The sequence below is a fragment of the Ictalurus furcatus genome, chromosome 9 (assembly GCF_023375685.1).
Source record: "Ictalurus furcatus strain D&B chromosome 9, Billie_1.0, whole genome shotgun sequence".
In the NCBI taxonomy this organism is placed as follows: domain Eukaryota; kingdom Metazoa; phylum Chordata; class Actinopteri; order Siluriformes; family Ictaluridae; genus Ictalurus; species Ictalurus furcatus.
Window position 1 is genome coordinate 1,058,889 of NC_071263.1, and position 141,112 is coordinate 1,200,000.

The 141,112-nt window shown below is 41.4% G+C and overlaps 4 protein-coding genes across 11 annotated transcripts in view; all 4 read right to left on the reverse strand.

Moving 5' to 3' along the window:
- Nucleotides 1-12,564: 12,564 nt before the first annotated feature.
- gsc (goosecoid) lies at nucleotides 12,565-19,891 on the reverse strand. Its single transcript, XM_053633842.1, has 3 exons — nucleotides 18,716-19,891; nucleotides 14,766-15,055; nucleotides 12,565-13,108 (listed from the first exon to the last, which is right to left on the reverse strand). The coding sequence occupies exons 1-3, from the start codon at nucleotides 18,996-18,998 to the stop codon at nucleotides 12,956-12,958; spliced, it is 726 nt and encodes a 241-aa protein (XP_053489817.1). The 5' UTR covers nucleotides 18,999-19,891; the 3' UTR covers nucleotides 12,565-12,955.
- Nucleotides 19,892-66,153: 46,262 nt separating this feature from the next.
- Nucleotides 66,154-89,936, reverse strand: dicer1 (dicer 1, ribonuclease type III). 5 transcript variants are annotated; one of them, XM_053632232.1, is made up of 30 exons: nucleotides 89,854-89,930; nucleotides 89,239-89,362; nucleotides 86,003-86,054; nucleotides 85,234-85,336; nucleotides 84,887-85,057; nucleotides 84,570-84,723; nucleotides 84,255-84,379; nucleotides 83,665-83,799; nucleotides 83,245-83,405; nucleotides 82,927-83,095; nucleotides 82,156-82,628; nucleotides 81,908-82,040; nucleotides 81,559-81,801; nucleotides 81,317-81,477; nucleotides 81,062-81,194; nucleotides 80,898-80,973; nucleotides 80,672-80,811; nucleotides 80,297-80,476; nucleotides 79,849-80,062; nucleotides 79,595-79,748; nucleotides 79,003-79,185; nucleotides 78,783-78,888; nucleotides 78,481-78,656; nucleotides 77,449-78,217; nucleotides 76,702-76,878; nucleotides 74,754-75,573; nucleotides 74,279-74,547; nucleotides 72,995-73,157; nucleotides 72,756-72,831; nucleotides 66,154-71,390 (listed from the first exon to the last, which is right to left on the reverse strand). In XM_053632232.1, exons 5-30 carry the CDS (start codon nucleotides 84,998-85,000, stop codon nucleotides 71,225-71,227), a joined length of 5,670 nt encoding a protein of 1,889 aa, XP_053488207.1. In that variant the 5' UTR covers nucleotides 85,001-85,057; nucleotides 85,234-85,336; nucleotides 86,003-86,054; nucleotides 89,239-89,362; nucleotides 89,854-89,930; the 3' UTR covers nucleotides 66,154-71,224. The 5 variants fall into 5 exon arrangements, with proteins under 5 accessions (XP_053488207.1, XP_053488208.1, XP_053488209.1 ...); XM_053632233.1 differs by having other exon boundaries at nucleotides 85,998-86,054; XM_053632234.1 differs by lacking the exon at nucleotides 89,239-89,362 and having other exon boundaries at nucleotides 76,726-76,878; nucleotides 89,854-89,936.
- Nucleotides 89,937-91,802: 1,866 nt separating this feature from the next.
- clmna (calmin a) lies at nucleotides 91,803-119,869 on the reverse strand. 3 transcript variants are annotated; one of them, XM_053632237.1, is made up of 13 exons: nucleotides 119,486-119,869; nucleotides 103,615-103,676; nucleotides 100,796-100,891; nucleotides 100,549-100,632; nucleotides 100,350-100,442; nucleotides 99,865-100,058; nucleotides 99,570-99,763; nucleotides 99,309-99,391; nucleotides 97,225-99,213; nucleotides 96,068-96,255; nucleotides 95,616-95,709; nucleotides 95,048-95,106; nucleotides 91,803-94,255 (listed from the first exon to the last, which is right to left on the reverse strand). In XM_053632237.1, the coding sequence occupies exons 1-13, from the start codon at nucleotides 119,568-119,570 to the stop codon at nucleotides 94,075-94,077; spliced, it is 3,402 nt and encodes a 1,133-aa protein (XP_053488212.1). In that variant the 5' UTR covers nucleotides 119,571-119,869; the 3' UTR covers nucleotides 91,803-94,074. The 3 variants fall into 3 exon arrangements, with proteins under 3 accessions (XP_053488212.1, XP_053488211.1, XP_053488210.1); XM_053632236.1 differs by having other exon boundaries at nucleotides 95,048-95,103; nucleotides 95,616-95,712; XM_053632235.1 differs by having other exon boundaries at nucleotides 95,616-95,712.
- An 18,486-nt stretch (nucleotides 119,870-138,355) lies between these two features.
- The window catches only part of syne3 (spectrin repeat containing, nuclear envelope family member 3), a 23,429-nt gene continuing 20,672 nt past the window's right edge, over nucleotides 138,356-141,112 (reverse strand). The window contains exon 18 of one of the 2 annotated variants that reach the window (XM_053632567.1): nucleotides 138,356-138,544. In XM_053632567.1, the coding sequence (XP_053488542.1) occupies nucleotides 138,356-138,544 (189 nt within the window). Of the gene's footprint in view, nucleotides 138,548-141,112 lie in introns of both variants that reach the window. The other variant, XM_053632566.1, reaches the window with a different exon arrangement.

The window sequence follows — 141,112 nt, forward strand, 5'->3', positions numbered from 1 at the left end:
CTAGCGATGGTCATTTGGATTAGCCCACAGTGTTAGCTATGGCTATGTCTAGCGAAGGTCATTTGGATTAGCCCACAGTGTTAGCTATGGCTATGTCTAGCGATGGTCATTTGGATTAGCCCACAGTGTTAGCTATGGCTATGTCTAGCGATGGTCATTTGGATTAGCCCACAGTGTTAGCTATGGCTATGTCTAGCGATGGTCATTTGGATTAGCCCACAGTGTTAGCTATGGCTATGACTAGCGAAGGTCATTTGGATTAGCCCACAGTGTTAGCTATGGCTATGTCTAGCGAAGGTCATTTGGATTAGCCCACAGTGTTAGCTATGGCTATGTCTAGCGATGGTCATTTGGATTAGCCCACAGTGTTAGCTATGGCTATGACTAGTGAAGGTCATTTGGATTAGCGCACAGTGTTAGCTATGGCTATAACTAGCGATGGTCATTTGGATTAGCCCACAGTGTTAGCTATGGCTATGACTAGCGAAGGTCATTTGGATTAGCCCACACTGTTAGCTATGGCTATGACTAGCGATGGTCATTTGGATTAGCCCACAGTGTTAGCTATGGCTATGACTAGCGAAGGTCATTTGGATTAGCACACAGTGTTAGCTATGGCTATGACTAGCGATGGTCATTTGGATTAGCCCACAGTGTTAGCTATGGCTATGACTAGTGAAGGTCATTTGGATTAGCGCACAGTGTTAGCTATGGCTATAACTAGCGATGGTCATTTGGATTAGCCCACAGTGTTAGCTATGGCTATGACTAGCGATGGTCATTTGGATTAGCCCACAGTGTTAGCTATGGCTATGACTAGTGATGGTCATTTGGATTAGCCCACAGTGTTAGCTATGGCTATGACTAGCGAAGGTCATTTGGATTAGCACACAGTGTTAGCTATGGCTATGACTAGCGAAGGTCATTTGGATTAGCCCACAGTGTTAGCTATGGCTATGACTAGCGATGGTCATTTGGATTAGCCCACAGTGTAAGCTATAGCTATGACTAGCGATGGTCATTTGGATTAGCCCACAGTGTTAGCTATGGCTATGACTAGCGATGGTCATTTGGATTAGCCCACAGTGTTAGCTATGGCTATGACTAGCGATGGTCATTTGGATTAGCCCACAGTGTTAGCTATGGCTATGACTAGCGATGGTCATTTGGATTAGCCCACAGTGTTAGCTATGGCTATGACTAGCGATGGTCATTTGGATTAGCCCACAGTGTTAGCTATGGCTATGACTAGCGATGGTCATTTGGATTAGCCCACAGTGTTAGCTATGGCTATGACTAGCGATGGTCATTTGGATTAGCCCACAGTGTTAGCTATGGCTATGACTAGCGAAGGTCATTTGGATTAGCCCACAGTGTTAGCTATGGCTATGTCTAGCGAAGGTCATTTGGATTAGCCCACAGTGTTAGCTATGGCTATGTCTAGCGATGGTCATTTGGATTAGCCCACAGTGTTAGCTATGGCTATGACTAGTGAAGGTCATTTGGATTAGCGCACAGTGTTAGCTATGGCTATAACTAGCGATGGTCATTTGGATTAGCCCACAGTGTTAGCTATGGCTATGACTAGCGAAGGTCATTTGGATTAGCCCACACTGTTAGCTATGGCTATGACTAGCGATGGTCATTTGGATTAGCCCACAGTGTTAGCTATGGCTATGACTAGCGAAGGTCATTTGGATTAGCACACAGTGTTAGCTATGGCTATGACTAGCGATGGTCATTTGGATTAGCCCACAGTGTTAGCTATGGCTATGACTAGTGAAGGTCATTTGGATTAGCGCACAGTGTTAGCTATGGCTATAACTAGCGATGGTCATTTGGATTAGCCCACAGTGTTAGCTATGGCTATGACTAGCGATGGTCATTTGGATTAGCCCACAGTGTTAGCTATGGCTATGACTAGCGATGGTCATTTGGATTAGCCCACAGTGTTAGCTATGGCTATGACTAGCGAAGGTCATTTGGATTAGCACACAGTGTTAGCTATGGCTATGACTAGCGAAGGTCATTTGGATTAGCCCACAGTGTTAGCTATGGCTATGACTAGCGATGGTCATTTGGATTAGCCCACAGTGTAAGCTATAGCTATGACTAGCGATGGTCATTTGGATTAGCCCACAGTGTTAGCTATGGCTATGACTAGCGATGGTCATTTGGATTAGCCCACAGTGTTAGCTATGGCTATGACTAGCGATGGTCATTTGGATTAGCCCACAGTGTTAGCTATGGCTATGACTAGCGATGGTCATTTGGATTAGCCCACAGTGTTAGCTATGGCTATGACTAGCGAAGGTCATTTGGATTAGCACACAGTGTTAGCTATGGCTATGACTAGCGAAGGTCATTTGGATTAGCCCACAGTGTTAGCTATGGCTATGACTAGCGATGGTCATTTGGATTAGCCCACAGTGTAAGCTATAGCTATGACTAGCGATGGTCATTTGGATTAGCCCACAGTGTTAGCTATGGCTATGACTAGCGATGGTCATTTGGATTAGCCCACAGTGTTAGCTATAGCTATGACTAGCGATGGTCATTTGGATTAGCCCACATGTGGCACTGACTCTATTAAAATACAACACTGAAAGTCTCTTAAGTACACAAGCGCACTACAGTTCATGGTTTCTTACAATTTTCCAGTGGTACTTTCCTATCGTAAGAATGATCTGTTTTTTTACCAAACAGACACCACAGTCATGCCCACTCAGATTCTATTGGCTGACCAGACCAAGGCTACACAGATTCCACAAAATTTACCTAGATATAGTCAGCGGAAGCAAAGTAACCGCTTCGACTCACCTGTGTCCTTTCCTCTTCAATCAATAAAAATTTTCACCAGGTTCTGGACATGAAACCATAAGTTTTGGCACCCCTGCATGTTTTATTTTTATCCCATACACGTATGCATGGTAAAGTTTTCTCTGGTATCTTAGTAACAGTTTTAATAACTTTAAATGCCATGCCATTACTATGTTACTAAAACAAGTAACTTTTAGGAAAGACGAACGCCATTTTTTTCTCCAACTTCCCCAGGCCATTCATCCATTTTCCATACTGCTTATCCTACAGAGGGTCGCAGGGGAGCCTGGAGCTCGGGACTCGGGACACAAGGTGGGGGACACCCTGGACGGGGTGCAATCCCATCACAGAAACCTGTAAATATCTATCGTCACGGTCTATTAAAACGCACTATCCAAATTAAATTCAAGCATTTCGGTAGCGCAACACTTATTTCTTTTTCTTTTTTTAATGCTTAGTATTAATTACATTTACGTCTAACGTGACACCACAGTGACCATAGTAGTCGTAAAATTCTAACAAGAGTCACCGTATGAAGAAAAACAAAAAAACAAAACAGCATTTACTTTTGAAAAAAGGGAAAGGGTTGTTCATTTTTGAAAAGCACAGTAAGTAAGTGTACTACATATACTAGGTAAAGCACTACTAAGAACACAGCTTTATAAATGAGCATATGCTACATACTATACAGACACGCATAGCTCCATTATCCATAGTTATTCCACATGCTCAGGTTTATTTGCTTTGGCAAGAACTGGCCGAGCTCAAAGATTATACACTCTCTCTTTCTAAAGGAAAGCAACCTTAGAAATTGAGAGAAGATGTGATTTGAGCCATATAACATTAGGTGAAAAGCTGGCTTAGGTTATTATTACCTTTTACAGCGTAGAGATAAGAGGCCACTAGCTGTGTATGTGTGTGTGTGTGTGTGTGTGTGAGAGAGAGCACAAGAGGCTGTGTGGTTTCAGAGGCGGTGTTCGCTAATTGGAGACAGTTGATGGCTGGTGTGTTTGAGCGAGTGTGGTGACAAGCGAGGTAATTACACGCACGGCTGGAGAACAGAGGCTTTCAAATCCTAAAGGCCACTCAGGTGTCAGGAGGGCGAGAGAGGAACCCGTACGTTCAGCTGTTTATTTTCAAGCACTGTCGAATTCTCAAATCCGATTGGTCGGAAAGGGCTGATTAATACTCTAGAACAGAAGCTCGTACAGAAGTGCCGGCTGTAATTCAAATCACAGGTTCATATTAATGCGTTTGCTATAATATTTCATCGTTTCTATAGTAACTGCTAATTCACACGGCCTTTTCACATTATCTAAGGCTAATAAGACGCTGATTAAAAATACTCTGTTGTTTAACAAAGAGCAAAAATGTTGTTCTGGTGAAGTTTTCTATACGGACAGTTCTCCAGTTTCAGTGCTTTGGAACAGTCGGTCCAGACTGTTTTAAAAACTGTTTTAAAATTTTTTAAATGTTTTAAAAATTGTAAGCATTGACATCTTGTTGTGTTATGAAATGAATCCTGTTGTAGGAAAAGAATCAACTTTGGAGTGATAACTGTAACTCCGCTTCACTTGGAGACACCCTGTCGCTGATTATTTTCCTATCACAGCACACTCTGAAGTGGTTTATTCCTTCCAGAGTAATAAAGACATAAGAGACGGTCTAGGAAAAATTAGGAAAATGAAGACCATCCAGCTGCAACATGCTACCCTTCTAGGGGAAAAAAAAAAAAACAACAATAGAACCCCTCAAAGAATTTGTAATGGAAACTGTAATGGTCCCTGTGGGTCTCTACTGCTCATTTAATTCCTTGTATTGGTGACATGTTATGTTTTGTGAATACCATTAAGGACCTACGTTCCTTAATACGTCCTACTATGTAATGGAAACCATTTAGTAATGGTTTTAACGGTTAACAGCTGATGGTTTGTAATGGTATTTGTAGTGGAAACCATTTGAATTTCTGGGATGGTTTCTATTGTTTTGTTTGTTTGTTTTTTTCAGCAGGGTAATGACAGAAGGAAGTTTTAAAATATATATGTATATATATATATATATATATATATATATATATATATATATATATATATATATATATATATATATATATATTCGTTATTCGCCTCTCTTTCATTCCGAATTCCTTCCGTTTCCTCCGTTTTCCCGAAGCACACCGCAGAGCACGCCGCCACCCTTTTCTATCTTTAGAGGAGGGAATCCACCCAAGCGCTGTCACTCCGGCTTCCAAACCTGCCTATGCTAAAGAAGTTAGCCAGACTGCACATGCTAACACAATCAAATCTGATACTCCACACTCCTGACTCGATAGCATCTGTTAAATCGAGATAGAAAAAGATGTATAAAGTGCACGAACGTTCCACTTACGTAAGACGCAAGAGTGACACGGGAAAGTTTCACGGTTCTCCGTCGAACACAGAGGAACGCTTGTGAAAAATGAAAAAGAACGCAGGCATTTCTCGAAAAGACAGAAGATTTATCTACTCTCGGAGTGCCTAATTTTTCTTGGACTCCACCTCTGTTTTTCCAAGTGCCGGGAACTATGCATAAAAAGGTCAAAGAAATAATGGTTTTTTTTTTGTTTTTTTTTTAGTATAAGTTTGCATAAAAAAATTTCTGCAATAGAAAATTACAGTCTTGGAAGAAAAGAAAAAAAGGAGGAGATTAATGGTCCTGGCCCTGCGCTTTGTATATCGCACTGGCGCTCAAGGGGACAAGCACTTTATAAATCATGGCTGGACATATAAGGGATTATTATTACGATGTGTTTTGTTTCATGGTTTGTGTTTTTGCCAAATCTTTAAGTACCTGTTCGGACTCCTCTCTAATCCGTTTTCATATATATATATATATATATATATAATTTTTTTAAAAAATGTAAGTTACCGTAGAAGCACTGCGAGTTTAGTATTACAAATTTCTAATAACATATATCTTTTCCAAAAAGAAAAATGAGCGACTGTGCTGAAGAGATGAGATTTCTATAAACCCTGGAAACCGTAAGGAAGTTATACTATATACTAACTGTTTAGTCAAATAGCTCCATTAGTCGACTTGCTCTACTTAAGAAATCGTAATAGAAAATAATTACAGGCAATTATCATAATTCATACCACTGGCGTGTTGAATTCCGTGCTTTTGATTTGGTCAGCAGACGTCGATTCATTTTCCGAACGTAAACTCGGCTCTGAAAGTAGTTCCGGTTTCTACTGTTTCCCATATACTTGTTCTACTCCGTTATTGTTTCAGCTCGTTCACAGGGACTCGTATAGCGCACGCGACACGTAAACCTCAAAAGAATTGCTTATTAACATTAACATTTTGGAAGGAGTCTCCAGTGTCAATGCTAACATCTTAACGTGTCAGTTTTCCACCGTAGGAAAGTCCTCAGACTGGAGGACTGTGTGGCTTCTCAGGAACATGACGTCATTTTTTGCGCCATCTTTTGTGCTTTTGTACGATGGAGCGAGTGTGTGTTGTTGTTGTTGTTGTTGTTGTTGTTGTACCTGTAAGCGATAACAGCGATAACTAGCTGTTTTCGTGGATGTTCCCCAAAATGAAACGTAACTGTAAACAGATACAAACGGATGACGTGTCATTCTTTAACGAATAAAATATCGTCATCATTGACAAATTGCTGTAGTGTAAGAGGAATAAAACACTTCAGGGTGTGCTATTATTGGAAAACAATCAATAACACTAGGTCAATAATGCTAGTATCACTAGGTTCACCACACTATTGATTATTATCGTATAACCGCGTGTCTGGGACTGCTTTATTCCATACATGAGATACATTATAAAGTATATTCTGCAAAGAATTTGGATAAATTCAAAGTCAAAATTGTTTGTTTATTTTTTGTTATTATTGTTGTTGTTGTCGTTGTTGTTGTTGTTTGCTGTGATTCTTGCATTAAAATTCTAGTATTTGAGAATCATGAAAAGGAAGCGAAGGGAACTGATGTGGGTTTAAGCAGGCCAGGTATGTGTCTCACAGTCCTGTCCGCAGTTATGTAAAAACTCCGCACGAACGCCAAACGAAACTCTACGTCTGCGATATTCGCCGACTGCACACTTTTTTTAGGGGGGTGATAAATAGCCAGAACACATGCAGGTATACAAACAAAGATAAATACACATAAAGTTCAAGTCTGTGAGTCTGCCAAACATTCACGCTCTGGGTTTCGTCAAGCCTCAGAGTGTGTGCTGAGGTGGTGCGCGTCACAAGGCCATATTTAAGAAATGTATATACGTTTACACATACTTTGTTGGGTCCAATTAAACCAGATGAAATATAAGACTATACAGTACATACGTATGTTTATATGTCTCTCCCCACAAGTTTCTCTCTTTCACTCTCTCTCTCTCTCACACACACACACACACACACACACACACTCATATCCTGACTCATACACACACTCTCAGACATCCTGTCTCTCTCTTTCTTTCTCTCGGACACCCATTCAACGCTCACGCACGTACAACATACACGCGCTCACGTTCTACAACACACAAACACGTCCGTCTTACTTATGAGGACCTGCACCTAGAGCTAGCCATAACCTTAAACTCAGTAACCAAAAGGAAACCTTTAAGAAAGCTGACGGCGTTAAAAATGAGTCCACAAGGTCATCGCTGTCAGATATGTCTTGTGGGGACCTTCCCTGTTTATGCAGCGATTTAATTCTACGCTAGACCTAAAGCTAACCCTAACCTGAACCACACACACACACACACACACACACACACACACACACACACATGCACACACACGTTCATCTTGCTATCTTTGTGGGGACCGTCCCTGTTAATGTGGCTATTCCATCTCAAACCTTTTGGTGTTTTTTTAGCTAGGCTGTTGTTTTGTTTTTCTTCATAAAAACTGACATTTTTGTATAAATTGTCTCCACAATGTCCGCACTATGAAGCATTCCTATCCTTGTGGGGACATTTGGTTCCCACCAAGATATAAAAAAAAAATGTCTTTATGCAAATACACAAACAAGCATAACCATTCTGACTCATTACCACACTCTCACAGACATACTCCCTCTCTTTCTCTCTCTCCCTCTCTCTCTCTCTCTCTCTCACCAATTCACACTCAAATACTCACTCACTCACACTCCTTCTTTTGCTACTCTCTCCTTCTCAATCCTTCATGCATATACACACACTTACATTCTACTCTCTGTCTCTCTGTCTCTCTCTTTCTCTCTCTCTCTCTCTCTCTCACATACACAAACACCCACACAGCCCTTCACCACTTCCCAGTTTACAGTACCGAGCTTATTCTCATAAATCTCATGTTCTGACACTGAATCTCTCTCGGTCTGTAATATCCATCGAATATAACGAGTTTCTTGTTCTGTTCCTCGGCTCTGTGTACCTCACGGAAAGCAATACGCATTAACATTCAGTAGAAGAAGGGAAACAGTGAGCGTTGGGAACACTCAAGCGGTTAAAGGGGGAAAAAAATCCCTTTACACCACAAAGAAATCGATCACAACTAAGACATGTTCTTTAGGAGAAGTCTATCTCAGCTTTTCTCTCTCTGTATTTTAAAAAAAAAAATAAATACAGGCCTAAATATTTGTATAATTGTATGTAATGGCAGTATCAGCCTACATGATCTTCTTCATCATCATTGACTGCATTATCCTGGTCAGGAGCGTGTTCCCAGGAATACTGGACGTAAGCAGGGAGAACAAAACAATGGCCTCGAAATACGGCGCTCGGCTCCATGGTGACGTTTTTGTTCGTGTTTATAGGCTACGTAGATGACAGTAAATCACACTGTGTCCTAAACCACATCAGCACATCACATCTGTGGGACATCACTGAGGAACTGGATTCAATCTGAACCTCTCAGAAGAAAAAAAAAAAAGGTTTGGGATGAGAGAGAGAGAGTTTCATGTTACGTGTTCGTTACATATGCGACGCAGAAAAAAACAAAAACGTGTCTTCACTGTAAGGTTCGTCGAACGTGTCCGGAAGGTTATGGGTTGAAATCTGACGTATAACTGCTTAAATGCTCAGATAGGATTGTACCTTCTTCTCAAGTCTCAAGTCTGTGGGAAAGGTTTCCAGTAAATATTTATATTTACTATTGGCGTGTTAGCTAGAATTATTCTAGATGTTTGATTAGTCACTTGAACTGAACAGCTTTAATTTAACCCGGCTGAAGAAAAAAAAAAATATATATATATATATATATATATATATATATATATATATATATATATATATATATACATCATCAGGAAACCATCACCAAAATCCGAATGGTTTCTACTATAAATACCATTACAAACCATCAGCTGTTAACCATTAAAACCATTACCAAATGATTTCTATTATATAGTAGGATGTATTAAGGAACGTAGGTCCTTAATGGTATCCACAACACATAACATGTCACCAATACAAGGCATTAAATGACCAGGAGAGACCCACACGGACCATTACAGTATCCATTACAACCAATACAATTCCCATTATAACCAATTAAAACCATTACAAATTCTATGAGAATTTCTATAGTTGTTGTTTTTCCCCCAGCAGGGTAGCATTTTGTAGCTGGATGCTCTTCATTTTCCTAATTTTTTACCATTACCACAATTGGTCCTTAACGGTATCCACTAGACATAACATGCCACCAAATGAAGGCAACAAATTACCAGTAGAGACCCACAGAGACCATTAAGGTTTCCATTAAAACTAATACAATTCCCATTAACACCATTACAATTGGGGGGGGGGTTCAGCAGAGAAACATCATATAAATGATGTCCAGAATCAACATGGACCTGTTGGTCATGAGGTCAGGAGAAAAAAATAATAATAATAATGGTTGCAATAAATAGACAAAATATGATTGTACGCATTTTAAACAACTCGTCTAATATACGAGAAGTTAGATTATGTCTATAAAATAAATCTGTATTGATGGCTGAGGAAAATATTTTACAGTTAAAGGGATGAACAATGTTTGAGAACCACTGCATGTAGCTTCTTTTTTTATGTTAGCAGTGTGTATATAAATGTAGGCGTGTGTGTGTGTGTGTGTGAGTGTGTGTCATACAAATGCTATTATGTCAGTGTTGAATGTGAAATTCCACTACATACCTAAAGCTACTAATGTCTAAAAGTGTTTTTTTTTTATTTACTTTTCTGTTATACTGTAATTCATAACAAGCTTATTATTATTATTATTATTATTATTATTATTATTATTATTATTATGTTCCCCATTTCATTCTGTTTCTGTCTCCGTGACTTTTTCCTTCACTTGCTTGATGTTCATGGATGAAGACCTGGATTTCTGCAAATCTACAGAATTGACTTTGAATTGAATTTACCTGTGAGACAGAACAAAGCGACTAAAAGTACGAATCAGAATAAGAACGCTGTAGAGCGTTATGATAACAGTGAGGTTAGTATGCGCATACTGACGTTAATAACATGGTTATAATACTGCAATTATACCTTATAAGGACTTCCGTCTGTGTGACGGAAGTGACGACAACATTTTAGGACGGATGATATTTTTGTCGTAATGAACTTTGGTATAAAACGCGTCACGTCACCATTCTATTACATTTTTTTTTTCTTTCTCGGAAATACACAGAAATCTGTTCGGTTGCAATCTGAACATTTTTTTAATCATCCAACAACAATTGAATATATATTTTTTCATTATGAGTTTCAGTAAACACACACTTATTGTCATCACTGCCACAGATAGCTTTGAAAACACGACCAGGCGATTATGCTTTGGGAATGAATTTCACATGAAATTCTGGGGATTGTTTTTTTGTTTTTTGTTTTTTTGTTTTCTGAGTGAATGAAATATCTATTTCATTTCTACATGTAGCCTATAAATAATACCAGTTTATTAATACATTGCATTTACAGAGAATCATCAGACATTCCCACTTCATTCAGGTCATTACGGTCATTAAACACGACGATTAGAGATAAATACGTTAGTTAAAATTGTCCTCTGTCTGCTCCTTCTTCTTCTTATTATTATTATTCCTATGGCAATCCCATAAATCTCTTCACGTCTCTTCATATCAGACAGAACTATCGCGCCTATGAAATAATATTATGATCATACCATGAACCTTGTAAAAATGTTTAAATGTGCAATTTTTTAAATGTGGTTAAATATATACTATTTAATGTTTTAATATGATCATTATTCCCTGTTTCACTTCCCTATATTTTGTGGATTTGATATCATCGCAAAATTACCGGGGAGCATTTTTAAATGAAATTAGCTTGTATGTATTTGAGAGAGAGAGAGAAAAAAAAGATTTCACTAATACAGCGACTAAAATTCCAGAGTTCTGCAGATTTGAACGCATTGTTTCTTCACGTGTTTCCTTTAATATCAACATTTTAATATCTAATCTCTCAGATCCTGGGAAAAGTCTTTTTTATTATTATTTTATTTATTTATTAATATATTAAACTATTCAGCTGAGGTGGCTCATGGAACATGGAGTATAGGTATTACGTTTTCATTCATTTATTCATTCACTTTTATGCAATGTTATTTATAAATCAAAGGATTAGTAACGGAAGGTTAAGTTCCTGCCCCTTCCTGGGATTTGAGACTCACAGCCTTCTAAATTTATTTAGAAGGCTAGAAATTAATTTCACATATCCTAATTTATTCCTCACGGTTATCCAATCAAAAATATTCAGAGAATAATAATCCAGTCACTGTCAGAGTCATTATCAAGTGAGCAACCTGAGCTACTCTATGCACTTAGAAAGGTCCCAAACTGACTATTAAAGGGACATCTTTTGTATCTTCCATTTTTTGGGATGGTCCATAAACCAGGTGTGCCTTCATTTAAAGGTACATGTGCAGCCCTTAAGGTCCAACTATGTACCATCAAGATACATACTAAATGTATAAAGTATGTAGCACTGATAGTACCACCCCAGCGACAAGCACTAGTACAGTGTGGTACCTTTATTTCTGTTTAGAGCACAGCCTTCACACATCCTATCCTCAGCTCAGAGTTAACACAGGTACAGAACAGACAATGAAAAGCCGTCTGAGAAATAAATACACAATGTGTAAGCAGGGTTCTCAAAATGGGGACCATCAGGCTCCTGAAGCATAGCTAGGGGGTCGATACTTATGTTTCATAAAGTGGTGGAAATCACAATCAAACATTATGTCGCCTATACTGTATATAATATCGACTGGCTCCAAAATATTTACTGCACATATTGAAATGAAAGAAACTTTTAAAGATTTATTTATTTGCGAATTAAATCCGTGATTTTCTTTTTTATTTTATATTTATTATGTATCCTCCCCCCCCTCCAACGCCCCCCCCCCCCCACACAATTTTTTTAAGAACCCCTGGTCTATAATGTTATAGATCTGATTAGCCTTTTTTTTGTCTCTTCTAATGTGTCACGTTTTTTAATTAAATATTTTAATTTAAAAAGAAAATTCTTATAAGATGTTAAAATATATATGATACACCGTTTATTATGTCTGCTGAAGATTTCTATTTCTTTTTTTTTTTTAGTTACCTAGTTATTTTTAGGAAACCGATGGAAACTGGCCTAAATATTATATTTATACTGTTTGATTAATTAATTAGCAATAAGCTACATGTCGGATTTTAACCGTCCATCTGACGCAAAAACTTTTCCATACAGAAACATGACCAAGGCTACATTTTCGTAATGTATTTTTTTTTTACAAATAATAATAATAATAGTGGTAGTAATAATAATAATAATAATAATAATAATAATAATAATAATAATAATTTTAAAATAAAAAAGAAGAGCTTTCACGTGATAGTAATATTTAATATTCATATGACCAGACCACGGTAGGCTATATTTTGTCTGCTGTTTAACAAAACATTAAATTAATATAAATAACAATAATCAATGCTAAAGTCACATTTACTATACATCTGTGCAACAGCATGAAAACATAACATTACGTTTTCAGTTTCACACGACATTATTTTACATTATGTACAAGTCCGATCGGTGATTATATTAAGACATTATAAATGTGTGTGTGTGTGTGTGTGTGTGTGTGTGTGTGTGTATGTGTGTGTGTTTATCAGCTGTCCGAGTCCGCGTCGCTCTTGCTCTCCTCTGTTTTCTCTGCAGTCGCGCCTTTAGCGGATTTGTTCCATTTCTGTGTGCTTTCTGATTCCTCCGAGGATGATCGTTTCTGCCTTCTCCATTTCGCTCGTCTGTTTTTGAACCAAACCTGAGCGGAAAATAACAGAGGAGATGAATGGAAAGGTTTCCTGAAAGGAGGAGAAGCGCGACTCCTCAAATACGCAAAAAAAAAATAAAAAAAATAAATAAATAAATATATATATATATATATATATATATATATATATATATATATATATATATATATATATCATATTTAATTTCCTTTTAAAATAATAATAATAATAATAATAATAATAATAATAATAATAGCCTAATTTAAAAAAAAACACCGTTCCGATTTAAAAAAATTCAAGGTCGAAGTCAACTCTGTTATTGTTGTTATTATTATTATGCATAATGCGCAATGAAACGAAGTCGTGAGCCCTTTCAGTGCCCCAGTACACACTTTAAAATTTAAATTAAACACACACACACACACACAAACACACACACACACACATTTCCATTCATCCATCCATCCATTTTCTACACCGCTTATCCTACAGGGTCGCGGGGAACCTGGAGCCTATCCCAGGGAGCATGGGGCACAAGGCGAGCTACTCTCTGGACGGGGTGCCAATCCACCGCAGGGCACACTCACATACACATTCACCCGCTTTGGACACTGTGGACATGCCAATCAGCCTACTATGCATGTCTCGGCTGACCGGAGTACCCGGAGGAAACCCCCGCAGTACGGGGAGAACCCCCAGCCCTGGAGGTGAGAGGCGAACGTGCTCACAGCTAAGCCACCGCGCGCGCACCACACACATTCTACAACACAAAAACTAAAGAAACGCAAGCTAGAAAACATCCAGGAACAAGCTTTAAAAAGAAGCTGAAACAATGCAAGGTGTGAGGTGCAAGAAGTTGACTGTGCGCACCTTTAGTATTGGTACCAACACAAGGGTACTTTGCTCTTTACTCTAAACGGTCAGTTTCGGAACAAATTATGTTGTTGTTTTGTTTTGTTTTTTTGTTTTTTTACATTTTCACGTGAAATATGTAGGCTTTGTTAAAGGTCCAGCAGATAAAGGTACCACAGCTTTGGCACTTTTTTTGAGAGAGAGAGAGAGAGAGAGTACTACAAAGACACTTTTTTCCCGGTAATTGCATTTCTTTTCATCATCATTATTATTAATAATAATAATATTACGGTGTTTTTGGAGCTTTTATAGTCATATTTACTACGAGTAGCCTACATTTTATTTCACCACCTAAATTCTTAAAACTTAAAATTAGACATGGCACCGATCTGATAACCAGGATCAAGGTCGGATTGATACCAGACAAAAATGGCGGATCAAAGATATTAGAGGGAAAAAAAAAAAGAATCTTTCATTCATTCATGTAACAAATTTGCTTTTGTTTTTATTGGACTTTTTTTTATGAAAATATGCTCATATAAGACTTGTATTTGTAGATTGGTGGGGTTTTTTTTTTGCTAGAATTGATTTTTATTCTATGTATACTGTTTATTTTATGACATGCATTAAATTTGCAATGTGAAAGCTATGTATTTTTCAAAGTGTTTCAGTTTTTGTTTTTGTAAATTAAAGCTTACTAGTTTTTTAAAGAAAGAAGAATATCGCATAGGTATCCCTATCAGCCGATACTCAAGGTTTCCGCATCAGGATCCTAAAATAAAAAGTGCTATCGTGCTATAAAAGCACCTTCTAGAAACATCTGTTCATTGTCCTCACCTCCACTTTCTCCTCGCGCAGGTGCACCTTTCGGGCCAGCTGCTCCCTAGTGCCCACATCCGGGTATTTAGTCTCCTGAAAAAGGCCCTCGAGCGCTTCGAGCTGCTCGTCGGTGAAGATCGTGCGGTGCCGCCGCTTCCTCCTGCAGTGCAGCTGATTGAGGAGCTGCAGCTCCGCACGCGACACCGAGCTCAGGGGGGTCAGAGGGGCCAGAGGGGACATGGACATGTAGGACATCATGTGAGGAGGAGGAACCGGAGACATCAGGACCGAGCCAGGACTGTCGTACACTGGGCGGGAAAACAATATATATTATTATTATTATTATTATTATTATTATTATTATTATTGTTTACGTTCCATTATTCTAGCAGATATAAAGCTATCATACACATATACTGTACACACTGTGTGCATAAACAGGCTAATCGTGATAGAATGTCAAGGTCTCTCAGAAATACTTTGGATTAGCTATAGTGGACATGAAACAAAACAAAAATATGACTAAAAAAAATTAGAAATAAAGTGACAGCAGCACAGAAAGAAATAAACGGGGGAAATATGTGTCAAATTATTATTATTATTTTTTTTTTTGTCATTACTATAGTGTTAAAGTACAGTGATAGCCCTTAAAAAGTCATATCTATTCCGAAAAAAACTACATTTCTAATAAACAAATAAATAAATACATACATAAATAAATAAATAAAACACATTTTTATGACCCTAACCATACATGTTATGGTTATGCTGTTGTACATTTGAATTATTTTTGTATTTTGTCAGTGATAGTCTATAAACTATTATCAGGTGAAACGATCGCAAAAATTCAACTGTTGCGTTAATAAACTTACTAGAAATAAAGAATTGCATTTTATTCTTGTACCATCTGAAATTAATTGATTACTCTCAAATTAAAAAAAAAAAGTGTTGTTTTTTTTATGCGTAACATCTGGAACTCGTAAGGAAATCGTAATAATTTAAAGAAATAAATATATTAAAGCATATATAATATCTAAAATAATATTATATAAGCATCTAGTCAACTATGATCCCATCGTTAAAAGGAAGGTAGATGTTTTATTAATATTAATATATAAGAAACATAAATAAATAAACCTTTTCTTTTTTTTTTTCCTCAAGTGAACTGTTACTAAACCTTATCACACTGCCATTATATACACTGCAGAGTGATTTAGAGCAAGTATCATAGCATTTAACACACCTATGTTCTAAAAAAAAATAATAATAATAATAATAATAATAATAATAAACAGCCAAAGATTTATTTCTAAAGCTATTAGTGTTGAAACATCTTGTTTTTAGTATTTTATGTTATGGTTTTATACAAAGGGTGTTAACCTGGCACAAAATCCTGAGTCCACCCAAATTGATTTCATTCGCTAAACCAAAGAATGCAGACCAAAAGGTTATGAGAAATGTGTCTTGAAAAAGAAGAAGAAGAAGAAGAAGAAGAAGAAAAGAAGAAAAAAAGCTATTGCATTATGTAAGTTGCCACTAAAGTGTAAGTCCATAATGCTTGGAAGTATATACACAGATACAAATAATAAATAATGAAGTAAGTGAAAATACACACACACACACACACACACACACACACACACACACACACACACCAGGAAATAAACCAAAAAATTGTTCTAAAGCTATTAGTCCTGGTAATACCATGTGTCTACTAATTAAGGCATTACTATATTATCATCATTTGTTTAACATTTAATTGCCATTAATGTTCAGGATTTAAACTAATACTTTATCCCAAAATGTTGGGGTTTAACAATAACGCATAGTCTATTTATCCAGGAAGGAAACAGTATACTTTCAAATGTAAATGCAGTCTTGAAGCAATGTGACAAATTAGCTAATACACATGAAGGTGCGAACGTGGCACATCCAGATCTAAACAATAAAAAATAAAATAAAAAAAAGCAACAAATGCGCAAGAAATTTGCCATTACTGAAGCTGATAGTCTTTGAAAGCATTAGAATAATCAATTTGCTTCATGTCTCTCCTGGTTTTCAGCTACAACAAGCTATAAGCAGTAAACAATGCAACCACAACCTGGAAACACAGGTCATACTGAGGCAGTCAAGGCAAGTGGACTTCATGTGTTTTAACGTTTAAGGTTCAATATTCATCCTCTCTGACTCACTAGCACAAGCTGAAACTCCTCTTCAACTTCATAAAGTGGTTGAGTGCTAGAGTTAATAAAACGTGTCGAAGTGATGAAGGCTCTGACGTCACTAGCAATAGAAAATAAGGCATCGCTATAGGCCTGTTATCATCGCGTTTGAGTTTCACTTGAGTCGAAATTTCAAAGTTAAAACATAAAACGACTTGAATAGATGAAGTCTCTGAGGGATTTGTGTAGGCTACAAGTCTGAGTTTGTAAGGCCTACTTAACTGTTCACCACACTGGTTAGCTAATGAAGCTGTTCATCTGCACTAATTGGTGCATTAGTAGGTATTGAATCGGGAGGACTGAGAAATTGATACCTGGTCAATAAAAAAAGATTTTTGTTTTGTTGAATTTTTTTAACCCCATTTAAAGAATTGAACTGTGGAATTTATGGAGTGTGTATGCGTGTTGCCGGGAAAAAAAACAAAAAAACAACGCGCTGAGAGCGAAATACGCAACACACACATATCTAAACATCTGAATGAACAAATAAATAAATAAATAAATAAATAAATAAAAAGACACTTCTACAGCAGAGACACCAGTTTTACGCATTTGCAATTCTCATATGTGGCCTGGACGTACAAGATCCATGCAAATAAAGTCTTCTCTCTCTCTCTTTTTTTTTTTAACGTAAAAGAAAAGTAAGAATTCATTGCGGGATGGATGTGCGTCACTGCGGTATTTCAGAATATCTACAAACTAAAAGCACAAAAGTCTTGGATTGATCCGTATAGATATGCCGCACATACCATTCACACGTTCTGGCACTTTAAATCTTTATTTTTTATATAGAATTAAAGCGCTAGAATTATGTCTGCTTTGCTTATAAATATATAAACCGGCCAGACTTGTGTAGAATTATTCGCTAGCCTGTAGAAACGCGTTATTGGAATGATTGTAAAAACTTTCCTCCCTTGAAGCAAATGTCTCTAATAAAAATGTTGTCTTTAAATACAGTAATATATATAAAATAAATAAATAAATAAATAAAAATAAAGAATGCTATACACACATATTAGAAATAATACTACATTTGCTTGTTGTTGGGGTGGCACCTTCATGGGTATATATATTTAATATATATTCTTCCCCAGGACATAGTGTTCATAATGTACCGGTAAAATTATTTACCTTTTTAGATTTTTTTTTTAGAATAAAGCGTTAAAGTACACTACATACCGGTTTTAAAAAATAATAATAATAAATACATGAGGTACAAAAGATGTACAATTCATAGTATCACCCCACAGACACGGACAGGTACAGTACCCTTTAGTACCCCTTTTTGTATAGAAAAACGAACCTATTCCTATTAATAATTATTGAACCACACGTGAAATGTGCGGATGAACGAAATGAATATTTAGTCGATTAAGCTATCTTTACAGAAGTAAAAACGGAGCATATATCGCTATCACTCAGCAAAACTTATAAACTGTGTATATTTGTCATTTTTTCAAATAAATAAATAAAAGAATTGCACCATCAAGGGGGAGTATATATATTTTTGTTCATAAATATAACTTAAAGATAATTAAAGCTAGATAATTCTGGATATTAAGGACCACTACTGTAAAGGGTAAAGATACACGACATGCGCATTCCTATGTCAAAGATACATGCTAAAAACACAACAACAACAAAAGATGCACTAATGGTACCACCTTTTTTTTAAAAATGTATTTAAAAATGTTATAAAGGATGCATGTATTATATTTAATGCGTAAAGGTGAGATGGTGCTTTACCTGTTGGCATGCACGGACACTGACTCGGTAAGGATCCTGGGCAGCAGCTCGGTGCCGCGCTCGCGCCGTAGCAGTAGGAGCTGTAAGCCGGTATCCGGGCTGAATACACTCCGCTGTAATCAGGAGCCGCGGCTGCCAGTGATTCCGACAACCCGGGGAAGAGGATCGGCCCATCATCCCCACTGAGCAGGAGAGAGTCCTTACAGCCTGCTCGGGCACTTCGGCCAGCTCTGCCAGCTCTACCGGCCAGGATACTGTCGATGCTGAACATGCCAGCGGGCATCACGCAGAGCACCGGGAGGAAAAATAAAGACCGGGAGCACGAAGAGCGCCTGAAAACACGCAGCACAGAATAAAAGTGAGAAATAAAGAACTGAATGGCAAAAAAAAAAAAAAAAACCAAGTCGCAGGCGCGAGCAGAGAACAGCCTATGCAGTGTGTGAAAAAAGCAACAGAAAATATGCAATACCTAAAGTCGGGAAAGTTTACGGATCCGAAATCAGTCTCCGATAGATCTCCTCATAGTTGCTGAATTAAAAAAAAAAAATCCAAAGCAGCACTGTGTGTATGAGTGTGTGAGGCTGTTTACAGGCTCGTGTTTTGCGCTCCAGTTGAATTGTCCCTTTTTGGCCTTTTTTATACCCCTCTGACGTCAGAGAAGGAGTTTTCCTTTTTTGCATATCCGCCGGAGGGATAAAAAAAAAAAAAAAAAAAAAAACACCGCCGACTTTCTGCACAGGCTGGACATTCTGGATTTGGGTTTTTGGGGTTTAGCACAAGCATGCGCAAACATCGCAAGGTGTGAAAACAAGCCTGTGTATTGAGGGCGGATAATTCGATTATGCAGGTGATTGGTAATGATTTGGTATTTGCGCACCAAACATTTGAGGAAATTAATAATTTAGAGCGATTAGGGATGTTGTAAACTTTAAGTGTTTTAAATGTACGTGTTAGTTCTTGTCGTTTTAATCGTTTTTACGTCGTTTAATCGACTCGTTTAGGATTTCGGTGTAGAATTAATTTGGCGAAAAGTTTCACAAGTGCAGATTACCCGAGCACGCGCACGAACAGTTCATAAAAATAGAACGAATTTGAATATTTTAAGAATTATTTTTAATTTGGTTATTGCGCGTTATTTTATTTGCGCGTTTACCATCTATTTAGATAATTAAAAAATAAAAAATAAAGATGACACAATTCCTGGTAGTAAAGTGTACCTTTCCTTGTTAAGCTCTTTTTGACTTGGAAATGTGCATATTTTGCACCTTTTAAAAAAAGGTAGAGAAAGTACTCTGGTTGTAGTTATATATATATCTATATATATATATATATCAATTTTGCTTTGAAAAATATAATAAATAATAAATTATTTCCGGTATTTTAAAGTGGAAATTACTCAAAAGAAGAAGTTACTAAACTCCGGAGCGTTCCTTGTCGCTGGTACCTTTAATGGTACACCTTTAGTACCTTTGGTACAGTATCTTTAACCTAAAAAGGTGCGTGTAGTGTCACTTTAAAGCTTTATTCTGAAACAAAAAAATCCCCCTTACTGAAGTTAAAAACAGCTCCAGATCTAAATTAACTAAACTACAGGAAGTATATTGCAGTAGTCTCTATTTACGCACTCGTGCGCCTGCTGGTGTTTACCTCTACAGGTTATGAAGGTGTGTGTTGCTGAAATGAATCTTAATGGGGTGTGTTATTTGTAAAGCGCTCGGTGTGACACGACTCTAATGGGGGGAGATAGATTAACGCAGAGAGGAGATTAGGCTGGGTTTTTTACCCCCATCAGCTGCAGCAAATCGCCCGTGTTCACTATAACACACCTCTAACACACACACACACACACACACACACACACACACACACACACGCAGCGCCCATTAGCAAAGTCTGAAAACAGACTTATTAGGCTACTTATTAAAGTCGGCTTGCTTGATAAACAGTCTCATTAGCATGAAGGAGCTGTGTGTCGCCATGCACAGGAAGTTCATTTTGCACTTATTGATACTGAGGAAACCAGACTACAAAAGAGATTAAGGTTATATTTAATGGATGAATTACAAAATAATGTTTGATAGAAACGTATTAAATAGTTATTGAAGCTATAAAAAAACATAAATAGATCCATAAATTGATGCATAGGTGATGATATGCTTATATATATATATATATATATATATATATATATATATATATATATATATATATATATATAAGCATCTCATCACCTATGCAAGATTTACTTTAATAAATTTTTATTGTAGTCTAGAATACAAAGTGGGAAAACAAATTGTAGAATTGTTTATGATTGTTTTTGGGGGGTTGAGTTTTTTTTTTGTTTTGTTTTGTTTTTAATTGTTACATGTATTTTAAAATACATATTTGGTGACTATAAAGCAAATCGAGGTGTTGCACTTATTTAGGGCTGATTTTATATAATTTCTATAAATTCATTTTTGCACCCATGCTTATGTGTTTGTGCGTTTAAATGTATAATATACTTTTTCAATCATTCACCATACATACACACAGTACACAGATACAGACATGTAGATGTATTTTGTGTAATCGTATTAAAAGTTAACATCGAGTCAAGCTGATCTAAAACATGTCATATCAAACATCTAAATATAATACTCCTTATTCAAACACATTTGAAGCTTTCTGATGCTACAGCTGTAACTTCAGACCTGATGATTATTTTTGATGCAGATTGGCCTGTATTCCTTTGATATGTAAACATTTCATCCCTTTTATGCACTTTGCCTTCCCTGTAATTCCAAGAGGAAAAAAAAAACACATAAATGCCAGCTTTTATTTTTATTATTTCCTATTTTTTTATGTATGTATTTCAAAGTGGCTGTTGAAAGGAGACAGGGAAAAAAGGATTGGCAAAATTGAGATGGCCATCTGAAATGAAAAGCCTCCAAAGAGGTGTGAAGGCAGCACTTACATCCTGAATAGCTGCAGTCAATCACTGAGGCTAAATGGCGGCTCTGCTCTCACACACTGACAGGCCTCCACAATGGAGCCTCGAAGCGCCGCCATCTTTATGGCACACCACACTTTATACACCATGGGCCTGATCTCTCAAATCTAGCTTAATGCAGCGAATCAAAGCCGACTTTGTAATGTAATCATTTTCTAAATGGCATAAACAAACCGTAGAGGGGGAAAAAGAAGAAAGTCTGAGAAATGTCAGAGAGAAGGATGGAGAAAAAGACTCTCAATCATCTGAGCTCTAAAGATAGATGGATAGATGGATAGATAGGATAAGATAAAACTACAGCGTTAATCTCACTCTCATTTTAATCTCAAAATAGAACAATGTTTGTTTGTTTTTTTTTGTTTTTTTTTGCTTGTTTACAAAATTTCAAGAATTGATAGATACTCCGATCAACCATGACATTAAAACCAGTGACAGGTGACGTGAATAACACTGATCATCTCGATACAATGGTACTTGTCAGGGGATGGGATAGATTAAGCAGCAAGTGAACATTCAATTCTCAAAGTTTACGTGTTGGAAGAAATAAAAATGAGCAAGCGTGAGGATCTGAGTGACTCTGACAAGGGCCAAATTGTGATGGCTAGACGTCTGGGTCAGAGTGTCTCCAAAAGAGCAGGTCTTGTGGGGTGTTCCCAGTATGCAGTGGTTAGTACCTACCTAAAGTGTTCCAAGGAAGGAGAACCGGTGAACCAGCAGCAGGGTCATGGGAACCCGAGGCTCACTGATGCGCATGGGGAGAGAAATCTAGCCCGTCTGGTCCGATCCTACAGAAGAGCTACTGTGGCACAAATTGCTGAAAAAGTTAATACTGGTTCTGACAGAAAGCAGTTAGAACACATGCCACACTGCAGAACTTGTTCAGGAATGGTTTAGTATATATAATAAAAACCTAGCATAGGATAAAATAAAACTCTACAGCAATCCCATATGTTTAATCTTAAACTACAACTATGTTATTCATTTATGCTTATTTCCATACAAGGTGCCAATATTTATGCTGTGTGTGTGTGTGTGTGTGTGTGTGTGTGTGTGTGTTTGGAGCGCTAGACGGAGCGTTCAGCAGTGCCCGGTGCCAGACTGCAGTGTGTGTTTATTTCCTGTGTATTTGAGCAGGGACGGCGAGGTGAAGGGGAGCCAGGCGCTGGATTAAAAGAACCAAATCTAATCCATCACTGAGGAGTGGTGCCGCTGCAGATTGTGTATTTATTGTTCATGTCTGAGCTGTCATACAGTGTGTGTGTGTGTGTGTGTGTGTGTGTGTGTGTGTGTGTGTGTGTGTGTGTGTGTGTGTGAGCCTGCTCTACAGTGTATGTTTTGTAAGACCCCACAGGCTGAGCTTAAAAAGCTTTGTAATAAGGCCCTCTTACTAAAAAGATGTCATAACCACTGTATTATTTATTATTCAATCATTTTGTGTGAAAGTAATGCGCCTGTACATAAGCACTGACCCCCCCCCCCCCCACCCCACCCCACCCGCCAATTTCTTTCATAGAAATATCATTATAGTAGTACCATACATACAGTATGTGTGTCATGCCACTTGAAGTATAATGTGTTTGAAGCAATCAGCCTACATTTGAAAGAAAAATATATATTTAAAAAATGAAAACAACTAGACATAATTAGAATATATTTCCACAATTTGTTGATAACCTACCACAAAAAGAATAAAGAAAAGAATCTACTAAAAATTTTTTTTTTACCCGTTCAGCAAAAGCAAATAACTGATTAAATGCCATTTATTGTCGTCCATTTTGGAAACATAAATTTCAAATCTAGAGAAAAGTATGTTGTTTGGGCGTAAAATGATGGTACTATCATTGCATAACCCTATTCATATTTGCATAACTAATAATTAAAGCTAAATTAAACAGTTTGCAATTGTATCACGTTCCCCCCAAAATGCACCTGAGCACACATTCAATATAAATTAGAATAAATATTTAAATTATAGCACAGATGCAAAATGTATTTGTTTTAATAGAAAAAGATCACATGTTTTGGCCATGTACATGTTTTTTTTTTTGGGGGGGGGGGGGGGTAAGAGGGAGACCGAATGCAAGAAAAATCCTAAATACTGTATAGCGGAGGCCCATAGATAGTGGAATTCATTTTAGCACAAAATCTGGTTGCCTCTAACAGGAGGTTAAGGCTTGAACTACTCACCAAATATAAGATTGACCATATATAAAACGAAAACCAACGAGTGTCTCAAACTCAGGGTTTAAACACTGCTGAAAACCTGTGTTCTGAATTAAAGATGGTTAATATATATATATATATATATATATATATATATATATATATATATATATATATATATATATATCAAACACAGCTATTATTTCTGAAACCGGTGTCTCACAGAACAAAACTGGAACATTTACGCTTGAAAAACGAAACACACTCATATAAAACTATACAGCATCCTCATATGTTTAACCGCAAAATATCACTCATTCTACGTGTCTTGGCCCTTTTTATTATTGAGGGTTCCAATCATTTTGGAGGAATTGAAAATGTATGTGTATGTGTATGAAGGAGGTCCAAGATCCTCCATCAACCTCTCCAACGTTGGTTACACGTTACAGAAAGAGGCTCAGTACTGTTATTCTTTCCGATCATTTTGAATTTTAGTGTTTTCGCTCCGTTTAGGAACATTTTTGTTTGGAAGAGAAAAAAAAAAGAAAAGAAAAAGTGCTCATATAAAGTTATGCACCGTCTTCGTAGGTTTAAGCTCAAAATGTTGCATTTTGGATGCGTCGTTCCAGTTTTGCTTATTTTCATGAAGGGTGCCAATCATTCTGGTGTTTACAGACACGTGTGTGTGTGTGTGTGTGTGTGTGAGTGTGTGTGTGTGTAGGGAACTAAGAAACCACCACTATTTGTTGTATTATGACATTTGTAGATTACAAGTGGCTAAAAGGCATCAAAAGAAGTGCAAAAGATATTTTCTTGATGCTGCCAAGTGAAATTTCTTTTTCTTTTACGTGTGTAACGCGTACAGGAAGCACAAACACGGCAGCTTTCGGACGATCGACGTAAACCTGGCAATTTAGCCGTCCGCAGCCATTTTCTACTTAAATGGTTTTCTTTACTTTTATCACGAAACTTCCTGAAGAGTTCACCGGGAGCACATGTCAGCGGGTGTGAAAGAGGCTGAGTATCAATCATTAGTTACAGCGCCGAGCCATCACCGCTGTCCCAGCAATTACTGATTAAAAGCATCGGAGGCATCAGTGAGGCTGAAGTGCACTCCGAGGCCTGTTATCTGGACCGCGTGTCAAGATGAGAGTCAGAGACACATTCATGCATTTGAGAGGAAAATGTAAACCTCCTCCTCTCTTCGTCCCCTCCCCCACCCCCACCCCCACCATCTCCATCTCATGTCAGCGTGCTTTTGAAAAGCGCATAGAAGGATCGCAGAAATGTTAAAATGGCTGCGAGACTTGGCAGAATCATAATAGAACCTAGAATCATTCCATCAAGCGAGTCGAGGCCGGGCCTGACACAAATGAATCGAATGTAGCATCTTACAGCCTTAGCTCAGGTCTCTTAACGTCCGGCGACATGTTAATTTCTTTCATTTTTCATTTAATTTCTTGAGATTGTGCAGCTGATGCATTATTATGCTTGCTTAATATGATGTTCTAAATACCGAAGGACTGTCATTTCGGGGTTTTTTTTTTTTTAAAGTAAGGAATAAAACACGACTGGAAGTGCTGTTATAGGAAAAGGATCGACGAGAGGTCAGTGCGGTGGGATGAGGAAAAATGACCAAGAAACCAGAAAGAGCAAAATCCTGAAGACTTTCCTGTGGCGGAGAACGTACTGATTTTACTTTCTGATCATTTTTCTTCGTTACGCAACACGTATTTTGTCTGTTGATTATTAGCCTTAGCTTATGAGTGTCCACCATACACCTTCCTGTAACCTGTTGTTACTATAGAAACAATAACGTATTAACGCGATCCGTTAATATGGACGTTACAGAAGACACTATCGTTCGAGCTGGTGTTATAGAACACCTTAGGACCAATCAGCTTTGAGAATTGACCTTCGCACTGTTTTGGTGCGACACCACCATGGACAGCTACGATCTCCAGAAGTATTTGTCACGAGACCGCAGAAGTGAGTCCAGGCTCCTATCCTAAAAAAAACTATGTAGTCTAAGAGCTGTGAAAGAAAGCGAATTCGCAGTTTATCTCCAGAGATTATGGGGAATTCGTGAACGTACGGTGATTCGTAAGCGGAAAAACACATAAAGGAAGCAAAAACACAACATCATCAAATCGGAAAACGCAACAACTTCAAAAACAAAACAGGAAATTTGGTGGTTCTGAATTTGCTGTTGCATTTTCACATTTGTTGTTGGTTCGTTTGTGTGTTTTTTTACTTAGAGGCCACTTATTTGTTGCTGTGTTTGTGATTTCCTGTTGTGTCTTTAGTTTAGCTGTCATGTTTGTGATTTGCTGTAGTTTGCTGTCATTTGTTTGTTTTTTCCTGTTGTATTTTTGTTGTGTTTCGGACTTTCTGTTTTGTTTTTGTTGTTGTTGTTATGATGTATTGATAATTGGCTGTTGTGTTTTTAGTTTCATTGTTGTGTTTATGATGTTCTGTTTTTGGTTATGCTGTTCTGTTTCTAATGGCTGTTTTTTCGTTTGTTGTTGTTTTGTTGTTCTGTTTTGAGTTTTGCTATTGCGTCTTTGATATATTGTTCTGTTTGTGCTTATGCTGTCATGTTTTTCATTCTGTTGTTGTGTTATTGGTTTGTTAATGCGTTTTGCACTTCGAGGCCACCATATGAATGCAATTCAGGCATAACATGCATGTAAAGTGTACCATATGCATGCACAACCAGACTGGATGAATACCACTGGGGCGAAAAAAAAAGAAAAGAAGCATGGCTAAATTAGCTTCAGATACATCCGATAATTCAACAGTGATTGCTAACACAGAACCATATTGTTGGACTCGAGGAAGAACGACGGAGAACACCTGGACTAACATGGCTAACACAGTGCAGTAACTCAATCTGAAAGATTAACTCAAGCCTGAGCTGCTGGTGGTCCAGAGCAGGTTAATCCAGCGCAGGTGCTAAAGACCCCGAGTGCTCATACCACCACATGACTCGCCTCTGTCATTTTGTCTTCAATATTCATTATGTTCTGCATTTCCTCCATTACTTCCATAGTCCAAAATGCTCTCCTTGGGGTTTTTTATTTATTTAATTTTTTCACAGTAACCCAATTCACTAATTATAATTTTTCATTATGAGAGCAGTGTATATATATATATATATATATATATATATATATATATATATATATACATATAACACTGAACAAACATTTTTATATGCCAATAACATCATCACAAACCCATCATGCACATGTTCAGTGCAAACATCCTTAAAACTTAAAGCTAACAGAAACTTCATAATACCATAATGAGGTTAGAGGGCTTTACTATAATATGATACCGTTCACAGGGCTTCTGTTGCCTCTGGAAATTAAGGATGAATTAAACACTGCCGCCATTGTCGTTTACGAATAACCCAATGTGCCGGGTAATAATCTTTAATATCCACTGCTGACAGGTTGGAATTAGCCACATATTTTGTCCACAAAATATTCCCGCTTGTTGTGTACACTAGGCCCTAATCCTGTCTTGATACGGTCGGGTATTAACCCTATTGAAGCTGCAGAATCAATGCAGCATTACAGTTAAGCTATTCAATAATTACCCTCATTAGCTGTAACTGGAGCATGGAGGAGAAGAGGGCAGATTTGGTTCTTTAAAAAAAAAAAAAGAAAGAAAAAAAAACAGGGGTATTCTCAGGAAATGTATCATAAACGTAATTCAATAATCCTGGAAGCACATATTAATGTTGCCTCTGACCCGAGAACCATCAACGGTTTGCCCCGAAGCAATGGTTTTACATCGTTAAAGAACAGTTTTTTTTTTCCTCCCTCAAAGTTGAAGGGTTCATTCTCAATTCTCCCCAGATGGCCATTTGACTTTTACTCAAGTTATCACTCATGATTGATGAGGTTGTACACAGTTTGTATTTACATATTTATTTATATATTTATTTATCTTTACTCTGGTTGTAGCAGTGGATACGTTTTCCCAATCACGCGAATCCAGGCTGAAAATGTGAATCACTCAATTACAGTAAAAAAAAAAAAAAAAAAATTATAAAAAAAAACAAAAGTTGCACGTAAAAACAACTGCAGGAAACCCCGAAACAGCCCCAAACTACAAGCTATTGAATTAGACTGCTTTTAGTGTGTTGCTGTTGGCTCTCAACTCCGCTAGATTTTTATCGGAGGCTAATTCAATCAGAACAAACTGCATTTAAGTTTCAAGTTGAAAAAAATAATGAGGAAATGTTTCGTGTTTGTCGTTACATACTACGTTCACTGTTTCTAGTGTTTATATATATATATATATATATATATATATATACACACATATTTATATAAATCGAGGTTAACATCATATATTTTATCATCCAAAGTAAAGAAAAGCAGGGAGCAAATTATATTATAGGCGATTACATTACTTAACTTTTCTTTTAAAAACATTGAGTGTATTAATTCATCACAAAAAAAACATCATGTTGTAGTTACAAAACGGCTCCACGATTACGCATACAAGGGTTTCAACAATCGTAGTGCCATTTTTCTTTTGTAGCGCATAAAAACACCACTTTAAACTGTTTTTAAATACATTTTCAACATTAAGTTGCATTTAAAATTCCAAGATTAAATACACAAGGTTTCATCGCTAACGGGTTGCGTAATACGATTAGGGTTTGTTTTTGTTTTTTTTTAGCATAAAATCAGCAAATACACAAAATGTGGTTAAGTAGCACTGGTTATATTATCATGAGGACATATTGACATTCTAATTCAAAATGTTGTTTATTCATGAATTATTTACTTTCAATATATAATTTAGGTAATATGGTTGTACTTTCAAAGTACTTTCATTTTGAATCAAAATATATCACTGAAAATAAAGAAAAAATTGAAATAACGAGAGAACTTACTTTTCTTGTTCCCATGTTCTTCAAGAAATTTGGATGATGCAACTTCCTGTTGAACTTACAGGTAACAGGTTGGGCGAATGAAAGTTGTGGAACTAAAAAGGACACATGGAAAAGGATGTTTCAAGTATGAGATGTTAAATGGATTCATACTTTAACGCTAAAATAATCATTTTTGAAGTACTTTAATGATTTTTAAAGATACTCGAAGGTTAAGCGTAGGTGTAGTGGAGTGGGACGGGTTTACATCTTCTAAAATAAATGGGGTGATTTTGTTTGCACCTGCTGTAATTGGGCAATGGGGCAGTAGAGTGAATGAGAGATTTCGCAGGAATGTGTGTGACTAATGGAGCTCTACATTGCCAGAGAAAGAAAGAAGAGAGAGAGAGAGAGAGAGAGGGAGGGAGAGAGAGAGAGATCATTGGCAGCCTACAGCACAATAGTGGAGCAAAGTTTTGAGTTCTGTTTGGTTCAATTTCCTCCCCAGTGAAAGGAAAGGAAGATTAATGAAATATCCCCAAATCCATCCTGTTCCATTTCTATTAAATCAACAGTGAAATGTGACCGTACGCTCCGTGCGAGGAGAGAGAACTCGGATAGTGTTGCCGTGTTTAGCTAAAGAGGCCTCATCAGCTTTATGGTGACGAGCGATGCCGGGTCCAAAAATTCAATTGCTGCTGAAAAAATCCGACCTCTCAGGTTGCACTTCTATCTTTCGGAAAAGAACTTATTTAACTGAGTGCGAGTTACTGACATACAGAGATAAAGAATTATTTTAACCTCTGGGTTTTGACTGCCAGTGAAAGGATCTATCGATCTCAACAAATTTGGAACAAATCACGTGATGCAATTTGGAAGAAAATTTAAGGTTAAGGTTACACTCTTGGGGGGGAAAAAAGGTCTTCTTTTGGAAGGCTAGTAGTTCTAGCTTTCTGAAGAGGTTCTACTCAGAACCTTTTCGAAAAAGGCCACTGAGCGAGCACTTTTGTATCAACGTGGGCGATGTGGTTGGATTTTTCTTCTGTATTAAAGTTATGGACAATGGAATACAACCTGGATGGCACGCCAGTTGATTGCACCACACACACACGCACACATTCACACTTATGGCCAATTCATGTAGCCAATCCACCTACTGGCATGTTTTTTCAGAGCTTGGAGGAAACCAGAGAACCCGGAGGAAACCCTCACAGACCCAGGGAGAACATGCATAACTCCATCAGACAGTAAACCAAGCTCAGGATCGAATCCAGACCCCTAGAGGTGTGAGGTGTCAATGTTAGCTGCTGTACCACCCTGAATAATTTAACCAAGCAGCACCACCTCCTTCTGGGCCTAAACAGCTTTGGCAGCTAGCAGGTAATCAGGCCAAGCTTGGCGTTTCAGGTCAGTCAACAAACCCAACAAATAAACACTGTAAAATTAATACTGTTTGCAAATGTACTACCAGTTAGATTCATCAAATGAATCATCCTCAACATCCAGCTTGTTTTCACACATCTGCATGTCTTGTGTGCTTAGTCTTTCAAGCCGGACCTCTAGCATTTGCTATGGAGTCTGGTACTTTTCAAGAGTAAATGCTGCCAAGAACTGCCTACGTCCACAGAAAGAGGCTATTTAACCGAAGTGGCAGATGCCCAACTACAGATCTTTTCCTGTAGCCTGTCAGCAAGCATGCCCGATTACTTACCACTAACTTTAAGCTTGACAAGCCAATCAGATTGCAGCCTCCAACATTCTGAAGCTTGTTGCCAGAAAAGTGTACAAAGGATATGAGGCACTCTGTATCCTGTGAGTGGAGTGTCTGAGGCTGAGACTAGCATGCGAGGTAAGTGCATAGGTAAGATGCAAGTAAATAGTAAGTAAATAAGTAACAAATAAGTGAGAAGTAAATATGGAAATACAAAATAAGTACATAAGAAGTAAGAAAATAAGAATTATGCGAGTAAATAATTAAGAAGTAAAAGAGTAAGAAATAAGAAATAAGTAAGTCAGTAACTCAGTAAATATCTATGTCAGTAAGTAAGAAAAAAGTAAGTAAATAAGTAAAAGTAAGTACAGTAAGTATATAAGTACAATTAAGTAAGAAGTAAGTAATTAATTCTGTAATTCAGTACATCAGTAAGTAAATCTGTAATTCATTAAGTCTGTGAGTAAGTCTGTAATTCAGTACGTCAGTAAGTCTGGAATTCAGTACGTCAGTAAGTAAGTAAATCTGTAATTCATTACGTCAGTAAGTAAATCTGTAATTCAGTAAGTAAGTAATTCAGTAAATCTGTAATTCAGTAAGTCAGTAAGCAAGTCTGTAATTCAGTGTCAGTCTGTAATTCAGTAATTCAGTAAGTCTGTAATTCAGTAAGTCAGTAAGTAAGTCTGTAATTCAGTAAGTCTGTAATTCAGTAAGTCTGTAATTCAGTAAGTAAGTAAGTCTGTAATTCAGTAATTCAGTAATTAAGTCTGTAATTCAGTAATTCAGTAAGTCAGTAAGTAAGTCTGTAATTCAGTAAGTCTGTAATTCAGTAAGTAAGTCAGTCTGTAATTCAGTAATTCAGTAAGTAAGTAATTCAGTAAATCTGCAATTCAGTAAGTCAGTAAGCAAGTCTGTAATTCAGTAAGTCTGTAATTCAGTAAGTCAGTCTGTAATTCAGTAATTCAGTAAGTCTGTAATTCAGTAATTCAGTAAGTCTGTAATTCAGTAAGTCAGTAAGTAAGTCTGTAATTCAGTAAGTCTGTAATTCAGTAATTCAGTAATTAAGTCTGTAATTCAGTAATTCAGTAAGTCTGTAATTCAGTAAGTCTGTAATTCAGTAAGTCAGTAAGTAAGTCTGTAATTCAGTAATTCAGTAATTAAGTCTGTAATTCAGTAATTCAGTAAGTCAGTAAGTAAGTCTGTAATTCAGTAAGTCTGTAATTCAGTAAGTAAGTCTGTAATTCAGTAAGTCAGTAAGTCTGTAATTCAGTAAGTCAGTAAGTAAGTCTGTAATTCAGTAATTCAGTATTAAGTCTGTAATTCAGTAAGTCAGTCTGTAAGTCAGTAAGTCTGTAATTCAGTAATTCTGTAATTCAGTAAGTCAGTAAGTAAGTCTGTAATTCAGTAAGTCAGTAAGTGTAATTCAGTAAGTTAGTAAGTAAGTCTGTAATTCAGTAATTCAGTAATTAAGTCTGTAATTCAGTAATTCAGTAAGTCTGTAATTCAGTAAGTCTGTAATTCAGTAAGTAAGTCTGTAATTCAGTAAGTCAGTAAGTCTGTAATTCAGTAAGTCAGTAAGTAAGTCTGTAATTCAGTAATTCAGTATTAAGTCTGTAATTCAGTAAGTCAGTCTGTAAGTCTGTAAGTCAGTAAGTCTGTAATTCAGTAATTCTGTAATTCAGTAAGTCAGTAAGTAAGTCTGTAATTCAGTAAGTCAGTAAGTGTAATTCAGTAAGTCAGTAAGTAAGTCTGTAAATCAGTAAGTCAGTAAGTAAGTCTGTAATTCAGTAAGTCAGTAAGTAAGTCTGTAATTCAGTAAGTAAGTAAGTGTAATTCAGTAAGTCAGTAAGTCTGTAATTCAATAAGTCAGTAAGTAAGTAAGTCTGTAATTCAGTAAGATGTAAGTCAGTAATTCAATAAGCACGTAAGTACAGTAAGTATATAAGTACAAGTAAGTACGAAGTAAGACATAAGTCGGTAACTTCAGCGTAAGTCAGTAATTCAATAAGCACGTAAGTACAGTAAGTATATAAGTAAGAAGTAAGTCAGTAAGGCAGCAACTACGTAAGTAATAAGAAGCAAGTACATCAGTCTAAGACACTCTGTCAGCCCTTCTATCTGTCTAGCCCAGATGTCCTCTCATGTTTTATGCTGTTCTTTAAACCACAGTATAAAGAACAAAAAACACCAAAGTATGTAACACTCTGTACCAGTTAAATAAGAAACAGCAGCACAGACTCTTCCTTTATTAAAGAGGTGGAAAATAATACAGGGCAGTGAATAAAATCCTTATGGTGGCCACTAAATAAATAATAGAATAAAAGAATAAAAGCGTATAAACCTCTTACAGTGATCTCTTGCAGTAAATTGACTTTGCTCAATGGGCTGCGGTTGCAAACTAAATCCATGTGACGCTGCTAATCTCTCAGTACAGCGAAGTCAAACTCGGGTAGTGCTCCTTACAGCAGAGCCATCAGGCGGCCAGCGGCTTTAACCGTTAAGCTAATTCGGGTTTTTGTTTTTTTTTTGTCCCTCTGGCATCTCAGGTGTTGGGTTTGGTGAAAACACACACACAGGCCAACTTACACTGGCACAGAGTGTGTGTGTGTGTGTGTGTGTGTGTGTGTAAGGGACTATGACCAGAGACTCTCTGCTCTCTCACCTGCAACTATTGCATAAATAAATGCGCTCCTTAAAAAAAATGTATTCAATCCAAAACTGAGGCCTGTTTTTTTTTTTTTTTTTTTTTTTTTTTTTTTAAACCGTCTTTTAAGACGCCATAAATCGTTTGGCTCTCTCTCTCAGCACTCTGAAGGCCTTTCCTGCGAGTGACAGTCGGCGTGCTTGAGTTTGACGATGATTGTTTTCAATGCCCTCCCTCGCTCCGACCCTGCAGTCTGTCATTTGGAACAATAATAAACAACCACAGACGAGAGAAAAAAGAAAAAAAAAGAAAAGAAAAGAAAAAAAGGCCCTCCTGAAATCTATTACTGAGAACAGTGCGGTTATGGGGAGAAAGAACGAGGACGACGGGAACGTTTCTCGTCCTGCACACATCGCTGTAATTTCCAGTGCCAGGCTGATTCGGCCCAGGCTTTCCACACTCTTATCTGATCCGTCCGGGTGGTCCGTGCCGCCTGGCCACACTCGGATCTGGAAATCTTCTTCGCGCCACACTGGCCTTGTGGATCACGCTGCTGAAGAATGACTGGAGTCATTTCAAGGAAAAACCAAGCGAGTGCTTAAACAGGGGATTAGGAGCACTTAAAATACAAACTGGCCTGTCAATCGTTCCAGCCGCGCAGACAAAAGAAATCCGGAAAGACAGAAACGAGGATTTGATCAGCCACGGCTGAGGAGCAGTAGTGCCCCGTACTCATGTTGGCCATAATTACCACTGTAAAACAGCAGGCGACGAGGTGAATCTGGCCTGCGGAAGTCAGGAAGTCGGAGTTCACCTTGCAGTGAACCCAGGAATCGCATGTGATCCCGTGCCACATGCAAACGTCCTCGTATACAACACCTCAATTCATCTTACCTGACAGAGAAACACAACTGATGAAAAGTGTCCAGCCTCCTCCTCCATCTCCTCCTCCTCCTCCTCCTCGTCCTCCTCCTGCATGCGAAAGTAATTACAAGATGTCAGGCTTTGATTACAAACTGACATGAAGTGGATCGGCAAATCATAATCAGTACATGTAATCAACTTGTGCGTCTTTATATCAAACCCCACTGTCATGTTTCTGGCAATTAGAACCTTATTTTATCACCACCACAAAAATAATTCCTGCTCTCCAGTCACATGTCCACTGACACCGAGAGCTCTCTCTGTGGAACCCATAAAGATAGCAATGACAAAGAAAACTCTCATCGATGATTGTCAAACTGGCTTGTGTTTGGTGGAGACTTTTTCCCCCTCTGCATGAAAATAACCAGTGTAGATCAGACGCACCTCGTTTCTGAGACCGTACACACTTCGAGATCCAAAGAGTCCAATCCTGCTCTTCGCTGATGAATAAAAGCTTTCCAAATGTCTGTCTTTTTTCCCTCCTGTTTTTTTTTTCTTCTTCTCCTTCTTCCCCCCGGTAGACTACGAACACAGCTGCCTGTCTATCCAAATATGCAATTTTGTCTTGTTGCGAATATTACTCTTGGCCGAGCGTCCAACAGATTAGATTATATTGATAGAGAAGATGTATTTGGAGATTGGAAATTAAATGGGCTTCCTCGTGGCATGACCCTTCATTTGTTTTGCGTTCCCATCACATGTGTTTTCTCTTACTGCATTTGCTGATTTGTTATGTCGGTTATTTTACATTACCACCTATCCGTGCGAGTCTAACGCTAAACGCGGACCGGTCTGGACTCACAATGAAGCTTTTACTCGCACAGCCATTTTGATAAACCCTCTAATATATTATTTGTTAAAGGTTTGATTGTTGCATTTCTCGTCAGGAGAAAGCAGCTGCGATCGCAGCGTCGATGCAAAAACGGACTTGGACTAAACAGAACAGAATGCATTTAGTGTCACTCTGTGTATGTTCAAGGAAATCAGGTAGAATTTATATAGAAATTATAGAACGTACACTGTTCTGTAATAAAGCATTGAAAAGCTGCGACACTCACTATGACTGGGGGGGGGGCACTGACACTGGAGACTCCTTCCACAGTAAACGTTTACATACAAAAAAATACGATCGTATGTTTTTCTTTGTTAACTAATAAGACGTTTAAAAAAAAATGTTTATTGTTAGACTTAGATTATGTCGAGCGACAGCCGTACAATTCCCTGTGAATGAATCGTTACTATAGAAACAATCACGTATTGAAAAGAGCGCATTAATATAACCTTTGCGTTTGAATTATGGTCTGAATTACTGTAGTGCTACTGGGAGGGAGGGAAAAGAATACAGAGGAATGGTTTTAATATATGCAATATTACTACCACTACTAGTATAAATAATAATAATAATAATAATAATAATAATAATAATAATGATAATTGTTTGCTTCAATGCAAGACATTTCATTTGAGAATTTAAGATTTCCCCTCATGTCTAAACAACATTCTGGATCTTGGCATAACCAGATGAAACTATATAATGAACCCTTTTTGTAATGCTTTCCTATAGATCATGATCTCCACGTGATGAGACACCGAGGGAACCAGGCCTGAAATTTGGGTCTGATTAGATGGCGATTTGATGGTACAGTGAATTGTCCCGTCTCACACACTAAACACACGAGACCTCGTCGATGCCCCTCGTGAGCTGGAAGAGTCACTGAAAAAGGAACCCCCCCCCCCCCCAAAAAAAAAAACTCTTCAATTTCCTGCGACGCTCCCGCTGAAGAGGTCTGATGGAATCTGTTTCAGGTTGAGCAGCTTGGAAATGAAGTTTCCATCCTGCCATGTGGTGCCCTGTGTGAACATGAGCCCTGCTCCACGTCTGTATTTATCCTGTTCCACAAATCCACCAGGATCCAATTCATCTCGGCAAACAGCTGGAAAATACGGGACTCCTCAGAGCCCATCGTGCCTCGGAATCTAATTCTCCATGATCCGAGTTGCCAAACATCCCCGAGCGTCTCAATATTTAGTATCAAATCCGTCTTAAAGCGTATAATTTCCAGTGATTGCTCACACTTGAGGCCTACAGATGAAAACACGGGCCAGAGAGAAGCTCTGTCTGATCTGCCTCGCTGTGTTTCCCAACACCGCTGTCATATTTACTTTACACGTTCTTTGTGGAGAGAGGGAAAAACTCGGTACAAAGAGTCATTCTGGAAGAACGTGTAAAGTTAATATGGAGCCGTGTTTTTTTCCCGCCATCCTGCTGAGTTGGGGAATATCGTGCTTTTTCCCCCGGTCCTCTCTGGTTCTATTTCGACTGTGCTGAGGAAATGCAGAGTGCTTTATGTAAAACACGGATAAATACAGCTCACGTGAAGTTACAGTCTGGGGCTGGATCGAAAAATGACAGGAAAGATTTTGACTTTTTTTTCAATCTCATATAATCACTTGAAGGCGCAGTGGACTCGTACAAAAACGTGGATTTACACGTGAGTAATCACATGTACAAATTCGCACATGGTTTTTAGATATTTCACGTTATATTTCACACGTTTTGGGTTTTTTTTACGTTTGATATTTTTCATTTCATTTCCCTTCACAATTTACTATTCAATCTTGAATCTTCAATTTGAATATTCAAATCTTGCTTTTTTTTCCTCACGTTTTTTTTTCTTTGATTATCACCCGATTTTTTTCTTTTATTTTTATTTGTGATCTTTTTTCTTTTTACACACGATTCAGTTGTTTTCTTTTAAAATGCATTTTTCCAGATTTTTCCCCATTCTTGTGTGTTTATTTACACAATTAATTTATTTTCATTTGATTTTTAACCTGTTTTTAAAACCTCTTTACACAACTCTTGTAAATTCATGCGATGATTCATGTTCATAAGTTTTTTTTTCTTTGCATATTTAAATACATTTTTTGTACACAGTTTATTGATCTCTGATCTGATCCGATTTCTAAACAGGATTTCTTTATTTATTTTCTTGCGTGATTTTTATACAATAAATTTTTTACATGTGATTTTTTTTTTCACACGTGACTTTACAAAATTCGACTAATTTTTAACACGTGATTTCTACATTTTCACATACGATATTTTTTACACAATTTTATTTTCACATGTTCATTTTTCACAATTGTTGGCTGTATTTTTATTTTTTTCACGTGATCATTCTTCACGTCACGTGACATCGTGTTTACTTGAATTCTCAGACTATCACGTGTTGAAATGCAGTTTCACACATCCCATGTGATTACATACTGTATTACTCGCATAACTAATAACATATCCATAACGAGATCGCCATCGCACACTAAACTAAACTAAACTAAACCCTTGCTTCCTAACCCCTGTCATGACAAATAACTGTAATATTTACATTGTAATCAGACATGTCCTGTATTTCTGTTACATGGATTAGAAAATACATATTTTAAGATAATATATACAATTTTGTCATTTGTGTACTTATATTTTTAATCACGTAAACACATACCCATGCAGTTTTGGTGGATTTTATAGCAGGAGCTCATCATCTATCAAATAAAAATTATGCATGTTTCAAAGTTGTCACACTGTTGGTGACAAAGGCTGCTATGATCTTGCATATACATATATACAATACTGTGCAAAAGTCTTAATAGCAAAGATAAATTCAAAAATAATGAAATTAAATCTTCCTGCTTAAAAGAAAAACACTACAACGTGCAGTGAAAAGGAATAAATTAAACAAACTCAATATTTGGTGTGACGACCCTTTGCTTTATTTTCTTAAACAGTAGTCTCAGGTAGAATTAGTGCAGTTTTATACGGAAATGAGCCGTAAGTTTTATTGAGCGTCTTGCAGAACCAGACACGGTTCTTCTGGAGGCTCTGACAGTCGCGCTCGCTTTTTATTTTTGCAGAAAATCCCAGCAGCCTTCATTATGATTTTCTTTTCTTTTTTTTTTTGTCTGAAAAGTGGTCTCTTGTGTAATTTGCTGGTTTCTTTTCTGACAGAGAAACATTTTACTGTAACAGTTTAATTCTGTGCAGGAAAACTAATGTTTGGGAATCTAAAATGTTTTTTTGTACTGACTCGATAATGTAGACGTCATAAAATTAAAAAAAAAAATCTAGAACAAAATTTGTACTAAAAATAAATAGGGTGCCTAGGAATTTTGCACAGAACTGAATATTGTATATATTTATAAATTGTTGTATTTAACATTTCCCAGTTTGTGCTATATTGAATAACTGTCATAATCTCTGAATATTCTTCCATTGATGTTTTAAATCTCATGGAAGAATGCTTTATTCCATGTCACAACTGCGCAGTTCATTAATTAGACCCATGTGATCAATTACATATTTAAAACCACACATTGTCTATTATTATTATTATTATTATTATTATTATTGTTGTACCACAGTACTTATGAATTCTTGATTCTGTTTGGTTAGCAGCTCTGACAGTAGTTATAGCTGAAAGGCAAATAACAGGTTTATATTAATGCTTGCAATTGCTGATATGGTTTCTGGGAGTTTTCTGTAAGATATTTATTTTTTTATCATTATCATTATCCATTTTTGGAAGGAGTCTCCAGTGTCAGCACTTCATTACAATCAGATCTAAAGTTCTTCAGAACAGAGGGCTTAGGGAAAACTGCATGTTTTTGTCTTAAATAAATGAAAGGCCTGTGAGTGTGACTGTTTATAGCTGCTATAAAGTAAGTGCAAACAGGAAGTAACTTGCTGGTGGCCGTTACACAACATTGAACATGAATATAAACGGATACACAAGTATGATGTGTTGTATAAAAGGAATAAAACACTTTGGGAAGTGCTGTTAATGGAAAATAGTCATTTTATGTCTGGCTTCACGACCATGAAGAAATATATAAAAAGGCATACACAATCATTTGGGGTGTACGGGTGGAGAATGTACCAGACAGTGATTGAAACCGTTATGATACAAAACAGGCAGCGATATAAATGCGACAATAAATAATCTAATCTCAAGCAACTTAGTTATGGCCAGATTTCGCTTAAAACCCTTTTTTGACAATTTGACCCGTAACTGCAGTGGGCACCCGCAGCCATTAGTGGTTGAATATCATAGTACAAGAAGGCATTTCACATTCCAGCCTCATCCAAAAAGGCCAAACAGTCAGCCATGTACCGCTAAAAAAAATGAAATCTGTTTATCTCTTCACTCAGGCAAGAGCCACAAAAAGGGGAATTGGCGGTCATCTGGTATATTTATATTTAGAAATATAAGCCCAGAATTATAGTTTTAAGCACATCAGAGGTGTATCGCTCTCTCCAAGGCCTTCTACATCTCCAGAAAATAGTTTCTGCAAGTAACCACAGTGACCAGCTGGAAAAAGGCTTGTCCGACCAGACAAGGTCTCCACACGTCTGTCACATAATAAATCAAAGCTTGAGTGGAGACAGGTCACCAGCGCTCATAACCACACACTCAGCCTGCCTCTCCACGCAGCTACCACACACACACACACACACACACACACATCGATGAGCGGCCTAGATTCGCTTTTCTTCGGGGACATAAGGCTGATCACTGTGATCTTACAGTCCAGCTTAGGTACATGCCTATAGCATGATTCACTAGTGCATTTGGATTACTGGAAAACTTCTTCACATAAATAAAGCTTGCTTCTGTAATGCTATGCTGAAGAAAGATAGCTGTTCCTCTCAATCCTTGACCATAGAGATGTAATTTAAAGAAATCCTGTCAGGTTAGATAATGTTAGCTAGCCAGCTAGCACTGAAAGTGAAAATTATGAACATATTTGAATGATTAAAAAATAAATAAAAAATCCTCACAGAAATCTAACATTAAGTTAGCCAGATAGCTCGCATTAGAAACTTACATTGTGAATGTTTGTGTGTGTGTGTGTGTGTGTGTGTGTCTGAAAATCCCCAGAAATTGAGCCAGGTTAGTTCGTGTTTGCCAGATAGCTAGCATTAGCAGTGAGACATTATGAATATTTGTTCACTGACATAAAATTCCCTCAGTAATCAGAGGTCAGGTTAGTATACATAAACCAGCTAGATGGTATTAGCTGTGAACATCAGGAATATTTGTGAATATGATCAAAAATGCCCTCAGAAATGCTGCCAGCTATTAGCCAGCTAGCTAGCACTGGCAGGGAACATTATGAATACTTGTGAATATGATTAAAATCCCCTCAAACGTCCGTTCAGATCAGTTTGTACTAGCCAGCTAGCTAGAATTCCAGTAAACATAATAGCCATTTGTAATATGACTTAAAATACCCTTCTAACTAGCTAACATTAGCAATGAACATCATAAATACTTGTGAGTATGACTTAAAATCTCAGATATCCTGTCGGGTTTGTTCATGCTAGCCAGCTAGCTAGCTTTAGCAGGGAATATAATGAACATTTGTGAATATGACTTAAGATCTCCTCAGAAATCCTGTCAGATTTGTTCATGCTAGATAGCTAGCTTGCTTTATACATTATATTTGTGAATGTGGCTTAAAATCCTCTCAAAAACCCTGTTGGGCTGGTTTGTATTAGCCAGCTAGCTAGCATTAGCAGGGAATATCAACTCAAGTAAATCCTGTCATGTTAGATGACTAGCTAGTTAGCAAAAGTAAAGAAAATGATCAACGTTTGTAATTAAGACAAAAATCCTGCAGAAACCGTGTCAGGTTAGCTTATTTTAGCTAGCTGGCTAAAATATGTGAAAATTCAGGTGCAAGTATAAATGCTAATGGCTTTCCCCTACCTGCTGTAAATATTTATATACAACCCCGATTCCAAAAAAGTTGGGACGCTGTGTAAAATGTAAATAAGAACAGAATGCAGTGATCTGAAAATCTCATAAATCCATATGTTATTCACAATAGAACTTAGAAAACATGTCAAATGTTTATAATGAGGAAATGTACCTGGAAAAGTAAGTGTTGCTAAAAAGAAACAGGTGGAGGAACATTTCACAAATAATTAGGTTAATTGGGAACAGGTCAGTAACATGATTGGTTATAAAAAGAGGATCTTAGAGAGGCGGAGTCTCTCAGAAGTTAAGATGGGATGGAATCTTTGTGTAAGCAGATGTTGCTCAAAAACCTGTATACACCTTTCAGCATTGATGGGGCCTTTCCAGATGTGCAAGCTGACCATTCCATAGGCTCTAACACACCCCCATACCATCAGATACGCAGGCTTCTGAACAGAGCTCTGATAAAAAGCCGGATGGTCCCTCTCCTCTTTAGTCCTCGTTAGTTTAGAGGACGCAGCGCCCATGGTTTCCAAAAAGAATTTCAAAATTCGATTCGTCTGACCACAGAACAGTTTTCCGCTTTGCCTCGGTCCATTTTAAATGAGCTTTGGCTCAGAGAAGATCATGTTCATGACGTGGAACATGTTCACATATGGCTTCTTCTTTGCATGATAGAGCTTTAACCAGCGTTTGTGGATGGCACGGAGAACTGTGTTCACAGACAGTGAGTTCTGGAGGTGTTTCTGATCCCATGCAGTGATTTCCATTACAGAATCCTGCCTGTTTTTAATGCAGGGGCTCCTGAGGGCCCGAAGATCATGGCCATGCGATATTGATTTCTCCAGATTCTCTGAATCTTTTGATGTTATTATGTACTGTAGACGATGAGAGATTCATAGCCTTCGCAATTTTACGTCGAGGAACATTATTCTGAAATTGTTCCACAAATTGTAGACGCAGTTTTTCTTAGATTGGTGAACCTCTGCCTATCTTTACTTCTGAAAGACTCCGCCTCTTTAAGATCCTCTTTTTATCCCCGATCATCTTACTGACCTGTTCCCAATTAACCTCCAGCTGTTGCCCCGTGTTGTCGCCATCAAATTCAAAATGACCTTAATCCCCCCCCCCCCCCCCCAAAATGTTACATTTCCTCAGTTTAAACATTTGATGTATTTTCTATGTTCCACTGTGAATAACATACGGGTTTATGTTTATGTGTTTTCAGAGACTATTAATAAAATTGGTCAAAAATGTATTTTTCCAATATATATATAGCGCTGTATAGCAAAAATGCCCAAACAATTGGATTTTCACCTCTTCAGTGCTAATAGAGATGTCAGTAATGTGGGTTTGGAGAAAATGTACTCTTTCACTTTCTCTACACTCGAATACAATTTAACATTAGCGACTTTATTACATGGGTGTTATTTTATCCCCGTTTGCTTCTCGGGTCTTTGCTAACAATGCAGTGTTATTTATAATCCAGCTTGTAAAATTTAAGCACCTCGCAGTCCTGCATGTATAAGCTCTCCAGAGGAGCTCGGGGGTAAACTCGACACGTCACTCCAGCCAGCACAAAGCCGTTCAAGCAAGAGTCTGTTTCTTTTTTATTACTCCGACACTGGAGACGTGCTGTAAGAGCAATATCAAAGATGGAAAACTTTGGTTTGGATATTTTCTGAGAAAATACAGGAGGTTGGATATACTAGCCCGCCTCGGGAGTTCTTCATTAACAGATGAATTGGGTTTACAGAGTGTAGCTGTCTGCGCGTTTGGATGTGCGTCTGACACGATACGGTGTCTGCCGGTATTTATGTCATGCACAATAACGCAGCCGAGCCTCGACGAGCTCCTGATCCCTTCTCATAATAGCGCTTCTTAACTGCCCCTTTATCACAGGCAATTTTCAGACATTCTTTTAGGGATTCATTTTTATCCTGTCATGGAATCATCATATTGCAATAAATTCCACCTAAAATATAAATATATATATATACACAAAACAAGTGTGGTTCTGTGTTTTATGAAGTCCAAGTTCAATCAGAGTGCAAGTTAAACTTGGGCCCCAGGTCTCTGGGTTTCATCTGATTTGCAGTGGCAATAAAAAAAGAAAACACAAAAAAACCAGCACATGCTGCCCGTTTCAGATGTGTTTTGGATCGAAAATAGGATTAATGTGCTAAAGTGTGATTAGAATGGTTAAACACGATTAATTGGAACGGACTCGTGTTCGCCAGGGGAGCCGGGGCCCCCTGAATTCGGGACGTGCTCCAATTCACCAAGTGAACAAAGCGCACCAACTGTCCAGGATTTTTCCATGTCTCTGCTGGTGCGCCTTTTTTCTTTCTCGCATTTTCTCATAGCCAGCTTGTCTCAGAGCAGATTAAATACAGCTGAGAATGTTGGTGTAGGCCCGCAGCGCGCGACCCTCTGGGAATAGGCAGGAACCGCGAGCTTGGACACGGCCGGAGCTGTGCTGCCTCAAAACAGCCATGCACCGAGGGCAGGGGTCCAGGTGGATCGACAGGGGAGAGCTGAGTAATTTGGGGTTATTTAAAATGATCTATTAAACCCCTGAACTTTAATCAGGGTTGCTACTATACTGACAGGCATGATTTACTTACAAATCAGTAGGACAGCGATGGGAGGGGACGGCGACGCACAGAATGGAGCGCTTGATTCGCTTTTTTTTTCGGAGGAGGTAAAGGTGGTGATGGAGCCACTGCGTACACAGCCTCATTAGGACGTGAAGGAAACCCGCTATTCTCAGTTCAGCCTTTCTTCAGTGTATAAACACTGAAGAAGCTTGGACACACACCTGACCTGATCTTCTGACCCACAAACTCCCCTAGCTAGGACTCTGACACGCGATTAACATTTCCTGCTCGGGGTGTGAGAAAGAAGAACACCACCCATAAGCACCGAAGAGGGGGCTGGAGAAGAGAGACGATAAGCGGAAATCTCAAGGCTTGTGTAACTCAGTATGGGGGTGCCAGTGTACATAAATAGCTTCGATGCTCGAAGCTCAATCAAAACGGTTAAACACTATTAATTGGAATGGACTCTTATTCACTTGGGAAGTCCAGGGGCCTGATTCAGGACGTGCTCCCATTCAAGAAGTGCTCAAGTGCATGCGAAGTTCACCAGAAAAGCCTGTTCATGCCACGAAGATGATTGTTAAATAGTAGTTTAAGCGATGTGTGTACACCAGTTAACGTGACCTTAATACGGCTTTCCGTATGGCTTTTGTCTGAAAATAAAACACAAAATCAGTCGCAGCCAGGATGTCTGTGGTTCCTCATCCAAAATCCTTGGACTGATGAGATGCGAAAATCTTTGTGTTGTTTGGATTGCAGCGTTGTGAGGTCTGACGTGGGTGACACGACCGTTGGCAGCGTCGATAAAACAAAACAGCAAAAGCAATAATGTCTTGATTTGTTCACACCGCCGGAGCGAGAAGCAGCAGTGCCACGCTGCAGATTGATAACAGGTGTCACCGCGCTCGGGCCTCCCTGCCGCTGCCGGACGCCGATAACTCTTCCTCTACCGCGAGGAACATGGCTGGAAGATTCTGACATGTCATAAAAATTTATGTAGTCTGGCAGGCGCAGCCCGTAAACAGCTGCTGAACCCCATAAAACCATTACAAGTTCCTGTACGGGGCTGAGCTGGGAGAAAGACGTTAGAGCGCGAGGACGGATGCTGGAAGATCGACACACAGCATGGCACACCTCGGTTTGGCCGAACCTTTCGTGTCGACGGGGGCACTGTGTGTTTTGATTTCATTTTATTCACGTTCGAGGATGGAGAGATCTTGGCCACCTCGTTTTAGTCCATAAATCTATCACAGTGACTGAAATATGGGTCGGTTCTCACCGAAATCCTGCCGATCGAATCTCACTGTGGAACGTTCAGCGTTGCCAGAGCTGCCATGAAAAACACACACTCGGAATCTTGGTATTTTTACAAAATTACCAAACACACATACACATATATTTATTTATTTATTTATTTATTTATTATAATTATTTATTTTATTTTATTTTTTAGAGAGAGACTGTCAAAGCCTGCCAAGTCCAAATTCAGCACCTCTGGCTTGAGCCAAGGGAGCTGCACTGATTGGCGGGTTTCAGAGTGTGACAGGGTAAACTACCACATTTCAAAGCTGCGAGTGTTTGCGCTCGATTAGATTTATAAGGCACCGTAGTTTCCAAAAAGTCGAGAATTAGCAAGTTATAGGCTTTGGCCTAAGCCCCGTGAGTGCCGCGCCGCCCTGAGTGGAATAAAACGCACCGTCAGAGGATTTGAGACAGACTTGGACGACGACAGACTTTCTGATGCCTGTCTGTAATTGCCTGGGTCACGGCCGTGGCTTCAGCGCACATGACTGAAGCAGGTATTATATATTATTACACAACGAGGGACTGCAAACCCTCGTAAAATGAAGTATCAAGGGCATTTCCCTTAAACTTTCAGCTCTGAGGCCTGGGTTTTGTAAAAATCAAGATCTGGTTCCTGGAGTACTTTCTTTTCTTTCTTTTTTTTTTTCTTTTTTTTCCACCCTTCACATTCATTTTCAGCAGTGGTATTTTTTTTTTATTTTTAAAATTGAGAGAGGAGCAGAGCAAGACAGAAAGGAAGTAGAAAGCTGGAACAACCACGGAGACTAAAAAGAACGATATCTATTTCCTTTCTGAATTTAATTATGAGCTGTACTGAGAGAAGCCGTGACCTCATCTGCTTAACGAATGCGTATTTTCTAGATTTTTATTGCAAACCGTAACCATTTCAATCCATAAATCGGAAATCGACAATAGACCGTGAGGTTTAGCCTTTAGGTGTAGGTTCGGGTTAATTGGATTAGTCTTAAAACGAAGGACAGTCAGTCCGTTTACATGGACAACGATAATCCACTATTAACCCGATTAAGACGATACTCTGATTAAGAAACTACCATGTAAACAGCTATTTTTAATTACCTTAATCTGATTAAGGTCATACTCGAAGTAAAGACTAATGGAATTAAGACGTGTGGAGTACTCCTGTTTTAGTCGCATTATTGATGTATATTACAGACATGTACACGCCTTAATCACATTATTAACGTCGTGAGAGAGTTTTCACCGCATTGTGTGACAGGACACGATCACACACAGCAGTGCTCAAGTGTTTTACGGCAAAAAAGGGAGCACGGCTGCGTCCCAAACCGCGTACTTGCCTACTATAGGCCTGTAGTGGGGAAAAATACATGTATCTCGGCTACGATATAGATGGGAAGTACGCAGTTTGAGACGCAGCCCACGGCTTCAAGCAGTCGTCTATTAGCACATATAGCATGATAAATAATTAACCGCACTGGAAGCGTTCGTAAAATTAAAAATAAAAACACCCAAAACTGTATACACGGTACCATAACGAAGACGACTTGTATGTTAATACGTGAAATTCTGGAGGGACGTCGGACGGCGTGGCGCGGTGACGTAATGATGTGTGCCGCTAATCTAATTATGTTCTAGAACATGTAAAACGGAAACATGACAGGAGTATTCTAAAAGCGACTCATGTAAACACCTTAATCACATTATTATCTTACTCAGAGTAAATTCAATAATTAGATTACCGCTGTCCATGTAAACGTAGGCAATGATGCTTGAAGATAAAGAACACAAACATATTAATAAACAGTATTTCTTTCATCATGTTCGGCTCAGAGCGCACCACACGGCCTCCTGTAACACGCATCTGATTTAGAGTTGTACTGTATGCGAAGCCGAGAGTAATATGAGAGTGAGAAACAGTCTGTTACGAGGGAAAATGCAGCATGCAGAACGGCCGTGTGTGTCAGGATTATTACAGTCTGTACGGCTGAGAAAACGCCAGCACTCCGCCTCTGTTCCCACTAACTACTGACAGTTGGCAGCGTGTGGCTGGAGAGATTTATGAAGGTATTTTCTCCAGGTTTTTTTTTAACCTGAAGAAAGATTTTTGTGTGTCAGAGCATCCCTGATTTGTACGGTGGTGCGTGAGAGCATCTGTCACGTGGTACCAGATAAACATAAGGATAAAACATGACATCCTGGTGTTTTATTGCACTTATATCACAGCATTTATTTTTTTTATTTATTAAAAGAACAACACACGATACTTATTATCCATTTATCATCCGTTCTGAAGCCATGTCAGAAAACTTAAAGTTCATTCTTTGACTGTTACAAAGCTCTGACACTGGAGACTCCTTCCAAAAATCTTAAATAAAACATCTTCTTACAGTAAACTTATCAACCATATCAACAATTTCTTTTTTCTTTCTTTTTATCAAACAAGTCCCTGGGAATTAGCTGTTACTATAGAAACGATCGGTACAGGCGCATTAATACAGTACAAACCTATGATAGAAAACAGAAAATGAAATCACCACCTTCTGACCAATCAGAATTGAGAATTCAACAGTTAATTCATTTAGTAGAGAATATCGAGAAGTTAACACTTTACTGCATGGTGTTTCCATATGGCGAGAAGTACTTCATATGCAATTTTACATTGTGTGTTATTTTTGACTGTATGATACGTTCCACCGTTGCACTTTGTTGCCAAATGACAACAATTTACCAAATATCCCCCTTAAAATATATCCATCCATCCATCTTCTATACCGCTTTATCCTTTTCAGGGTCACGGGGAAACCTGGAGTCTATCCCAGGGAGCATCGGGTACAAGGCGGGGTACACCCTGGACAGGGTGCCAATGCATCGCAGGGCACAATCACATACACACTCACACACCCTTCATACACTACGGACACTTTGGACACGCCGATCAGCCTACCATGCATGTCTTTGTACTGGGGGAGGGAACCGGAGTACCCGGAGGAAACCCCCACAGCACGGGGAGAACATGCAAACTCCACACACACAGGGCCACGGTGGGAATCGAACCCCGACCCTGGAGGTGTGAGGCGAACGTGCTAACCACTAAGCACGGTGGCTAACCACTAAGCCACCGTGCACCCTTAAAATATATATATATATATATTCTAATTCTTTTTATAAAATATTTTTATTACTTGAACTAATTCAAGACATAAAATTCCATTAAAAAACATTTTTTTTAAATGTATTCCTTTTGATTCTTGGGTTATACTTGGGTTATATGTATATCATAAGTAATACCAAATGTTCCTTCTGGACATAGTACTCAGTGTGTGTGTGTGTGTGTGTGTGTGTGTGTGTGTGTGTGTGTGTGTGTGTGTGTACCAGTGCGGATGTCAACTAATCCTCAGCTAATGTTCTCACTTTCTCATCCTTTAGGTCATTTAACTGTTGAAATAAAACACTATAAGTCTCGAGCATGCGCTTCTATCCTCCCCTAATTCATCCGTGTGTACACACAGCATTGTGTAAAAGTATTTGTCTAATATGCGGTGATGAATGGAGTTCCTCTCTCCCCCTCCCCAGAGGCACTTTAGAGCAAATTTGTGCTGTTTGCTCAGAATACTTCTCTGAAAACAAATCGGCCAACTGTTTACCGAAAAGTAATGTACTTCATCTATAGCCATTTTTCACTGAATTATCCAGCAACAGAAAATGTTTTCTTGGTCTCTAGCAGACTATAAATGTACTAAATTCATAATCGGCGCTGACAGACATAATGCACAGGTTTGTGTTGCAATCCTGCAAAAATGTTGAGTGGAAAATATATATATATATATATATATATATATATATATATATATATATATATATATATATATATATATATATATATATATATATATATATATTCAGAGCACCGTGAATACATTTTTCAGATGCATTAAAAAAAAAAAAAAAGATCTGTATGTATAGTAAGGCCATTATGTGAACATATTTTTTTCTTCACTTCTCAAACGTCAAATGCATTTTTCTTGAAAGTTTCCAAGCCGATACAGCGATAACGCCCGTTCCTCAGCGTCTACCTGCTTTTGCTTGGACTCGACCGGCCTTGACTTGAATCTCAATCCCACAATTAGGCAGCCTACCGGCTCTGATGGATCGGGCCGGGGCCTCCCGCTCTCCTGCTGTTCCGCTAAAGGCATCCCATAACCTGAGATGGAGAGATTAATTAAGATTATCAGGTGCACGGGCCCAGTACTTATCTGTTTACCCTGCATTCGGGGCCTAATAGGGAAAGCAAACACAGATATGGCTGTGTCCTATTTGAGCACAATTGCAGCTGATGAGTGGGGGAGATAAGGAGGGCAGCGCAGGGAGGAAACGCCGCTCCCGGCTCTTTCTCCAGGCCCGGCAGGAGGCTCCTGACTAAAGCCTGAATAACAAATGAGTTTTGCTGTGGATTTGGCTAATCATCCCGGGCCTCGGAGCCCCCCGGACAATTCTCAACTTATCGCAAGAGTCAGAGCACTTGAACCGCAGACCCCTTACCCCCTAATTAACGACCCGGCCCAAATGAAAAACAGCTGGAAATGATTACATAATTAAAGTGCCTATGGGGGGAAAAAAGCATAATTTCTGCAGCCATCGCCATAAATCTTGTGCTGTCCGAGTCCATACTTTCAACGTGAACTTTTTCCCGAGCAGGTTAATGCATTACTCATACAAAAAACAGTATCCCTTTGTGTTTTCATTGGACCTGCTTAATAACAAAGAGCAGTGTGAGCAGACCGCTGCTCTCTCTCCTTCCACCAAAGCTGCTTTTGACACTTCGGCATACCTCCGTGTGTGAAGCCCCCCTCCGGCACACGCACCCTAATCTCACCACCTCCGTTGCCTGTGCCGGGATCCTCCTTTGAACACGTTTAGCAGCTGAAGACATCATTAGAGACACGACCGTGCTGCTGCTGCTCTTCAGTTCTGTGCCGCGAGACAGAAAACCACAGGACGGCAGTCAGTACTCCATCCAGGTTCTCTTAAAGAATTATTAGAAATAAAATTATATTATATATATATATATATATATATACCTTAATCTGTGAAAAGACACACAGTATGTAGAGTAAAACAAAAAATCTTTAACATCCATAGTGTTTACTAAAAAAGGTTTGTTGGTGTGCCAATACTTTTGATACATGGTTTGGTGAACATCAGGTCTACATTTTTTTGAAAAAATAGAATTTGAATAAATTCAAAGGAAACCCAGAAGCAACATTTGGTTATACTTTTGATAATTCTACGCCATGACTAACTTCCGCACTCCCATGCCCAAGTGACAGCAAAGCGCCAATTAAGCAATTACGACAATTTCACCGAATAAGCCATAAACGCCACTAAGTGTATCGTGGACGAGGGCCGCACGTTCAGGCGCCCGTAATACGTGATACTTCTGCCAGCTTCCCTCCTGGATGATTAATAGTTTAATTTCTCGGAATTGTTTGGAGACACAAATAATTTGATAGAACGTCGGCTATTATCAAATCTCGTAATTGACGTGTTACCATGATGAAAGGTTTAATTTGTTTTTAGAGCACTTACTGGGTTCGAGAAGCCACTTGGCTCACCGTCATCAATCATCCATCACTTAAGCCGAGTGTTATAGCCTGCGAGTTAGGAAAATACGCCGTGGTAAATGGCTGCACTCATACCGCGCTTTCTTTCTGCTTCAACCGTGCTCTTACTGTTTGCACTGTAAAGCTCATTACGCCCAATCCTCTAGTAGCTTATTTGTCCCATTAAAAATGTGAGATGTTCCTGGAAGGAAATATAACCGTTAATACCTGCCGCTCATTCAGAGGTCAGTGACGACGACAGCTTTAGAAAGAGGAGAGTGAAACGATTCATTTGGAGGGTTGGGAAAATATATTAAAGCAAAAAAAAAAAAAAGAAAGGGTCTTTGTGGTCAGTTAGCTTAATCTTGAACAATGTCTTCTCTTATAATACTTGATCAGCTCACACCACAGGCTTTCAATGGAGCTCCAGCCAGAGGACTGGAATGACCAAGTCAAAAGTTTGACTCTGTGGTCATTGAATCATTTGTGGGTGAATATGGATGTTTGGATCACTGTACTGCTGAAAGATCCAACTCGGGCTGCAGTCAAGACTGCTGTCAAATCCAATACCAGGACTAGCCAAGATCGAGTCAAGACAGTGTCTTACAGGGGTCAAGGTCAAGCTAGAGTCCAAATGAAAGCAAGATCGAGACTGAAAACCATCAAATCCTTCGAGGCCAAGCCTTTATTTCACCTAGTTGGCTTCATTTGTGCAACGAGCCAATGATGAGCTGTTTTCTAGAAGAAGGGAGCGCTTCTTGTCAAAGTTTGTGCATGCAAAAAGAAAATTATTTTTAAACTCTTATTCAAGACACGGCACCGATGCCCAAGACTGAGACAAGTCCAAGTACAAAAGCCAGTAAGTCTTGAGACCAGACTCGGGTCCTACAGTCCAGGATCCAACCATGACCTTCTCGGCAGAGGTATTTCCGATTTTTGTATAAAACCTAATTCATGTATCCTACCAAGCTTTCCAGGCACTTTGGCCCTTGCTTTTATGCACAACCAGTTTTTGTTGCCAAAAACCTCTGTTTTTATCTCATCTGACCATAAAATCCTGTTCTAGTCTAATAGCATTTAGCAAACTCCACACTCTTACGATTGTAGTTAGATGAAAGAAACGTCTTTCTGCTTCCAAATAGTTTGTTGGCATGGATGTAGTGCCTAATTGTAAAATTTTGGAGACTCGAACGTTCTACCATCTCGTGTGATCCTTGGACAGGATAAACATCCTCCTTACTGTGCATAAAGGCAAAATACACTTCTTTCCTTTTTCCTTTTCATAGCCATTACCTGATTTATGAAGATCAACACATTTGTCTAATTTCATTTGTGTATTCTGGAATCTTCCACATGTTTTTAAACCATATTTATCAAGGGTGCTGATCATTCCGGACCTGACCGTACAACACTATGAAGTGGCAAAAAATGGTCAAAAAATCTATTTTTGACTACTTTTAATGCATTTACAAAAGACTGGAATTATGTTCACACGTGACAAACATAAAGGAAAAAATGTATGGGAATATATATTTTGTTGTTGTTGTTGTTGTTAAGTGATCTTTGTACCCAAGAAAACTTTCCTTAAATAGAAAAATGTTTTAATATCTGGTGAGAAAATTTTAAAAAATAAAATATAATAAAATAAAGTCATCTATGTTCCTAGAAAATAATTTTATAAGCAGTTTACTTCCTTCACTTAATTTTTTTTATTATATAGAAAATGTATTGTAATATGTAGTGCGGAAAAACAATTCTAAATAAAATAATAAAAATGTCTTTGTGCGTACAAATCCCCCAGCCCAAGTAGTCTATTTTTTCCTCACTTAACTTTTAACCTATAAAAATGTTTTAATATGTGATTAAATGGGTAATAAATATACTGCGAGTCCTACATTTTATTCCTAGTTTTATATATATATATATATATATTTTTTTTTATTTCGTCACCATTAAAAATGACAATTTCACCCTTGTGCCGTTTCTTTTCCTCGTTTCGTGTCTATAGAGCGTTTTCCACTAAATCCAGGCTTCCAGATCCAGATGATACCGAATGCTGCCACACAGAGATCCAGCATTACAGCCGATCACACTGGCAGCGACGAAATCTGGAGCAGATTGCCTCTATTTACCTTACTCATCTGTGACTTTAAACAGCACCAGCCAATTACAAGCCCAGCGCCTCTAACCCCGGCCATGACTTGCTCGCCGACGCTTTCTTCTCTCGGGCTGCGTTACTGTAAACGAGTTTTCTATGGTCGAGCAGAGCTGTTTTTCTAACCGCGCATGTTGACACATCAGCGTGCTGCCACACAAAGCCGTGATTGGGACCATAGCCGTTTCCAGCACATTTCAACCCTTTGACAGACTGAAGGTTAAGATGTTCTGAATTAGATTTGAATTACAACCACTAAATGCTCCTGTCAGAGCTAATTACGCCTGACACTGGCCATGTGCGTTCAACCGACGGCCCTCTTATAGCACAGCTTAAACAAAGGCATGCACCTAAAAGCATATCTCTCTGAAAACTGTCAGACTGTAATGCGTTAATAAAGCGACATTTATCATCTAACAATCTTCATCCACATTTCCACACATGACTCATCGAGCCAGCAGCACATTCTTGTGGATTTAGTGCCGGGAATTCACGGTGTATCGTTATTGCTTTTATTTTTTTCCTCCCTGTTATCAAACGATAAGATCAGACTAAATACTACACACGCAATCTGATCAGCTCATTTGATATGCATGAACACACATACTATCAAAACTACCCCCCATACCTCAACCCCCCCCCCCCCCAACCCCCCACCCCAGGTATCACAAAGATGGTTTTCCACAGCTGCAGGGCAAGGAAAGAGGAGGAGGGATTCTTAAACCAAAAAGTCAAACCTTTTTAGACAAATTTTAAAAAATGAAGAAATAAATTAAAATTCCTTTGTGAGGGTGAAAATAAACAGGGTGCCTCGGCGGGCATGAACAGCCTCCGGGAAAGGGTCTCTGCTCTTTCTCAGCGCCGCAGCCTCCCGGATCGGCCGCGCTCCAGGTGCGAAAGGTTCACCTTGGGCACGGGTCAGGCGATCGGCTTTAAGTGATTTTTAACAGTCCATACATGTACGAGGAGCTAAAAACAAAACCTCGACACTAAGGAATAGGGAACAAATAAAAAACATTGAGTTTTACTTACAGGTTTTAACCATTAAGGGAGGTCACTAGTATCATTTGTACATGATACAGAACTAAATGTAGGTTATTCCTCCTTCCTTAAGGAAAATAATCCATGATGGGGTGATGCGATTTTACCCCAAAGCCGATTATGTTCCTATAACGGCATGTGCGGAAGTGTTTTATTCCTCTTATTCCTTTTACAAACAGTTCCATCTTTTATTTATGAAAAAACGACACATTGTACTTTTTTTGTATCCATTTATGGATCGTTTCTTTACTGGCGCGGAACGGCCAGGGAACACGTTACTCCGCCATTTTATCGGTAGCCTGATTAATAACGCGGTTTGCTTACTTTTCTCAGACGTGTTTGAGCAGAACGGTGGAAACATCAGCCATGTGGAAACGTTTCAGCTTCTCGGAGGGAAATGTGGACAAGCCATGTCCGTGTTATTTCGTTCTACTTGTTTACTCCATGGGACTAAGCATTATTTAGCTTTACCTCCGAGAACGCCGGTACCGGAGACTCCTTCCGTAAATGTAGCACATACAGTAGTAAATTAAATAAACATCTCCCTCAGAGGAAACCTTCACCAAATCAGTGATTCTGTTTGTCTTCCTTAACCAAAAACACGTTGTTGTTGTTTTTTTTTTATTCGAACAAGCGTACTCATGTAAACCTGCGATTTGGCTCGCAGCCGAACAGTCAGAGCCGTTGTTGGAGAAAACGACCATAACCAACACCTTCTGACCAATCAGAATCAAGAACAAGAGCTGCCGCGTCCCGATTCGTCTACTCGTCCTAAATAGATTAGAATAAGTGCGTCCCAAATCGCAGCACGTCGAAACGAGCATCCGAAAGTCGCTCTATTATTTCCGTTAGGTTTTCAAAGTGTGGGGATCCGTCGACATTTTTTCGAGCTGATATCGCCCACAATTCCTCGCGTGACAGAGGGGGGAGGAGTTTTATAACGGTTTGCCTGGCAGTGCTTCGAATTCATCCTGCAAACATGGCGGACGAGTGTAACTTTGATGGTGTGTACGGTATTTTAGAGAAGTGGAGAAACAAAACCAAGGGAACGGTCAATTCAGTTCCATTGTGTTAATGATATACGGAATAAGATATGAGATCAATACCGGGTCGTAGTCATTAACACGCTGGACAACTTGAATTAAATAAACAAATGAGGCAAAAGCTGTATAAACAAGATATTACGATTCATACGACAAGTTCTGCTAAAACAACTACAAAATAGATTCATCTTGGATTTAAGGCATTGATTAACAGGGATCAACCGAGTAATATATTGCATAATTATTGTTTTATAAGCAGTGGAATAAACAGTTCCTGGAAGTGCTCTCTGAGTTTTGGACCGTAATGAAATACCGTGTCATCCGAGTGCTTTAACTAGTCCAGCGACGCCTCATTAAAGTTCACGCTCGGCCTCGGGGTCTTGCTTTCCTTCACGGCTCTGTAGGTGGAACACACACACACACACAAACACACACATATATATATATATATACATATATCCCAGAGCACTTCAGAGCCTGGAGAATTAACTCACTGCTCTATTTATAGTTCTGCATTACACACCAAGTGCAAATTAGGTTCCTCAGTTGTATACACAAACCAATAGCCCAGGGGTCTTGGCTCCTTCCAAACACCCTGAACAAAACTCTTACTGAACTTAATGCATGCTGCTTATTATCAAGGGTGGGATTAGACTAGGATTTGGCCAGCTCCGAATATGTATATATCATAGTTTTATTACTAGTTGCATGCCTGAGAAAATACACGACTTAGCCCAAGTGCATACCGGGAGAAAGGGGGTGGGGGGGGAGAACCCAAAAAAACAGCGCTGTCATACTGGGTTGTGAGGCCACAGCGGTACACAGCACTCCCGTCTGAAAAGCCCCAACATCTGAAACCATTTAATTAGCTCTCCCCAAATCATGCCCTCCGCTCCAAAGAGGCATTAAATAGCTCAAACGAGGAGTTTGTTGTGGTGCGTCTGGAACGGGTTTGGGTTGCCTCTCCTCGTCAGCTGTTTGCGGCCTTAACCCAAAACGCTGCCCGAAAACACAGGAACTCTCCAAATAGGATTTGAAGCCTTTTAGAAATAATTATATAAACAACCAGTCACCAGGTTAGAGGGATTACGGCATCTGAGACATACTATAGGGTTTCTTCGGAAAAGGTAAAGTGAACCCGAAGGCCAAGGAACACTGACTGACTGCCTGAAAACCGCGCCGTGCGAGAAACCGAATTTTCAAAAATAAGCACATTCGCGCATTAGGAATTGCTTCCAATTTGCCAAGAGGACTAAACTGTGCAGATGTGTTTTTTTTAATAGGCCTGTACCTCAGACATGTCACATTTCTCCTAATTCCGTCACTCAGCGTGGCACCACACATCGATTATGACGGATCTGGATAGACGTCGACGTGTATGTTTCCGTAACCTACATACCGACCGAACATGCTCTCGTGCAATTGTGGCTACGGCAAATCAACGCAGACATGCTAGCCCGGCGCTCTTTATGAACGCTAAGCAAAAACTGCGCTTTAATAGTACTGTAATGTTATACACTGGCTTGTTTTTCCTTCACCCCCCGTCCCAACCGAAGTAAATGCACGTGTTGCGTTGAGTTCGTTTCGCACACGGCCGGCGGTGGCGGAGCGAGTGTGTATCCACGTCTAGACTGAAAATAGACTTTCCAAATCGAACCCAGGTTCGCAATCTGCGAAAGTGTTTTTATAAAGGAATGAAAAAACACACAAAGCCGACTTAAATAGCAGATTATCATCGGGTAGTGAAAGATCCCCGGTATTTTGTCGCTGATTTTGGTATTAAACCTCGGCTTCAAAGTGCCTCATTACGCTAAGTCCCGATTTCATGGTCACAGCTGTGTTGTATTACCAATCACAGCGTCGCTGCACACGGAGGCAGCTGTGGATTCTCAGGAAGGACCGCGAGGGATGTTGAGGTTTATCTTCCACATATCCATGTCAATGCAGCGTCGCACAAATGTGCCATGCTTTGCAGAGGCGCCAAGGCTCGAGGCCTGCTGTTTGGGGGGTGGGGGGAGATAACCGATTTTCTTTTTTTTTTTCTTTAATTCTTTTTTGTCCTTTTGCTGTAAAGGAAAACACTACAAAGTGCAGAATGGAAATAAGTTGTATCTGCCCCCACTTTTTTTTATTTTTTTCAGTTGTTTCCAATAGACGTTGAGGCCAGGCTCAGTCTCGTGGCGAGAATATGATACGCCAGAGGCCGAAACGTAAAATTATCAATTCCTAATTCAAACAGACACGGAAATTGCCGGGACTTAAAACTTGAAATGCGAAATTATTTGATTCCATCTCTCTTTTAATAATGCCTGTCTGATGGCCCAATCAAGCTCCCCCATTTCGTCTTGAGTTACTCACGAGTCGGTATATAATAAGATGACTAAATAATTGCCTTTTTGAAGACAAAACCGTCTAATCACCCATTGTGGTCAGAGTGGAAAGCTGGACAGGCGGGTTTGGGTTACGATATATTTTTATCTAATCAGAGCGACTGTTTTTTCTATCCGTACATCTCCGAGTGGAGGACGAGGACACGGCTAAACAGAAACGCAGAGGAATGAAACCGATCCCTCAGGGCACTCCATCACTGATGGTGCAAATTTCTGTAAGGGGGGTAAAAAAAAAAAAAAAAACCACACACACAAAAATAATAAAAACGGTATTTATTTCCTTTATGTACTGAGGAAGTTCTGAGTTCTGATGTAAAGGTCAAATTCATAAGCATTCAGAAGACCTCCACTATCTTTTTTTTTTTTTTTTTTGTAATCCCCCTCTTTGGAGGACAATAAAGACTTTATATTGTTATATACATAAAGTTAGTCTTTTTGCACTATTAAAGCCATTCCTGTGAGAGGAAGAGCAAAAATAAATAAATCAATCGATCAAATACCACAAAAACAAAGTCATTTTTTTTTAGGCCTCTTTAAAAATATTCCTTTTGTTGTCATGTTATGTCTTGTTTTAAACTGCGATGTCTGCTATCAGTAAGCTTCAAAAAAACAATAAAAGCACCTGGCTTTCTGGAAGTCAGTTTTTACATATGCAGGTTAGCTAACTAGCAAGCTTGCTAACTGGCTCATTTAGGGTTTCTTTTTTGTTGTTGTTGTTGTTCTTTTCTTTCTATGTAGTGAATTTTTGATGATTTTGTTCAGCTTTATTCTACTTGCAAATGGGATGGGGTTTGTTTTTTTATTATTATTATTTATTTTATTTTTTTTTAAAAAGCACTTTTCCAGAGAAATGTAATGTTTTAATGATATGTGGGGGAAATCCTGCTAACTAGGCTAACTAGCCTTTTTTTTCCTGAGGCGAAAAATAATCAGCTAAATTCTGAATCGTGTGAAAATCATCGTACCCGTTATGTAGTTTTACAGTTTGACCACTGACACTACATTCTAAACACTAAGCCCGTTTTAACAGCGTTTTTCTGTGCTTAGCTTAATTGCTAGTTAAGCAGAAGGCTAACGAGCATGCTAACGTAACAGCCTAAGGACAGTCAGCAAGTTTTCTTGGAATTGGTGCCATTTCTAAAGATTTTAAATAACAGATTGAAGTGATGCCGCGGAAGAGGATGGTTTTACTTGACGGACGATTTCTTTACTGCTCAAACAGATCAGTTTCCAAAGCCTTAACTTTCATGCTAACATCATTAACACCATCGCACTCGTCATCTCACAGATTGCTAACTAGCCATGTCTGTCGTAACTCGGCTCCATCGTGTCCTATATCTGGAACACTGAGTCCACTCCGCTGCTTCTATGATGGATTTCTAATTAATTTCCCATTGAAAATCGCTTGAAAAAACGGTAAGGAAGTTCTTGTTCTTTCATGTTTTTTTTTTTACGAGCTGACAGCATAACCTGACTGTTATCCTTTACATCTGAGCTGATTTTTTCAGAAATATTTCAACAAAGATATTTCATGTGTTTCAGGTTGCAGGTTTCCATTAAAGTTCGAGATATAGTAACACACAGAGTCTGATGATAAAGAAAAACAAATCGTGAGCACACTTAATTTTTCTTCTTTCTTTTTTTTCTATCGATGGCGGGAAAAAAAAAATGTCCCACTTTCTATTATTAAAACCATTAATGTCATTCGATCCACATTCCTTTTTGAACTAGAGAAATCTGCAAGCACTTATTTCTCAAGGACACGCTGCGAGTTGTGTGTACGTGGGAATGCGAGATAGAGTCGTGGGACATGAAGGTGTGAGAACGGCTACAAGACACTTACGAGCTGTCTGGGTGGACCTGTCCATCCGTGGAGGTTCAGAGGGACATGAACACTGGACAGAAGCGCCGAGGTTACGACCGCGGGATCGGGCCGTGGCTGCGCAGCATCACCTCTCGACAAACACAGTGTTTCTGCTTATGCTCTGGGGCTTAAACATACAAGAGTAATTACCTTCAGACGATAAGGAACGTACTCTGTATTACTACTGACCACAGAGCTAGCGCTCGGCATTCGGCTCCACCGATTCACCGAACGTCACACAGACGGCCACGAGGAATTAATCACACATGGTGACTACCATTTGAAAAAAAAAAAATCTTTCTAGGAAAACAGAATAAGTTTCCAGGTCTCACACGTCATTCAGAGAATAACCCGTAGGATACTCGTTCCTCCAGGTCGACATTGTTCAATCTGAAACGTACGTACTAGGAGTTCGGATTCACGATCACGATTTCTCTAATCAATATATGTGTAGAAAACAATCAAATAAAAAGCTGTTTCCGTGTTTCCTTACTTTCATTCGCCGTACCATCTCTGCCGCAGGTTTGACTTGAAACTTAAATTACTTGAAATGATTCAAGATGGCCGCCACGACTGTTTTCAGCTCTGTGATGTCATTCTGTCCACCGTTTTTAAAATAAATAAATGTGCACCAGAAACCAAATTAAACAACTCAAATCAACTAGTGTTTTATTTATATATTTATCTATTTAAGCATAATCTGCGATTTTGACATGCACTTTGTACAAGGCTTACCCAGCGACCTCAAGCTTCCCTCATCTGTTAGCTAGATCAGCGCTGGGAGCCGCGGACCCCTTGGGGGCCAACAGGGGGCGCCCGGGGGGCCTCAACAATTTGGTGTGAAAAATAAATTCTCACTCTCAGACAACCACACACACACACACACACAATCAATTCCTAATGTAATGTAAAGATGTAAGATGTAATTATTAGTCACTTAAAAAAGTTGGATATATTCAGAAGGCTGTATTTTTTATGTGTTTTAAAGACATCTTGCAAAAGGGCGGCCTCGGTCAACTGTTAATGCCATTCGGGGGGCCTTGCCCTGGAAAAGTTTGGGAACCCCTGAGCTAGATCATCCTCATAGTCACACACGAAACTTCAGACAGCAAACACGGCCTTGACTACATTTAACGTGAATTGCATTTTGTTCAATCTGTTCTTGCCTCTCGAGCATGTCCAGCGCAGGCTCGGTGTTATTTCCAACATACGCAGTTCAAACCAAAACAAGCAAGAAAGCACTTCAAGAATCAAAGAAAATGGTTTTGCACACCATAAAACCCATTCGAGGCAAATGAGGCAGACATGACCGTTCGACTAGGCCGCTCTCATTATCTCCGCCTGAAAACAGTGGGAGCTATTTAGCCACAGCACTCAAGACTAAACCAGCGTTATTGCAAATGGAAATAAGCACAGGGACCCAAAACGGTTCTTTTAATTATTTCTGCATCTCCTCGCCTCGAGTCGACCCGCTGTTTGGCGAAGCCCCCTGCCCGAACCTCATTTCAATATTCCTCCGTTTGCCGGAGCGCTTCATAAGCGTGGGGATATGGGAGACAAGAGAGCTCAAGACTATCAGTGATGACAAATCAGACGCACTCGAGAGCTCATTGCAAAACCTGAATGCTGGTAATTACCACCAGATAAGACCTCCCGCCTCATTCTCATTACTAATAACCGCACACACCGACGGGTGGACTCTTTAGGGATTTGTTGTGTGAAGACATTCATATTCCATTTCTGCATCCTTTAATAATCACAAAATAAAGGATTACATCTACATCCACGTTCATTACCGGGGTAATGCTTTTGTATAAAACGCACGCACATTTCATTTAATAGAGAAATCCTTGAACGGGCCCCGGCGACGCGTGATGAAAATTTAGCAAACACAATGCTACGCAAAACACAAACGCAAACACAAAAAACGCTGTGCATCAGCCGCAGAAATAAAATAAAACCAGGCTGGAACAATACACAATCAGAGCTCGGGGGATGTTTGTGCTCTCAGCCTCTCAAATCCCTCCACGCATAATGAGATGAATCTATTAACATAAGCCAATTGCTACTAAATGGAGTGCTAAAGCAGGCAATGGCACATTAGGCAGTTAACAACCGACTTCCTAATTGTACAAGTGAAAAGATAGTAGGATTAAGAGTGTGTTTATTCTCAGCGCTCCATTAACACTTTCTCCCGAGAGACTTGAGCCCCAGTGAGGCTGACCTTTCACATTCACGTCCAGGCAAAGCAAGCCCCAGGCTTAAAGCAGCTCCGACTACACACATTAAAATGAGCGGACGTGTATTTGCTGGATGCTAATAAACCACCTCGCTATGACGTTTCGCTAATGCACGCATAATCTGCATTCTCCTACTGAGCAGCTCAGCTGTTAAACTTCTGCAGTAGAGAATGTTGAGGATGGATGCGATGTCTAATCTCTTCTTAAACCTGAGCTGCTCTGGGATTGGATTATTAATGGATCGTAAGTGGATAAAAGCGTCTGGCGAATGAATGAATGAATGAAAAGGTGGCATCTGTACTCAACCTGTCAATCCAGAAAGCTCACAGTCTTCCACAGCCCAAAGCAGAGCCCAGGTTTATGATCTCGGGATGTTTTTGCAGGAAAGGCTGAAAGAAGGGTTTCCTCCGGGTACTCCGGTTTCCTCCCCCAGTACAAAGACATGCATGGTAGGCTGATTGGCGTGTCTAAAGTGTCCGTAGTGTATGAATGGGTGTGTGAGTGTGTATGTGATTGTGCCCTGTGATGGATTGGCACCCTGTCCAGGGTGTACCCCGCCTTGTGCCCCATGCTCCCTGGGATAGACTCCAGGTTCCCCGTGACCCTGAAAAGGATAAGCGGTATAGAAGATGGATGGATGGATGGATGGCTGAAAGAAGGAGCTGTACGTGTGTTTAGATTTTGACTTTCTCGAAAGAGAATGAACAAACAATAAAAATCAAAAAAGAAACCTTATGCATTAGTTATATATCAGTTAAGTAAGTTGAAAAATAACTTTTAGTAAGTTAATATAATCAAATTTATGTAAATAAGTAAGCTTAAGTAAGTGATAAGTAATTTTAAGGAAGTATGTACATTTATTCACGTTTAAGGAAATAAGTAAGTTTAAATTAATTTCAAGTACCTTTAGGTAAGTTTTAATGAATAAATAACATTTAGAAAGTGAAGTATATTTAAGTAAGTAAATTAATTTAAATAAATAAGTAAAATAAGTAAGCAGGTGTAAGTTTATGTAACTGATTTGAAGGAAATTAGTCACTGGTGTAATAATTAGTGAGTAATGTTACAGAAGTAAACGTCTACGGATGCACATCTCAGTAGGTTTAAATGAATTCTAAGCACGTACATTTGAGTAGGTTTAAATGAGCAAGCTTAAGTGGGTTTTAAGAAAGAAAGAAAGAAAGAAAGAAGGAAAGAAAGGAAATACATTTGTTCCTTGAGAAATGTTTTCAGGCATGATCAATTACATTTATTTTCCACCCGTTTCCAGAATTTTCCCATCCAGGTGGTGTCCCACCTCACGCCCAGTGTTCCCAGGATACACTCCGGGTCTGATCTACCCTGAGCAGGATCGGATAAATGGCTTGCTGAAGATGAATGAAAAGAATATTTTTAAAATTGTTAGTAGGAACTTTTAAAGGGGGGGGGGGGCTGTTTAACATTTAAACATTTATGCAATACTAATAAATGAGGCCACTGTTTCTATAAATCTGGAAGTTGGAAGCGTCTCAGCATCGCAGCCCCTCCCCCCCCCCCCCCCCACCCCCCCATTCCCTTCTCTAGCGGCCAATCACTGAGGAGGTGAGTGGGCAGTTTGCAGTTTTTATTTCAAAAAGTGATATTTCTCCTGAGATGCTGTGCCTCTCCCCATCTGAAGTGTCTAGTTTGCGCAGACGTCCCAGTGTACGACTGGTTTTGTTTTGTCTTTTGTATTTTTATTGCCAGATTGAATTATTTCATGGTTCGAGCACCTCAGCATGAAACAACTACTTTCAGAAATAATGAAATTAATGCGTTTAATTATTTAACATTTTTACATTCATTGATCTTTAGAAATAATCAGTTCACATTTACATATTCAATTATACTTACAGTAACGGAAGTTCATTAATATTGGCACCCACAGCCATACATACACATATATATATCATATAATATCATATATATCATATAATATAAATATAAACAGGTTTATATTTAGTGACATTTTTTAATTGTGCTAATGCCGTGTTTTATCAAATAGGCCACAGAAACTCCACCGTGAATAACAATTATATAGTGCACTGCTAATCAGTGTTGGTATTTTGAGACTACAAGCATAAGGGTTTTTATTTATTTATTTATTTAATTTTAAAGTAAAGTATACGACACTGGATAACGGCATCCAAATAAATGGCAATGGAGTTTAAACGGGGTGTACAAGAAGTGACACATTTGACAGGCAGATAAATGAGACTTGTCAATGTTCTGGGCACTAAACTAAATCGAGCAAAGCTTCAACAATGACCGCAGAAGCCACACCGCATCTGGAGAACGCGTTTTTGCTGCTGGAGCACCTACCCATGCATTGTTAAAGCAAGAACCACACACCAAAAAAAAGACTGACGATAGACTGACAGTGGGTCTGATTGCTGATTCAGATGAGTACATGCAGTAGAAGTGTGTGTGTGTGTGTGTGAGATCGCTATCTTCCCCTACGCACAGGGGTTATTCCCCGGCCTGCCCTTAAACACAGGGTGCACAGAGCTGGATCCAATTACGCATGAGGAAGCCCAGACGCACTCCGCACAGCTTGAAGGCCCATCAGTAAGGCTGAGCATTAATAACCCATTCCTGTTCTGGCCATTGTAACGGGCTGCCTGCAACACACTCTAATCCTCCTTCGAATGGGGAAAACGGGGGAAGAAACAAATGAGGATGAGAACGACAGCAGAGAGGCAAAATGCCCGTTAGGCATAATTCCGTTTGTCGCCTCACCCGTGTATAAAACAAGACGCCGAAGAGGCCGAAGAGGCCGGATTTGTACAAGTGCTGATTGAGATGTGGTTTATTCAGCGCTAGAGGTCAGGGGGAAAAGAGAGAAGAAGAAGAAGAAGAAGGGAAAAAAGAAAACGTTTTTGGCAAGGCGGTGCGAGTGGAAAACAACGAGCCCCCGCTGCATATTTATTTGTCATCTCTTTGTTTTTACAGCGCAAAGGATAAATGGCTCAAATGACGCGGCGCAAGTCTGCACATTGTCAACACAGGTAATAAGTCACCGTTGCCCTCCCATTCCCACACTCGAGCCCAGAGCAACGCGCCGACCTCCATTTGCATTCCATATATTATATATTTTCCCCCTCATATACAGTTTTCCCCAACAGCTAGATATTTCTTCATGCGCCCTCCTCACCCTACCCAAAGATTATCTAAAGATCTAAGTGGACTTGTCCCAGATGAGCTTACTTCTTCCCGACACACTCCATCAACAGAGTCGTATTATTATTATTATTATTATTATTTATATATATATATAAAAAAGCACGATTTATAAAGAACTTCACTTTATTAATTTCTTTCGCTCTCGAACCCTTATTCTGTCGAGCATTCGCACAGCGCGCGCGCTCGCTCTCTCTCTCTCCTGTAAAACACATCTTCAACATGTCTGTCAGCACTCCACCCTTCTCTCGCAAATCACCGCAGTGCCACATATTAACCTGCGCACACACCCAGTCACCGAGCTCCTGATCCATCATGGCGCAGTGACAGACCTCGAAGTTCGCTGCGTAAATTCGGAAAGTAAATCACAAGCAAAATCCAGCGGGTTTTCAAATGGTAAATTTTACATAATGACCACTTTTAGGGTTGCATCAATCAGTATGGGTTTTTTTTCCCCCCCTTTCCTTCCTCCTTCTCCCTGCTCTTGCATTAGCGCCAGAGCGCTTACGCAGCTGACATGAGGTCATTTCTCACCTCGCGCGCCCGTGCACACCGCGCTCATTTTCCAGCTCTTGGCACAAAGCCGGCAGAGCCACACAGAGCGCGCGAGGACCAAATTGGATACACGCAAAACCATAAAACCGCCTTCCGAGAGCGCTCGAGTACACACACACACACACACACACACACACACACTCGCAAACAGAGCTCGCGTATGCACTGCGAAAACGGGATCAAAACAGCGCTCGTGCGCGTAAACCGCGGGCTCGGAGAGCTCGTAAAGCGCACGGCTAGCGCTGTGCCTCGGTTAGAAAAACACTGAGGTCATCAGCGTACGCTCACTCGCCCACACAACCGCTGCTCCCTTAAAACCTGACCTCTGACCCTGGGCTGCCATGACGCTGGTTATTACGGTGTTTTGTATAATAAATCTGACATCAAACTGCAACACATCAGTTCTCTACTCATGATTTAATCTGAAAAATACGATGACACATCTGCACCACACCAAGCACGGTGAGGAGGAAGGTTGGCGTACAGAAGCAACAAGTTCCCAAGGATCACAGCTGGAGGCTTTGGGGCCATCCTCTCCATGACAACAAACTATTTAGAAGGCGTGTCTGAAGAAAGCAACGTAACACAAACGTAAGTGCACGGAGGTCGCGAGATGCTACTGGAAATCTGATCGATAATCAGATGAGCTTTTTGGTAACAAGTCCTTAGGGTGGCTTTGAGCGAAAATGAAGGGTGGTTACAAATAAACCCCTGCCGTTAGGGTCTGTGACGTTCTGGGAAGCTTGACTTCCTGAAGTACGAGGAAAATAACCGACTCGTTCATTCGTCATCAGGATGATCAGGGATGACGCGGCGGGCCCGGCGCATATCTCAGGAATACACCTCGGATGGGACGCCGGTCCATCGCAGGGCACGATGCACAAACATTCACACTCACTCACACTTAGAAGCAATCAGGTACAGCATGTTTGTTGGAGGAAACCAGAGAACCCAGAGGACACCCACACAAACATGCGGAGAACGTAGCAACCTGCGTTCAGGCTTGAAGCAGGGTCCCTGGAGCAGTGAGAGCTACCAGTAGATTATACTGACAAGAGGCTACAAGCACGGTCACGATCGGATCATCCAGCAGGATCTAAACGTCCCCAGAAGGCGGCTTTCGACTGAAAACCTGAAGAGGAACGTTCACGAGAGACGAGGTACGACACCGGAGTAGTCACAGACTCCTTGCTCTCATCGAGCGTTAGAGAAGATACGAAGCGGAAACGTGAAGGGTTATTAGCTTTCTCTATTCGATTCGAGAGCTGTTTTAAAGACACACAAAACAATAAAAAGGCACAAGAGATCATCTCCAGGGTTCAACGCAAGTGACGTCACCTTTCACACCGAGCACGTATAAACAGAAACACAGAGGCAAGAACTGGACGACCATACCATAACTTTATTGTAGATACATTTAACTACAATTATTTATTTATTCTTTTTTAAAAATTTTTTACAAAGGGAAAATAAAGAGTATTAAAGGTGTTTGTGATCCATAAGGTGCAGATCGTAAACCACTGCAGCACTTTTACAGTATGAATAAGAATTCGTTCAACGCTGCAACTCGTGATGGCCCGGAGCGTCTCTGGACGAAAAACGCTGGCTGGTTCGAGAGCCACGTTCCCACAACCCACCCCTCCCCCCCAAAATAAATTTAACATCTCAATCCTCATAATATGCAGCCAGCTCGATGCTGATCCGAGTGCATATGATTATTCGTTTTTGTTTTTCGATTAGGTCAAAAAAATAAAAAATAAAAATAAAAATATGAGGGGGACAAAATAGCGAAAATGTTAAAATACTGAAATGTAGACAACTGCATGTTCGAGCCCTTTTTTTTCACGGATTTAGGGGCTGCAGAATGATTACATACGAGGTATATAACAAAAAAAAAAAAGAAAGAAAGAAAAAAGGGGGAGCTCTCTTTACTGACATGCACTACTTGATCTGGAGCTACGATATGTTAAATATAACCTAACTAACAGGACGGGCCGAAACTTAATGCAAGACATGCCTGTCGGAGGAACCGATCGATTTACAATTGAATATTGACGATATTACATTAAGGCAGGACATGAAGGTGTACACAGGACATACATTTAGCCCCAGATTAAAGAGATGAACTTCTTGGTTTTTTTTTGTCTACAGTATAATTCTCCAATGATATCCTGCAGGCACACTGTACATCATATCTTTCTGATCACTTATTATTATTATTATTATTATTACTATTACAATTGCAAAATACCAGCAGTGGAACAGCAGCAAAGGCCAAAACCACAATTCTTTTTAACGTAATGGTATCATATATACATATTTTCTTTTCTTACTGACATGAGGTAAAGTATGGCGCCCAAGTGCAATGTTCATTTGTGCTACATGTACAAAAAAAAAAAAAGGAAAAAAAAAAAGAAAGAAAACAAAAAAGAACAAACCTTTGAGCCGGGAAAAGAAACGAAACGCAGTCTGCGGTACGATGGAGCACTACCTGACATCGAAACCCCCCTTCTGACGACGAGAAAAAAAGAAAAAGAAAAAAAAAAGTGTTTATTTTACACAACACTTGCATCATTCTCTAAACAAAGGCAGTAGATCTAGCTCGAGTGCTCAATCGCTAGCTGTGATGATGTCATTGAGAAAGTGGGTGTGGCACCATAGGAACCATTTCACATTGTGTACAGAAGAGCTTCACAGAAATCTGACATTGAAATAAAGAAGCGTGTCGAACTTGTATAGCAAGGCTGAAAACGAATAGTTTGGCAAAAAAAAAAAAAAAAAAAAAAAAAAAAGATTTTATATCACTTCCTGTCGACTCCAAACGTAGATAAGTCACGTAGCCAAGATCAGCTTGGTGCATGATGTTTTTGCGCTGGAGTTTATGAGTGTATGCTATGACGTATGTAGCTAATACGTAGCAAACATCTGCCTCAAACCACGCCCACTTCGTTGGATTGGCTGATGTGTTTCCGTCGTCTGGAAACGTGACCAAAACGTCACTGTGTATCTGAACGTTGAAATGTTTTCACAGCAGATGTTTTTTGCAAACCTGCCAAGCATGACGCACACGTCCCGACGCCAACGAGTCGATTGTTTCCTCGAAGCATTTTATTTCTTTATTATTGTTTTATTTTTTTAAAACCAGTTTCATCCCGTGGAATGTCTGAGAAAGAAGTTCGCTCCAGTCAGTCATCGCTCACGTTATAGCTGCTATAAACATGTTCCTCAACTGCCTCGCTTTTTGTCCTCTTTCATGAAGCTGTGGAGACGAAATTACGGAACACAAACGACACCGGAGACTCCTTCCAGAAACGTTGCATATAATTACCGTTTCCTTACAGAATAACTTCCTAACGATAAACAAATTTAAACTGCTGCACTTTCTGACTGTCTACAGCGCTGCCGTACGCACACTTCGATTTCTAACACACCGAAAAACACCGTGGCTGCTCGACTACACACGCCGCGGAAACTGCGTCTATGTAAATTCATTGGGGTTTTTTTTTTTAAAACCAAACTATTCCTTTAAGCCCCTCCTTCCTCCCGAGCCAACCTTTCGAATCCTGTGTGGCAACGCGGAAACCCGCTCGGATCGAACGTGGGGGATGAAACCGAGGCAAAGCGTGCAGGGTCGCTCAACTCTTGCTCAAAGAAAAGATTGCACTCGGAGGAGCGTTAGTTAGGTGAGGCCAGGCAGTGACACACGCATGTCTGCTGGGACTAAAAACAAACAAACAAACAAACAACCAACACGCTGATAATACATGGCACCTGCTCGCTACAATTAGCCAAAGATATGGTTATAATGGTAGAGATGGTACGTTGGTATGCTCTAAAGACAAAAGGCACCATTGATGGGCATCTTATTTGGAAAAAAACTATTATTTAAAAAAAAAAAATGATTTGAATGGGAATGGAGTCTAGTGCAAATTGTAGTGTGTGTACAAGCATCCCCGTCTAAGGTGCACAGAAGAGTACAGGAGCAGATATAAACACCTTCTTTACGTCTGATAGATTACAGCTCCATCAACAAACAACACTGCTATCGTTTTAAACTCGTCACACAGGGTGTTTTGTGAGGTAGAGTCGCCTGCGAGATTTCACTTCAGGAATAATTCCAGCCGTGCTGCAAAACCAAAACCAAAACAAAAACAAAAACAGCAGAGCGCAGAACGGGAGGTACCAAACAGGAATCACAGCCATCCTCTTCACTGAGTCAGGTAGTTCATGTGACATGTCAAAATCAACCAAAAAAAAACCAAAACACAAACACAACATTGCAATGATTAATTATAGCCGACAGCTCGATTGACGGGGTTTGCATTTTGTTTTGTTTTGCCTCCACAGTTGAGCAAAAAGTAAACAAGTGAAAAAAAAAAAGAAAAAGCACAAATGAAAGGTGGCATGTTAGTAAGACTTAAAGACTGAAAGGAAAGGAGGGAAACATGGCTTGTATACGTGTTAAGGAAGCAGATTAGAGTGCAATCTGTTGATTTCCACAAGTGTTAAGCAACCCTTTCCACTGGTTTGATTAAAAAGGAGGAGTTCCACACAGACGCACTGAGCCGAAGCTTACGTGCGGTTTGTCTGTCAAACTACGGGAGGAAAAAAAAAAAAAAGAGCTGAAGGTTATTTATGTGCAGAGAACTTCTCTCAGCTTTTCTGCCCACAATTTCAAGCATTTAATAAAAAAAAAAAATAAACGGGAAATGATGAAGCTGACCTCTACAACTTGACTGCTGCCAGAACAGGATGAGCAAACCCATGATTTAGGTCAAATAAAGAGGTATTATAGTTACAGTGCAAAAAAAGATGAGAAATTCAAGCTTAATAATAATAATAATAATAATAATAATAATAATAATAATAAACAAACATAGCACCGAAAAAAAAAAAAAAAGAAAAGAAAAAGAACATGCATGCAATTAACTGAGGTATTTGAGGAAAAAAAAAAAAAAAAAAAGCCTATTAATATGAAGACAAATACGTGAGACGACACGCATAAAACGAAAGGCTGGTTTCCACGTCTCGAGGCGAGTGAAATCACGGAGGAACGCGTTCACTGGCGCAGCATCGCGTCGCATCACTTTGGTGAGGTGAATGAACATGATTACAACATCGGTACGTAAAGGTGCTTTGTGTCTTACAGAAGCGTCCGAGCTTTTATTCTTTTTTTTTTTCCTGTATAAAATCTGCAGCATATTTCCCGAGCGATATGTCGTTTTTGTGTAATAAGATTAAAACTAAAAAACGGTCGACGCGGTGACGTCTAATCCTCGCGACGATCGTCCGACTGAACCCCCCCAAAAAAAAAAAAAAAAAAAAAAAAAATTTCGTTCCTGGTATCAAAAAAAGGTTCCTGAAACCCAGAAACCCCACACAGTAATAAACGCTTAATATTGTCCTCTGTATATAATGGTTTATATATGGGTAGCTCTATTAAGATTTAGTCATATTTAATAGAATCCATCCAGTTGGTCTACACAGCTATAAAAACATGCATCGTGCTTCTAAATTAAAAGATCAGACACGCTAATGCTGTTAGCAGTGGTGGAAAGTGAACGGCTACCAATCAGCCCTGTGCACATGCGGTTCCCTGTTCTGTGCATTAGCATGTTCGTTCCTTTAAAAAAAAAAAATAATAATAATAATTTTTTTTAAAACGCTGAATTACAGTAAGTGGGAATGTTAAAGGAGGGTCTTTCTATCTAAAAACACTACACTCGATGAATTTGGTGCCGATCCGATGAAATGTACGTGACTGAGCGGAACAGAACGAAATAAGTGCAATGAAGTTTAAGGACAGCGTCTCAAGACCGAGGAAAACGCCACTCTCGCTCAGTGTTCTCTCTCTCTCTCGCTCCGTGTTCTCTCTCTCTCCCCCCGTTTTTCTCTCTCCCGCTGTGTTCTCTCTCTCTCGTGCTCTCTTCATCGAAGCAGTTTAAAAAAAAAAAAAAAAGAAGGTTCAGAAACTGGCACTAGTGCACAGACTGTGAGGAGTTTAGCGTTTTTGTCCATTTTTTCTTTTCCCTCTCATTTAAATGTATAGTTTTCGTTTGAACTATATATAGTCTAACACTACTCTAAAGCATACGCTGATTACGCAATACCAACAAAGCAGGAGATTTTCTTTAAAGGAAGTAATACAAAAAAAAAAACAAGGACAAAGAGCAGACACCTGACCTGTAACACTTACAGAATAAAGCAGTCTTGTGATCAAACAGCGTGGAGGAAATAAAAAGGTAAAGATTGTGTTTGCGCAAAGAAACAAACAAAAAAAAACCCAATGGAACCCATGAATTCAGTCTGAAGCCTCGGAGGATGTCGAAGGTAATTTCTCTCGGAGGATGTCGATGGTAATTTCTCTCGGAGGAGGACACAGAATGAAGGCGGCCCATGAAGAGGCTTCAGAGTGTCGCAGAGGGCCGGTGTATGTATGTCTGTGTGTGTAGCTCAGCTGTTCTGGACCTGAGGTTGATTGGCTTTGAGGCTGCGCAGGGCGCGCCGTGCCGCTGCTGATTTAGCGATGCGATAGCTCCGTCCAACTCCTTTAAACTTTCCTTTTCCCACCACCTCCACAGTCACGCGAACCTTCCCATCATACGTCCTCTCAGCCGGACTGCCAGAGAAACACACACGCAGGCTTAAATCAACTATTGCCTCTAGCCTTAACACCCTATACACAACCTACCCCCTACCCACCCCAACAACCTACACTCTACCCCCTAACCATCCAACAACCTACACCCTACCCCCTAACCATCCAACAACCTACACCCTAACCATCCAACACTCTACCCCCTAACCACCCTAACAACCTACCCCTACCCACCCCAACAACCTACACTCCACCCCCTAACCATCCAACAACCTACACTCTATCCCCTAACCATCCAACACTCTACCCCCTAACCATCCAACACTCTACCCCCTAACCATCCAACACTCTACCCCCTAACCATCCAACAACCTACACCCTACCCCCTAACCACCCCAACAACCTACACCCTACCCCCAACAACAACCTACACTCTATCCCCTATCCATCCAACACTCTACCCCCTAACCATCCAACAACCTACACTCCACCCCCTAACCATCCAACAACCTACACTCTACCCCCTAACCATCCAACACTCTACCCCCTAACCATCCAACAACCTACACCCTACCCCCCAACCACCCCAACAACCTACACCCTACCCCCCTAACACTCTACCCCCTAACCATCCAACACTCTACCCCCTAACCATCCAACAACCTACACCCTACCCCCTAACCACCCCAACAACCTACACCCTACCCCCAACAACAACCTACACTCTATCCCCTATCCATCCAACACTCTACCCCCTAACCATCCAACAACCTACACTCTATCCCCTAACCATCCAACACTCTACCCCCTAACCATCCAACACTCTACCCCCTAACCATCCAACAACCTACACCCTACCCCCCAACCACCCCAACAACCTACACCCTACCCCCCTCAACAACCTACACTCTATCCCCTATCCATCCAACACTCTACCCCCTAACCATCCAACAACCTACACCCTACCACTAACCTTAACACCCTTTACACACATTACCCCCTACCCATCCCAACAACCTACACTCTACACCTAACCTCATTCTATAACTAAAACAAACACCCTATATAAAACCACAAAGCTTAATAACCTACAACCTAACTTCAACATCCTGCACATAACCACGACCCTCAACACCTTATTCATAACTCCTTATAGACAACACTGGTCAATACACAAGCCTCTAACCTTCACACCCCAGACTCACCCCGTCCCCACCTGATGCGTTTAGCATCAGAAAGTAAAGACAAAAGGGTCGAGCACACCGTCACAAACACATTCCACACATTTCAATACTTTTATTACTTCAGTAGGCAACGATTTTTAGAACCGAACTTGTTCATAACCAAGACGTGCGTACGTACGTACAGAGCACTAAAGAGCCACACCTGAATTTGGCGGTCTCGGGTTCCATCTCCAGCAGCTCTCGCACGGGCGACCGAGGGACGTTGGCGGAGAATTTCTCTGCAAAACAAACCCGACCTTTCAATAGGACATCTCATCATACGTACAAATCAGTGCATTCGAAAGATAACCATGTTTAAGGCCCTCGCCACACGAGCTGACGGACAATCAAGCTATACAACATGCAGACGTGATTCGACGACTGTACGCGTCTCGTCCTTACCTATCAGTGGCCTCATCATTGGATAATACACTTGCCAAACGGTCTCGAGTGACATCTTGCTATCCATGTAAATTGCCCCGGCTAGTGATTCGAAGATGTCCCCCATTGCTTTGGGGACCTCAATATCCTCCTCTTTCTCTTCGTCTTCTTCGGATCGACGCAGCTGAAAGGGAGAAAAGTGATTGCGGGGTGGGTTTTTTTTCCCCTCTTTCGTGGCAGCGTTTTCTCACAGGAGCAGAACTGCATTCCCGTACGGCAGACTCGTTTTAAATTAACCGAATGCTGCAAATAGATGAAAACGTTATATGCAGTGAAAACAGCTCGGATAGTGTAGAATATGGAGCGGTGTTTTTTTTCTTCCTTCTGTTCTTTCCCATATCTTCCACCCAATAAATAAGCACTCGGGTTCAGAATTGGTCATACATCACGGGCCAAAACATGATCTGTCCTCAATTACGTTTAACGTCGGACTTAACAAAAGCCCCGTCTGTCGTGCTCCGGAGTCTACTGGAGACGATGCTACTCGGCTGTGTAATTAAGGGTAACGTTACAACCGTTTAATGAATTTGCTTCTCCTCATACAGCATCCAAAGTTGTCCCTGAGGCATAAAAATGCCTTCCAGCAAAACAAGGTTATGGTCAGGGCCAAAATAACCATTTCAAAATGAAATTCAATCCAAGTGCACCCCCCAAACCCCCCCCCAATCCTAGTGAAAGAAATGAAAGAAAAACAAATAAATATAGAGAACAGATTCACACTGCCGATGTTGGCATGACATTTCCGAGGGCTCTCGAAGGAACGTATTTATCAACAGCTGCTGCACTCAAAACAATGTACACACTGTGTGCTGCGAGGGAAACACACTCTGGAGTACTACATAACTACAGAAAGGTCTCTCAGATCCTTACGCGCGCTCGTTTTTTCTGCTTCCAACACGTCGACTTCGAGAACCGACTGTCCGCTCGCTGCCTAACGCGTCCCCGCACCTGGACAGGCGCCATCGTAACGAGATAATCGGATGTCATTCGCGTCACCCGTCAGCGGTTTTAACATTATGGCTGATCGGTGTACAGCCCCAATTCCAAAAAAGTTGGGACGCTGTGCGCAAGATGTAAATAAAAACAGAACGCGATATGCAAGACATATTCTTCCATCCAGATTCCATACAAGCTTTAATTCTGAGAGACTCCGCCTCTCTAAGATACTCTCTTTAAACCCAATCATCTTACTGACCTGCTGCCAATTAACCTAATTTTTTGTGGAATGTTCTTGAAGCCACTGACCTCAGAGTCCATGCCTTGCATCTCGTTCTTCTCCAGCTGAAATTGCACAAAATCGTCGATGACGTGGAACAGCTCGGGCGAGACGGCTTTGAAGTACTTGTGGTAGTCGTATTTGACGGCGAGCGACGCGAAGATGGTGTTGTTGACGAGCGCGGAGCGCAGGTCGGTCAGGACGCCGGGAGAGTGCTGCCGCGGGTCTTCGTAAAGGTGCTTCGTTATGAGGTAGTCTAAAATCGCGTCGCCCAGGAACTCCAGCCGCTGGTAACAATCTGCACTCGCATAGAGGAGACACAGGAGTAAATCGCAACGCAACAACGAATTCGTACGACCTGACGAATGAGGTCACATTCAATTTTTTATTTATTTATTTATTTATTTTTTACATAGAGAGCTATTTATTTCCCTGGACGTATCACAATATGAAATAAATATGTACGCTATGCGTGTTTTATCCTGCGTTTTTCAGACACTCGACCTGTGATGGTGTTGTAATGGTACGAGGCGTGTGTGAAGGCCTGCAGGAGGTAGGCCTTGTTTTTGAACACGTAGTTGATTTTCTTCTCGAAGTTTTCAAAACCTGAGATCAAGTGGTCGAGAGTGCGCTGGGCGTCTGGGTGCTCGAACATGCAACGTGCTGGGATCTGTAGCCAGCCGTACTCGTCTTCTGAGTGGCTTTCTCCGCCGCCGCCGCCGCCGCCGCCTTCATTCTTCGTCTCGATCCTCTTCTTCACGGGCAGCACCTTGAGGCCGAGCGAGCAGAGGAACATCTGGGCGGCTCTCTCCCCGCAGCTGGTCAGGTAGCAGCCGAGCAGGGCCTCCACGCAGTCGGCGATGCTCTTGTCGGCGATGCACTGCTCCGTATGGAGGTCGTACGAGATGCACTGCTTGGCTGTTTGAGCTCCGCAGCTCTCCTCGGCCGGGTTCCAGAAACCCACGACGAACTCGTCCTCTTCGGCCGCCTTGCTCGGGTCCAGGTAGCACATGGCGTCCCAGGAACTGTAGTCGAAGTCGTCGTGGCCGCCGTCCGACGCGCACGTCGCCTTCTTGGGCGCTTTCCAATCGCCGCTGGGCTCAAAAGGGAAGTCGCCGAGGGGGAACTTCTTCCCGAAGGCGCCGGAGCCGATCAGCATGGTGTCGATGAACTTGATGTGCTCGTGGTAGTACTCCAAGTCGTCCTCGACGTTCACCTCGTCCTTGGGCTCCTTCCACATCAGGTCCTCGTCGTAGTCCGCGTCGTCCTCGTCCTCGTCAAAGTCGTCCTTGGTGGCCTTTCCGTTGGCCAGGTCTTCCTTCGCCTAAAAAAGAAGGATTTGTGGAAAAACAAACAAAGCGTTAAAAAGGGAGTAATTTCTGGAAGAAAAGCGGTTGAGTGGAATATCCCTTTTCAACAGGCCAACGACTCTGAAAAACCCGGCACTCGTTCACAGCAACAACATTCGCAGAGAGGGATTTGCGACGATTACGGTTAGTGTTTCGGTTAAAGACGCTGTATTAAATAAACCCAGGAGGATTTTATATGTACAGGCAGAGCCTGGCTGTACCACGCCATGAGTCATCGGCTCGAACGCCATCCAATAGCTGACACGCATCCTGAATATCATCTTTACAGCGTTAGTACACCATAAAGTTGACCATGTGGGAAAGATTCTGATGAATATTCATTAAAAACGTTAACAGCCCTGACATCTAATATTGTAATAATATGGAGAGAGCTGACGCTGAGAATGAGTCAGCTTCAGACGAAACCGGCGTAATCTCAGCCGACACACGAGCAGCCTAAACCGCACCGAGCGACCCAACACACACACGCCGGCTCCAAAACGCCCACTCGAAAAGCGTGGGCGAACGTTTGACGTTTTCCTACCGATTTCTGATTGATGCGTTTTTTTTCCTTCCTTTTCACTTTTTTTTTTGGGAAGGCACTCTGATTAATAACACATGTTTCACACACACAAAACTCAACTAGAACATGTAATACGTGCTTGAAACCAACTGATTCGATCATGTTCTTCTAAAACATCAATAAATCGTTTCATTCCGAATCTTCCCCTTTTTTTTTTTTTTTATAAATCTAACCATGTTATAGTAGTACTTACGCGGAAATTTATCGACCCGCTCATGCGGCAGACCTTTAACTGGCTCTAATAAAGACACGTGTTAAACTGCGTGTTAAATGTCTCACTCACTCCGGTCAGCCTGATCTACAACACAGGGAGGAAATAAAAATTTTTTTAAAAAAATTCTGTCCTCGAAGCATGCCAGAAAGGATGAATGCGCCCCCTGGCGGCAGACAGAGAAAGTCCCGCTCCCAAATAAAGGCCTAAATGTTCTTAATAGCCCGCGGCGGACAAAGCGGCTGGGTAATCGTGCGTGAAGATGCATGTTGATACTGAGTTAAGTGAAGCGTGCAGAGCAAAACAAACCGGCGCGAGCTGTGGGAGACCGACCTCATCCGAGTCCCACTTGTCGGTGGTGCTCTTGTCCTGGTTCACCACGTAGCCTGGGGGAAGCCAGTTGACCGGCGGATCGAAGATGGAGACCACCATCCGACTGGGCAGACCTTTCTTCTTCCCCAGGCGGTACAGGTTACAGTTACTGACCTAGAGAAAAAAATTACAATGTACACACACACACACAAAGTCAAAAGTTTACATACACAAAAGTTGTTTTTTTTTCTCCACATTTTAGAATAATAATAATAATAATAATAAAGTCATCAAAACTCTGGAATAACACAAATGGAACTATTGGAATTATGTCGTGATAAAAAAATCCAAAATAAATCAAAATAATTGAGTATTTTAGCATCTTCAAAGTAGACACCCTTTTCGCCTAGAATTTCAGAAATGTATTCTTGGCATGTATATTATATATATATGTATGTATGAGAATGACACAGTGGAAATATTGTTTGGATTGTTTTTCCATTCTGTGTTTATAAGTCGGCACTTTCCAGTTTCCTAAATACATGCTCAGATGTCTAATGCAATTTAGACTCACTTTAGCACTCCGTGTAATTAAATTAAAAAACGCGCTGTTACTTAAGAAAAAGAAAGAAAGAAAAAGAGAGAGAGAGAGAGAGAGAGAGAGAGAGAGAGAGAGAGAGAGAGAGCTGAACTGATGAAACTCCTCCGAGTTTGATTAATCATGACCGGTGTGCGACTTCTTACCTTCTTGCTCCTCATGTAGGAGAGCCGTCCCTCGTGGGCGTCAGGATAAGTGCAGAACAGGTAGGTGGTGATGGCGTGTTTGAGGAAAGAGTCACCCAGCATCTCCAAACGCTCCAGATTAAACCCGTCGCTGGCGTTCGAGAGGGTCAGGGCCTGCAGGATGAGACCCGGGTTCGGGCCCAGAGCTTTTACACAGTCCCCGGGTAGCGCGACGGTCTCGAGTGCTGACGTCGACGACGCAGTTGACGAAGGTGCTTCGGTGCTGGTTGGCGTTCCACAAGCGAGCCGACGCTCTGAGGTAGGTTTCTTCACACGTCCGTCGTGGAAATCGGATTTCTCGTCCGGGTTACATTCATGGCCGTCCTGGCGCTCGCCACTCGGAACTGAGGTAGTGGTTTGTGTCGATACGTCGCTTGCTAGCTGGCAGTTTAGAAAAACATCATGGCCGTCGCTGAGGTTCATGGAGCGTTCGCACACGCTCCTGTGTTCTTCTGTTAGCTGGACTCTGTGTGCACACATCTCTAGCTTTACATCTGGCGTGTCGCAGTTCTCCTGCGAGACAGAGCCCTCCTCTCTGGGCTCCGACGAGCCGATGCTGAGGTCCTCCTGGGCAGTGCGATCTGGGGCTGCTGAGCTAGCAGCGTGCTTACAGTGATCGTCGTCGTCTACATCATCATCATCGTCGTCGTCCTCTGTGCAGGTGCTGGGACAGGAAATAAATGACTTGCTGTCGATGGATTTCTTCCATCCAAAGTCTAGATTGGAATACCTGCGGAAATCCATGAGATTTACTTAAACGTGAATAACAGCATGAGCGAAATCGCTAAAAGGTTTTGTAAATGTACATTTTTAGCCCTGAAAACGTTTACACACGATCAAATCTCCGACACAAAGGAAGTCGAACTGACTGGATTACTTCCTGTAATGTTTACGTACCACATCGGCTCAGTTTCCCTACACAAATACGGTGTATCAGAGACCACGACACTGTGGATCATCGTTATCTCTGAGCTCTACAGGCGACGGACTGACCTGAAGCCGGGCGGCAGGCTCCGAGCCCCTACTCCGGCGTCGACGGCCGTCTGAGCCCGAAGTTCCTCGGCTGTCAGGAGGCAGTGCAGCCTGTAGAGGATGCTGGGAAGGCACACGGCTTTTCTCCACAGAGAAGCAGGGATGGGGTGAATGGCGCACAGTTCGGGAACTAAAATCTGAAAAGATGACGGGTCAAAGTCTTTCTATATTCTTTATGAACAGAACACCAGGGTGTATATAAATTAAGCAGGAAACCATCAGCGCCAGCTCGATAAGACTGAAAACCTGTTCGGAATGAATACCTGTTTGTTTTGCAGGCTCTCCCACTTGGCCTTCCTCTTCTCTGCGCTGCTGAGAGGGAGCGCTTTGCCTTTTTGATTCAGGTGCCGAGGGGTTAAAAGGTTCAGTCTGAGAAACAAACAAACAAACAAAAAAAAGTGTGCACTTCTTTAAATGGGAGTTCCCTAATGCAAAGAGAGGAATTCCGGAGGTTTCCCCCCACCCCTGGGTTCGAAGTCCCACCTGGAGGATGTGTGGTCCACATCTAAAAGGGGCTGGTTGACGTTGGACAGGTCCAGGTTGTACTTGGTTTTGTAGTACTCGGCGAATGTCTCGTACTCCGGCGAGGGGAATTTACTGAGAGGCGTGAGGTCGGTGTAGACGTCGGCGACGTAGAAGCGATGCGGCTGGTCGAAATTACGATACCTGAGAGAGAATAATAATAATAATAAAAAAAAAATAATTCTATAGAAAACATTTTAAAACAGCAGTTTAAGGTGAACAGTATGAACATTTTTAAGTGAAGTAGGTGTGGCCTTTGTGCCTGTCAGTCTCAGTGAAGGAGGCGTGACTTGTCCTCCATGCATATAGGTTTCAGTGGAGTGGGTGTGGCCTGTGTGTCTGCTAGTCTCAGACAAAGACGTGTGCCCCCGCACTTCTCAGCACTAATATCGGGAGTATTTAGAGTGAGTTTTTTTCCCCCCTTCACAATACTGTCTTACATTTTTACTGCCATAATAAATTGCTAGATGCATTAAAGGTATCTTTCATACGTCAAATCACTGATTACATATCGAAAGGCTTCGTCACAAAGGATTAACTTTTTCCATCCCACCTTGGAATGATGACAGCGTCCTGGTAGTCCTCCAGTCGGAAAGTAAACGGGTTCTGCTTCGTGTACTGAGTATTCGGAATGCCGATCCGCGCTTCGGATTTCTCAATATCCTCCATGAACTTGAAGTCCATATCCAAAGTACTGGAATCCCCGACTGGAAAACAAAAGGTTTAGATTCAGACCAAAATAAATCAATAAATCCATGATTCATAACCACTGTCTTATGGAATGGTGTGGACAGGAAGCGCACTCACCCACGTCGAGAGGTAGGACGCAGTAGGCCGAGTCGGCCTCGGTGGGCCTGAACTCCAGCGCGGGTTTCTCCAGGCGGAGGATGTGAGAGAAGATGTACTGGTGCAGGCGAGTGATGAGCTCCAGCTGGGACGAGCTCAGAGTGAAGCCCGACTTCAGCAGCTCTATGGAGATGGTCACTTCACCGGAGCGGGTATACACGGGGAAATGAGGAATCTGGAATGCACCATAAATAAATAGATAGATTTTTTGAAGTGTTAAAATACAGAAAAGGTCCTAGCTAGAGAACCATTTTACTAAGTTCACTTAGGTTCAACATCTGCATCAGTGTATCGCTGTCGTTTTCTTAAGACATTTTATTCTCGTTTAAATCCCCAAAACTCCAATGAAGGCGGATCTTACTTTTTTAAAATAAAATAATAATGATAATAAAAGGAGAAGTGCACGTACATGAGGAATGGGTTTAGCCGTGAGAATGCCAAAGCATCTGGCGGTGTCCTCGGGAGGGTACAGCTTTCTCCGGCGGAAATTGAGTTCGTCTGGAAGGGGTGTGGTCAGAACCATCCCGATCACGTAGAGATAGTAAGACTGCTCCGGTACGGGGTAACTGCCTCGCAGGCATTCTGGGATCTGAGTGCACAAAAGACACACACGCAAATGTAAATATTCAGATATAATAAATATAATTTTTTTTTTTTTAAACATGTTTCCGAGGCTAAGTTTTTCGTTCCAGAGTAGCCCTAACTCAAACTGCTCTCGTCCTGGAGGGCTGATTCTGATTTACTTTTACACTGATTTACTGATACGTTTTTTTGGTGCGCTCACGGCTTTGGGGTAGCACTGTCTCCTCTTCGTGGAGCCTGGCCTGCCTGGAACGTTGGTTTCCTCTTCGTCATGCAAGTCCAGCTCCTCTTCATATTTCACAGTCTCTTTTCCCACCGGCATTAAGTGATCGTCCAGCTCACCTGAAGACAGACAGAGGATTAGCAAGCAAAGGTTCTCGCTCACCTGCTCCAGGAAGACAGTGGGGGGAAAAAAAAAATGCGCGTACCTATTTTGTGAAGTTTCTCACAACACATAAGTGCGACAGCTTTCTCAGCAAGCCTCGCGCAGGGCATCGGGGGTCCCTGCAACGCCACGTAAATCATGAGCACGAAGCTTTTCGTTAAACCATTACATAAAATAAAAGGTGCTAAATAACTAAATGCTACTTACAGTAATGGGCTCTCTGAGGGGTGAGTTGATTGGCAGAAAGAGTGTGGATTGGTACACGCCCGTTTTCAGCTCTGCCGTCTTACACTTGGGCGCCAAGTGCGTGAAAGGGTCGCTAGGAAGTCTTGCGCAATATCTGCATGATTAAAAAAAAAAAAAAAAAAAAAAAAAAAAAAAAATTCCGCATTATTACCGTTTACCCGAGTGTGCTCTATCGACGCGTGATCGCCGGTGCGAACGTTCGGCCATAATACTGACCGGTTAACGTGGCCGATAGCCGTGTTGACGGTGACTCTCGGGCCTCCGTCGTCAGACCGTAAGGAGTACGGAGGGAGGACATCGTCGTCATCGTCGTCCAGTACGGACTCCGCCTCGCACTCGTTACGCTCCGCTGACTTGGAGCACTTGTTCCTGAGAATCTAACGAAAAACCCGGCGTTAACTGAAAGCCTTTAAAAATATATTTTTTTAAAAACCTTGCCTAAAGTCTAAACCGCTGACCTTCTCGATGGCCTTGTAAGTCTTGAGGTCCTCCTCGAATGCTTTTGTGCGTTCGCTGTCGGCCAGCATGATGTAATTGGAGACGGGAGCACGCGCCCGGCCTTTGGATTGCACGTAGGACCGATACTCTGTGGGCAAGTCGAACCGCACCACCAAGTTGCACTTTGGGATGTCCACGCCTTCCTCGACGATGCTGGTGGCGATCAGCAGGTTGGTTTCGTGCGCCCGGAATTTCCTCAGTACCTAAAGGAAAGCAGGAGGAGGAGGACGAGGAAGACGAGGAGGAGGAGGTGTTTGAGCTTGGATGACCAAGAGGAAAGCAATACAAAAAGGGTTAACGTTTACTCACTTCCTCTTGTTTTCTGAACTCCACCTCCATCTGCTTGTTCCGTGGCTGGTTCTTGCCGATGCTGTGGCCAGTGATGAAGTTGCTACTAATGTAGGCCAGCTCTGGATCCTGCTTCCCTGCCTCCTTTATAAGCCTGAAGAAAAAAGATAGAAACGTTAGATAGAATTTTAATAGTATTTGCACCGACAATTAAATTAAAAGCGCACTCGTATTCTAGACACCTGATGTTATAACCGTGCGGCACAAACCTGTTTAAAACGACCGCCGTGTAACGCCTTTCCACAAAGACGATACCGCAGAGAATGTTGGTGAAGGGCGAGGGGAAGTTGGCCTCCGCCTTTTCCTTCGCCTCGACCTCCTCGTCGTCGTCTTCATCCTCGGAGTCGCTCCACGAAACGTAGTTGTCTTGGTTGCGGTTGTTGTACCATTCGACGCTCTCGAACTGCTGCCTCTCATAGGGTTTGTACTCGTGCAGGATCTCCAGCAGCTTGATCACTTTGGGAGTGACGAACTTGAGGTCGAGCGACGCCGGCGAGAAGCGCTCCTCGCAGAGGGCGTGCAGTTTCCTCAGGACAGTGTCGGCGAACAGCAGGAACTTGCGGTTTGGCTCTGCCTGCTCGTGCTTGATGTACTTCTGCAGCTCACGCACCATGATGCCGGCGGCTTTATCCGCGCACCAGGGGCCGAGCACGGTCAGAACCGCTCTGCAGTCGCTCAGAACCTATGGACGCAGAGGGAAAAAAACGAGTCCCAGGGATGAAGATTCATTACAAGGCCATTCCATTTACGCCTAAAGAAATGGAATTTTTTTTAAAGATTTGGAAAGATAAAAACCGAGTACTACTGACAATTGTTGTGGTTTGTGCCCAGTTTAAAAAAAAAAAAAAAGTCTTTCTAGGTAGATATATCATCTTAGATGATTTCTTTTAACCAATCAATGGCCTGCACTATTTCTGTCTCCACCCACATTTCCCTGTTCTTGATTCCTGGCACAGGTGTTTAAAAATGAGAAATGGAACCTGTTTGGGGATGTAAGTGGGGTCTCGGTCCTCCCGGTGTGCAGAGAAGTTGTAATCGTTGAGGAAACGAAGAGCGTCGTCCAGCTCGTTTCGAAGCCTCTCGGACAGGCCGCTGTTATCCTGGTAAGGGCCGCAGTCCAGCACCACCTCTCGAGGCTGGGTCGCGTACCTGTGTCATACGTGATCAGGGGGGGGAAAAAAAGTGCAATAATAACGCAACGTTTATCGAGAGTGTGCGTCTCAGTGAGTGAAGGGAGCATAGCCTCCGGGTTTATCAAACTTCAGCAGAAATTGGCCGATCGTGTGAATAAGCGGCACCTGTCCAGTACGACGAGATCGGTGGCGGTTTCGGCGTTGCTCTTGAGGATCTTCTCCAGGTTCTGGATCTTCTCCTCCAGGTCAGATGGGTCACATTTGCCATTCAGAATGGAAGCGGTCAGACCTAGGATACGTGGGGAGCCTGTACTCTCCTCACATTTCTAAAAGTGTATAAAGAAATGCTTTAAAATCAGCGCGGGAGGGGGCGGGGGGGCAATGGGGTAGATATTACTATTGCACCCAAGTGAAAACATTATCATATGACAATACATCAACTCAATATCAGGTTTAATATTCATACACATTTGCATTCTTATTAAACCGGACATCTCTCCAGTACAAGATGATGCCTATATTATTCGTTTCTTTGTTCGTGAAGGCGGGGACGAGATTCTCGAAACGAACACTCTGTCATTTTACCTTCATTATGTCCCGATACGGATGGTCCGTGATTGCGAGGTGGCACTCGTCGAAAATGACCAGGTTGATCTGGGATAGTGGCAAGACCCCGAACCTCAGCATGTGCAGGAAGATGTTGCACGTCATAACGAGCACCTGCCAGAGAACGAGGAGATAAAAAATGATTACAACGTGACAGGGTGGTGGTGGTGGTGGTGGTAAGATCGGGTCTGCTTACGACACTGAGAAACTCGTCAGTGTTTTAAAGCGGCCGAAAAACTTTTCTCTGAAGCGAGCCGAACTATTCGCTGGACCGCTAACCTCGTTACACAGACCTAGCGCTCGGAGTGATTAACATATCACACGTTATCAGTTGGATCGTTAACACAGTAATTTAGTAAAAAGTAACTGTTTTGCTTTATAAGCTTATAGCCTAGCAACCACCCAGAACACCCTAGCAACCGCCGAGCAACCCCCTAACAGACTTCCTTTCTCAAGCCCACATCAAAATTTGTCGTGACGTGTGTTACCTATAGGATTTCTTTTATGAAATCGCCCAGTCCTACATTACACTGTGTATAGAAATATCAATTTATTTATTCAAATCCCACCTGATTTTCCTTTATCTCTTCATTCCAAGTGTCCTCTGTCCATGACTTCGAGCTCTCTATGTATTCCCCGACCCGAAGATCCGAATGGGTTCTCACGGTGGAGGCCTGCTGAACCACAGATGACGCTACGACCAAAGAAAACCCGTTAATGAATTAGCTAAAAAACAAAGCGGGTAGAGTCAGCATGAGTCTTGACTCTATAGGTACACCGTGTATGAACATATACATACATATACATATACACACACACACACACACACACATATATATATATATATATATATATGTAAGAAACAGATCACGTGATATTCGTACATGTATTGACCAGGAAAACGGTCCTCCTCCCATCCTCCTGGCGGATTTGGTGGGAGAGCTCTTTAATAAGAAGCACTGCGATAAATGTCTTCCCTGAGCCGGTATTTAAGCAGACTATAGTGTTGTGTTCAAGAGCTGCTTCGAGAAGTTCAACCTGAAGGAGGAGGAGAAAAACAAACAAAGCACACGAAACGCAGACGTATGAGAATATAGATCGTACAGTACATACTAAAATCCCTCCGTTTTCACGTTGTCGACATGCACACGTATAAAGATGGAGAGGAAATTAATTAACGTCTTAAAAATACGCGACTTGCCTGATATTTTCTTGGTGTGTATATGTTGTCGTGGATAGCTTCCTGCTGCCACGGCAGGCCGAAGAAAGGCCCCATGGGCGAGGAGGCAGGGGTCACCAGCTGCAGTCCTGCCATGCTGAGACTCCGATCATCCAGTGTTTATCTCATTTCGTCCTGCTCTTCCAAAGCTCACTGCACAAGCACAAAACAGCGCAGACTGACTCGTTTACGTTCTCTTAATTAATAAAAAGGTTCACTTTAGTTTGTTTGTTTCTTTCTTTTGGTTCGAGAGGTGTATATCTCAGAAATGTATTTACGTATAAACACTAACCCACCGGGCAATGGAAGCGTGCTTTGAACGGACTTACAGGGTGTGTGTTTGGCACGGCGCTGTGAATCCCGGCAGCACTTATTCTGGGCTTCATCATCACCATCGGCGCTCTTCACTCGTCTCGGGAACACACGCCAAATCTACAGTGCAAAACACACGACGCGCGTCATATGACATAACAGAACAAAAAATAAATACATTTTATACCGCAATGGTGCTGAATTCTCAAATCTGATTGGTTAGATAGTGTTGATAACATTTTTAAAACGGCACAGCTCGAACGAGTCATATAAACAGGGCTGTTTATTTATTTATTTAAATGTGCGCAGTTGCTAATATGGTGAAATTCTCTATGAGATGTTTATCATTTATGGAAGGAGTCTCCAGTTGCAGCGCTTTGTAACAGTGCCACGGGGAAAGACTTCAGTCTTTGGTTTTAAGGTTTCATGATTGACAGCATCGCTCGGTCTGTAGACGTTTCCACCATTTTAAATGAATAATTTTTTTTTTTTTTTTTAAAGTATAACGTATTCTTTAACGGATGAAATACATAATTATGAATTACGAATTATGCGGTATGAAGAGAATGTAAAATAAAAATAAAAACACGTTTGGGTCGTGCTGTTAATAAAGGAAGAGAATCCACTTCAGGGTGGTAGGAGTAACTCGGCTTCATCACGCCGCGCTGCCGCTGATTATTTTCCTATCACGGCACTGATCGGGATGTTTCCAATTTCACGGTCGTTTAAATCCGATAGTAAGTATTTTTAGGCAGAGCTTTACGAAACCACAGAGACGCACATTACCCTCACGCAGCTCGCAGATGGTCACAGCTCCAGATGAGATTTTCCCAATGTTCTGAAAAAAAAGGAGAAAACACACAATAAAAATCAAACAGAATATTATTATGAATACATCCATGGCAGGGAAAGCAGGGAATCTGGATCTGGCCTGTCAACAAGCAAGTAAGCGGCGTTCCCTGAACACAGCTGTAAAACATCACGGCTCACGCCGCGGGCCTTCGACTCGGCTCACGGCGCATTCGCTCCTGGTTAAATCCTGCGCTCTGCCCTGCGAGTCGGGCTGCCGTGAACTCGCATATTTTCCGGGTGAGGACACGACACGGGCTGTTCGTAATATCCGTGTAAAAACAAATAAATAAAATAAGATAAGATACAAAACAATAAACATGTAGTCCTGTTAGTGCTTCATGTTGATCCAGGTGAAGTGAAGCGTACAGGGAAACAGTGCTGATGTTGATAGAGTTAAAGCTGAGGATTTCATAAACGAGACAAACTCAGAACCGGGGATACAACACTGTACACGGGGGGGGGGGGGGGGGGACTTAGACACACAGAGAGAGAGAGACAGAGAGAGAGAGAGAGAGAGAGAGAGAGAGAGAAAGAGAGAGAGAGGCAGAAAGGGAGGGAGATGGGTTGAGACAGACAGAAAGATGGAGAGAGAAAAAGAGAGAGAGAAGTGATGGAGAGAGAAAGAGATAGAGAGACACAGAGAGTGGGGGAGAGATCGAGAGAGAGGCACATAGAGAGAGATGGGGTGAGAGAAAGACAGGGAGACAGAGACACAGGGAGAGAGGTAGACAGAGATGGAGGAAGAGATACAGAGAGACACAAACAAATATACAGACATCGAGAGAGAGAGAGAGAGAGATGCACGGAGAGACAGAGACAAAAAGACAGGCCCAGTGAGAGTGAGAGAGAGAGAGATGCACGGAGAGAAATAGAGAAAAAAAAAAAGACAGACCTACTGAGTGAGTGGGTGAGTGAGAGAGAGAGAGAGAGAGAGATGCACGGAGAGCGACAGAGAAAAAAGGACAGACCTAGTGAGTGAGTGAGTGAGTGAGTGAGTGAGATGCACGGAGAGCGACAGAGAAAAAAAAAGACAGGCCCAGTGAGGGAGAGAGAGTGAGAGAGATGCAGAGACACAATCTGTGTGATAAAAGTGGTTTCACCTTATTATATCACACACAATCTCACCACCATTTATGAATCATTTCTTTTATGGGTTTTTAAAAAAACAAACCCAGACCCGTTTCAGATCAGACCCAGGATCCAGACCCGTTTCAGATCAGACCCAGGGTCCACCAGCAGTGCCTGAGGAAAGCACTTTAAATATATATTCGGTTTCCTCGCCTCAAACACACCAGACCAGAGACGTTGACAGATTATTGGAGAAATAAAGACCGGTGGCTTTAGTGGGGTTTAAAACAACACGCCCAGCTTCTAAAGGTCGTGATGGTTCTGTCCACGTTCTGGTGGGCGAGTGCTAACGGCTGTGTACGGTTCAGACACCCTGCAATCACAGGCACCACGCTTCGACGCCGAAAATCCAGGCCAAGAATTTACTTGCCACTTGGAAAAAGAAAAGAAAAATAAAATCCCCGAAGGCACTCTCTCATTCAGGAAGCGAAGGCAGAACACACGTGTCACACGCCTTCATCAATAATTCATTCCTGCTTACATTACTGTCGCCTTCATTTGAAGGCAGCGACACATCCATTTTGGAAGAAATAACATTTGTCGAGCACATGTGGTGCACAGGCGCGGGCCGCCATAATACGCTGCTTTCATCTGGACTGGAGGAAGGAGAAGCATGGATGATTAGACGTTTACACGTGACGGAGCTCGTCGCCCAAATCGTCACCTCTCCACCTCTCCACATGCTCTGGGGGAGTTTCGGTTATTAGGTTGGGTTTTGTGTAGAATATACAACAGCAGGTCACGGCACTGATCACTCTTTATATAAGCGCACACACACACACACACACACACACACACACACACACACACACACACACGCGCGCGCGCGCACGCGGGAGGGGGGGATCAGTTTTACTGGAACTTTCAGACAGGGGGAGAGAGAGAGAGAGACAGACATAGAGAGAGAAAATGAGAGAGGTGGAGAGAGAGTGGAGAGAGCGAGAGAGAGAGAAAGAGATGGAGAGAGAGAGAGTGGGGGGAGAGAGCAAGAGAGAGAGATTGAGAGAGAGAGAGAGAGAGAGAAAAAGAGACGGAGAGACAGAGAGAGAAAAAGAGACGGAGAGACAGAGAGAGTGGGGGAGTGAGTGAGAGATTGAGAGAGAGAGACAGAAAGAGAGAGAGAAAGAGTGGGGGAGAGAGCAAAAGAGAAAGAGAGAGACAGAGAAAGAGAGAGTGGGGGAGAGAGAAAGTGAGAGACAGAGAAAAACAGAGACAGAGAGAAAGAGAGAGAGTGGGGGAGAGGGAAAGAGTGGAGGAGAGCGAGACAAAGATAAAAAGAGAGATGGAGAGACAGAAAGAGAGAGGGGCGACAGAAACAGAGAGAGTGGGGGGGGGACAGAAACAGAGAGAGTGGGGGGGGGACAGAAACAGAGAGGGGTGACAGAAAGAGGGGGGGGGGAGTGACGAACAGAGGGGGAGAGAGAGAGAGAGACAAAAAGAGAGAGAGAGCGGGGGGAGCGATGGAGGACGAGAAAATCATTTCTACATTATTTTACGTCACAATAAAAGAAAGCTGTAGAACAGGAGTTTATACCTGTCCGGTGTTCTACCGTTATCCCGTTATCGTTTCTATAGTAACGACCTACACGGTGACTTGTGGCACGGTGGACGTGTGTAACTCTGTAAGAACGTGTGAGGAGGCATTTATTTATCATTCATGTAAGGAGTCTCCAGTGTCAGTGCTGTGTAAGAGACTTCAGCACCGCGAGTTTCCTGAAAACAACCTGTGCTTTTATTTACTTTTATGAGCCTCAAGTGACCTTATGAGCAATTTTATATGCGTTATACGGTCAAAAGTTTGTGGACACCTGACCGTTACACCCGTACAACTTCTTCCAGTTTTTTAACACCACATATCTGCCAACTCAAAGCCTGAATGAAACTGATGATGAAAGAGAAAATCAACACGAACTTCATAACAAACCGTCAATCAAATCAAATCAAAAGAAAAACAACAAAAAGTTGCAACTGAATTGCTTCAAGTTTAGGCCTCAATTCGACCTCGGCTCGGGCTGAATTCCAAATAGCGCTGAATTACTCACCTAGTGTGCTAGGTAGGGCACGACACGTCGCAGCGTTAACCCCTACAGAGGGCACTAATACAGGGAGCCGAGCACTATTTGGGCTTAGCCGCCGATAGTGCGCGTGAGGAAGAAATTAAGCATGCTGAGGGAACAGAAACGTGAAACGCGTTATTCTAAAAATTATTAACCACTAAAAAGGAATAAAAGAATTCAAAACAATCCCAGATTTATTATACATTTAGTATTTATTATACAAGTATGTATTATGTATATAATTAGCGTAGTGGGCTAAGAGGCTAACTAAAAAAAAAAACGGAAACGTTATCAAAATGTTATCATTATACTCGCGAACACCTGTCATTCATGTTGAAGATGGCAAAGAAGCTAAATTTGCGTCTTAAACACTTTATTTATGCGCACTATTATTATTATTATTCTCTTATTAAAACGACGGTTAGTTGAACAGCGGATGGTGGCTATGCTAAGCTACGCTAAGCTAGCTTGCTGAAATGTCACAGCGCTGGCCTGTTCAGCTAGCTGGGTACCGTTATAATTTCTACATTTCTTTTTATTTATATCCCCAGTGCATGAAATGAGATGTTTACAGTGCTCGGTATGAGTAGAGAATCTCACCTATGATGTGTGTTCGGTAGCTTTAGTGCTGTGGAGTAAAGCGAGTTACTCCTGTTCTCACTCCATTCCCTCCTCTCACTGCTAACACAGTTACATGCACGCGCACATACACGCGCACGCCGCAAGAGCGCGCACGCAAAGCAAACAGGAAACCTACGAAGCTGCGGACTCTTTATTTACACATAAACCACCTTTTACTCACTCATATTGGGGGGAGGGGGATCCTTACCCGATCCTAATATAAACTCGAGCATAAAGTTATAAATGAAGAGAAGGACCTCGATACCACATATATTATTTATTTTCTTACTTACACTGTAATAGTTGAATAGTCAGTTCTGTACATGGCAAATGTGATCAGAGAGAGACACTCAGACACACACACACACACACACACACACACACTTGGAGATAGACAGAGAGAGAGAGAGAGACATATTCAGACAGACAGACACAGAGAGAGACATATTCAGACAGACACACACACACACACACACAGACACACTTGGAGATAGACAGAGAAATATTCAGACAGACAGATACACAGAGAGAGAGAGAGAGAGAGACTCCGAAATAGAGAGAGACACACACCTTGTGTGTCTCTATTTTCAATTTCAGTTTGAAAATTGAGAGACAGACAGACAGACAGATAGTGAGAGACACAAACACACCCTATGTGAGAGAAGAGAGAGAGACACACTCAGAAAGACAGAGAGAAACACAACTCAGACAGGGTCAAACAGAACCATAGAAAAGAGACAGAGACTCAGAGAGAGAGAGAGAGAGAGAGAGAGAGAGAGAGAGAGAGAGAGAGAGAATGGGCACATATTAAGGCAGGCCTAGATTTCATGGTCATGTTTAATATTTTTTAGGTTTTATATGCAAATTATCATCATTATTTCAGTGGAATTGTAATGGAATCTTTAAATGTATTTTTCTATGTTTTTGTAACCAGATTTTAAAATCCTAGAACTATACTTGTAGATGGGATGCATCATGCAAAACAGGAACAGTTCAGGAAAGGTTTCCTAGTCTGCCACACGGTTAAAAGAAATGACTAAAAACTGTCCTATTCACTAGATAAACAGACCACTGTCCCTCAGTGTGTACAAATCTTAAACCATTTCTTCTAAAAATGGCTGTGAGGCTGTAGTTCATTCACTGACCACTGGGTGGCGGTGTTTACAACAAATTAACCTCATGTCACACAACTGAGGCTCCTTATAGCAGGGGACCGCTATACCAATGAAATCAATTCCACTGACCCCTTCAGTACAAACTTAGTTTATAATCGAACTATTAAAATATCAGGCTCATTGTTTAAACATATGCAATAATATTGGAACACTTTTATTCCTGGTCTTTGCTCTGACAGAACAGAATAATAAATACAAATAACATGATGGTGGATTGGGATTTCCAGCCCTGCTTTATCCCATGTACGGTATGAGAGGGTTTCTACACTTTCTGGAGTGCCCTATATGGAGTATAACTGGGGATTTCTAAATAAGAGTACAGAGAGGTTACGAGTTCAAATCCCAGTTCTGCCAGAAAACCATTTAACCCTCAACTCTTCGGCTCTGTGCTTGGATCGGAATCCGTCTCTCACTTTTGTACGTTACATTCAAACATTCACGTATCCTGGATGTGGATCCGGAGCCTATCCAGGAAAAACTGGGCGTGAGCCGGGAATAAACACCGGAGGGTACATAAATCCATTATTGGTCACTGTGTGCACAGATATTCACACCTAGTGGCAATTTAGCATTGCCAGTCCACCTACTGGCATGTTTGTGGAGGAAACCGGGGAACCCAGAGGAAACCTACATAGGACACAGGGAGAACGTGCGACATTCGGACGTTCACACTTAACCGGAGACCCTGGAGCTGTCAGGCTATTTGTATAGAAAAAATAACAACAACAACAACAACAACAACGTAGGAGACACTTGTTTTTTTAGGAGGCATGTTATTTATTTGCACAAGGATCTTCAATACAAAAGTGAAGTACCGATTTACCAGATAGCTTTTACAAAACGTAAAACGTGGTCCGCAACCACAAAACTCCTCATGCAGAGATCGTGAGATCATGGTGGAAGCGCACACGCACACTCACACGCACACGCACACACACATACACACGCACAGTGCTTACAATTGGTGTTCCATCAAAGGTGTATGGACACACAGCATTAAGGAAACGATCATCTATAACTCGTCTACGCATACAAAGGAGAAAAATAACAAACGCAACATGTCAATCGAGGAAAAAAAAAAACAACAAAAAAAAGCACTTCCTTTGAAATGGCTTCTATAATACCAGATACATACAGACCTCACCAGGACGTAATGGGAAAATTTCAAAGCCGTCGGTTAACACCCTAAGCAACGGGTCAAAGTGAGCGGTGTAGACATGACTGAATGTGCTGGAAAATATACACGTAAAATATAGAACGACAGCTCGGTCGCTTTAGAAATACTTCATCGTTAAAAGAATAGCGGAATCAATCTTTCGTCGGTAACTTGAGCGTCAAACTACATCTTTGGCGGATCTTTATTTTGGCGCTTCGCGTTCTGGAAAGTGCGACTCGACACCGAGCTTATTCACAAAGACTTGTAGTTTATAAGACGTGGATTCTGTAAAAGTGCATTTTACATTGAAATTTCATTAAGCTGCATTCAAGAGGACCACTCAGGATATTCTTATATCATCATACATCAATAAAGAAATCCCCCCAGCATTTAGGCACGTGTCAATATTATTATTATTATTATTAAATGTTAAATATAATCTGAAAACCTGAAATCATACATGACATTTCTTATCTTGTTAGTTAACAGCTCATCATTTTAAAGGAAAACTCCACCCTGAAGCTTGTTCAGTGTTTATATTGATGTAATGCGCTTATAATGGCGAACACTGCCCTCAAATATAAAAGGTAACATTCAGACCAGACCGGAGCCGTCTTCGAATCACGTGCGTCGGACATGAGTACAGATGAAAAGGTCTCGTTTACCAACAAACGCCACTGCGAAAGAGCGTGCGGAACAATTTCGTACGATTGCGATTTCGCCGATTCGAGTAAAAAAAACCCCCAAAAATACCGCACAAAGCACACACACACACAAAAAAAAAAACACGCAAAGTTGCATCGCAAAATTCTGAAAACGCCGCAGTAAAATCGAGCGTTTTTGGCCGCAATCACACAAAAATAATAATAATTCAGCGTAGAACTAGTGGAGACTCGAAAGTCCCAGAATGCAACGCGGCTACACGACTCGGACACTCAACGTGGATATAGTGATCTCCGAGATGACGGTTGTGACGGCGTCGATGCCGGAATCAGCGTGAAAGCTTTGGAAGCTGATCTGTTTGAGCAGAGTGTATAGACAAGGAAGGGAGAAAAAGCTGGAGAGAGTAAACCACTAAAGCGCCGCTGCATCAAACACAATCTCTTTACACAGACATGAAGCAAGGGCTAAATCCCAGCGGCGCTGCTGATCAGCAGGGGCTCGAACGGAAGAGACGGACGCGAATAAAACTCGGAATCGATCTCAGACGCCGTCGACGTCTGCACTGTTGGTAGTACGTATCCATATGGAAGTCGTTCAGGGTGGATTCGCTTTTAACTGACAAAACTAATATAATGGCGGTATTTTTTTTTTTATTTTATTACCACAATTTTGCATTTCATCATTGGAACGACAGTAATGTCCATGATTTATTAATCTGGTGAATAAAAACGAGGGAATTTCCATCATATTCCTTCCAAAATAAGTTCCATTAGAAGTTCTTAAAGGGCCAGACTTGATCTCGAGAGTGCAATAAAAGAAATAAAAAATAAAAATACAGCCTGAACACAGGTGGTGTATCAAATAACTCCTTACTGGTGATGGCAATTCAGTTACGAGCTTAAAATAAAATAAAATAACCGACAATCGAAATGTCAATCAGCATAAGCATTACCATACCAAAACAAAATGATTATTGGTTATTCGTAATATTAATCTTCTCGTTAAAATATTGACTTTTTAAGCATTGGTGTCCAGAAGATGCAGTGCGTAGGCTTATAGAACAGCTGTAAACCTGGCAACCTGGATTTAAAATGTACAGATATGGCAACGTGCTGTCAGTTCTTCAGGAAGGTTGGTTCACCGTACGTGAGCTGTGGAAGAAAGCAAGCACATTAATCCTGCGTTAATTCATCTGATCCCGCGTTTTCATTCGTCCAGGTTGAGCAGGAAGCGGGAGATCGTCCGTATGTCCATGTGAGGCAGGACGAACAGGCAGTAGAGGAGGAACCACATGAGCAGCAGGAAGTCGACTTCGGAGAGCTCCGGGTGATTTGCGCGCCGTGGACTCCGTGCAGGACTGCACACCTTCTTATTACACATCACACACCTGCAGAATTCAGACAGAACATCCGTTACACACTGTACCAGGATTACGCTAATCAAAAGGCGTGGCCCAGTGATAGAGGCGTGGCCTTTGTGTCTGTTAGTCTCAGTGATGGAGGTGTGGCCTCAGTGCTCATCAGTCTCGGTGACAGAGGCGTGGCCATTATTCCTGTCAGTCTCAGTTAAGCAGGTATGGCCTCTCTGTACATTAGTCACAGTTAAAGAGGTGTGGCCACTCTGTAGAAGGAGGTGTGGCCTCTGTTGGTCAGTCACAGTAAAGGAGGCGTGGCCTCTGTATGTCAGTCACAATGAAGGAGCTGTGGCCTCTATATATATCAATCAATCACAGTGAAGGAGGTGTGGCCTTGGTGCTCATTTGTCTCCATGAGGGGGTGTGGTCTCAGTACCTGTGAGGTGTGGTGTTCTCTGTGTCAGTCCCTATGAAGGAGGTGTGGTGTCTGTGTCATGTTGATCATCATCAACATTATTACTTGTAAGAAATTGAGAAAGCTCTACAGGGGTGTGAGATATAATCTCTTTAGCAGGACAACATGCCATAGTGACAGAATGTTTGCAGTGTAATTGGTGTGACTCTAACAGGAACAGACTTGTTCACACAGGCAGGTTTAGAGAAACGCCTCAAGCTCCACTCAGCTGTCTGAAACAGCTGCTCAGTGCGGGAGATGTTTTGCATCGATTTTGACTGCGCTGGGTGGAGTAATGGTTTAGGGTTGGGCATTCAGATTTCTGCACACGCTACGTGAGAGATGAGAAACACAGGGTGTAAGTTTAGTACCTTTCGTCCGCATGATTTGTCGTGATGGCAGCCGGGGATTCTCCGTTTTCTCTGGGCTGCTGAAAGACAACAGGATATGATTAAACATCAGTGAAGAGATGAATTGACGGTTAATTTGAAAAACGATTCTTATCTTCATATATTCATGAGGAATAGTGAGCAGAAAGTCACAGGGATTTTTTGGGGTGCTTTCATAAACGCAGCACGTAGACCGAGTCGAATTGAATCGACTCAAAACCCGGTGTGTTTTCCGTCTCGGCGTGGTACACGCCGATCACGCTCGGGCGCGAACCGAAACAACCGGTCCGAGAGCGCCTGAGCAAGTGTGGTCTCGGTCAAGTTCTACATTAAATCACTTGCGGCCTGAATGCGAATCGACTCTGAATCGACTCGTCTGCAGGAAGTGAACCAAACATGCCGTGTGCCATTTAAAAAATTGACGTGAGAAAAAAGGACAGAGCTGGGGAAAAAGGTTGGGAAACGCACCAAGGATCCATTAAAGTGGACTAAACATTCTAAAAGCACCGATAGAAAGCCTCTGTAGCTTTTGATTAATTACAGTACAAACCTTCGCTTCTTTCACATCCGCCACTTCTGGTTCGCTCAAAGCTGCCGGTGGCTGGTTTTCATCTTCAGTGCTTCGCTCTCTGACAGCTTCGTCCCTGCTTGAATGGTAAAAAAAAAAAAAAATACAAACTTACACACCTTTCCCATGGCCTTGCGATCATTCCATTCATCAACCCCAGTTTAATGGAACAAAAAGTCCACTTTAACACCAGCGTGTCAGACCTAAGAGCGTCGACGGAATCGGGAAGAAATGTCTATCGTGTCGTTTATCTACAAAAGGAAATCTACAGGTTTAGCTGCATTTCAAAACCCAAACATCATTAAGTACACCATTTAAGGTCATTTGAAGGACATTCATGTGAGGTTACGTCCTTTAGAAGGGAAAAGAAAAGAAAAAAAAACAAAAAGAGGCGGTTTTCTCACTCGGCCGTGGCTCTAATAATAGCACGGTACCTCGGCACGTCCGTGTTTTCTCTGGCAGAGGCAGAGTTCTCCTGTTCCTCTCTGTTTTTCTGTTCTTCTCGGTTATTGTGCTCGATCTCTGCGTCCAGGTCCGTCTCCATCAGGCCCCATTCTCCTGGGTGTCCAACCCAAAGCCCGAACGGACTCTGTCCCGGAGACTCCACAACCCCATAATCAACCTGCACGGAGTTTAAAACCCAACGATTATTATTTCCATACACATATAAAAACACAGTGTACATCAGGAAGACAAGGCTTCGGGATGGTCGTGTACTCTACGCTTCGTTTACCCGCTAGACTGCCTGATTATTAAACTAAATCTCACTCCACGGTAGGGTTTAAAAGTCCGAGTTTGCTACCAAGAGCTGTTTAGAGTTCATCAAATTTTGTAGAATAGAATTGAACTGAATACGAAATCCTTCCTCAGTAATTCAAGTCCAAAAGAAAAAAACAAAACAGAAAAACAACAACAACATAAAAACCCACAGAAAAGTGCCGAGAAGACTCAGCTTTAGTGCTGACACTGGAGACTCCTTCCAAAAACGCTCAATAAACATCTCCATATCAACGATTATACACATTTCTTAATCTTAATCCTTCTTGGTAATGGACTCAGATTTTGGAACCCTACTGTGGTACTTCATCATACTTCCAAATCACCTCTGAACGTTCTTCTGAAAGCACTGATCTAAATAAACAGACCGTTTTATAACTGCAGTGAGATTACTGATACTGACGGGGAAAATCATCCAAAATGCAAAGGTCTGATCCATTTACTGAAGGAAAAGAGTTTCCGCTAGAAATATCTTCATCTCCCCGGGTGAGCTATTTAATATTTAATCAATGTGTGTGTGTGTGTGTGTGTGTGTGTGTGTGTGTGTGTGTGTGTGTGAGAAAATCACAAGTCATGCAGTGAAAGTGATATAATTTCCTCCAGGCTGAGAAAACTTCAAACATCCACCTAGGTCCAACGAGATACTACACAAGTAACGGAAATAGAACCGTATCCAGCGCGGTTATAGCCTTCCATAAACATGAGATAAGGTCATTATCGCTGCTACCATTTCCTGATAATCCAGTTCATCCAATTCAATTCACAATATCCTGTCTGTCCTGGTTATATGGCCCTAATTACGTACGGTAATCACCTTTTCCTGCGCACTGTCAGAGTCAGTAAGCGCAGGTTGCGAGGGCGCGGGTTGCAGAGGAGTCACGCTGAGCGACAGCCGGAGCTCCGCACGGTACCTCTCCGCCCGCTCCGTATCCAGAATCTTGGTCTCCTCCCAAGTGGCCTGTCCTTCATTCTCATTATCATACGGCTGGTCTACTACGCTGGGCGTCGGCGGACTGAAGGGCCGCTCATCTTCTTCACAGGATGGAGTGCCAGGATTTGGCTGGTCCAAGGCCTCAGGTGTGGGGAGGTCAGTAACAAGGGTATTACTCTGAGAGGTCACAGATACTGGCATGGTCGTGTTGATTTCAATCAGGTCATCTTCTGAAGCTTTAGAATGATTGATGTTTTGCAGACCGGATGATGTGTCGTCTTCTTTTGTGCTCACGTCTTCGACGGCCCCGTTTTCAGTCTCCGGAAGACCTTGGGTTGCATTCAGCTCGTCCTCCGACTCGTTTTTAGCGACGACGTCCGCTTGAACAAGGCTTAAATCACCCTGACTTGTTTCTTCACACGACCGCTTCACAGGACTGGTTTCCAGCTTCTCTTCTTCAACCTCGGGAAAGCTCGTCTCCACCAGCCTGTCGGTCACCTGTTGGTAGGATTCACTCAAATCTTTCATTGCTGGCTCTTCGGTTTTGCTTGAATCCTCAGCGCCAGACTTCTGTTCCACTTTCTCTTGGATCTCTGCCTCAAAATCTGTTGCCCCAGGCTGGCTGCTGTTTGTGGGGATCTGAGGAAGCTCGTACTCGGTACTGATCTGGTCTGCTTTATCTTCTGGCTTCGGACCGTCCTGCTCAGTTTCCTGCACCTGATCTACATCTTCAGTCTTTCTGAAACGGTGATGTTCCTCTGCAGCACCATCCTCCATCCTGCCACTGAACACATCTGGCATCTGGTTTCCCTCCATTTCCTCATCAAGAGGCTCTTCACGCAACTCCGTGCCTAATTCTTCAATGTCCTCTTCACTCCCTGAAATGGAAATCCTCTCGTACTGAACGACAGGCCACTCTTGGTCGTCCTCAAAAACGTTTGTTTGATCTGATTCCATAGAGACCTTCTGTACAGCTTCTTCGGTGTTGGAAGACTCGAGACTTTCTTCGCAATATTCAGCCAGGTTCTCCAATTCATTTTCAACACCAGCAACGGGTTTATTAGAGTCAGGGGACAGCCAACTCTCGCTGACATCATCTGGTTGAGTTGCGGCGATATCCTTCTGATCTGGATAGTACCCAGAGTCACCGTCCCCATAGGAAGGATCGGAAGATGCGGGTTTATCTGGATTCGTCTCGGGACAAGGTTCCTGGGCGTTTGAGTTTGTCATGATATCCTCATTGGGCACATCACTGGCAGATTCTTCTTCCTTAAGATCTAAAATGTACCTATAAGCATCCTCTTCCTCGGACAGCAACGCGGATCTAGCCTCTAAGCTGAGCGAGAAGTTTCCCTCATCAACAAACAACTCTGAATCTACCTGATCTTGCAGGCCCCTCTCTGATTCCAGTGGAGAACCCAGTGAGGTCAGATCGCCTGCTGAGGTGGAATCTCTCAGAGAGTCGTTGCTGCACGACTGTGGAAGTTCACTAGGCGTCTCAGCCCACGATTCTGGGAAATCCATAGCCGAGTCGGTGAGAGACGGCTGCGGGGAGCTCAAGGGAGAGGACGCGTCTTTGTTCAGGCCCGGTGGGCGACTCGGAGGCCGATTTTCTGTAGTACTGGGGCTCGAACCCACTGAGGAGTCCTCGCTGTCCCAAGGTCGGTCATCTACCGTTTGAAGTGGGACAGGAGAACGTTTTTGCTCTTGATCTTTAACCACTGAGGAGATAAAGATCTTGGGTGGAGGCTGAACCCAGTCCCTCTTCACTAAACTGGACTTTTCTCTCTTCCTCTGAACTCCATTCTTAACCGGCGGCTCTGTCATCCGCGCACTGACCTTATTCCTCTCCAGGATATCCGAAGGCTCATCCTTCAGGAAAACAGCAATCGGACAGCACATAAATCACATCTTAAACACGTTACTTGATATTTATAATCTGATGGATGACATTCGCAGGATCTTACCTCCTCGATTCCTGGAAAGTGCTCCAGAAACTGGGACACGTAGGTCATTATGGACTGTTCGTCAGGACGATTCAGGGTTACGTCTGAGGAGATACGTTTCATTTTACTACACCACTGTTGCTGATCCAATTGTTTTTACTGTTGCAGGAGCTTTCCAATGCAAGTCTGAGTGCATGAATGATCAATCAAAAAAAAAAAAAAAAAAAAAAAAAAAATCACACCATTTAGGTGTGATCAAATCATTTAGGGAGGCAGGGGTACCTTCAGGCTCCAGAAGTCGTGGGATGCCCAGGCTGTAATGCGCCGTCCTGAAGGCCTCTTCGATGTTCTCTCTGGGTGACCTCAGCAGAGCTCTCCTCATGTCCACCAGACTGGGGTCAATGGACTTGATGACTGCAAGAAAGGCAAGACCACTTTTCCAGCTCTTGCCAAAATCCTGGACTGCCACACCATATCTATAAAATAAAAAAAACAGGATGATAAGCAGTGAGCATTGGAATACACACAGCTCCTGACTGCTCCTCAGAAAGGCCTCGTCATCCTCAGGAACACTTACTTCCTGGTACGTCTCTGGACCCAGTGTAAGAGAGTCTTTATGGCTTTTCCATGATCCCTGGCAACGATGGAAGGCTTCTTCTCGTCCGACGGCGTGCTGGACAGCGACATGTCCGAGTCCGAGCTGGTTGGGATGGACGACAGGCTGGAAGTGGACGGGAATTGGTTCCTTATGTTTCCTGTAAGCTCTTTAATCTGGGGGGGAAAAAAACGAGATACAAATTTCATACACTGCATGAAAAGTACACAAACATCATCATAAGCGTAACTGAAATGAAGTAAATTACTGAAATTAAACTAAATTAATGCGAGAAAGAGGGCGGATTTAGATTTAAGGAAAACCTTTTGCCTTTATTATTTTCATTTTAGTTAGAATTTGGCACAATTTTTCTTTTTCTGTCCCGCACTGCGCTTTATAAAGTAAAACACAATTTACGTCAGTCAATGCCAGATAAGCGAAGAGAGACAAGCGTGTGATCTCTTTACCTGGAAAAAGAGGATGATATTCCAGATAAGCCCGAGCACAATGGACGAATTGCCATCAGCGACATCGGCAGCGTCGATGCTGACCAGCTTTACCTGGATCAGATAAGTGACTCGTCACACACGATCGTGCCAACGAGGTGTTTTCAACAACATGCATTTGGAATGCTTTAATCTTACTGCTTCATGACTCAATACTTACGTTTCTTTCCTCCAGGAATGCCAACACCCTGGCTATGTTATTAAGCCGGAAAATGCGATGCGCGGACGGTTTGAATTCATGCAGCTGAGAAAAAAAAAAAAAAATTCTGAATTTAATATTTCCCCTGCAATTGATAAACAGAGAGGAAATCAAATATTTTCGGAAAAACCTCGCGCGTTTATCGAAAGGATCCGGGTTATTTATTTATTATATTTTTTAAAAATCCGTTATTCCGGAAGATTCTCACCAGCCTGCATCCTGACAGCTCCTCCAGCAAGGCCATGAGAACCCGCCCATCTCGGATGTCACGGAAAAGATCGTGCACCATCAGTGGAGGATTACACTACAGGAAGTAGAGAGGAAATGTAAGGTTCAGTGTAATCTGATGGACTAACTTTTCTAATCCTTTTAAGATAAGTATATTTTCTATACGACGTAACATCCACATGTTCGTACAGGATGGTCATCCTAGTGATCGTAGAGATCCATCAGCGAGACTTGGTGGAAACCGGTAGTGCTCCCTTGACTTGACTCCAGAAAGCCAGAGGAGTCAAATCAATCTGCAGGATTAAGTTCTGGCCCATAACGCCTAGACCCTGTGGCGCAGAGGCAAAATACCTACTTCTCAGATTCCCTGACTCAAACCAGCCATTAAAACTCTCCATACTTACATTTAGAGATGGATGATATGCATTTCCTACAAAACCCAGTGCTGCAAACTCCTCCTTGACAGTTTATCTGATAACCCAAAAATAAACAAGAACAGTCATGGGACAAAGAAAGTACACCCTCCTTCAATTCTAGGTTGTTATTTATCAGGGCCTAAATAACAACTGGGTGGTCCTCACCAACTTCTACAAATAAATGGTCATTTTCTCCCAACATTCAGAAAGCAGGTGGGGAAATAATAAAAGTACACCCTATAATTCAGTAACAACCCATAGCAACAGCGAATTAAACGTTTTCTGTAGGAGTTTATCAATCTCTCACGCTTCTTTACAACATTCATATATGCACAGCTGTCTTAAGATCCCGCCAGAGCATCTCAAAGGGGCTGAGGTCTTTGCAGTTTGAGACATAGAATTGAAGGAGGGTGTACTTTCTTTTGCTCCATGACTGTAGAACCTGATACCAGTGCTGCCTCTGCCACCAAGAAGGCTATTCCTTCGATTTACAAATGGTTATGCTTGAAATTCCCTTAAAATATACTTCAAACAAGAAGGAAGCTATTGAAGAAAAACAATTTCAGACATTTATCCTTTGACGTGTTCTTGCCCCTGTTTAGATCAATTCCAAAATTTGGAAATGTAGGCCAACCGGCCTACAAAGCATGTTTTTTGGGCTGGGGAGGAAACCGGCGTACCCGGAGGAAACCCCCGAAGCACGGGGAGAACATGCAAACTCCATGCATGCAGGGCGGAGGCAGGAATTGAACCCCCGACCCTGGAGGTGCGAGACAAACGTGACAACCACTAAGCCACCGTGTTCTTAAGATATCACGCTTGAATATTAGATCAAAGATAACTTTTACATCATCTGAACATTTTGAGGACTGCGTCCAAATTTCATGCAAATTTTTCACGGGTCGTTATAATATGCTAGGAATTGTTTCAACCATGCAAGCTGATGTTTTGCATGTTGTATCTTTGGGACTCCCAATAATGATGCTACAATTTAAAAAAAAATAAGTGTCAAAATTGACCAAACAAATGGCCATTGGTTAGCACTGTATGTGCTACAGAGCATCATTTATACTGTAATTGATCTTTAGTAAACGCTTTATTCTGGTCACGGTTGCTGTGGATCCAGAGCATATCCCAGGAATACTGGGCGTGAGGCGGGAATACACCGTGGATGGGACACCGGTTCATTGCAAGACACCAGCTAAGGACATTTCAGGGTAATTGTGGCACCCCCTAGTGCCCTTCATGGCAAAGCCATGACTGTGTGGGGAACTTTCCAGAATTTGAGCCAATGAATCGTAGTTGAGAGACAAAATAATGAATACAAATGTGTGATTGTTAATTAGTGGGTCGTCGTTCTGTTCAGAAGCCAAGCTCTGGGCCACACGATAAAGACTCATTGTGCTGCAAAACAAAAGACTCATCACTCGACGCTTTCTGTCAGTGCGAAGCATGCCGTGAATGGCAGCCTTCTCGTCTCCGAGCTGTCTGAAACACTAGAAGCCCAACAGTCGATGGACAGAGAGGACAAAGGCACTGGGTTTTAACGAGAAGTCACACGGTTACCCGCAGTGAGCAAAGTGTAATGCAAATGTGCGGTGAAGAATGAAAGAGAAAGTGATGTAGACGTAGAGGAGGAGGAAACCCCAAAGAGCCAAAACAAGATCAATTAAAACCTAATGAGGTGAAAGAATAAAAACCACAGCACATTGTTGAAGATGTAACTTTCACCAATCGCCTAATACATCATTAATGTCAATTCCATTTTATTCATTCATAATTCATGGCAAGGGAAGAGACACGTGCACTTCCTGTTATCGCGTGTCACTGCCGTAGCCGTGTGTTCGTGACTCGTTCGTCAGGAGTAAAGCGGCCTACATCTCATTCACACGGCCTGATTTTACATCCCTGGGGCAAAAAAGGGTCGAGCTGAAGTTTTAAATTTAAACACAAACTTCATCATATCACCACTAGCCCTTTTTTTTCTCCTTGATATACTGCTTTGAACTATGTAATGGATTAAAAACATAACACAAGCTAGCCAGTTTGCTAAGCACAGCACTGCACTAGCGCTAGTCAGCTAACTAAGTAGCTTAGCTAACATTGTCATTATTTATCGATATTAAACTGGTTAAACTGAGGTAAAATGCTTCAATATGTAACTAAAAAAAAACCTCAGCTATCTTGTTTAGTAGCAAGCTGGCTAACATTAAGTGAATTTTTTTTTTTAACCGATTATATATCTAAACCAGGAGCTAGGTTGGCTAGCAAGCTAGCCACCATTAGGTCAATCTAATCTCCTTCCTTGGTGAGCCAGGGTAGCCTTTACTCTGCAAAATCAGGATGGTCAGGATCTCTTGCTAACAGATTAACTCGCACAAACCTTCTCTAGATGCAGATTCATCCATCTTGTGAAGGTCCGCTTCTGAACGACTTCTCTCTCAACTGAAAGAAACAAAACAAAACAAAAATTTCATGAAGTCTAACCGTCTACGGCATGGATTATTAGATTTACGTCTATATATATATATATATATATATATATATATATATATATATATATATATATATATATATATATATTATTTGAATTAGTTCAAGTAACAAAAAATATGTATATTTAAAATGTTGGAAAATAAATTTTGTGGGGTAAATTGTTGCCGTATGACAACAATGTGCAATGGTGGCACCATACAGTCAAAAATAACACAAAACGTATGAGATTACGATTCCAGTTAATGCATTTTACAGAGTACAAGTTGCAGAGGTTTAAACGTGTAAAAGTTCTATCTTCTAGAAAGGAATTACAGTTGTAAAAAGTATGTGGATGGATTTACTCGCTCAAAATACATACAAAAATTAGAACCAGACATGTTTTGGGAGAAGAATCTTTTTAATTCTTTCTCTTAAAACACAGAATTTAGAAAATAAAGATGCAATTGCAAAATGTCTGACTAAATGACAGTTTTTCTTACTTTAATTTAAATATACTATTAGATTTAGATTTGCGATATAGGCCTGTTTCAATTCATAAATGCAAATACCACAGTTCCATTATCGCATGTTGTTGCCGTATGGCAACAATGACATTTTACCATTTAACAGAATACTCAGAATATATAAACTTGTTTAAATGACAAAAAAATAAATGCTAACTTCACAGATTGCGTTTCAATTTTTTTCCTTTAAATAGTTTTGCCTAACTTCTCTCCGATGATGACCTTCACCATGCCATGTGATTGCAGAAAAGGAAGTGTATTAATCAAAAAGGAACCTCGAGAAAACAGGACGTAGTCATGATAGCACAATTCCTCATAATTAGCATGCGCTAGCAATTGGTTTATTATCATTTTGCACTTTCGGTCCAAATGCCAAGAATTACAAAGCTGAAAACACTGCATTGATTTTAGACATGTAGAGTTCAGCGTGTTGTAGCAAGCATTTGGGAGCGTGTCGAGCACCGAGAGCAAAGGTCGTATCCTTGTGTATTCAGCGTCCATCTGAAATAAAGCTGAAACTAAAAACGTGACCGTGAAGGCCAGACAGAACGAGACACGTTATACGGTCCTTCTGGCACCGTCCACTCTGTCGTCTTCTTAATAGAGTGTGTTGCTGCTACTCAAGTTAAGTTTTGTCCCCGCTCTACTACAGAGGCGCCTCATTAGCATTCAGACCATGTAAATAAATAACTCAACAGGACGCGGACCCATCCTCGTGGGAGCGCCACTTCAGCCGGAGCTTCCTTCATTCATTCATTCATTCTTCAGTTCAAGGGGGAAAAAAAACCCCCCAAAGGGCCTCCATTCGCTGAGATCAATACGCGCTGTGCAAATGACATGATGGAATAATGACCGAGCGGACGAGCAGGGAGGCCAGGCTAACACACACACACACACACACACACACACACACACACACACACACAACAGCACACGTTCACCAGGCTGCACACACTAATCTGAGTGGAAACTCACAAAATCTTTTATAAGGTCAAGGAAAAGTAAGGAGCTACTGTTACTACCCTAAAGTTACTTTCCCACAACAACATTTACAGAAGTGTCTTATTCCTCTTATACAGAAACTTGCATCAGAAATATCCCAAAGGTTAACTGTTTTTAAAATTGATTAAAAGGATGAGACGTTTTTCTTCTGTCTCTTGAAGTTAATAAGATTGCCCAAAAATTTATACTTTTTTTTTTTTTTTAAACTTGAAGATGGATATTTCTTGGTGCAGCTTGTTCCATGAATTAGACCTTTAAAGCATTTACGTTGTTTAGATAAAGTAATGAACTGAAGAAATAAAATTAAAAAACTTGGGGGCTCGAATCCCGCCTCCGCCCTGTGTGCACGGAGTTTGCATATTCTTCACACGGTTTCCTCCGGGTACTCCGGTTTCCTCCCCCGGTTCAAAGACATGCGTTGTAGACTGATTGGCGCTCCCAAAAATTCTCTGTAGTGAATGTGTGTGAGTGTGTCCTGCAACGGGTTGGCACCCCGTCCAGGGTGTCCTCCATCTTGTGTCCCGAGATCCCTGGGATAGGCTCCAGGTTCCCCATGACCCCGTGTAGGATAAGTGGTACGGAAAATGGTTGGATGGATGTTTATAGGTGCTATAATGCAAAGTGATAACAGGAACTTCACAACATTAAACATTACTATAAATGGATAAAAAGTATCACAGGTCATTTTTTAATAAAATTGGTAATCATTGGCAAATTGCTGAAGTATACGATGAATAAAACACTTCCGGTCATGCTGTTCTAGGAAAATCTGGAAAATTCACCTCAGGCTGGACCTAACCACCCATCGTTGATTATTTTCTTATAAATAAATGGACGTGTCTTAATTATAGGTGTGAAGTAAATCGCTCATGGTTAAGCATTAAAGTTTTTTATATTTTATTTGTCGTCACCGTTCAGTCATGTTAGTCATTTACTTCTACGTGCAAGGAATTTTACGTAGCTGGACCTTTTACAAATCTTACTCCAACACCCCTGTTGTACATCAACGATTCCAGCATTCGCAAAATAAACACTTCAATCTGTGTCGAGACCTAAAAAGCAATAACAGTGCGCAGGCTTTTTCGCATCAAGCTTAAATCCCCTCCATCCGTCATGGCCGTGAGGTCTGTGATGATTTGCAAGATTAGACTAACAAATCCTACACACAGCATGCACGTCAGCTCTCGCAGGCTCAGCTCAGCACGGCGCTGTGCTATTCCTGAGGCGGGCGAAGGCTGCACGCCGACGCCGTACGAGCTCAGAGCTTCGTTAGCTCCGCAGATTCCGAACAACGCGAAAAAGAAAACAGCCGGCTCAGGTTACACGCACATACTTAAAAATCCGATCGGATCAAATGGTCTGATGCATGCATGCTAAGAGCGCGGCTTTCTCTGCTGCCAGTCATGAAAAATGCAAAGAGAAAACATTCAAATTTTTTTTTTTTTTTTTTTTTAGGGATAATCTCATTTTACTGAAGCAGATACAAAACAAGGGGAAGTCTCACAGCACAGGAATAATAAACAACGATATTTAGCGTGATTCATGGTCAACGTTACAGCCGGAAAAGCACGGACAGGATTAGAAATGCATGTAATTGTAGATATGGTGATGTTTCCTGTGTTTATGGAAGGGGAAGGAGTCTCCAGTGTTAGAGCTTTCTAACATGGGAAAGTCTTCATGACGGTAAGAGGTGAAGGGAGCGGCTTTTTATAGCTGCACTAAACGATAAAACGTGCAAAAACTACAAAATACAAAGTGCAATCGTTGGAAACGTACCGTGTTAGAAGAGTAACAAAACACACACACGAAAATAATCAACATCAGTGTGTTAAAACTTAACAGTAACGCCACGTCAACATTATTCTCCCATAAAGGCATGCCCCTGTGTGTTTTCGTCCTCATGTGTCACCCGTATCGTACACCACTTCTATACTTGATTACTTAGAAGAAAATAACTCCAACCCCCCCACCCCCCTCCACATGCCACACGCTCAGAAAGGGAATAAAATAAAAAAGTCTGCAGAATGACTCAGGGGTTCAACAAGCTCATATGAAACGCACTTCCATTTAAATGCACGGCCATTAAACTTACCCTCTAGAGGAACTTAATGTTATTTTCGCTCCTATGAACAGGGCCTGACCCCACTGAGCTAAAGATGATAAATGCACTCCTTGTTCCCTCATACACTGTAGCGTCTTTATTCAAAAGACTAGAAATAACAGTCATGGTGCTGTGACACGTGTTAGCGTTTAAAGGTTCCAGTCCATCCATTGTAAGCATGTCAGTGTTTTCACTGGCCCATGTACACTGCTTTAAATTAAGGCTTTTCTGTGGAGGATTTACGAATAAGGAAACACACACACACACACACAGAGAGAGAGGGATGATGTAATTACTAAGAATACGTATTGGTATAATAAAGACCTAAATGGAAGACTTGCTCACATAGTTGGAAAGATACGAAGAGATTCTTCCAAAGATGGAAAGATTACGGGACAATACGATACGACTCGGATTACAGTTGGCCGTCCGGCAAAAGTCGGCGACCGGGTAGAGAGGGGATTAGTCAAAGAAGCAAGCCAAAAGCCAAGGTTAACTCGACATGATGCTACCACCACCGTGCTTCGCTGTGCGGACGGCGATACTCAGTGTTGGGTTTCTGCCAAACGTGGCATTCTGCGCCAAGGCCAAGATTTGCTCTCATCAGACCAGAGAAACTATTTTCCCCATGTCTTTTGGAAAACTCCTGAAGGGATTTCATGCGACTTGCCACTCTTCCACAAAGCCCAGGTTTGTAGAGTGTCCAGGCTTTGGTTGTCCTGTAAACAGCTTCTCTCATCGGAGACGTGGATCTCCCAACTTCTTCAGAGTTACCGTTGGTTTCGTGGTTGCTTCTCTTACCAATGACATCCTTACCCAGGCACTTATTCTATTCCATTCCACTGCCATATTATTTCCATTTTTATTAATGGATTTAATGGCACCTTAATCTAAACTTTAACCAAACCTTAATTGTTACTCAGTCTTCATGATACTGTCTGTTTAGATATGTCCTCTAAGACCGTGCGGTTTCCAGGAACAGGTGAATTTATAGAGATCACATGACACTTTAATTGTCTATATAAACATATACAGTATAGATGTTCTATATAGGTGGTACTTATTCATTCATCCATTTTCTGTACCAGTCATCCTGCACAGGGTTACAGGGGAGCCCGGAGCCTATCCCAGGGGACCTGGGGCAGAAGGCGGGGGACACCTTGGACGGGATGCCAACCCATTGCAGGACATAATCACACACATATTCACACCACTGTTTACAAACTATAGAGAAATTTCGAAGTGCCAGTCAGCTTACAACACATCGTCTTTGGACCGGGGGAGGAAACCGGAATACCAAGAAGAAATTCCAAATCACGGGGTGAACACGCAAATTCCACGCACACAGGGTGGAGGTGGGATTCAAACCCCCAACCCCACAACCCAAATGAGCTAACCATTAGGCCATCATGCCCCCCCCCCCCTTGACAATTTTGGAAATGCCAATCAGCTTACAATGCATATCTTTGGACTGGGGGAGGAAACCAGAATACCAAGAAGAAATTCCAAATCACAGGGTGAACACGCAAACTCCGTTCACAGGGGGTGGAGGTGGGGTTCAAACCCCCAACCCCCAACCCAAATGAGCCCCCCCCACCACCACCACCCCCGGTGGTACATAGCTTACCCTGAAACAACAGATCTGGTGATATGCTGGTGCTTTCAGGAAAGTAAAGCCCAGTTGGCACTCGACAGAAAGACACTTGATCCCATCTTTAGGAAAGAGAAAATCACAAAGAAGCCCTCCAGCTGCAACGTCTCAGCACAGAGCGGGCCGAGTGCTAGTGGAAGAGCCGAGTGGATGTTCTCGACCGCTCAAAAGAGGACAAGGAAGATAAATTAAGTGCGTGCAAATGTGTGTCGGCGCAAGAGCAAAAGAAAGAGACACACTGATTCCACGGAGTGTTTGTTAAGCTATTTTTAATCAATTGAAGGACAAAAACCATTTTCTCATTAATTTGCTCAAACATATAGACACTATTTATTCTCCGACGCTTTGCCACTATTGGTATAAGACAAAAAAAATGTTGTAAACAGTAATTACTCATGTGCTGTCTTCTGTGGTCATATCTAAATGGCCATAATGTCTACTGTGAGCACAGTTTGTTTAAGGAAATACAACATTAAAACATGATTCATTTTGATAAGTGGTGTATGATGATTCCCTCATCAAATGTTTATGATCAATCAGTATTAATCCTTATTTGTTGACTCGCCTACCATGCCCAGCTATTATCAAACGGAAAATGCCGAGTCATCTCACGCTACAGTCACTGTGATAGCAACTAGCAAGCAGCAATGCTAGTCAGATGTTCACCATCTGTGCTAACATGGGTGTCTGTGGTGTTGCATGGTTGACAGAAGATTAGCGTCTAGATCTGAGTCAATCACGTCCCGGAACATAAAGTCTGATTCTTAGCCCTCGTTGTTAAGTTCTGTTGCTGTCAACTGGCACAAATTCCATCTCTGAGCACACGGAACGTTTCCAAATGCGATGAACACTGCCTTCAGGTTGTTTTGTTTTGAGTTCACATCACGTGCTTTTGTTTTTGTCTGTCTTCACACTAGTCCCGTCATTGTATGATTACCTTACTGTGTTCACCTGTTCTGTGTTACGCCTTTGATTAGTCTGTCCGTTTATGCCCTCTTGTTGCGAAGTCTTGTCATGCATTTCGAGCATCGAGTCCAAGACGTGTTTCTCTGTATCTTATGTCCTGCCTCCACCTTCCCTGGTTTTGACCCTCGCTTTTGTTTTCATGTTTTGATTATAAATTATTCTCAAGTGATGTTATCTCTGCCTTCGTTTCCACCCCAACTACGGACTTCGACAACGATTTCTGGATCCTTTTGGACACGGATTTACACACGTGTGTCCTGCTTTCAGTCACAGCACGTTACCATCACGCGCACGTCGATTAGTGTCGAGATTGTATCGTGTGTGGCGGCGTGTTTTTAACCTGTTTTACCTGTGTAACATTAAAACACATCGATTTATTTTTGGTCCTAGTGGCTCTTTTTCTTAACCACATCATAAAAAATAACATGTATTAATGTGTGTTGTCCTCAAGAAAGAAAGAACGCAAGAAAGACTGAAAAAAGGAAAAATAAAATTGGCCACGCCCATCCGAACGTCAATTTTTTTTTCTTCTTGCTTTGTTCTGTGAGACTTCAAAATTTGAATAAATTGTCTAGCAATAATATACAGCACTAAGCGAGCGAGAGATCATGGTATTAAACTGTGAAGTACAATCTCTTAAAGGGGATAATCAATTAAATCAGCTTTACAGGCCTTTTAATTCATAACCAGAAGATGGAAGACCGAGTGAAGAACAAACGGAGGGAGGAAAAACACTCCAGTGTGCGAGCTTTGCCTTATTCAGCAGCATTTCTCCAGCCGGTAGAAACACCTGCATCTAATAAAACTGCTTCACGATGTCCTCACATGCCGGAAAATTACGCTTACCTCAGCACCTCGAACATCACACTGACTTTACAGGTTTACAAATGAATGACGCAAGACATTTTAACATGCACTTCTGAATGAGTTCATTTACCAGAAAGGCTTCTTACGTTGTTCTGAAAGATTATGCAACTACAGTATGTACAGCCATCATCACACACCTCCAGAAGTATTGGCACCCTTCATGGAGGAAAAAAAAAAAGTGTGTGTATATATTTTAAACACACCTGCCCTGGCGAGAAGAACAGCCCTCAGACTCTTTTGTAATGTCTTGGTTCACTCCTCCATGCAAAACATTTGAAGCTCTTTTATATTCTTAGGTTTGGGCATGTGGACCTGCCAGTTCAATTCACACCACAGATTTTCTGTATGGTTCAAATACTGGAGAATGAGTCATTGCAAAACCGTGCGTCTCTCTAACCATTTCCGAGTTGGTTTGGAAGTATTGTTCGGCTTATCATAATGGAGAACGGTCCATTTACGGCCAATCAGAACCTCTTGGCAGATGTAACCAAGTTTTGGGCTGAAATAGCAATCTTCATAAGAGCCCCTGATCCACCAGCCTCAACGACAGCACCAAGAAAACCCAAATGATCCACCACCAGAACATATACCCATTATATCCGTTCCCTGATTTGTTCAAATCAACAACCGTCTTTCTCTTTTGTATTGAAAAGTTCTTTGTTTTTCCCCATGGTAATGGATGACGAAGCTATTTCACTTGTGTGCAACCTCATATTAATACCCCGTGGAAACAGAACATGGTTACCGACAACAACAGAGTTCCTAGAGACTCCGAGGACTGAAATCATTTTTCAAGAATCGATCATTTAAATAATCCTTAAGGGTGTCAGCAATGCCGCCACATATACAGATCTTTCGAGAGAAATTATTATTATTATTTTAAAAAGGAGCCCCCATGAGAATGATTTTTCTTTGGTATAGATAAAGCGTTCCACTGGGTCAGGGTGCCAATAACTCTCTCTCTCTCACACACACACACCCACCCACCCACACACACACACACACACACACACACACACACACACACATTAGCTTCAAATGATATTATCAGACAGTCAATAAGCAGGACCACACCACAGTTTCTGTGTTACTGCATTAAATCCAGCAAGATGTAGAAATGGCAGCCGTGTCAGCATGGTGTACGAGTTACATAAACAAAAAATGTTAAAGAACAACAGAAGACATCGGTCTGTAAATGTTAGCGTGAATTCATGCCTGCATCGGTGCGGAGGTGGATGTTAAAGATAAACTGGCAGAGAGAGAGCATGAGGAGAGAAACACTCTGCTTACTACAGTCTCTCTCTCTCTCTCTCTCTCTCTCTCACACAGTTTATATAAGAGCTTGGTTGCAGGGGTTTTCATATGCATATCCACATCCGTATGCAGTTGTGAGAACTAGATATATAGACAGCACTCCCACTTCACAGACACTGGGATTTTCTGATGATGATGATGATGCAGTTACACAAAACAGACTATATAAGAGCTCAGGCATAAAAGGTTTTCATACGCATTATGCATAAATATATAGACAGACAGACTAATGGTCCTGCTACAGAAATCAAAACGGACCTTTTTTTAACTCAACTCATTCATGTCAGTGGTCAGAATGGTCAGTGCTGTACTAATGACTTAGACATTTATTTCGTGTCTGGAATCTTCCACTATAAGTCAGTGACGACTCCCCCCCCCCCCCCTCACTAATTCGGCGATCGACTCGAGGGTGCAACTTGTAATTCCCCACCTTCAACCAATAAAAGCCAAAGAACACACACCCTTCACTTGAAATTCCAACTCGTCGACTCGAGGTAGTACTCGCCATTTCCGTGAACGTGCCGAGGTGGAAAACGAAGTCATTCCATCCTACATGTTAACACTTAGAAGGCAAGTCATTGTGCGATTACCCTAATGTGTTCACCTGTCCTGTGTCAAGCCTTTCATTAGCTTGTCTGTTTATATCGCCTCTTGGTTCGAAGACTCACCCTGAATTTCTCGCATTAAGTCCAAGATTTGTTTCTCGGTACCTTATTTCCTTAACCTTTCAGGTTTTGAGTATAAATTATTCTCATGTTGTGCCATCTCCGCCGATGTTTTGACCCCGTGTGTCAAGTGTAAAGAATGAAACACTTGGGGGGGCTTGCTGTTATAGGAAATAATCCACAACGTTGATTATTTTCCTATAAAACATCACATCCAAAGCATTTTATTTCTTCTTATACAACAGCAACTTGTCAATAGTTACAATGTTTAATTTACTAATGAATGACATGGCAAGCTTTTTATCCGTTTATAGCTATTTTTTAAAGGTCCTGGAACGTCCATTCCGAAGACGTTCCCAAGTTGGAAAACTTACTGACCGTTACAAAGCGCGGACACTGGAGACTCCTTCCCTAAAGATGAAATCAAAAAGTGGCGTTTATGTGAAGACAACGTGAAATTTTAGTCAGCAGAATCAGATTCGGTGCTCAGATCCGAGGTCAGCGTCCAAGCGTGTACTCTTAGTTTTGACGAAACCGGTGAAGGTAAAGCCTAAGCAATATTGGACCAGGTTTAGCCCCGCCCACTCTGCCTTTACGGAAGCGAAATTCTGTTAGTAAATACAGACGCAGAGAAAGCCGAGTCGAGTCTATGCTGTAAGTCGACGTAACTCTGCGACGTTTAGCTGCAACGCATTCAAGAAGTTTGAGCGCGACGTCTCCATCTTCTACATTGTGCGGTTTCCTCATTAATATGAAGCTGAACGTAGCTACAAAATCTTGAGTGAGAAAAGAAGCTCTTTTTCCTTTTTTCTCTCCTACTGAACACAACTGTAACTGTGCAAACAATGTCCCTTTGTGACATCAGCTCGGTGCGCAACACAACCGCTAACCTCTCACAGGGAAGAAGGAAAATACAACACCAACCAACAAATTAGCACCAGAACCATATTTAAAGGAGCTTTCCTTAAGGCGGTTTCCGAACACCGATACAGCAACACAACAGCAACAGCTTTCGTGGTTTTGTTTTGAGGTTTTTTTTTTTTGTGTGTAAATATTCAACAGATTCTCCAGTAATGATGTACAGCACTGTTCATGATCGAAATGATAAAGTGCAACGTGCACCAGCGCAGCTCTGGGGGGGGTTTACATCGCATCTCAGCAGGAAGAGCAATTAAACAGCGTTCTCCGGAGACGGCTGCGGGCTTCCTAGAAGCACTGGATTAGATAATAGATTATTTTCCACAAAGGGCTAATAGTGTGTTGTTGATCCCGTCTAAAACAACACGGGTGACTCGACAGTTCTGCAGTCTGGCGCCGGTTTCACAACGTTTAAACAATCGCGGCACGCTTCAGGGCGAAGACGGGAAAGGTAACTGACTTTGCTCAGTGTGAAGTGGACGCTGGAGTGTGAGGAGTGCAGCACAGCGCAGTATTGATGGAGTAAAAAGAGGAGAGCGGAGGGAAGAGGGTGGAAGGCTTCGTCCAAATCTACGGTCCGGAATCTGGAACAATGCGACCTACATTCACTACAACATGGCTTTTGAAAAACTCCCCCGTTCTGGAATACGACATTCCAAAAGGGGCAGTTTGCGTGTGTATATGTGTATGTGTGTGTGTGTGTGGGGGGGGGGGGGGTATACAAATGTCCCCACAAGGATAGGAATATCTGACGTTTTTATCCTGCTGCGGACAATTGGCTGGGCCTCACAAGAAAACACACAGCAAAAAGCCGTGTGTTTCAGGGGGCCCTGTTTTTATGTCTTAGAGGGGACCACAAGTCCCCACAAGGAAAGCAAGACCCGATTTTTTTTTTTATTTGCCAACACACACACACACCTTTCGGCTCATGTAGGGTTTTTTTGGTTTGTTTAGTTTTCGTTTCGTTTTGGATTATTCTAAGAAACAAAAACAGGTTTTCCTTGTGGCGACAATCCTGTAGCTGGTCCCCACAAATAAAACCTGTTTTTGTTTATAAATAAATAAATAAATAATAAAGCAAGCCAAAATATGCGTGTGGGGGACATCCTATGTACATCATGGTAGGGACCAAATGTCCCCACAAGTATTGGAATATCTGACATTTAAGGTTTAAACAGGAAAACCAGTTTAAACAATAAACATGGTAGGAATGTGTGAATGCTTTATATGTCCCCACAAACATAGTAATATCGGACAGTTTCGACCTTGTAAGGTCAAACGGTTTTAAAAACAGGCAGGACAAAAAAAAAACAAAAAAAAAAAAACCAGGTTAAGGTTAAGATTCTGGGTGTCATGTAGTATTAACAGTTATGTCAATAGTAGGTCCTTACAAGAATATTTCCCATCCCACTTTGTATGAAAACTCATCTAGCTTGACAATTCGCCGTCCAAAAACAGTCGAGTGCGACCGAGCCTCTCTGTTCTACTGCCGCGTTCCCGTCCCGGCACTCACATCTGAACGCTCGAGCAGATGTCACACTCTTCGACGGAAAAGCTTCCATCTTCGTGTCTGGGTCTCGTAACAGACGTTCATGACCGCCCGTAACTAAAATCAACAGTGTGACAAGTTCCGATCCTGCCGTCACCATGACAACAACCTGGGGTTTCCCATTTCTACCTTCACCTTCGACTGGACTCAACAGCTTTTAGATACATTCCCAGGCAGGAATTTCGTCATCCAGGCCACTTTGGAAGCAGTCGAGGAAGTCAAGGTGATTAATGCGACAATCCTGAAAGGATGTCTAGAGGAAAACAGGCGAACCTCGTGGTACGACTTTTAAACACCACGTTTACATCAATTCTAGAGATAAGAGGTGGTGGAACTCTCGACAGTGATCGAGGAGGAAGTTGCAGTTTCAATTAGAGCTCAATGATGAGTGCGTTTCCTTGCTGCGTCTTCACACACACACACACACACACACACACACACACACACACAAGCTAACATTAAGCAAATCAATCGGGGAGCATCGACTGGGATAACATGGAAGACAAATTAACCACTAGAGTAGAATGCTGTAGTAGTCAGATTTCAATCAGTCCACTTGGCTAGTGGGTTTCACACATCTAGCATCAAATCTACATTCACGAGATCAGGTTACACTATGGACTAGCTAGCTTGCTAACTAGCTCTCTCAATAACCAAGCCAACAAGCTGGCTACAATCACAGATATAAATTACAGGACACAATAATAAAAAAAAGGTTTGATTATCGGAACGCATGACCGACAGGTGTTTCTTGTTACCCGGGCGTGTCCTGTTAGATCGACTGTTTAAACAATAACTGGCTCTGAATATCTAGTCTTGGTTTTAGCCTTCAGTTTCACCTGCGACGACCGCGTTTATCGCTTAAAAAAGATAAACCGACACGAAGATCAGAGAGCTGCGTATGGGAGAAAAGCAAGCCATTTTGAAGCTGAGAAGAGGCGGGAAATCGATCAGAGGCGTCTCACAAACATTAACCAAAAGAACTGGAGTACTGAGCAATGAGACGCCTTGAGCGTAAACAAAACGTCATGAAGAACGTTTCGGTTTACGCGAGCTTACTTTTTGTGCGCGAGACCGGATCACGCCGATTCATGACGCAAACTAACACCTAGTTTCATCGTAAGCTCTGACGTGGAGAACACTGAGGCACTAGTGACCCTTAAACAGCATCTCAAACCGCAGCGATTTAATAAACAGCTCTCCGGCCCGCTTTAACGCTGTTTCGCTAACGGAACAATCCGAAAGGGAACGCTTTTTGACGAGGATCCTCTTGAGGAAATCCAGACAGAAAGGTACAGAAAGATGTTTAACCACAGCAACACGCTTTTCAACACCACCTCACAGATTCACAGCAGGGACTGAAACGGCAGTTCGTCACGACAGGAAGCGCGGAAGTCGGAGGAGAGAGAACCGAGCAGTCCAAAGAGTGGCGCGTTTTCCGTCTTATCTTTGTCGTGAAGATAAACGGAGACTTGTGCAAGTCAGTTCTTGTAGTGGAAACAGCTCGAAAGGTTTAATTTTCACATTTAAGATCCGTATCAACACACACACACACACACACACACACACACACACGCACAGCTTCATTTTTTTTTTTTCAGATTTTCTCACAGGAATAAGCCTTTTTCCATCAGATGGGGGGAGGGGAGGGGGAGGGGAGTCTGATCTCAGTGACTGTAACGGTTGTTGAGGCAGGTTTGAGTATTTAAGAAACTGCTGATCTCTTGGGTTTTTCACACATACACACACACACACAAACACACACACTCAGAAGTATTTGCCTTAGATTAAACAACAAAGAGGAATATTCGATTGTTAATTCAATAACACTGACTATACAGTAGTTCGCTGGTTTGAGGTAAATATACAGAGGTAAAATCAACAATGCCTTCAGAACGAGGCAGACTTCATCTCACAAACCCAAGTCTGTCTCCTACCAAACAGAAGATCGGCGTAGTAGCGATGTTTTAAAAAGTAATTCCATGAGAACAACGTTGTTACGTATCGTATAACCGATAATAAGCACACGCCAAACTGACACACAAAGCGAAATCCCCTGAATTAACACGCTGAACAGTGTCGGATTAACCCCCGCAGTGATTACGCGAGTTGATCCGGACCGAAATTCGTCACCGGAGAGGTCAAGTCAATAGCGTGAGTGTTAACGAAACACGCGAGATCGAACATGTGAGGCTCATGAGAAAAGAACGACCGATTTTAGACTTGTATATTTGTTTACGCACCAAAGAACAGAGCCCGTGACAGCGCTGAAGGCCAGACGGAGCAAAGCCACAGCAGACGGACAGCTTTACTGTAAAATCCCCGTGATTCATTTCCACCTGTGGAAACTTCTCTCATATCCCACGATCTCAGAACAACTCAAATTTAATTAAACACCACCACGGAGCAAAACTAATAACCGATCAATAAAAAAATAACATGGATCTGTACAATATCTACAGTGTCAGATGAACTCTCAGTAAGCATGTGCGACTGTGTAAAATATAGATCTATACATATGTGTGTGTGTGTATATATATATATATAGGGGAGAAGAGGAAATAATGCATAAAAATGTTCAACATTACGCTACAAATATTATATAAATGTACGTTGTCTTTAATGGGAGTTGAAAATAACAGGATTAACCTCGTTCATCAGTCACTAGCTGTCGTGTTGCTATGGTTACCAAAAAGACACCGGTGATGTTCCAGAAGAAGCTGCAACTTCTCATAGGATAAAATGTCCTTGCATCATTTGAGGAGTCGTTTAGAAAATGTCCGTGCATCATTTGAGGAGTCGTTTAGAAAATGTCCGTGTACCGTTTGAGGAGTCATTTTCAAATGTACGTGTATCATTTGAGGAGTCGTTTAGAAAATGTACGTGCATCATTTGAGGAGTCATTTAGAAAATGTACGTGCATCATTTGAGGAGTCATTTAGAAATGTACGTGTTCCGTTTGAGGAGTCGTTTTCAAATGTACGTGCATCATTTGAGGAGTCATTCACAAATGTATGTGTATCATTTGAGGAGTCATTTTCAAATGTAAGGGTATCATTTGAGTAAGTATATGTAAGTGAACCATTTGAGGAGTCGTTGATAAATGAATATGCAATTTCAAGAACAGTTTACAGCTGTAAGTGCATCACTTACTGAGTCATTTTTAAGTGCAAGTATCAGTTAAGAGTTGTTTAGAAATGTAAGTGTATCGTTTCAGGTGTCGTTTATAAACGCAAGCATATCGTTTGAAGAATCATTTACAAATACTGGTTGCCAGAGTAACATTTATCAGTGGGTGGCGCAAATAGCATTCCACTTTTCACAACAAATCTGTGTTCTTGACGCTAAAATGAAACACTCGGGAGGGAGAGCGTTCGCGTATAAAATTCACTATATGAATCATATCCTACGAGATGAAGGAGAAGCAGCGTCGCGGACAGACCGTCGGGGCCCATGAAACAATTCGCAGGCGGCATGGCGAATCACGGATCACGTGCGCTCTACTGTCTTCACTCTCATCGGTAGTCGCCGCACCAATGCGCTTCAAATTTGCATAACTTTTCTCGACTTTTTCGTGTCACTGGACACGCCCACACCTAGTCACCGGCTCTCATTGGTCTCCGGTCGCTTTGTCGCTGTATGTGTGAACGTACCTTTACACCCGTGGCTCGCGTCGCGCCGATATCCCGTAGAACTGCGCTCTCGCTCTTGCGCAACTTCCTATATCAACCTTCTGACCATGAATGTGTGTAACAACATAATTAGCTAGGAATTGATTTGATTGTCAGACTGCAGAGGAGACGACACGTAAATAAAGCAGGCGCGGTATAGAGATATCGTGGAGATATCGGAAGCATGTATTGGAATATCGCGGTAACGATAATATCGCGCAGTCCTGCGTGAAAACACTGCGGGATGAATTACGCAGAGCTCCTTCATCAAGTCTGAGCTGCTAAAACTGTTGTTTTGTATGTTTTAGTATGACTCAGACCTGGAGATAGGCTTGCACGCCTTGCAGCAACTTGTGGATATTTGTTTTGTTTTTTGGTGAGAAACGAAACGGAAACATTCCCGCGGTGATGTTTGGGTTTGTAGCAGAACCGGTAGTTTCAGGCAACTTTGAAGTTTGTGCATGCTTTTCTGTTTAGCGCAGGTCCATAATGATGATGATGATGATGATAATGATGATGATGATGATGGAGGAGGAGTGCAGAACACTTACCTTGGAGGTTTTGCACTCGGATGTCGCTGATCTGCCCGATCAGTTCCTCCCGCTCGAACCAGTCGGTCCACTCCTGGCCGGCCATGATGGCAGAGCAGCTCCTCTCCACCTGGTGCGGGGGAAAACTCTTTTCCCTTTAAAATATTCCTCGGAGCCTCTCGGTGCCCATGCGTGCAGCTGTGCGAAAATCCTCCAGTCTAGAGGAGAGGAACATCTGCTGCTGCTGTTTCTGACTCCGGCTCGCGCATGATGATGATGGTGGTGGTGGTGATGATGATGATGAAGGTGCACCGACTTTCCTGCAGCAGCACTATTACTACTCCTCCTACACTCTCTCTCTCTCTCTCTCTCCGTGTGTGTGTGTGTATGTGTGTGTGTGAAATGCAGTGCAATGGTAGCAGCACCTGGGTCAGATTTCCCGTCATTCTCCATGCACGCCTACAAACCCGGGTTGCCAGAGTATAACGATCAAGGTTGCCAAGTACCAATCTAAACCCTCTTAATTCATCTCGAACATTCCTGTAACCTATATCTTGTTTTTCACCTTTATGGTTCCTTAAAGGTGCATTAGGTAAATTAATGCACCGTTATTTATTTGTTTGTTAAAAGATTAGATCTATAACAGTTAAGTGGGTTCAACGTTTCTCCCATGTTAAACCCAGGTTCTACGATGGCCCGCAGACAGTAGGCACATCCAAACACAAACAACCTTCCAGACCAGAAGTTTGTTTCCAAACAGGTTTTTCTCAGCGACTTAATGCACTTCTGCTAAGGCCACGGTCGCATCGGCGACACTGGGGGAGGTTTTATTGTTGTTGGGGTTTTTTTTTTGTGTCATGTCCTACATATATCTACAGAGTTATTTGTACAAGTAAGGAATAAAATAAAATTTTAAAAAATCGACTATCGCACCTTTTATTGAGATTTAGAAATCATAACTAATTTTAATCCTTACATTTCTGACTTTAACCCAGCGTTCACTTTAGCATGTCAGGCGAAAAACCCTGTGAAGGAAGCATCAGGACTAAATCAAATATATCATGAACATATGTATTGTATGATATGATTTTAAAATAATAGATAAATAAACATTATATATAGATAATATATATAATATGATAACATTTATCTTACGAAGAAAAAACATCTACTTGTCCAGTTTTTCTTTTAAATAGGCCAATTATCAGTTAAAGTACAGAACATGGCAACCCGGCCCACTGCAGTATCCCTGAAGGATTGTAAAAGCTTTGAATATGGGACCTGCCGTGTAGACCTGCTTTATAATGTTGCCAGATTGGCGAGATTACCGCTTCCTTAGGGTATTTTTAACCACAGTGGGATGGAAAAATGGCCTTGATCTGTAAAAGGGATTGTGAACAGCCAGATGCCAAGGAGACGTTTTTTCCCCCTGACCTTTAACTCGGTTTATTTGTTTCAGATGTCTACGAGCTGGTCCTTCAGTACTATTTTAGATCTTCACTTCCATGTGAATTTCCAAAGTTTTCTCTTATTGTTGTTTCTGCCTTTTCTGGATCAAAGTTGACAAAGGTTTGTTTTGGGGATTTTTTTTATTTTTATTTTTCCGTCCAAATGTATTCGACGGTTTTGAATAGCATCTATATAAACATCTTATCTGAAATATATCATACATTCCTGATCTAACATCTACAAGTTTAAAAAAAAACAAAAAACAACAACAACAACAAAGCAACAAGTATCAAAAAACAAAAGTTCGGCCCAGATACAATGATTAAACATACTCAGTTTTTCCTCACACCAGTTATTGTCAATCAACAAAGCCATGTTTGGTGCCTGAAGCTAACTTTTTATTTATTTATTTATTTATTTTTACAGCTAGCCAGTAATAGACGCTTTTAGAGACTAGTTTAGCATTGTACACACTCACCTCTGTATTTCAAAGTTTCAATAGCAGAATAAATATGCATACAGATTAATTTCATCTGAATCACTTCTAAAGTCCAGTTGTGTGTCACAGCTTGGGGCTACAGTTCTGAGTCTCTTGGCTGCTACGCTAGCAAAGCTATATAAACAATAACATTGTTATGGCTTCAAAATGGAGCTACAGCCATTTTGTTTTTCTCTCTTTGACACCCTTTTGTCTTTTTTGTTTTTATACAAACATAACAGTGCCATACAGAGTCAGAAAGCACATAAACAAATCTGTGTGAGACACTGAACAGCTCCATTTTGTCATGCAGTTTGCACAATGCTAATCAAATGGCTGTGAGCATTCCTTACTTGTTAGCTATGTCAGCCTTCTAAGCTAACTAAGCAAAACTATAGACACTAAATGTTGAGGTGAAGGGGGGGGGGGGAGTGTATAAATTCGATTTTCAATTCCACTGTTACGGTTAAAGAAATGGCATCAATCATAATATAACCCCTTACGCTGACGCACAATTTATTTCATGCGAAATAAATTTTAGCTGGCTTGTCACGCATATCTTATTGCCACGATTTGAATATTATTTAGGTCACAGATAAGAATCGCTACAGTCCTTTTCAGCTTCCTTTTGCTTTAACATGTGTCATAAATGTAGTGAGAACGTAAGGTTTATGTGAGCAGCCATGGCACCAGAATTAAATATTTACTCAGGCTTGTAATCGTTTTGCTCAGTCGGTTTCACAAGACAGATGAAATCTGCATTCATGAGGCTTATACAGGTGTAGTGTCTGTCGTGCCAGACCGTGATGACTGAGCGCTGAAGAATGTCTGAAGAATGTCTGCTGTTTTATATGGACTGTGATTCACCTCCGTTAAAGTTTAAACCGGGCCCGGACTTGACTAATTCGATTCCATCTGGCAACCCTGGTAGTTCTGTTACATTTCAGGTTAAATATAAATTTCAACACACAAGAATATATCACGTTACAGGACATCCTCAGGCACCAGTCTACATTAGTTGTCCTTTGAGCACTTTGAAACTTATCATCACACAGGCTTCCGAGAGACCTACGGCAACATTAAAGGTGAGTACTGGTCACACCTTCCGTGTGACAACAATCCCTCGTAATCTTCACCTGTCTGGGCTATGGAGGGAAAAATAAATCCAGGCTTTATGAACTTTATGGCCATAATTCTAAAAGATATGTTTCACACAAAAACAAAACAGCTTTTCACACAAAGAACACCACATACACACTATGAAGCATGGTGGCGGTAGCGTCATGCTGTGGGGCTGCGTCTCTTCAGCTGGGAAAATACTCACATGCTTGGCCTCTGTTAGGCAGAGAGAATTTTGTTGGTTGCTATATCACATTAAACATAGAAAATGATCTGACACGCTCGATCTTGCCCTCATGATTTATACCCTTTAAAGGAATGTTTTCTTCTTTTGTCGGATTACACAGCATTTCATTTACTTGGATTTCGGCAATTATCATGTTGAGGCTTTTAACTAAAAACACTCGCGCTACATTAAACCACCGCCGCGTATATAAGATTATCAGTTGTCACGAGCAATGGAAAGAATTCTTCTTAATAAAACATACAGCATCACAATAACATTAATTCAGGGAGGTTTATTGTGTTGATCAAGAACATTGTATTTGTAGAAAAACAAAAAAAGTGTTGTTTTTCGGCCTGAATTCCTCATTCGCGACTATTGATTCACCTTTGTTTGCTGTCTGACAGGTTCTCCACTCGGCTACGACCAGGGATCGTGTATAAAGCTGAAATAAACCTCTGTTGGAGGACGTACACGGCTCTCCTGAGTACAGCATGTTATAGCTCTGGTATAGAGGTGATAAAACTGAGCTACTCTGGGCGATGGAATCTGATTAGCATTAAACAGGTGATAAAAAAGATATATATCTATTTGTATTCAGTGGCACTATGTGTTAAAACTATATCACCACAGTGCTGAGGTTTCATTCTTGATTCTGATTGGTCAGATTGCAATTCATTTCCTATGAAACTCATTTTCTTATTTTCTATCAACTGCAGTTCCATTAATGCGCTTGCTATAATACGTTTATCGTTTCCGTCGTTGTTTAGTTTTTTGTTTTTATTGTAAGAAGCCGTTCGTTGAACATTTTATGGAAGGAGTCGCCAGTGTCAGCGCTTTGTAATAGTCAGAGATAAATGTGTACATTTACGTTTTCCACCACCGGAAAGGACAGAGGAGGACGTGCTTTCCGGTTTCTTTAAAACCTCACGAGCTTTCTTTCTCCCTTTAATTAATTATTTATTGTATTATTAACTTCGAGAGCGAGAGAGAGAGAGAGAGAGAGAGAAATAATACTGGTGATAGTATTACTGTTTATAGCTGCTATAATGTAAGTGATAACTTGTTCCACGGACATTCCACAACATTAAGTGTAACTATAAACGGATAAATACTACGACATTAATACATGGGGGACAGTGCGAACCGTAACATTGCTTCAGCACACCAGCTTGTTGTTGATTATTTTACTAAAACATCATGCCCCTATCCTAAGAGTTTTAGTTCTTACATGATTTTATGTATTATGTAATGTTTTGTTTTTTTTTTGCCTTATGAAAACATCACACAGAAATATTTAATGATTTGATGAGCTCCTTGTTTGTTCATGAGCCATAGCCATGGTTACGGAGTTTATTTCATGTGGAGGAACCGAAATGACTGCTCTGATAGACGCAGAAATGGCAGCTTACCAGTAGTGACCATCTGTCCACTGTGAAAGTGTGTGGGTTAGTGGAAAACTGTCACCATGGGCTGGGAGAATCTGTGTGCGTACTGTATGAACACACCATCCGCTGCCACTCTGTTATCTCTATCTGTTATACACCTGCACATGCATGTATTTATCCAATCAGCCAATCACGTGGCAGCAACACGGTGAATAAAATCATGCAAACGCAGGTCGAGAGCTTCAGTTAATCTTCACGTCAAACAAAAAGACCAGGCGACGGTTTTCCAGCTTTCATCTGCCCCAGTTTCGATAAGCCTGCGGCCGTTGGAGCCTCAGATTCCAGTTTGTGTCCATCCGAGTCTTGACCTGTTGTGCGTCCTGAGATGCTTTTCTGCTCAACGCGGTTGTAAAGAGTGGTTGTGTGCGTTGGCCTTCCTGTCAGCTCAAACCAGTCTGATCATGTGTACATACCGGTGTTCCTATTAAAGTGTCCAGCGAGTGCCCACTGGTTCATATGGATAGCCTATGTGCTGCACCTAGAGGTCTTTTAAATGGAGACTTTGTCCTCATATGCACGTGTCCTTGCCCTGAGGGCTCGCTAATGGTATTAGAAGAGCTTATTTTAGGTTGCTGTAATTAAATGAGTGTTTGGTCAAAATGAAGTAGCGAGAGTCTCTCTCTCTCTCTCTCTCTCTCTCTCTCTGTCGCTCTCACTACATTGGACAGTCTTAATCCAGATTGATTTACACATAAGGCAGAATCCAATGCAAGAACATACGTAGCTTAGCAGCTGAATTCATCCTTAATCCCCGTCCTTGTGTATTGTTTCCTTCTTAAATTTCTTAAGTTTTTTTTTGAACAATCACCTGCCCCTGCATACAAGTTAAAACAAACAAGCAAACAAACAAAAAAACCCACTATTTGATTAATTAATTGTTGTGAATTGATTCACGATTCACATCAAGTCATTGCAAAAGAATCATTCCTGCCTTGACACAGTGCTTCTGGAATGACGAATCAAATGAATCCAAATTGAAAAGAGTTCATTGGTTGAACAGGCAGTTCAAAGTGAATTATAATAACCCACATCATCCTTTAATGAACTCGAGCAAAATGACACACACATTAAGAGCGAGCTTCCTGATCAAAGTAATAAATTCCTTCTATAATCAGCAGAATCAGCTAATCAAACCACTGAAGGGACTCATGACTCCCATCACTTGATTCATTTAGTTTATATGTTTAAAAAAACAAAAAAAAAAAACGGATTCATTCATTCTTATGAATTTTATGTGAATCTTATGATTCACCCTGAATCGTTGCAAAAGAATCATTCCTGTCTTTTCACAATGGTTCTCGAGTGGTGAGTCAAATGAATCAAAACTGAAAGAGATTCGTGGAATGATTTCAGATTGCAAAAGTAACCCATCAGTACTACACACACACACACACACACACACTTCTTGACCAAAGTAATATTATTAACATAATCAACAGAATTAGTCAATCAAATCAGTAAAGTGATTCATGATGCCCATCATGGCTTCCTCCTTTAATGTACTCTTATTTAACAAGGCAATATTTTAGCCCCATAGTCAACAAAATGATCAAATTAGCAAACCTCCCATGTGCTCAGCCTTTAAAGAAATTCTACACAGCAGCTGTGTATCACTAGCTGGAAGTTCTATTAATCATTAATCAGCCAAATCAACACACAAGCAAGCTGGGGAATAAATCATATATCCACCAGGCGAATAATATCAAACATAAGAAGAGTTTCTGTGTTGAAGAACCATGCTGGAAAACCTTCAGTGTGCAAATACACCAGGCTAATTGAATTATTTATAATCAGATACACAAATGCAATGGGCAGACATGCCTCAAAATAATCTCCAGCGAACGGTACACAGTCCTTATTGAATTAACGAATGCAAACGCCCACAATACGCTTTCTTCCTAGAAAAGCTGTGCAAAATAATTGACACCCCATTCAGACATCTATGTCTTTTTTGTTCCTTCAAGCCACATGTGTCATATCCTGTGGCCGGTGATGCAAACGGCATGCAAAGCCATGGCCACCATTAACATGAACTTTCAGGAAGGAAGTGCAAGACTGACCTTGACAGAACAAGGGCACAAAAAAATGAAAGGGATGAAAGGGTTTAGGGAATGATACAATAAAAGAGGGATTATAGTATTTGAGGATTATAATCTGTAATCCGTATGGAACATACTGAACCTTCTGGACTGCTTTGCTTTTTTGAGCTCAGGTCATCAATTATTCTGCGTTATGCCTTTAATCAGGTTTTACTTTGTGAATCTGTTTCAGTGTGTCTGTGTCTTCATATGCCCTGTAGGAAATACAGAAAGTGTGTGTGTGTGTGTGTGTGGGATGTGTCATGTAAAAATGTAACTGCAAAGCTTTTTCCTGACATGCTTCATAAAAAATGTATGATTCCTCGGTTATGCAAGGAAAGGATAAATCAGAATAGAAGTACATACCTTCCAACCAACCAACTTACCTACCTACCAACCTTCCAACCAACCAACTTACCTACCTACCAACCTTCCAACCAACCAACCTACCCTACCATCCAACTTACCTACCTACCTTCCTACCAACCAACCAACATACCTGCTTTCCTACCAACCAACCAACCAACCTACCTACCTACTTTCCTACCTACCAACCAACCAACCTACTTTCCTACCAACCAACCAACCAACCAACCTACTTTCCTACCAACCAACCAACCAACCTACCTACCTACTTTCCTACCAACCAACCAACCAACCTACTTTCCTACTAACCAACCAACCTACCTACCTATTTTCCTACCAACCTTCCAACCAACCAACCTACCCTACCATTTAACTTACCTACCTACTTTCCTACCAACCAACCAACCAACCAACCTACTTTCCTACCAACCAACCAACCAACCTACCTACCTACTATCCTACCAACCAACCAACCAACCTACTTTCCTACCAACCAACCAACCTACCTACTTTCCTACCAACCAACCAACCAACCTACTTTCCTACCAACCAACCAACCTACCTACTTTCCTACCAACCAACCAACCTACCTACCTACTTTCCTACCAACCTTCCAACCAACCAACCTACCTTACCATTTAACTTACCTACCTACTTTCCTACCAACCAACCAACCAACCAACCTACTTTCCTACCAACCAACCAACCAACCTACCTACCTACTTTCCTACCAACCAACCAACCAACCTACCTACCTACTTTCCTACCAACCAACCAACCAACCTACCTACCTACTTTCCTACCAACCTTCCAACCAACCAACCTACCCTACCATTTAACTTACCTACCTACTTTCCTTCTAACCAACCAACCAACCTACCTACCTACTTTCCTACCAACCAACCAACCAACCTACTTTCCTACCAACCAACCAACCTACCTACCTACTTTCCTACCAACCAACCAACCAACCTACTTTCCTACCAACCAACCAACCTACTTTCCTACCAACCAACCAACCAACCTACCTACTTTCCTACCAACCAACCAACCTACCTACCTACTTTCCTACCAACCAACCAACCAACCAACCTACTTTCCTATCAACCAACCTACCTACCTACTTTCCTACCAACCAACCAACCTACCTACCTACTTTCGTAACAACCAACCTACCATCCAAACAACCTACCAACTTACCTACCTACCTTCCTACCAACCAACCAACCTACCTACCTACTTTCCTAGCAACCAACCAACCTACCCTCCAAACAACCTTCCAACCATCCAACCAACCAACTTACCTACCTACCAACCAACCGACTTACCTACCTACCTACCAACCATCCAACCTACCATACCATCCAACTTACCTACCTACCTTCCTACCAACCAACCTACCTACCATCCAACCAACTTACCTACCTACCAACCAACCTACCAACCTACTCTCCTACCAACCAACCAACTTACCTACCTACCAACCATCATACCTACACATCTTCCAGCCAAACAACCAAAATTCCACTCACTTCTTACATGATGTCAGCATTATTTTCCTAAAAAGGCAAACCTTCCTACCAAGCAACCATTTCCTTGGAGGTTTTTGATAACATTTTGTAACTCCTAGGTCCTTCTGTGAGCTGCAAGTATTTTTAGTCGTATTAAACTTTTATCATGTTTCAGTAGTGATTCTGAAAAATTCATAAAAGTTCAACAATCAGAGCAGTAGCAGTAGGAATAAAATAAACGGGAAAAAAAGAGCCAGAACAATCATATTGAGGGCATCCAATAATATAATATAATATAATATAATATAATATAATATAATCACCACTTCTCTGATTACAGCCACGCCCCCTAAGTACAGTGCAGTGCTGTGATTGGACAGTGATTAGATTTCAGTGTGGCATGGCTGCAGCTGATGGAAGTGAAATGCACTGTAACAGAAAATTCCACTCACTTCTTATATGAAGTCAACTTAACAAAAAAATGTTTTTTTTTTATAAAAAGCAGACTTTTAAATAACAAAATTATGTAAGATTACGTCAGGATACACCGTATACAAGCCCATGTGAGTGAGCTGCTGCTATACAAACCATAACGTATTAGAATGAGCACATTTATATAAACCGTGTAGCAGGAAGTACTACTTATAGAAAATTATTCAACACCTCTCCTTCTGACCAATCAGATACGAGAAGGAAACAGCACTGTGGTGTAAGGGATAATAGAGGAATAGATCATAACATGCCACAAGCATGAGTGAGGAGTGAGAAAGCAGCTGTGTGAAATGTGTGTGTGTGTGTGTGTGTGTGTGGGTGGATGAGTGTGTGAGTGGACCAGCACTTGGCATTGAGCAGGAATACTGTTTGCATAAATTAGAGCACTCCGAGTGAACTACGCCAATGCAGGTCTGGATGAGTCGGAATGCCAAATGGAGCAGAGATCAAACATACCTTTACACACACACACACACACACACACACCTAAAAGACAAACAGTCACCCACGTGAAGGTTTACCAATTGACTCCAGACAGAAACAATGATTAACTAATAGAACAGGAAAATACTGATGTTTCTTAGTAGCTGTGTGTGTGTGTGTGTGTGTGTGTGTGTGCGCTGTGACATATCGGACTCGGATTAGACCCAGTTTTCTCTCAGCAGTGTCCTAAATAAACTAAACGCACGGTGCAGCAGATACCCGACGCCATTTGTGTCCTAGCGATGCTGCATTCACAAATATGTATGTAAAGTACAGCCAAAAGAAATTCCTCTAGTTCATTAAATACACATAGGGCGTCCTTCACGACGTCCACGTTTCAGATAAACAACTTACACATCAGCATTTACCCGTCCGATCCTGCTCTAACTACACTTCCGCTTGAAATCTAATCATTAAAGTTAAAATAATGCACTAATTCACGCGTTAACGGGTGAATCTGTTTAACATCTCATGCTTGGAACATCCTTTTTCATGAAAAAAAAAATGTCCATTTTAATTCATTCATTCCTTCCTTCCTTCCTTCACCTCTGAAGTGAAGTGTTTGGAATTGTCCACGAGTCAACAGGAAGTTGCATCATCTGAATTTCCTGAAGATCACGAGAAGAAGAAAAGTCTCTCATTGGCTTTTTCTTTACTTTCAGCCGTACCGTGGTATCGAGTGACGAAGCCACCGACAGTATACAGAGAAAATAAATGATTATTAGTGGTACAATTATAATTCAATTATTATTACACACGCATGCTAATTAACATTTTAATGATGATGAGTCTTTATTGGTCACATATACACTACAGCACAGTGAAATTATTTTCTTCGCATACCCCAGCATGCCAGGAAGTTCGGGTCAGAGTGCAGGGTCAGCTATGATACAGCGCCCCCTGGAGCAGAGAGGGTTAAGGGTCTTGCTCAAGGGCCCAGCAGTGGCAGCTTGGCAGTGCTGGGGCTCGAACCCCCGACCTTCTGATCACTAACCCAGAGTAACCCTTAACCGTCAAGCCACCACTGCCCCAAACATTGTAATATAATCAAAGTTTGGGAACGAGCCGTTCAAGGGCCAAAAGACTCGACTCTTATTGGTGAAGCTGTGAACGATTTGACTCACTGGAAAGAGAGAGTGTTCCTATCACCAGCCTCAGCTCAGCTATAACATCCACCGAAACCATGACTGTACCTTTAAACACCTTTTTTTTTGTTGTTGCTGATTCTACACTAAGAACAAACCTCATTATGTTAAGGAGTTACTAAAATGCTACGATCGTCTGAGAGACCTTTGTAAGGAACAGTCTAAAATCGGTTAAAGGCATGTTTTCGTCGGTTTGCTGTTGAAAAATGAAGAGCTGAGTGGCACCTCGACCGGGGTTGTTTCTGGACATGAAACACACCAGAGTTTATCACAAAGCACAATCGTACAGCGTTCCTGGTTTCCGTAACACTATCAGATGTTGCACAACTTGCTAAACGAGTTAAGGGACGTTCTTGCAGTTAATCTTGCTAATCTCCAACACAGAAGACGAGGTGTTTGGATCAGATCCTACTAAAGAACAGTGGAATTTCCCTTTGAGCTAAACTCCACATGGCACACCGCCACAATGTGGAAACGTGCACAACGACAGTATACATTTTTCACAATATATAATATTTCTGTTTTAGAGTACATCCACAACACGGATGTAATCGTGTTTTTTTTCTTATGGAAAGCTGAAGTACGGCTCGAATTCGTGTTTCAGACGGAGCTGTGGCAGTAACGTTCACGGGCGGCGATGCCAACTGGCCACACTCCACCATTCTTCCAACCTTAGTTACTGTTTTCAGATACTTTAGTTAATGTTACCACCCAGACGTGATACTGAAATGTCCTGAAATGTTTTATTCATCTTAAACCACAGCAATTTGCCGACACTTATAATTGTTTTATTCATTAAACAGACACCTCATACCTTTAAAAAACCCCAAAACAGTTTATAGTTCCACTTAATGTTGTGGAACGTCCACGAAACAAGTTAGTTCCTGTTATCACTTCTATCCTCAGTGCTCTAAACAGTTCCCTGACCAACATGTCTCTCTCTCTCTCTCTCTCTCTCTCTCTCTCTCTCAGAGTTAAGTTAATAAGAATAAACATAACGCAGCTTGTCATGTCACCACAGGGTGCAAACTTCTCTGTCCTGAAGACGTTCCCACGGTGGAAAACTTTAACACGAGTCACACGGTCTCCTTTCTCAAATGTTAAATAAACATTTCCTTACAGAAAGCTTCACCTGTAAAATAACTTTTCAGAAGTTTATTCTTAGATGTAAATGTAGAATCCAATCAATAACGCATATTAGATGGGTGGATTATTATTAAAAACCTGTAATATGCCTGGCAACCGAGCCCCATGTGGGTGTGATGGTCAGGTGTCCACATACTTTTGACCAATCAAATTGTATCAGAACAGACTCAGTGGCATGACGATTCAAATATTGAATCATTGTCTTATGAATCAAAATTATATTGAATCGGATTCAGCGGCATCGTCAAAAATGAAATAGATGCCCTGTGAATCAAAATCGTATCAAATTGTTGCCTTATGAATCAAAATAGTATTGAATCGTTGTCTTATGAATCAAAATAGTATTGAATCGTTGTCTTATGAATCAAAATAGTACTGAATCGTTGTCTTATGAATCAAAATCGTATCAAATTGTTGCCTTATGAATCAAAATAGTATTGAATCGTTGTCTTATGAATCAAAATAGTATTGAATCGTTGTCTTATGAATCAAAATAGTACTGAATCGTTGTCTTATGAATCAAAATCGTATCAAATTGTTGCCTTATGAATCAAAATAGTATTGAATCGTTGTCTTATGAATCAAAATAGTATTGAATCGTTGTCTTATGAATCAAAATAGTACTGAATCGTTGTCTTATGAATCAAAATCGTATCAAATTGTTGCCTTATGAATCAAAATAGTATTGAATCGTTGTCTTATGAATCAAAATAGTATTGAATCGTTGTCTTATGAATCAAAATAGTACTGAATCGTTGTCTTATGAATCAAAATCGTATCAAATTGTTGCCTTATGAATCAAAATAGTATTGAATCGTTGTCTTATGAATCAAAATCGTATCAAATTGTTGCCTTATGAATCAAAATAGTATTGAATTGTTGTCTTATGAATCAAAATAGTATTGAATCGTCTCATGAATCAAAATTGTATCAAATTGTTGCCTTATGAATGAAAATAGTATTGAGTCATTGCCTTATGAATCAAAATTGTATCAAATTGTTGCCTTATGAATCAAAATAATATTGAATTGTTGTCTTATGAATCAAAATAGTATTGAATCGTTGTATTATGAATCAAAATCGTATCAAATTGTTGCCTCATGAATCAAAATAGTGTTGAATCGTTGTCTTATGAATCAAAATAGTATTGAATCGTCTTATGAATCAAAATTGTATCGAATCGTTGCCTTATGAATCAAAATAGTATTGAATCGTTGTCTTATGAATCGAAATCATTGCTTTATGAATCAAAATCACATTGTATCGTATTTTATCACATTCAGTGGTTATGTTAAATGTTGAATCGTTGCAGATTCAGTGGTATCGTGAAATATCAACCGGTTATCTGATTAATTGAAATCGTATCTTATTGGATTCTGTCTCATCATGAAAAATCCTGTTCAAAGGCACTGCTACGTGACACAAACAGCGAACAGAAATGAACGAAGTGGAAACCACAGCGTTAAAACAGTGCCGTAGCGGGATGAGAGAAAGAGCAGCTGCAGTGGGAATTATTAACCTGAAATACACAGAGGAATTTGGATTCATCAGGGTTAAGAAATGTCACCGAGTAACAACACGTTCCATACACTGCATACATGGTGCATATTTATTGCCATGGATGAAATACAAAAATATTGGTTAAATACAGTATATCAGCTTTAAGTTGTAAGAGAGCATGTTATACAGTTCAAAATATCGTATGAAAATAGCATGAACCTTGTCATTTTAATAGGACATACGGTTTTTCTTCTTAACTTAGCACACGTTTAACATCGAAAGCCTCTACGCGAAAAGAAAATAGAAATCCTCAGATGATTTGCATAACTGACTCCGTTTTGAAAATATTTTCTCGCACAGTGTTATAAATGAGCACAGTATCACGTCTGAGTACACATCCGCCATACAGGACTCCTACAGGGTTCGGAAAAAGATGAGCAATGTAAAGGAGCGCACGAATACGCAAAACTTCTACAACACGTCACAGCTGATTAAGTGCAGTCGATTGTACTGAGGTTTCGGTTACACAGGTATCAAGTATTAACAAAGTTCTACGTTAAAGTCACCCGAAACTTTAAAGTTAAAGCGTGTGTGCGATTAAAATCGGCGCTGGGGCCTTTCTGCATTTTTAAAAGAGCAACACCAATGAAATTACTGAAAAATATAAAACAAAAGCAAACAATTTTAAACTTTATTTTGGTCATTGCCAGTCCCTATGCACTATGTAGCACTAGCTAGCTTTGCCTTACTCGTCATGTTACAGAGAAACCGCAAAGACTTTCCTGTGTTTTAAAACGTAAAAATTACGACTTTACGTCCGACTACGCTAAAAAAAAAAAAACGCTAAAACCGGAGACTCCTTCCATAAATGCGAATACGCGAGTTTTTAAATATCCGTTTCTGCAAAGCGTCCGCCTGGGTAAGTTGTCGTATTAGGACGTTACGTTACGGTAAAACGATAACGTATTAGAAGAAACGCAATAACAAACCTTGCGGCTAGAAAAATTCATCTACACCTTCTGACCAATCAGAATCGAGCGTTCGACAGCGCTGTATATCGTGTACGTTGAAAACAAATAACGTGGCGTTCGTCGGTGCTACTCCGCTACTCGGTTTAACGTAAAACCCCGATAACGTCACTACGGTTCATGATGCTACTAAAAGAAACCAAATGAGAGTTTTCCCCATAACATATCACTCAAGTGCATGTACACGTAATAATCCCATTTCATTCTCTCTCTCTCTCTCTCTCTCTCGTTCTACAGTTGAAAGATTTTCAGCAGCCGTTAAACACAAAATAGGAATACAGGTTGTTGGTGTTGCTCTTTAAGAAAGACAGGAGATGGATATCTTATTAGAAAATCGGTCCTGATACCACGCGACAGGACAGTGTTATCGCATCGTAAAATGTAACAGCCTATTATGTTCAAACGCAGGCCGTGTAATACTGGTTTACCGGTAAAAAAAGGGGTGGAGCTTATACAGCTGGGGGTGTTCATATATTTAAGGGAACCGACACCTTATCGTCGAGGTTCCTTTAATTACCATTACGTACTGCGTCAATGAACATCCAGTGGCGTTAAACCTAGGATTAATAAATCGTAAGTTAGCATGTTAATTGATGTTTGTTGAAATGTTTACTTTAGTCACTTGTATTAAATGTTAACGCAATCCGTGATTAAAAATCCACACAAGTTATCCTACGAGACGTTACTGAAATCTTTCTCCAGGTGTAAATATTGGAACTTGCTTCCTCTTCGGTTCTGAATGGATCTAATTAACACGAGCACGTTGAGTTTAATTGGACTTTTCCGATGTTACTAGGCTGATCTAGCGACTGAATCGATTTTATACTGCCAGTGACGTTGACTCCAATTATACACGCGTCAGATTACGGACCTGCCGACTTTTACGCGTTTCCGCGTCGGAATGCCACAATTTACAACCTGCAAAGTTTTAACTCTGCCAAAAGAGCCGTCTTTTTCTCCTCCGATGTAAAAAAGGGACGATCGGCCGAACCATATATAAATCAGAAATCGTTGACGGTTGTGTACGAGTTTTGAAACCTCCGATAATAACCTACACTGCCCGAAAGCCCCGCCCCCTTCTCTCCATCTCGCGTGGTTTTGGGGCGCGCTCACTTTATGTCACCTAAAAATTCGACTCAGTATCCGTGATTGCCATCTTCGCTCGATTCGGCTGCGCGTGATTCGATCGTTCATCGTCATCCTTTACAGTGATGCGTTGAACAGTGTCAGTTACGCGAAACTCGATGTAAACCGCCGCCAAAAAAAGATTTCTGAATACAGAAAGTTTTGGGTGACTTTAAAGATTCTTCATGAGCATGTGCTTTCTTTCTGTTGTTGTTGCATAACATAGTTTAAAAGAACGCATAAATAAAGTCGTCTGTTTTTCTGAGGCATGACAGAAATAGTTCGACATGTTTAACACTGCTTTCGGATACAAAATCCACCTGAGCTTCCTGCAGTTCTCCTTAAAGGACATACACGTACTGTACCCACGCGCACGCGCTTCGGCAGGCTCGGACCGTGCCCCTGTCGTCCTGCATAATAGAAGCCGTATACTCCGAGTTATACAGAACCGTTCTAATAATCTCTCAAACAGCTGCTCTAACAATAGACCTTTATGGTGGGATCCTAATAGAACAACTAAATTTGGTCCCGGTTGCTGTAGCAACGGTCGGCCCGCTGAGAAAAGCAAGCAAGAGGAAAAATAAATAAATTAAACGCAGGACTCGGGGGTAAAAAAAAAAGAAAAAGAAAAAGAAGAGAACGTTTTAAAGCGAGGACATACTCGTCATACTGGACCATTTTTCACTCCACAGGCTGGACCCTTCAGAACAACTCATGAAAAGAAACCGGCTGAATGTTACCGGGTTGTTAAAAACGCACGTGCATACTGACTTTCAAATGCAGACATTCTTCTTCTTATGAATGAAATCAATTAAGAAACATTTAAATAATAATACAAGAATTTGAAACTCGCACTAGCTTCGTATCGAATAAGCGAGTTGGTGTTGCGTTGATGGGATGATGATGGAGGGTGCTAGCTACATTATAGCTAATATCGGTATGAGATAAGCTAGGAAACTAGCTAGCTACTTTTGTGAAATAAAACGTATTCCATAAGCTAATAAGATAACTTTGATAGCTAGCTAGCTAGCGTGGTATTAGGTTGGAGTTTATTTATTTATTTTTTTAAAGATGACGTCCGGATTACGAACCGCGTTCACTGCTACGGGAAATTCGCTAGCTGACTTGACCAATTCATCGAAGATAATATTTTAAAATGTCAAATTTTAGGTTCATTCATTATATGTAGTTTGTTTGATATGTATATACAAATTTTTTGTTTAGTTGACTTGGATAAATTCACAACTCACAAGCCAAAAGATCCTTTTAAGTTAACCTAGCGGTTTCGTAAAAACTTATAAGCTAAAATTCTTACCTATGAATTTTTTTTTTTTTTTTTTTTTAAAAATCAGCATCGTTGACAAAATTTCATATCGGGGTTCGACGTTGAATATGTGGCGGCGATGTAGCAACGTTCTTGTAAATAATGCATAGTAAACGTCGATCTTTGGCTCGTCTGCTACCGATTTACAGATTACTGACGCTTTATTTATTTATTTTTTTAACAAAGCTTTTTTTTAGTCGATGGCTAACCAAACATTTTACGGTCAGATGGATGTTTCCGTAACGTTTTTTTTTTTTTTTTTTAACATAACCTCATCAGCTTCCCCTTGAGGGAATCCCAGACGCCATCTTAAGTTTAGCTCCCGTTACTGTAATAACTTGCATAAAATTTGTTAGCTGATATCTAGACGCGTCAGACAGTCGAATCGACATAAATGTAGACTTGCTCAGAAATTAGTACGATTTGACGCAATTTAATTTCCAAATACGGCGTGTTGAAGTGTAAACCAGAGCAACAAAATACTTCATTTTAAACCGATTCCTTCACACCGGGCTTTAGGTAGCAAACCAGTGGAATGAAATTCACATATTTAACTTAACACTTAGTGCCGAGGTAAAGTGTGTTGCTATTTTAATTTGATTGTAACCCAATTTTGTTGCATACTTGTTCAGAAAGTGGCCACTAGGGCTAGGTCATATGACCATATCATATCCGTACCATGCTAAATTTGCAAGATACTGCGGGGTTATTTTTTCTTCTCCTCCCTGTGTATACATCGCACTTTGTTAATAAATGTAAACATCTTGAATCCAAGAAATGTTTTCAAGTATCGCGATATGATATTTTCGTCATATCGCCCGTCCCCAGCGGCCTCTTGTGTGACGTACGAGTTGCGCTCTCAAGTCCTAACGGGAAGTTAATAAAGGCGTGTTAAAATAGAATATTGAAACACACGCATGCTAGAACTCTGCTACAGCGCAGTGTACCGAGACGCTGGATCAGAAACGTCTCAGCACTCGTACGAGCTACTCTACTCTGCTTCCTCGGTAATAAAATAAGTCAGCGCGACAGCTCGAGTCGTGAGGAACAGGTTGCCAGCGTCAAAGCCAGCCTCCCACACACACACACACACACACGTGCGCGCGCACACTCGCATACACGGTTCTGCTGGGCCCAGCCGAGTGTGAAATATGATGCTACAGTAACTGATCTCGGATTCCTGCAGTGCATCTCTGCAGCTTCTTGTTTTTTGATACATTTTTTTTTTTGCTCTTTGGAAAAGGAATAAGTTAACACCATCATATTACATAATATACGTATTAATAATAATAATAATAATAATAATATTAAAGTATAATAGTAGTACATATGGTATACATTCCACAGATATTTTGGTGATATTTTGGATGCGACTCAGAGCAGGGGAAAAAAAAAGCGTGTTGGAGTGTGTGTGTGTGTGTGTGTAGGTGTGCGTGGGTGTTGTGTGGCTGTGTGTTTAGCTGGACGGAGCTTGATGTTGGATAAATATGGATAAGTGTGCATAGATGTATGTAGGTGTGTGTGGGGGTGTGTTTAGGTGGACGGAGACTGATGTTGAAGGAGCTGTGTGCATAGAAGTGTGTGTGTGCGCACGTGTGTGTGTGATTAGGTGTGCAGAGGACCAGGCAGTATGACGCTGATGGGGCAGACAACCGTGTCAGGGTGTGTAGGTGTGTTCCTACGTGTGTATACGTGTATATACGTGTACGTGTTGAGGTGCCTGTGCATTATAGCTGTGCTCATGTATGAATAACTGTGTGTATAGATGTGTGTGCAGGGGTAAATAGTTTTGTGAATGTGTGTGTAGGTGCATGCGAGTATAGCCATGAGAATGTGTGTAGGGGTACGTGTGTATAGCTGTGCATACGTGCGTATAGATGTGTGTGTACATCATAGTTAGCTCTGTGTCTGTGTATATATATATATATGTGCGTGTATAGATGCTTATAGGTGTGTGTGTGTGTGTGTGTGTGTGTTTAGGTGGGCGGACGGCCATGGTAGCGCAGCATGATGTTGAACGAGCGGGCGAAGTTGTTGGACATCGAGCAGCTCGTGCCCTCGTCCATCATGGGCAGGAGGAAGGCGAACAGCAGCAGCGCGAGGAGCAGCAGCTGCAGAGGAAGAGCCACACGACACACACGGTACAGGAACCCACAGCAGCTCTCCTGCTAAGAAACACACACACACACACACACACTTATATAAGTGCTCTGGGCTGAAAAGACCAAAACATTCTGGCTTTGGCACAAACACTACAGTTGGCACACACCCAACACCTCTCCTCACCCAAAAGTGAAGCATGGTGGTGTTAGCATTATGTTCAGACCTAACTTTGACCATTTTGCGTACGTTCATGACATCTATATACGTCTGCGAAGACATAAAGCACGTATACGTGACCGATAGATGCTCGACCGTTCGGTGTATGACTAACACACGCACGGGCCACGCCCACTTCACCGAGAGGCACAAGCTTTAACACTTTAAGGCATTCTGTGAGCGAGGATTAGAGGAACTGATTGTCCTAATAAACGCCCCGATTAAAGAAACACCGCTAAACGCGACGCTGAACCACTTTCCCGTGACTCAAAGTCACAAATAAACAAATGCACAAATTCAGAAACGAAAACTCCCACCGCAGAAATGCAGAGAGCACGAAGGCAACACTTATAACTCAAAAGCTCTGCACGCTGCTTTTGAATGATGGAAGTGAAGAACCACCCACACCTGCTAACGGCGGGCAAAGTGCGGCCTCCAATCCCCCCACCCTCCACATACACCCCTGTACCACCTATGCAGAAGATCACAAGTGCACTGTGTGTGTGTGTGTGTGTGTGTGTGTGTGTGTAGCAGAGTGGGAGCTTCAGAAAGAAAGCCAAAGAGAGTGAGTGGGAGAGAGAGAGAGAGAGAGAGAGAGAGCGAGAGAGAGCGAGAGAGAGAGCGTGGGTGGGTGGATGAGAAGAGAAAATCTCTTCCTCCTCGGCCCTAGTCGGCGAGTTCACTGTAATTACAGCGTGTCCATCTCCGCCTGCGTCTGACACGCGCAAAACACAAAGTCAGAGGATACGGTGAGGTCATTATATCTGGGCACGCACTCAAATCACTCTCAAAAGCAAGAGAAGACACAGAAGTTTCGCACGTAGCTCAAAAGCTTTGTCTGCCTGTGAGAGAACGCGATTTGTGATCAACAATGCGATATATAAAATGTACACGTAAAACTGTTTCGATGTGCCATCACGTGCTATCTTCGGGGCAGCCGTGGCTCAGGTGGTACAGCGGGTCGTGCACTAATCATAGGGTTGGCGGTTCGATCCCCGGCCCACGTCCCTCCACGTGCCGACACTGAACCCCGAGTTGCTCCCGACGGCCTTGCATTAGGAGGTGTGGCCTTCTTCACATTCACCATTTACAGAGACTGGTTGCAACTGAAGCCACGCCTCCATCACTAGGTATAACAGGAAGAGAGGCCATGCTTCCTACAATGAGACTAAGAGGTACAGAGGTTCCTTCATTGAGACTAAGACACACAGAGGCTACACCTCCTTCACTGGGACTGACAGAGACAGAGGCCACACCTCCTTTACTTACAGATCCCATGCCTCCTTCACTGGGACTGACAGGCACTGAGGCCACGCCTCCTTCACTGGGACTGACAGGCACCGAGGCCACGCCTCCTTCACTGGGACTGACAGACACTGAGGCCACACCTCCTTCACTGGGACTGACAGGCACTGAGGCCACACCTCCTTCACTGGGACTGACAGAGACAGAGGCCACACCTCCTTTACTTACAGATCCCATGCCTCCTTCACTGGGACTGACAGGCACTGAGGCCACGCCTCCTTCACTGGGACTGACAGGCACTGAGGCCACGCCTCCTTCACTGGGACTGACAGGCACTGAGGCCACACCTCCTTCACTGGGACTGACAGAGACAGAGGCCACACCTCCTTTACTTACAGATCCCATGCCTCCTTCACTGGGACTGACAGGCACTGAGGCCACGCCTCCTTCACTGGGACTGACAGGCACTGAGGCCACGCCTCCTTCACTGGGACTGACAGGCACTGAGGCCACACCTCCTTCACTGGGACTGACAGAGACAGAGGCCACACCTCCTTTACTTACAGATCCCATGCCTCCTTCACTGGGACTGACAGGCACTGAGGCCACGCCTCCTTCACTGGGACTGACAGGCACTGAGGCCACGCCACCTTCACTGAGATTGACAAGCACTGAGGCCACGCCTCCTTCACTGAGATTGACAGGCACTGAGGCCACGCCTCCTTAACTAGGATTGACAGGCACCGAGGCCACGCCTCCTTCACTGGGACTTGGACGTACAGAGAGCATGTCTTTTTCATTTGCGCCGACATGCACACAGAAGACGAAGGGAAACAGTGCTAATGGAAGCTCTTTTTAAGCAATAAGCAGAAGTAATAAAGAGCTGGGCGCGTGTATCCTTTCGCACTGCCGCACGGTTACACCCCGAATACTCCCACGGTGAAAAGTGCCAAGGTGTGAGAAAGACCTGTGCTTTGAGGGAGTTCCAAGAACACAGCCTGTATTTACTCAGGAGGACAATGGCAGGTGACTGTGTAACCAGGTCTCCTTAATGACACCACGGGAGAGGCCTAAATCCCGTCAGGTTGCTGGTGTCATCACAATAAGACTAAAATCACCAGGGCCATGATAATACGGAGCAGTAAAGCCCTTTCTCAGGGACACCACGC

Bases quoted from the DNA above. Each gene is read 5' to 3' on its own strand.
- dicer1 (XM_053632229.1), bottom strand. From the start codon at position 85,000: ATGGCAGGACTGCAGCTGGTGACCCCTGCCTCCTCGCCCATGGGGCCT. The intron at 83,800-84,254 runs GTGGGATTTGAA...GTTCTCTGGCAG, and splicing joins AAGAGATAAAGGAAAATCAG to GTGCTCGTTATGACGTGCAA. The intron at 78,218-78,480 runs GTCAGTCCGTCG...GGATTTCCGCAG, and splicing joins AGCCTGCCGCCCGGCTTCAG to GTATTCCAATCTAGACTTTG.
- gsc (XM_053633842.1), bottom strand. From the start codon at position 18,998: ATGCCCGCTGGCATGTTCAGCATCGACAGTATCCTGGCCGGTAGAGCT. The intron at 15,056-18,715 runs GTAAAGCACCAT...TTTCCCGCCCAG, and splicing joins GTGTCCGTGCATGCCAACAG to TGTACGACAGTCCTGGCTCG. The intron at 13,109-14,765 runs GTGAGGACAATG...TTTTCCGCTCAG, and splicing joins TGCGCGAGGAGAAAGTGGAG to GTTTGGTTCAAAAACAGACG.
- clmna (XM_053632235.1), bottom strand. From the start codon at position 119,570: ATGGCCGGCCAGGAGTGGACCGACTGGTTCGAGCGGGAGGAACTGATC. The intron at 99,214-99,308 runs GTAAGATCCTGC...GTTTTCCTGAAG, and splicing joins ACTTTCCAGGAATCGAGGAG to GATGAGCCTTCGGATATCCT. The intron at 95,107-95,615 runs GTTTGTACTGTA...GTTGTCTTTCAG, and splicing joins CGGATGTGAAAGAAGCGAAG to CAGCCCAGAGAAAACGGAGA.